Genomic DNA, 112,500 nt, shown 5'->3' on the forward strand with positions numbered 1-112,500 from the left:
TGCTCCCTTACAAAACTACTCAGTTATCTCTGCTTTACGCAAAAACCCTAGCCTCCGAGACATTCTAGTTAGGGCCACCTTCTCCAGCCAACCTCTCATCCGCTCCGAACACCAGTGGCGCTTACATCCCCAGAAATTCATTATCAACTCCCATAGTAAACGTGGTCTGCCTATCACCCAGTCACTATCCCTCACTACGCCCAACATCATTTACGCCATCACCTGCAGATTTTGCGCCATGCTTTACGTCGGGGAGACGGGCAAGCCCCTGCTGACCAGACTTAAACAGCATTTGGGTCTGATCAGCAGGGGTTATCCTCAAACTAATCTTTCTCGTCACTTTCATCTTCACTCTGTCGACCACCTCTTCATTACAGGCCTAGAATCAGACCCCAGCTGGACCAGCGGACAACGAAAACGGAAAGAACAGATCTGGATGTCTAAACTCAACACCTTCTTACCCCTTGGTCTTAATTAAAAATCAACTTATTATCTATTATCTCATGTTTTGGCTTTTACTTGATCTCCCCTCTTCCCTTTTTCCCCCCCCCCTTCTTTCCCTGCCTCTTTTCCCTCCCTCCCTCCTCCTCACACGTACTGTACGCCCTCCGTATCGCCGCACACGCGTGCGCGCATTTGCGCGCCCACATTCTCCTTCTAATACATAACCCTCTTACATTTATCACATATACTTTTCGGTTTTTATATTTTCCCCTAAAAAAACATGATGTCAGTATATCTCTATTCTGTAGAATGCTGCTATGTATATTGACTCTATGCATATCCTATGGTACCCTAATTCCACCTGCTTTGGATAACTCATACTCAATGAGATACTATACCTTAATACCTAATAAAATATAATAAAATATAACCTGACTATTTAATTATGTGGAATGCCTCTCTCTTCCTTTTTCCTATGTCCTCTACCCCTACAGCTTACCCTATTTCTGCCTCATTCTCTTCTACAGTTCACTAGCCCACACATTGGTACACCACCTTAAGTAATGCGCTATCCCTTGGAGGACCCGGGATCGAGACCTAACCCAGTCCATCCTTACTATAATACTTTTTCACTCCTCATCCCCCTCTCAATTTTTAATTTTTTTTCTCTGACTCTATTTCCACCTTTTACCCCCTATTTAATCCTCTTTTACTTTTACCCTGGTCCCTTACTTCTACCTTTTACCCCCCCAAAACCTTCCCCCCCCCCCCCCCCCCCCCCCTTTTACCTTAACCCTATCCCTGACCCTCAACCCTAACCCCAACCCCACCCCTCACTCTTTCTCCCATCTCCTGACCCTTTACCCTCACATATAATTATGTTGTGTGCTGTACACATGTACACATTATGTTTATAGTATGTATGTATATGTATATGTATGCACACGCACAGGTTCGTGTGCCCATGTATGTATGTATGTGTATGTGTGTATCTGCACATGTCTGGTTGTATGTGGGTATGCGCGTGTGTGTGTGTATCTGTATATATGTATATATGTGTGGTTTCTTCTACACCTCATTACTATGTCCCTCGACTACACATCAAGCTCCTACTATTCCACAACCTAAAAACCCCCCCCCCCCCCCCCCCCCCCCCCCTCTCCCTCTCCCTTTCTTTCCTCTCCTCCATGTCCTTCTATTTTATCCCTACTTGTATCGCCCTTGTCTTATATTCCTTTTTTTATGAATACAATTCGGTTAACAAAATGGCGCATCTGTCTAAACAGCGCGCTTTCCCCTGGAGGACCCGGGATCGAGACCCAACAGATCCCTCCTCATTGACAACATTTTCTTGACCCTTTCACCCTCCTCTCAACATCCATCTCCACCCTGGACTCTTCACTCTCATCCTAACCTCATTTTTATGCTTTTCTGCTACTCTTTAATCTCCACTTTATATCCCCAGCAGTCCATTCATTTTCTCGGCCTCCTTTCCTCTTCTACACATGTATACACATATATCTGTGTGTGTATATATATGAGCATGTAACCATACATGTCATATTCATCACCTTTCTTATTATTTTGCATTAATCACATAATATTAATTTTTTTCACTCACCTTCATTACCCTCTTATATTTCTCTCCTACTAGCAATCCTAGAAATAAAATGGCGCACTGGTTCAACATATGCGCTACCCCCTGGAAGACCCGAGATCGAATCCCCAGGGGGACTGAACCCACATAAACTTTATTCTTTCCTCTTTTAATAGCAATTTATTTTATTTTGTACCACATCTCTCACCATCGCTTTCTTCGGTCTTCTCCTCCTCAGGACCCTAGACACATAATCACACATATTTCCTACAACACACATTACTTTATAACACTCATGAACCACGATATGTGGGCGCGCCGTGTGTGCGTTCGCGTGTGCGGTCAGGACTTCCTGGAGGTGGCCATCCATCCTTCCCTGCTGCCAGTGCACCTATCCTCCTCAGGTAACATAAAATATAATCTACCTCTTACCTAACCCTAACCCTAATATTTGGCCCTAACCCTAACTACAAGCCTAACCCTAATTTAGTTCTAACCCTAACCCTACTCTTTGGCCCTAACCCTAACCACAATTCTAACCCTAGCCATTAACCCTAACCCAATTTTTGTTCTAACCCTAACTATACCCCCAACCCTAACCCTAACTAGACTCTAAGTTTTAAGTCTAGGGGTTGTGGGAGGTATAATTCATAATTCATAATTTTTAAAGAAAGTACCAAATTAAACTTAAAAATTAAAAATTAAAAATTTCATAAACATATTAAAAACACAATTAAAAACAACCCTAACCACACCCCTAATCCTAAATTTGATTGGACTCTAAATTTTAAGTCCAAGGATTCATGGGAGGTATAATTCATTATTTATTAAAAATTAAAAATTAAAATTTAAAAATTTAACATTCATCGATTTATTAAAAACATTATATAAAAACATTTGTATAGGATAAAATTCATGTATAGGGTTAATGGGGTGGGCAAATTAGGTTCAAACATTGAGACAGTTAAAAGTTAAGTTAAAAATTTGGGTTAAAAACAGAGGGTATAAAAGGAGGGACAACAGGGGAAGAGCTCATAACAGCCTAGACCAGCGAACTATGCGCAGCTATTTTCTGCAGCCAGTTGCTAGCCAGCCTGCTTTTTAGTGTGCCGAGAACCTGATGAAGACTCATTAGAGTCGAAACGTCGTTTGTTTTATTTTGGGCACACCTTCTTTTGTTGTTTATTTCATAAAAATAATTTAATTTTTTTCTAAAAAACAATTTTTTCCTTTTCCGTTTTGGAAAAGCGTTTTTATTTCATTTTTATTTCATTTTCTTTCTAAAAAACAAACCAAAAGTTTTTTTAAAAACTAAAAAGGACAACAACAAACAACAAAAAACATGGATGGTTGGACGGAGGTGAGGTACGGGCGAAGGCGCCGTCGCCCCCGCCAACCCTACCGGGACCGGAGTTTCGGTCGGCCAGATGGGTGGATGGCCACTGCATCCACCTTCTCCACCCGGAGAGGGTTTCAGGACCCCTATCCTAACCCCCTAACCCTAACCCCCTAACCCTAACCCTAACCCTAACCCCTAACCCCCCTAACCCTAACCCTAACCCAACCCTAGGCTCACACAACCCTAGGCCCACACAACCCTAGGCACACACAACCCTAGGCACACAACCCTAGGCTCACACAACCCTAGGCACACAACCCTAGGCTCACACAACCCTAGGCTCACACAACCCTAGCCTCACACAACCCTAGGCACACAACCCTAGGCTCACACAACCCTAGGCACACAACCCTAGGCTCACACAACCCTAGGCTCACACAACCCTAGCCACACAACCCAAGCCTCACACAACCCTAGGCACACAACCCTAGGCTCACACAACCCTAGGCTGACACAACCCTAGCCTCACACAACCCTAGGCACACAACCCTAGGCTCACACAACCCTAGGCACACAACCCTAGGCTGACACAACCCTAGGCTGACATAACCCTAGGCTGACACAACCCTAGGCTCACACTAGGGTTACACTTGACCACTTACAGTCACACTTGACCACCTAGGGTTGATAAAATGTCATGACTATTGACAAGACTTGGATGCCAAGTGGTTAGGGTTAGGCACATAGGCCCTAGATGGTTAGGTTTAGGATAAAAACTCAGGGTTAGCCAACCCTAGCCTCATTTGGGCTCATACATACCATGACAAGAGACTACAACACAGTAGAACACAATGTCTTTATTGATCAATTTCACAAAAAAGTCAACTTTTATTATAGGTACCTCCACTCCAAATGGCCTGAAACATGCTCCTATGCATGTTCTGGAGACAACTTTTTTCAAAACACGTTTTTCACTCACTCCCATTGACTTGAATGGGAAAATTCAAACGCTTATAACTCGGGAACCGAAGGTCGTAGAGACTTGCAACCAAGATCTGTCGGATGGTTTAGGAGGGTGCTGAACACGCCTGTCTTGGTTCCGAGTCTCTACGACGTACGGTTCCCGAGATACAGAAAACCGGAACCGGAAGTGGCGTATCTCGGGAACGGAAGCTCGTAGAGAGTCGAGGGTGGTACCGTTGGAAAGCCCACCCCATGTAATGGGGGGGTAGGTGTTGGTTTCAAGTCTCTATGACCTTCCTGTCAAAAGTTATGAGCGAATGAATTTCTTGTGAGGGGGTCATGTGAGGGGTTTTTATCTCTATAACCCTATATAAGCTGAAGCTCTGGAGGAGCTCATTCTTACTTGGGCAGTCAGAGGGGAAACATCTTTCTACAGCCAGAAGAGACCCAGCCAGTCTTTCTTTTTTTCGTGTGCTAGGCCTGAAGAAGACCTCCTACGGTCGAAACGTTGCCGCTAGGCACACGTTAATTTTCATTTATTTAAGGATTTCATTTTTGATACTTGATATAAATTTTAATTTCATAATATATACCTACCTAGTTAAAAACATAAAAAACAAGTTAATTATTACATAAATACACCGCGATTAAAAAACAATACTTACCTACCTAGATGGGAAGTTGGCAGGAGGGAGGGTGGACGGTGGTCCGTCGCGGTGGACACCAGCGGCCCCGCCAGCCCTACCCGAAAGAGAGAAGGTGGGACCGGGGTGGCAAGCACGACCGGGGGACGGAGAGTGCCTTCCCTGTCCCCTTCCAACCGAGGAGGGGACAGGCTCAGTTCCCCTTACCTAACCCTAACCCCCTAACCCTAACCCTAACCCTTCATTTAATTTATACTTCATATACATCTCATTTATAATACATACCTAAACTAATAAATAGATAAAAACAAATTCATTATTAATTAAATACACCGCGACTAAAAACAAGTGGTACTTACCCAAAATGTGGGGAAGAACGCAGGGAGGGTGGACAGAGGTTGGGTATGGCAAAAGGCGCCAGCCACCTCGCCAACCCTACCCACACCTAGGGTGGACCCGGGGGGGCAGGTACGACCGGGGGATGGAGCGTGCATCTCCTGTCCCCTTCACAAGTAGAGGGGGATAGGCTCAGTTCCCCTGCCCTAATCAAACCTACGGAAGAAAAAGACATGTTAAACCTAAATTAAGGGAGGGAATTAAGAAAAATTAAAGCCTAAGTCATCTAAAAAACAATAAAAAACCTAAAAAAAAATGGAAAAAACCTAGAAAACAATAGAAACCTAAATAAAAGGAAAATACTTACCCTAATTCTGGAAGATAGCGATGGGGACCCACCTTCCATGGGGTGGAGAGTGCACCCCCAGTAACCCCCAAAAGGTTCACTGGTTCATCCCCTAAACCAAGCTCCAAGTTAAAACACAATGCCATTCAGTATGTTGCAATGTCACCCTTTCTAATTCACAATTTTCAAAATTACAATTGTATATTTTACAAGGACAACAGAAGAAGAATGATTGTCTGTTATATATGGATGCAACTGGCAGTGTAGTTGCTAAACCTCACCCCTGCAGCCAGTCAGTACTGTATTATGCACTCTGCACATCATGCCAGTCCACAACCCAAACTGTGGTTCCAGTGGCAGAAATGCTGACATCTGACCAAAACACTGCAACAAGCCACAAAAAATTGAAACTGGGGCGTGGATCATTTGGGCCATGATCCACGCGGTCATTCAAGCATTCAATACAATTTCAATACAGCAATGCTTGCGACTTTGTTTTCAGGTGTGCCAAGAGCAGCAGACAGTGCAAATGACTGTGATACACCTCTGTGCTGCTCACATGCTTAAACTGGTAAGCATGAATTTGAGCAAGGTGCAGTGCAAAAAAGAAACAAAAAATCTTTTCCTGTACAACTTAGCCCTTCTCCAAAATGCCACAGATTTTTCTGTCATTTTGTCAATTATGAAGTCCTCATTGTGTGTTTTTCATCAAGGACTGAGACAAAAATATGTCAGGAACATCTGTCAAGACTGCAGGAAGCCATACAGACACAGAAGACAGACCAGATAAACCTAATAAATGCTGATGATGATGAAGAACCAAGTCTCTCTGAAGACCAGCATAAATCAATTAAGAAGTCATCACCTTTCTTTGCTCTCATAGAAGCAGTGGTAAAGGACACAAATGATAAAGCCAGAAAGGAAGATGCAGCCGAGGGTGCACTACAAAAAAATACCCATTTCTGTGAGTCTGTATTGGACATTCTTTTAGATTATGCAGGTACAGTTCCCCTTTGGTGAGGCATTATGCTGAAACATCTTCGCAAAACAAGAGACAGTAATGCCATTGTTTAAAATTGGTTCCGCACAACAAAAAATGTTGTTCTGGCATCAAAGCTGCATAGAAGAGCAGGAGATTTTCTGCAGCTCCAGCATGAGTTTGTTGTGGGAAGAATAAAAGGAACATTACTCAAAAAACAGAAACAGCCAAGCAACAATGATGATGGAGAGGAAATTGATGGTCCACACTCTTTTCCCCTATCACAAGAAGAGAAATGGAAGAAGCGACGTACTCGAAAAAGAAAGTCCAAGTACTTAAACTCCCCTCCTCCACTGAAAAAGCGTCTTGTGGAATCTGCAACATCTGCCAGCCAAAAACATCCAAAGACTAAGAGTCACATCAAAGGTGCAGCAGTACACCCGCCACCACAAAAAATACAGGGATGCTGTCCATATTGGGGAGGAGAAGGGTGGATAGAGCAGCAAACAGTGTCGTTGACAAATACATGTACAGTGGACAACCTCCTGTATGTGCTTCATATAGCTATTAAGAGGAGACCTGGGATTAAAACTGACCTTAATACTTGTTCCAATAATTGGATTTCCACCCTACTACAAGTCCACAAACGTTTTGAAAAGAAGGAGTGGTCCCAGGGGAAATTATCGTGGCTAAACACCATTGGGCGATTTAAAGGGACTTCATGGGATGCTTATGGGACAGAGGAAGACATGGTTGCATGTCGTCTTGAGTATGTCATGACAACAGAAATCATGCAAAAGTGCAAGAATGCAGCTTGTCCTGTTGTTAGAAGACGAGTCAACAGTATTGATATCTTATAAGGATTATTTAATTATGGAAAATGAAAATCAATGCATGATTTTGTTCGAAAACTAAAAATATTGATTCATATTAGTTAACAAAGATATAGACTGGTCATATTTCTGTTAATCTACATCTTACATGTGATTAATTTTTTTATTTTAAGGTGTAAAGACTTCGCCACTTTACAGATAGATATTGACAGGTGGATGAATGCATCTCTTACAGCTCCATGCAAAAGGTAAGTATACAGTATGCAAACAGGTGTTTCAATCATACAGTTACACAGCCCTAGTTGTCAGTTTAGTCTGAGATTTTCGTAGTTCTACAATATTTTATGTTTTCTATCTTTTATCTCAACAGAGGTCCTGCCCCATGCACTGAAAGTGAGCAGACAGTGCAGCGTGTCTTCGTGAATGGACAGCCATGCGTGTTACTGGTGTCAGTGATACACAAAAGTAATCTCAGTCCCAAACTGCATACTACAGCCTTGCCACGCCTGGTAACAATTCTTGGTGGGAAGTAAGTAAGACTTAAGACTTCACTGTATCACACTTGTACATGTTATTGTCACTGATTTTATTTGTTTACATTGCTATTCTAATGTAGTTTGATTTCATTTGTGAGTGGTCATCACATTTTTCTGCTATACTGTCAACACCCACAAAGATACGAGCCAGCTGCAGTGACATACCACCGGGGAACAAAGAATCACTTTGTGGCATTAGGTTGGTTGGGTTTAGGCGTGTAGAAGGGAGTACGGTATAAGGATAAATGCACTTCAGTAGGGGGTACTGGAATCTAATAAGTATGATATATGTGGAGCACCACATGTGGTGCCGGGAGTAGCGGAGATTCACAGCCGAAACCAAAGTGTCAAATGGTGTCAGTGTCAAGTGGGTTTGGGAATAAGTGTGTCCAGAACATGGTTAGGAGCACGTTTCAGGTGATTTGGAGTGGATAGGGACACATGTTGAAGTGTGACATTTGCACCCCTAAAATGGCCATTTGAGGTTTAAAGGGGTAATAGCCAGGATTATACTTTTGAGGATTATACTTTTTAGAATAACTTCAGATAGGAATGGGCTAGAGACTTGAAATCAAGTTCTATCCCTCCCATTCTCTGGCACTGGTTACAATTAGGTGCGTTGAAGTTATCCCGTCTCCGGTTGGAGCCGGGGAATTGACCCCATCCCCGGTTGGGGACCGGGAACTCCACCCAACTCCCGTAGGAAACGGGGGGGGGGCTCTCTCCATCCACCCTCCTCTTCTCTCTCCAAATTGATGGCACACCGGCTGGCGTTGACCATCTCGCCAAACCAAAGTCCAGTCAATCCTCATCCTCGAACTCATCCATCCAGTGAGTTTGTTTTTTTCTCTTTTAAAATAAAATTATTTTCAAACAAAATAAAATTGAAATTTGCAAAATGCAAACATAATCAACAAAATAAGATGTGTCAGCAACGTTTCGACCGTAATTGTGGTCTTCTTCAGGCGTATGACACACTCAAAACTGTAGCTGTAGGTCTAGCTGGCAGTGCGATGTTGTCCGTTCGAGCTCCAGATCAACAATGAGCTGTGCTCTGGCACTTCTCTCTTTTATAGCCTCTGTTTGGCTTCTAACTTAAATGACGCTTTAACAAATGGCACTTTATGTTTTAGTAACTCTACCATCCCCTACATGAAATAAAATTACTATGACTATATTTTTTGATTCACCCAATTATGTTTAATATATTGCTGAATTAATTTGCATTTAAAAATGAATTATTATGTAATTATTAAGATTAAGCAAATTGTACCATTTCCTAATTGTAATAAAATTACTCAGACTATATTTTTAGATGAATCCAATTATGTTTAATAAATAACTGAATTATTTTAATTAAATGTATCAATTATGAATTTATTATGAATCTTAACATATTTATTCCATCCCCCATGTCCATAAAAAATCCCAATTAGGGTTAGGATCAGTGAGGGGGTAGGGAAGGGGAAAAAACACCAGTGCCCACCCAGGTGGTCCCGGTATGAAAACCAGTGTCCACCCTGGTGGCCCCGGTGAAATGCACTCTCCACCCCGCAGACTGACCCATCCCCTAGTCCCCTTAGCTTAAATCTAATATCTGTTAATTAGTTTTATTTGTCTAATTTACTTATACTTAGTTTAGATATACTTATCTTATTTTCCTAAATCTATTCTTAGTTTATATATACACTTATCATAATTTTCCTATCTCTATACTTAGTTTACCTATACTTAGGGTTAGGGTAGGTTAGGGGACTGAACTGGGCACCACATAGTGGCCTCCCAGGGGTGCACTCTCCACCCTGCAGATGGCCAGTCCCCCATCCCCATCTTCTCAAATTAGGTTTAAAATGATAGCGGGGTATTTATATAATAACGTATAATTAATCTTGTGTAGTATATATTTATAATGAAATTACATTTTATATCAAGTATAATACCGCCTTTTCCTCTTTCCTTAGGTTTTATATTTTCCTCTTTCCTTAGATTTTATATTTTTCTCTTTTTAGGTTTTATATTTTTCTCTTTTTTTAGGTTTTTTAATATTTTTCTATTTTTTATGTTTGGCTTTTTTAATTTATTGTTTTTTCTAATATTTTTTTCTCGCGACGTTTCGTCCGTCTTGGACTTCTCCAGGCATTTTCGCCTACCTACAGGTAAGTTCCCACTATTTTAAATTACATTGGAGAGATGTTGGTCCCTCAGAGATCTGTGCCAAACTGAATGTTCTCCACTGTTTGTCTCCTTTTTATACCCTTAATGATGAACTTGCTTGTTTTTTTAAATTGTTGTTTTTAACTTAGTATTTTGCCCATGAACTAATTGTATTAGAGTAGTTGTTTTAACTTACTTATTGTTTAGCTTATTAAATTAACCTTATTTTATACCCTTATACCAAATTATATTACCCCATAAATTATATATTTATTGTATTTATGCCAATTAATTAATTTATTTATTAACCCTTATTTCCTCTTCCTTTTCCCTCTTTATTTCCTTTCCCTTTACTTTTCCTCCATCCTTTATCTTTAACCTGCGAATGTTTAATTTAACATAACGTACCTCGTATATTTAATTTGCCTTTATAGGGGCTTTCTATAGGCTATATACGGAACTCTCGATTAATTGGCCTATTTGCCTCAATTGGACCTCTAGGGTTAATTTGCAGGCTAAAATCAGGGTTTGGGATTAAGATTAGAGTAGGGAACCAAATTGGGGTTAGAATTTGGAAGTAGGGTTAGGCCACAACTGGGGGGGCTAGAGTCCAATTAGGAATATGGGGGTATGGTTAGGGTCAAGATCACAATTGGGGCTAGGGTTGTTTAGGCATCTATCTAAATTGGGGTTATGATTACGTTTAGGCATTTATCCAAATTGAGTTAAGGTTTAATTTGGGCATTTCTCCAAATTAGGGGGTTAGGGTTAGGTGAAGGAAAACTTGATGTTTTGTTACCTGGGGAGGGTTAGGTGTACCTATCCCAGGAGAGAGAAACTTGAACTCAAAATAAACGCACTTTAACCCTAACACCATAAGATACAAATATGATCTACTTTATGCTTCTCACTGCTCAGCTGCTGATAATTCACATCATCCAGTGCATTACCTTTCATTCCCAATTTCAACTGCCCAGTCATCGGACTACCCAAAACTTTCTGACCAGCTACTTAATAAAACTGCATTTTACTGTACTTTTTGCTAGCTTGTTTCCTGAATCTATTTTTTGCGCTTAACCAACACAACAGGACAAATATATACTTTGTACATAATGCCTGATGTGGCTTTGCGCACAAATTCTAATTTGCCAAAGAAAACTTTGAAAATGTGTAATTGATTACCTCTTATTTATTGATATTGACATAATGTTTATGGTTTGTACATCACAACGTTCTACATTAATTGTTTTACTTCACTATCAAAGACAGTGACATCGTAGTTGTTGTTCTACAGAAGTGCTGAAATACGGAGACCTGAAATATACAGACAACATAGATTGCATATTACATCTGTCAATACATTTCCATGTGATGTACTCTTATGAATAACTAGCTGGTAATATTGGACTATCTCCTGATCGGCTCCGTTTCTTGCAAATATACTTTTCATAAAACATATGACATACAACTATACAATGATATTTCATAATGGGCAGATTCTTTATTTTTTTCAGCTGGGAATACTTTTTCATGCTGAATGTGCACTGGTTTATTTACCAGTGCTTACTTACTACATATCAGTATTCATTTGGCAAACACACAACACACATCCATGAGTAAAATCATCACTGTCTGCAAAAGCAAATATCACCACACTCAAACATGATTTTACAGAAATACACAAACAGTGAATCTACAGTGACCATAATGATGTGTCTGAATAAAATCAACAAACCCAAGAGTTTCATGTGACACAGAGCACATTTAAATAGATCACAGCACTACAACTTCTGATATATTCCATAGCAGAGCAACAAAATTAGTACAACAAATGTGGTGCAAAGAAGGTATAGTTTGTTTGTTTTTTCTTCTGCTTTTTGTAGGAGTAGACATGTAGAGATTGCAACATTCCCAATAAATTATAAATAATTATTTTTTCTTTCAAAGACAACAAAAAATGTCAGTTCCAGAAAAGGGTAGACCATACTATCACATCATGCTTATTAATTTTCAGTTATGCTGGGAATAGTACTATTTTATTACAATGACTTTCAGTTTCAGTAGAGTTTCAACTACCACAGAAAGCCTGTTGTTGTCCTGCAGGCAGACTGCAGCAGGTTATAAGGTGTTTTTCAGTGGGTGGCTACATGTTGACTGCATAGCTTGGACACTGATGTCTGAAGCTTCTACAAATTTTTTCCACCAGCTGACGAGACTTCTTACTCCAAACGTTGGGTAAAGTTTTCTGGGAAAAGTCCTTTATGAGCACCGACTCCATGTGCTAACCAGTCACTTTCTTTGACCCCTGTGAGCCAGCCGGCATCCTGCAAGAAACATAACATCAACACCAGCCTCAACTACAATTTCAGTGACTTCTAATTACTGACTCTAACAACTAATAATTACAAAATTTTAAATATCACCAGCTGTTCTCACCTGATCCTCTACTGAAGCTGTGGGAACAACCAACACCACATCACCTCTCTTCAGTTCAAGTTCATCTGAATTTGCAGCTTCAAAGTCATGCATCGTCTCCACCTGTAGGCAGAAAAACACCAACCCAACACTTTTTCTGGCAAGAGAATGAAAATGTTGACCACTTCTGTAAAAAAAAAAATGCATACAGAGAGTGTGTATTTCTTTATTTTGCAGCTTTAAAGGTTCCCAGTTAATGTCTGGAATAAGTCCCACCTTGTAGATAAAGTCATCAGGGAGTCCCGACACACCACCAGACGGACTCATGTGTTTCATGGTCTGGTTGTCAGCTATCACATCATTGTCACTGATGGTGGTGGGAGAAATTATGTCAGCATCACGATCATCATCACCTTCGTTACTGGAGGCGGGCTCAATCACCACCGAGGGGATAGGCATCTTTTCCTGAAGAGGAGACGTGGCAGTTGGCTCTCACATTAAGGTTTTTTTATTTTCTCTCACAAAAACGTGTAACAGACAGACGACATGACATATCAGAAACAAACTACTAAAAGAATATTGTCTGTGTTTTAATGTAATATGTGCTAATTTCACCAAAGTCCCTAATTTGTTCTGCTGTTTGCAAGTTCACCATTCTTGGCATTGGAAAGGGTGCATTTATTAGTTGTGTTATGGCGCCCTCTACTGATTGTGAGTGGATGTACTGCGTAATTTCTGGTCTCTCGTCAGTCTGTACTGAGCTCAACTACAAGAGGTATGTATTTAAGGCAGCTGGTCCAACAATTAAAATTACAAAGTTCTAATGCTGATATAAGAGCATAGAGTGGTTTAGTTATTCTTAATATCATTAGGCCAGATAAACCACATCTTTTTCATTTGTATATGTTGCTTGTAAAGTGAGCTTTGACAGTTTGAGGGAGCTAGCTAAACACGTTTCTGCTGTGTGTGTGGGCTGTTGTCCGCCATACTATCTTCTCCTGGTATACACGTTTAAGCTCGTCTTTTTCTCATGTTAGGCGTGTTGTTGTGAAGCTGGATACATGTGATGACATTTTGCTCTTTCTGGATTCGAACAGATTCGAACAGGAATAAACCCTGAGTTCAACCAATGTGCCTGTGTCCAGCCTCCAATTACGAACCAGAAGACAACGCAGTGTTGTCGGGTTTGCAGATCGTCCCAGCTACACATGTACAAAACAAAAATTTATGCATATACAATGATTATTTAGAAAAATCCCAAATAAATTCCATAAATACATTTCTAACTTAGATAAGTATATAATATGTAGGTAGGAATTCTGCATTAAATTGTTTACAAATAACTTGACCTTTGTTCAATTTGTTGTTGAATTGTGTACTTACGTTATTCCAAATATTTCCAACAATGGTCAAACCACTGAAATCCACAAGTTAACTCATGGTAATGGTGCGCTTCATTTGGTCGCTCGTCGCTAACAGTGGGTAATCCTAAAAATTTTAAAGCATTACCATGTCTGTGCTGATTTGTGCCTGAGTAACATCAGATAGATTTTTGTCAGCAGTTGTGGTCTTTTAGTGGTTTACTCACCACAAGTAGAAAAATAATTTGTGTTTATTAGAATTACTCACATAGTGTTCATCCGCCTAGTAAATTCTATCTACTCGCCCCATGTTAATTTTTCTACTTTAAAATGACCAAATTTTTGAAGTAGGATGTGTTTTACAGGTTGATTATTATATTTGATTATATGTGTTAAAGGTTCATACACAGGATTCTTATTGATTAATCCATTTAAAATCAGATTAAATTTCTATTTTTCTCAACATCTTAAATTTTGATTGATTGACTAAACAGGAGATGTTTTCTCTGCCAGCTGACAATCATGATACAGTGTTTTGCTTTTGGAAGATGTTTTAGTGATCAAAATGTTGACTGCTAAAATTGATTATGCTGAGTTTGAGTGAGTTATTTTCTTTTGTTTTAATGGTAATTAATTATAGATTATTGATAATTCATGAGATGATAGTTACCGATGGAGCTGCTTCACCTGGAGATGTTGTGGTTTCCTCAGCAGGAGACACCTGTGTGTAGAAAGAAATGAATTCATTGAACAGGAATATATTGCAGTATCTTTTAGTTTACAGTCACCTTTATGATTAGTACAGATAAATCATCAATGTAAGCTTGGTGTATTATGAACAAAGATAAATTTGGATCAGAAAGAGACAGTCATTCTTAACATTTGACAAGAGTCGAGTGTTATGGAGGTATGAAATTAAGAATGGTGTCATTATCTTAAGATTAACATATCTTTAACAACATTCAACAAACGTGGGATGTTTAGATAATAACTACACTGTTATATAAATAACACACATTAACCCTCAATGTAATAAACTACAAATCATAACAAAATTAGTAAAATAATATAAGACTCATGCAGGTTGCACCAGATAGGATTAAGTGACTCAGTCGATGTTGCTTTGCATCACTTTACCTGTTAAACCTGCTTCTCATTGATCCCTTTATTTCTTGTGTTTAACAAATAGTATTCGATCTGTAATCTGACTGCAAATCTCAATCAGTTACACTCGAACTTGTAGTAAATTATCAATCTTTATAATAAACTAAGTTATCATTTTATTTAGTATTTGTAATGAAGACTTTGCTCAAGAAATAACTTTGTCAAAACCTCCACCTGTATGCAAATAATTCCAACAATGGAGTCAATTAATTTATTGTTGATGATTTAAACGTTATGATGACGATGACAATAACAGTGATGAAGCTGATGACGATGGTGTTGATCATAATGATGGTCATGACGGTGATGATGATGATCATAATGATGGTTATGATGATGGTGATGGTCATGACGATGATGACAGTGATGATGATAATGGTGATGATGGTGATGATCGCAATGAGGGTCATGACAATGATGATAATGGTGATGATGGTGATGATCATAATGAGGGTCTAACGATGGGGATGATGGTGATGATGATGGTGATGATCATAATGATGGTTATGATGATGGTGATGGTCATGACGATGCTGACGGTGATGATAATGGTGATGATGGTGATGATCATAATGAGGGTCATGACGATGATGACGGTGATGATGGTGATGATCATAATGAGGGTCATGACGATGATGACGGTGATGATAATGGTGATGATGGTGATGATCATAATGAGGGTCATGACGATGATGACGGTAATGATAATGGTGATGACGGTGATGATCATAATGAGGGTCATGACGATGATGACAACGATGATAATGGTGATGATGGTGATGATCATAATGAGGGTCATGACGATGATGACACGGTGATAATGGTGATGATCATAATGATGGTCATTACGATGATGACGGTGATGATGATGATCATAATGATGGTAATGATGATGGTGATGGTCATGACGATGATGACAGTGATGATGATAATGGTGATGATGGTGATGATCGAAATGAGGGTCATGACGATGATAATGGTGATTATGGTGATGATCATAATGAGGGTCATGACGATGGTGATGATGATGGTGATGGTCACGACGATGATGACAGTGATGATGATATTAATGGTGATGATGGTGATGATCGTAATGAGGGTCATGACGATGATAATGGTGATGATGGTGATGATCATAATGAGGGTCATGACGATGGTAATGATGATGGTGATGATCATAATGATGGTTATGATGATGGTGATGGTCATGACGATGATGACGGTGATGATAATGGTGATGATGGTGATGATCATAATGAGGGTCATGACGATGGTGATGATGATGGTGATGATCATAATGATGGTTATGATGATGGTGATGGTCATGACGATGATGACGGTGATGATAATGGTGATAATGGTGATGATCATAATGAGGGTCATGACGATGATGACGGTGATGAACATAATGAGGGTCATGACGATGATGACGGTGATGATAATGGTGATGATAATGATGATCATAATGAGGGTCATAACAATGATGACAGTGATGATAATGGTGATGATGGTGATGCTCATAATGATGGTCATGACGATGATGATGGTGATGATGATGGTGATGATCATAATCATGGTTATGATGGTGATGATGGTCATGACGATGATGATGATAATGGTGATGATGGTGATGATCATAATGATGGTTATGATGATGATGATGATGGTCATGATGATGGTGCTGATGGTGATGGTTATGATGATTATGGTGATGGTGGTGATGATGGTGATGATAATGATGATGGTGCTGATGGTGATGGTTATGATGATGATGATGATGATGATGGTGATGATGATAATGATGATGGTGCTGATGGTGATGATCATAATGAGGGTCATGACGATGGTGATGATGGTGATGATGATGGTGATGATCATAATGATGGTGATGATGGTGATGGTGATGATGATGATGATTATGATGATGATGATGATGATGATAGTGATGGCTATGATGATGATGATGATGATAGTGATGGCTATGATGATGATGATGATGATAGTGATGGCTATGATGATGATGATGATGATGATGATAATGATGGTTATGATGGTGATGATGATGATGATGATGATGATGATGGTGCTGATGGTGATGATGATGATGATGATGGTGATGATCATAATGATGTTATGATGATGGTTATGATGATGATGGTGATGATGGTCATGACGATGATGATGGTGACAATGATGATGATATGGTGATGATGGAGATGATCATAATGATGGTTATGATGATGATGATGATGGTCATGATTATGGTGCTGATGGTGATGGTTATGATGATGATGATTATGATGATGGTGGTGGTGATGATGGTGATGGTGATGATAATGATGATGGTGCTGATGGTGATGGTTATGATGATGATGATGATGGTGATGATGATAATGATGATGGTGCTGATGGTGATGATCATAATGAGGGTCATGACGATGGTGATGATGGTGATGATCATAATGATGGTTATGATGATGATGATTATGATGATGATGATGATGATAGTGATGGATATGATGATGATGATGATAATGATGGTTATGATGGTGATGATGATGATGATGATGGTGCTGATGGTGATGATGATGATGATGATGGTGATGATGATGATGATGATGGTGATGGTCATAATGATGTTATGATGATGGTTATGATGATGATGGTGATGATGGTCATGACGATGATGATGGTGACGATGATGATGATGATGATGATAATGATGGTATTGATGATAGCTGCAGTGCCGTTACAGAGTTATTGTGATGTCAACTCACAGCAGACTTCTCCTCCTTCGTGCTGCCAGAACATTCTGCTGCATCTTCCTCACCAGCAGGAGGAGCTGCATCTTCCTTGCCAGCAGGAGGAGCTGCAGGTTCCTCGCCAGCAGGAGGAGCTTCAGGTTCCTCCACCTCTCCTCCAACAGGGGAAGCTGCATGTTTGTCTAACTCTCCTACAGCTGGTGGAGCTGTAGATTCCTCACCCACAGGGGGAGATGGAGGCTTGTCTTGTTCCTCAGCAGTTTCTGTCTCTGAGGCTTCAGGAGCCTCAGCTGATTCAGCATCAACGTCGTTCTTTTGCAAAAAAAGATGGTGGTCAACCCTAAAACTGTTCACATTTGGCACTTTGGCAACTGACCTTTGGCATCACATTTAACACAATGCATATAATTCTAAGCAAGTACCCACATGGACGATTTATTCATACTACTCTACCATTATTTAATAGTTACTGTTATACTAAAGACAAAGAAAAATTTAAAATAAAATATATACAGTATTTAAGTAAAAAAAAAACTGTTGACCAAACAGCAAGAAGACAAAGTTCACACAAATGTTTAAAAAACACTGTTGACAAACACATTAACAGATAAACGTCTTCAAAAGAAACTAAGAAATGAACACAGCATTCTGAATGGCAGACATGTCACCTTAACAAAATATTGCACATGATGTACTGAACTTACCATGTTATCAAAATCGGCAAAAAATGATGGGCCAGTGGCATCCTTCACAATGCATGTGTTAAAAATAAAGAAGAGTCACAACCGTCAGTCAGGACCCAGAAATATATGAATATTTGGCATTCACAGAAAAAAAGAACATTTAGAGATTATTATGATACAGGACAGCAGGAAGGCTGCAGCAAACAATTAAACCCATTTTGACTGGATAAAATCTATAGTTCCTGTGGACGGAATTAGATCTAAATAATCTGTATCTCTGAAAAGTGCAAATTTCATCTGGACAATGGCTGCAAATTTAAGTTTAGTTTCAAAAATTACCTGTGAAAATCCATTAAATGCATCAGTGGCCTGAATCAAATTGCAAAGACAAAGAATCAGTGTTAAACAGCCTTTCGGAGTTATAGAGATGGATTTAACGTCAAAATGAAATTATGGAATGAACAAGCAGATAAAGCAAGCAAGAGGAGAGGTGGGAGGAGCTCAGGCTGGGATCCAGGTTTTAGGAGAAATACTTTCACGTTGTTTCTCAATCTGTGGGAGGATAGAAGGCAGGAAAGGGTTTTTTGTTTATTTCTAGTCTACTCTATGCTAAAATCTACCACACTGAAGAGGGGAGGAAGTCAAGTACCTCTTCTTTTTCTGTATCTAGCTCTTGGTACAACTTTCCAAATCTCCGGTTTGCAGCTTCATCTTCGGACATGTCTGAATTTTCTGGTTCTTTGTGAATTCTGGGAACCTTTACATCTTTAATTCCTCCTGCTGCTGAGGCAGATGCAGAGTTTCGAGTGATAGAAGAGCTGAAGCCACTGCTGTCACTAACTTCCTGCCAGGATGTGGTGTTGGAGGCAGGACCCTCAGTCCCTGAAGAGGCTGCTGGGAAACTGTTGGTAAAAGGGTCTGTATCCCACCCACTTCTTCCATCCCCAGTGGCCACAACCCCACCTTCTCCTGAGGTCTCAGCAAACGGATCAAATTCAAAACCATCCCCCTTGTCTCCAAACTGTGTTTCAGCTGAGGGATCTGAATCAAACGCACCTCCAAACTGTGTTTCAGCTGAGGGGTCTGAATCAAACGCACCTCCAAACTGTGTTTCAGCTGAGGGGTCTGAATCAAACGCACCTCCTCCCTGCGTTTCAGCAAAAGGATCTGAATCAAATGCACCTCCTCCCTGCGTTTCAGCAAAAGGATCTGAATCAAACACACCTCCTCCCTGTGTTTCAGCAAAAGGATCTAAATCAAACGCACCTCCTCCCTGTGTTTCAGCTGAGAGAACTGAATCAAACGCACCTCCTCCCTGCGTTTCAGCAAAAGGATCTGAATCAAACGCACCTCCTCCCTGCGTTTCAGCAAAAGGATCTGAATCAAACGCACCTCCTCCCTGTGTTTCAGCTGAGAGAACTGAATCAAACGCACCTCCTCCCTGCATTTCAGCAAAAGGATCTGAATCAAACGCACCTCCTCCCTGTGTTTCAGCTGAGAGAACTGAATAAAACGCACCTCCTCCCTGCGTTTCAGCAAAAGGATCTGAATCAAACGCACCTCCTCCCTGTATTTCAGATGAGAGAACTGAATCAAACGCACCTCCTACCTGCGTTTCAGCAAAAGGATCTGAATCAAACGCACCTCCTCCCTGCGTTTCAGCAAAAGGATCTGAATCAAACGCACCTCCTCTCTGTGTTTCAGCAAAAGGATCTGAATCAAACGCACCTCCTCCCTGTGTGTCAGCTGAGAGAACTGAATCAAACGCACCTCCTCCCTGTGTTTCAGCTGAGAGAGCTGAATCAAACGCACCTCCTCCCTGTGTTTCAGATGTACAGACTCTTACACCTTCTTTCTCTGCAGATTCTGAATGACTTCTGTCAACTGAAATGAGATCACTTTGTGTGCCTGGCAGCTCATTTTCAGCTGGACACTCTCTGTCTGCTTCATCGCTCTCTGGTAAAACTTGTTCTACACCATCATATCCACCTCCCCACCCATCACTGGTGTTCACTGGAGGATGATTTTCATATGAAAGTTCATCATCTGCACTTGCCCAGCCTCCCCCCTGACCTCCATCACCCCACTCCTCAGCTGTCTCATATTCAGACCCAGACCCATCCGGAGACCTTGACCACTTGTCTCCTCTATCCTCTGTGCTGTCCTCAATCTCTTCACCATACTCATTGGTGAAAATAAGTCCTGGGGTGGACTTCCTGCGGTGTTCCTGCCCTGAATCTGAAACCTGTTCTGTCATATCCTCATCACCTCTGATGGCAGAAGGAGGAAGATTGGAGTTAGTTTGAAAGTCCCAGCTGCTAACCTCGTCTCCTGCTGCTGTGGCTGCCTCACTGTCGTGAGGAGGTGTAGTTGTGTCTCCACCTGGCTGCAAGCTGTCAGCCTCGGGCCAGCCCTGAGCCCCACCCTGTGCCCCGCCCTGTGCCCCCTCTGGCCCTACAGCAGCAGGGGCCTCGGCTCCTGAGGCAGCAGGGGCCTCGGTTCCTGAGGCAGCAGGGGCCCTGGCTCCTGAAGCGGCATCTCCATTTGCTGGCATTGAACCAAAGTCAGCGGACCAGTCTGCAACGAAGCCGGCATCTGCAGCCTGCTTGGGAGAGGCAGGGAATGGGTTAACGTTTGACCCCCCCTGCTGTAAAGCCACAGTCGGACTGGAGGGAGTGCATATTCAAGACAAAGAATGAAGGCACAGACTGATCTGACAGATTATTATTATGATTATTTCAACTGTTATATGTTAAGTTATATATAACTAATGTGGTTATAACTATTATTGTTGTTAGTGTTTGCTTTGGCAATAAAAGTCTTTTCATGCCAATAAAGCTCACTAAATTGAATATGATCTTCAGATTCCCTGTGAATTCTGGGTAAATTATTCATCACCTGACATTAAAGTCACGTACATCAATTATGTCATGAGTCACTAATCGGTTTCCATTGCATTCAGGTTTTTTAACATTCTAACTAGGGCCAGGACTCGATTAAAAAAATTAATCTAATTAATTAGAGGCTTTGTAATTAATTAATCGAAATTAATCGCATTTTTAATCACATATAAATATTTGACCTGAGAACAGTGAAAAGCAATTTTTCATATGGGTTTCAGTATACCATTGAATAATGACTGAATACATAAGCTTAAGCAACAAAACATTGTTTATTTTTTTTCAAGGTGGTACTTAACCAAGATCAACAGACTAGGGATGCAATTTATCGATTAATTCATTAATCGTTAGTTGATGGACCTTATCAATCGATTAACGATTACCTGATAACATGCGATTTTCCTGAGAACCTAAATTTAAGGGGAAAATTTAAGCTGAACACTCCTTATACAGGACTCTACACTAGTTTGTTAGTTTATTTTTAGAGCACAGCACAATGAAAAATGTTTAAGTAACACGTTATTTGGTAAATGGTCTTTCCTGCCACTACACTATGATGATTACTGTAGCCTATTTAACTACTTAAATCGCGATAGCATAAACTGATTTGTTGAACTCAGCCTGATGTAAACATTAATAAAACACAGGCAGCGCTATGTTTTCCCTGTGTGATGTGCACCGTGAGACAGTGACAGGTCTGTAGGCTACCTACGTCTTGACCACATGTCAGCTGTTCAGCTGCAGCAGAGGAAACTCCGCTGTTCTCAGCTCCACTGCGACGAGCGCTTTTTAAACAGTAGCGACCGGCTGAACTACGGGAGGATACTGTAAACCGGCGCGGATCCGGTGTGTTTATCAAAGCTTGGTCGCAGTGCTGAGGCACCGGGTCGGTTTGAGCTGCATTCAGGCTACATTAAAACTTTATAGATCCATGGGCAGTGATCAGTGTCGGTGGCTTTTTAACTCGTTAAATAATTGTGCTCCAGTATAATCGGTACGCCTGAAACTCATCCAGTGAGAAACGTTCCGCGGTGCAAAAATAAGTGTGATTAAAATGCATTAATTTTTTTAACACGTTCATTTTTGTGTAATTAATTAATCTTAATTAACGCGTTAAAGTCCCGGCCCTAATTCTAACATGTGATGACATTAATGTGCAGAGCGAACATGCAAACATAAGTGAATAAGTTAATGTGCAGAGCGAACATGTGAAGATAAGTGAATAACTTCATGTGCAGAGCGAACATGCAAACATAAGAGAATAAGTTAATGTGAGTGAACATGCGAATATAAGTGAATAAGTTAATGTGCAGAGTGAACATGCGAATATAAGTGAATAACTGAATGTGCAGAGGGAACATGCAAACATAAGTGAATAAGTTAATGTGCAGAGTGAACATGTGAATATAAGTGAATAAGTGAATGTGCAGAGCGAACATAAGTGAATAAGTTAATGTGCAGAGCAAACATGTAAATATAAGTGAATAAGTTAATGTGCAGAGTGAACATGTGAACATAAGTGAATAAGTTAAAGTGCAGAGTGAACATGTGAACATAAGTGAATAAGTTAAAGTGCAGAGTGAACATGTGAACATAAGTGAATAAGTTAATGTGCAGAGCGAACATGTGAATATAAGTGAATAAGTTAATGTGCAGAGTGAACATGTGAACATAAGTGAATAAGTTAAAGTGCAGAGTGAACATGTGAACATAAGTGAATAAGTTAATGTGCAGAGGGAACATGCAAACATAAGTGAATAAGTTAATGTGCAGAGTGAACATGTGAACATAAGTGAAAAAGTTAAAGTGCAGAGTGAACATGCGAACATAAGTGAATAAGTTAATGTGCAGAGCGAACATGTGAATATAAGTGAATAAGTTCATGTGCAGAGCGAACATGCAAACATAAGAGAATAAGTTAATGTGCAGAGGGAACATGCGAACATAAGAGAATAAGTTAATGTGCAGAGGGAACATGCGAACATAAGTGAAAAAGTTAATGTGCAGAGGGAACATGCGAACATAAGCGAAAAAGTTAATGTGCAGAGCGAACATGTGAATATAAGTGAATAAGTTAATGTGCAGAGTGAACATGTGTAGTCAGTGAGTTCTCTTCACTGATTGATGAGGTGTTTGTGATGATGACAAACAAAACAGATGTGACTTACCGGCTGAGCTGTTTGGGCATTTGCCTTAAAAGCAAACAACAGAAAGTAATTTAAAAAGAAAAAAGTGCATATCTACAGAGACAACCACAGAAAGTATTCATTTGTTACAGTTACTGGAACAACTTCACTTTTAATTCTTCCTCTCCTCACCAAATAAGTGACATTAATGAAGTACTGTAGTAATGAATTACTGTAATCACCTTACATTTGTCTGTAATTCAGTAATGTGAAATCTTACTGTTCCTAAATTGAGTAATCACAATACAGTTGCTACTTGCTTTTCATCAGTTCTTTAATTATCTGCATAATGTGCTGATAGCACAAATTCTATATATGTTTTTTCATGCAAACTTGCACAACAATCTCCTAACCTCCTGATATAAAAAGCAACACAGCGGCGCCGGCAGTGCACCCGCACAGAAACTCTGGCCAGTCTGAATCCAATGAGGAACAGATGCTGTTAAATGCTGTTAATGTTAATTTTAAAGAGCATAACAGACATATCTTCTGTATGTCCTCCTCATTATAGGCCTGACATGTGAGCATATGTAAATTTTAACATTATTTTCTTAACTGGCAATGATGTGACAATGAATGATGAGAGTGACACAAATGCAATGTCAGTGGTGTGACAAGTAAGTAATGAGTAATGTGTAATAGATTACTTTTGTGAGTAACAACTCTCTACACTGGTCTTGAACAGTACAACATGATATCCTTAAAAGACCACTGTGTAGGATTTAGTAGCATCTAGCGGTGCACGTCTTTCACAATGTTAGCTTGTGGGAAAGTCTTTTTGGGCTCCTGTGCGTCACGGGACGATGTAATTACACGGTTTGCCCACTACAAAAACCTGGTTCAAAGCCTGGACAAAGTTTCTGCTGATTATAAACTAATGAAAACATTATTGTCAATATTATATTCCATTTAAATCTTACTCACTGGACCTTTACAAAACTTTAAATTAGACAGAGGACTTAACTCACCGACCACATATCCCAAGGAACAGCAGTCTGAAAGGGCCAGAGCACATGTTGTTCATGTAAATACATTTTTACAGAAAAGAACAGATTCATATGATGGGATTAACATAGGCACGCTGACAATGATCACATTGACTTTTGACTGTGACCACACATCACAATTGTTAAGAAATATTGATACATAATGAGGATTACATTTGACTTATTTTTGTATTGTGCTACAACACAAAGACAACACATATAAAAGAGCAGAAAACTAAGCAGCACCAATGAACAGCTTCATCAACAGTGATCAGTCACCTGTCTACACTGAGTCTGTCAAATAAAATATGCCAAGGTTTTTTGTTGTGATCTACATCAGCCAGTGGACAACAGCTGATCTGATAAAATGCAGTTTTCAAACTGTTTTTCATTAATCTAATTAAGACCAGCGTGTTAATGCATTTGTGTGGGGCCGTGCTTGTGTTGTGAAATCAAACAGGTTTAAGTGTACATGGCTACACTGCTGTAGGTTCAATGTGAGAGAACCTGTGGTATCGGCGAAACACTTTCATCTGGCTGAAAAGCATCAAAGTCCAAGTCAAGAAGAGATTCTCCAGGTCGTTCATTGGGCTGTGGACAAGACAAAGCAAAAAGTGAATTCAACACACTCACACACACATTAGTTAATACGGTAAACCTGTGATGACTCCACAGACCTGAGATGGTGATGGTGCAGGTAAAAATTCTCCTCCAAACAGGTCAATGATCTGTTCCTCTGCCACCTCCTTGGTAGGTGTGACCTTGGGTGGTGGAGGCACCGGTGGTCCCTTTTTAAGCTGCCAGATGAGATGATAAGTTATCAAATCAACTCAATAGATTTAATGCATCTTTACTTTGTCTAATTAATTTTACTGTTTCATGATCTAAAACAAAGAGGTTGGAGGGAGCCACATATGGATGATTTACAAACAATTATTAGCCTACAGTTAATTTTTATAATCAACTGTTATTATTTCAAACTAGTAGCACCTGTCTGGTTACCACTGTTAGGACAGAGTAGTTGGTGTAAAGAGCTGCAACCACACTGTGGTGGAAAGGTTGTAAACTATTGACAACTACCACTGTATTTCTGCTGGCTTTGTCTTAGATTTTATCAGCAGCAATGACTGCTGTGAACCATCTCAGGTTCATTCATGAGCTGTGACCAAATCTACTGCAATCTTTGCTCTAGAAACAGAAAACAAACATGTTGATGATAACAATTAAATAGTTAATTCCACCACATTCAGTCTGGACATTTGAACAGCTTGTGGTTTTATTTTCAAGAAAAATGGTTATTGTTTTACAGCAACCATCAAACTGCAGGAAAGAAAAGTGGCTATTTCCCAGTCTCCCAACTCATTCCCTCATATTAAGAGTCATATAATACAATTTATTGGTGATGCAAAAGCATATAATGTTGAATCACAAGGCTTCTCTGTTTCTCTGTTCTGCTTTACAGCATGTTTAAAAAAAATAAAAAAACTTCTTGACGTGCAGCTGTCTTTGCTTTAAATCTATGGAGATGTGTGTTTCTGAGAGTTTACAGAAGTATGAAGTAGATCGGATGAACAGTTCTCGAGATATGCGAACCACTGAGAGAGAGACAGACAGAGTGACACGTCCATACAACAAACGACAGCAGTGTGCGGTGGTGAGCAACACCGACCCACTAACGTGTTTCATCCACAGATCAGCCCATCAATGTGGTTCCTATGGAAACATGCTGGTTACCCACAATGCTTTTATCGTTTAATAAAACTAGTAGCTTTCAGGTGTTACATTCAATCAATACTTCTGGCCTTGACTCAAGAAGTCAATAAATTAATCAATTTAAATTCTGGAGACTTCCTCAAGAGACTGCACTCTTTAAATTTCTAAAAGCTTATTCAAAGAAAAATAAGTTATGATCAAATTTATACACACAAAATGTGATGACATCACTATGACATGAACAGTCAATCACTTAACTGTAAACAAACACTATAATACCATTAAACTGCAGAAGTAAGGAGTTTTTAAAAGAACCAGAAGTAGTTAAAAATGATGCATGTTATTCTGTGAAATAAATAATTAAGACTTTGCAAGTTTTCATTTATAGTCTGTTTACAAACTTTTTTATTTCAGCAGCAAATTTGATGAGTAACATCTGATCATAACTGAAAAAATTTAATTTATATTAAAAAAAATTGAAACTTGTTAAGTTATTTTCCAAGACGTCATAGTGACTCATTTCAATCAAACCCCAGAAATCCACTAAAAACGTCTCATCCCACCAACAGCAACCGATTAATTACATACAGGCACTACAGACGATCAGTACCAACAAATTAATGTGACATGGTGAGTTACCATGAGCTCATGAACACTTGGGAAGGACAGAGACATGTTACAGGTCAGTGAGTCCAAATGCTTCCAGGAAGAAGAGTTTGTTTCAATCATTGGAGCGCTGAAATCTCCAAAACACAGAACTACAAAAACAACTCGGTTCTAATGAAATATTCTACTGATTCTATTTTCTAATGGTGGATGACATGTTCCACAACACTGGTTCCCAACATGGAATGAAACTGTTATTCTACAAGCTAAAAACCCAAAAGATCTGAGGCGTCACGTCACGTCACGTCACGTCACGTCACGTCACCGTTTCCGGTGTGAGCAGCATCACCTTTTCTGCTGCACTGTTGCATCATGAGTCCTATATCACCACAAACAATCAGGGATTTCAGTTTGCTGGCTGACACTTTTAATTTCTGTTATTTGGTTATTTTAACAGTGTAACTCCACTGGAGTATCTGCACGCTGTGACCTGCCACAGTTAGCACATGACCTGCTGCTACACAAAAGACTGGGAACCAGTGTTCTAGAAACACACTGTGTGACACATACTATATACACATACTTACACATCACATACACTTACACACATACATGTACACATGAACGAAGGCTAACACTGAAAGTCAGATTTGATAACCAGAGCAGTCTGTGCAGTCAAGGTGATGTTCTACTTGCGGTATCTGTATATAACATCACTGGTGTTATATATTGACTAACACATACACTGACACAGACAAATGACAGAAACTGATACATGTTCACTCACCAATTTACAGACAAAAGTGCGCAGCAAAAAAACAGTCACAGAGGGTTACTGTGAAGTTCTAACAGTCGACTGAACCAACAAACAATCAAATATATAGAAACAATTCATATTTTACTATGAACTATATATGATCAATAAAACTATCTACTGATCACTATGATCTATACATCAATACAACTATCCACTGATCACTATGATCTATAAATCAATAAAACTATCCACTGATCACTATGATCTATTAATAAATAACATCTACTGATCACTATGATCTATTAATAAATAATAACATCTACTGATCACTATGATCTATTAATAAATAATATCTACTGATCACTATGATCTTTATATGATCAGTATTACTATCTATTGATCACTATAATCTATCCACCAGTGTGCTCGCCTGGACTGATTAGGATTTGATGTACCTGTGTAGGGGATTTGGGCCTCGGTGGTCCAGGTGAGACGGGGCGGAGCATATGATTGGAGCTCACATCTGGACTCTCAGGTGGACTCTCGTCTTCTGGTGGTGATGGGGTTCTGGCGAGTCGCAGTGGTCCTGAATCACTGAGAGAAGAGACAGAAACATCTTTATACTGTTTGCCAAGTGTCAAATAATACAACAGCTTTATCGCAGGTGCTTTACCTCTGACACTAAGTGGACTTCATACGACTGGGTTTATTAACTTCTCAAATATATTTATTGAGTTTCTCATTTTTAAAACACAACAATAACAATAACAACAAGCTCGGCAAAACATAGACCTACACAATCAGAGTCAATCATGTAATGGGAATGAAATAAATCTCTAAAAAAAGCAAAAAAAACAATACAATACATAGGTGCCCTTAGCTAAAATAAAGCCATAGTCAGTCAAATATAATGCTTGCAAGTGTTGAAGCCACCGTGGAATTAGAAAAGCGGAGGTATGGAGTCCATATAATCATAAATTGTCCTTTTGAAGAGTGGAGCAGACAGGTCAAATATTCAAGAGGAAAACACTCCATGATTATCTTTGTCATTTATCCATGACATGAAAATGTTCTTTCTTGCTGCATATGAAAGGATGTTGTACAGTCTGCTGGAACTAGCACCAACAACTGCATCTTGACTCGGTAGCCCAAGTAGCAAAGAAACAGGATTCATAGACAAAGCTCCACCAAATATTTTTTCCATATCTTGCAAAACATCCATCCAATATGCTTGAATTTTGGGACAGGACCAAACACAATGAGTATAGGTCCCCAAAGAGATTTGACATTTTAAGCATAAAGGAGAAAGCCCGGGCTTCATTTTGTGTCTTTTGTTGGGAGAGATTTGTTTCTGGATATAAAATCTTTGTCTACTTGAGGAAACTGAACTGGCCTCCAACCCTTAAACAGACGGACGGACGACCGTAACACACACTAGTTGCCACAACTACTGCAGAGAAGTGTCATTACACCATCACACCAGACGATGTTCAAACGGAGGTACTAATGTTAGGAGCACAGTGTATGACAGCTGTATTGCTGCAGCAGCTCCTGTCTCACCCATCAGTTAACATGGAGTTTGTCTTTGATAATTATCAATAAATATGATGATGTGATCTTCCTTTACCCTCGTTGAATGAGAGAAAGCGGGATTGAGAAAGAGATGGAGGGATGGAGCGAAAGAAGAGTTCACAGGAAAAGTCCTACCCTTCACCTGTTATATATATTATTTTCATGTGTTCTACAGATACAGACACTGAAACTGTAGTGAAAACTGAAACAATGTCCATATGACATCTCTAGCTGACGTGGCACTGAGCCTCATATGACACAAACTCCTCTACAGTTCTTAAGCCCAACCCTAACCCAGAATGGGACTGGCACCTCCATTGTCACTATCAAATAAATGTTGTGTAATATTTAATGTTATCTATCCTCTCTTTCTTTTATTTCCCACTGAAGTTTTAAAAAAATCACTTGTTTGCTTATTTTGGAGGCATTTTAAGTGTGATTTTAAAAAGAGGTTTGGGTTAGGAGTGAGGTGGCTGGGCCTCTGGAGGCACCCGCCTGGGGCTTGAGCCTGCCCGGGGCTCCTCTGCCTAGGCGGCCGGGCCTCTGGAGGCACCCGCCTGGGGTTGAGCCTGCCCGGGGCTCCCCTGCTTAGGCGGCCGGGCCTCTGGAGGCACTTGCCTGGGGCTTGAGCCTGCCTGGGGCTTGGGCCTGCCTATTTAACCTATGTAAACATAAACACAACCATGAACAGGAGAGGCCTTCAGACACAATGACAGGTGATCTTACAACTGATCTGGACTCTGACAACCTTCCAGTTGACAGCTGTCATTAACCCTGATTTTTGTGCCATCCGGTCTGGGATTGGAACTGGCAACCTTCAGGACATTAGTTAGCTTCTTTTACCTTTGGGCTATACTGCCAAAGTTACCCAAATATTATTCATACCAGCCAACCATACTATAGCAGGGTAGAACCGGCCCTGATCGGGATGATCCTGAATTGCAATCTTTTTGTCCAGGATAACTGTGACATTCATTTTTCTTACTTCCCATGTTAATAACAGTGAGCGTCCCTGTCGACACAATACGTGCAGCAGAAAAAGTTCAAGTGAAAACAAAGTTAAAAATAACAGTAAAAAAACAATACACAGACAGAGCTTCTCAAGATGATGCTTCTCATGTCAGCGCCATCTTGAATGATGTTCAGTGAGTATATGATGACATATTTAAAATATTCAAACACAAACAGATGGGACCCTGGTCCACTGTAACATTTTTCACCACAAACAACCTCAAAATATTAGAACAATCTAACAGATGGTACTATCAGGACATAATATTAAAAATGACTCCAATCATTTCCATGAAAACCTAAGTAAAATTTAAAGTGAAACTACTGTGAAAACTGACCTTGGTGCTCCTTGGATGGTGAACATTTTATCAGAATGCTGCTCAGCCAGTTGGGTCATCACTTCATACAGCTGCCGACAAACCTGCACAGTCCGACAACAATGACTCAGTACACCTTCACACTTTACAACCCTCTCCCCAGGTAAAATGTGGCTGCACTGGCTCCAGTAACCCGAACAGTCGCAATTACGCTTAGCGCCAAGCTTGTTAGCTTCATCAGCTTGAAGTCAGCCCACACTTTTCATATTCAGCCATGAGCAAGTAGAGTGCCAAAATCGCCCCTGTCAGTTTGACCCCATGGGACCTTAATTCATAAAAAACTTTGTATGTATGGCAGTGATGAAGAGAAACAGATAATGTGTTGATCCTGTTTGAACTGTGTCATGAATCACACAGATGATGTTTGTCAGTTTGTCATCAAAGTAATGAAACATCAGACTGTGACGTCATTATAAAGATGACACAGCCGACAGAGTCGTTGGTGACGTCGTCTCCTAATTGAAACATTGTAGAGCTGCCCCTGTATATGAGCAGCTCACAGAACTGAACCAGAACCAGAACTGCAGTTGTCAATATGAGCAGATTTATTGTGACGTTCACCTTGTTTACAAGTTTTTCTGAGCCCAGTTGGCTCCATGTTGGTGTTGGTTCTGGTGTTGATGAGACAATGTAGTTCACTGAGTGCTTCAACACAAAACTACATAAGGTTTGACTTTAATACAACAAACTGACAAACATCATCTGTGTGATTCATGACCCAGTTCAACAGGATCAACACATCATCTGTCTCTCTTCATCACTACAGACAAAGCTTTGATCAATAAGGTCCATGAGGGGAACAGGAAGGGGTGGGGCTTCAGCTCTCTGTTCACATTAAGTGGAGGCTTTTAAAGCTTCTGACCAATCACAAACATGGACAACTCTACTGACAGCAGAGCAGAATATTCTCAACAGAAGAGTTAACTGTTAGAGGAAAAGAGGATGAAGTTAAACACATAATTCAGGCTGAAAACAGTTATGTGTGCAGCGTGTCTGCCTGTCTGTCCATCTGAGTATCTTTCTGCCTGTCTGTCTGAATGTGTTAGGGTAGTTTCTCCTCACCAGAGAGATTTCACGGTGAAATTTGGCCTCCAGATTCGTCACACTCTTAAAGGTGCTGATGTAGAAGCCGACCCGGCTGCAGAGCAGAAAGAGAGAAGAGTTGGTGATTATTTGTGATTCTGTGTCATTCTTATTCTCCAGATCATGAAAACATGCTTAATGAATTAATCTGCTTCTTAAACATTTCCTCAGTGGGTCTCCACATATTTTACATCAGACAGAAGTATAGTCCTGGAAAGTCAGTCAGCTCAAAACCATCCATGAACAACTAACGTTAAGTGGGAAGAAGGAATTAGGCCAATTGTCCAAAATCACATCGACAGCAATTTGTTGCACTAGGAATTATTTTTGGAGACAGTAAGACGAAATTTAAAAACTGGAAGCACCAATGGTGCTTATAATTTTCAGCAAGGATCACCAGCGTGACTAGTCTGTAGCCCCGACATCAGAACCTTCTGCATGATTTACACTCCAAGACAATCAAAAAAGCTTTTGCTTTTAGTGAAATGCTTTATTGTAGCATCAGTGCTCAGTACTCAGATTTATTGTCAGGGAGGGCAGTTTGAGTCACACAAATATTGTAATCATGTTTCTGTACTATGACAATCATTCACTTATATGAAAGCTCTTCATAATGCCAGAGCAGCTTATTACTCAGCATTGATAGAGGAGAATCAGAACAACCCCAGGTTTCTTTTCAGCACTGTAGCCAGGCTGACATTGAGTTATACCTCTATTGATGCTTGTATTACTATGAAACTCAGCAGTAATGACTTTATGGGCTCCTTTAATGATAAAAGTCCACTTATTCAAGACAAAATTCATCACCATCGCACCTCAGATGGTATCAGTTTAGCCTCTAACACAGAAACCTCAGAAACAGCTATAAAACCAGAAATATATCTTGAATTATTTTCTACCATTGACCTTCACCAGCTACCTTCAATAATGGGAGTTCTACCTTTACTTAGTACTTTTATACTCGACATGATCAATCTGTCCCTATTAACAGGTTGTGTATCACAAAGTAACTGTTATTAAACTGCTTCAGTAAAAGCCCACACTTGATCTAGAGGTTTTAGCCAACTATAGACCCATATCTAACCTTCCCTTTTTCTCTAAGATTCTTGAGAAAACAGTTGCTGATCAGCAGGGTGACTTTCTATATAACAATAGTTTACATGAGAACCTCCAATGAGGTACATCATGGAACCAAAACAGCATTGGTTAAAGTTGCAAATGATCTCTTAATCACATCTGACAAGGGTCTTGTCTCTGTGCTAGTCTTATTTGATCTTAGGGCAGCTTTTGACACTATTGACCATCTCGACAGTACACACGACAGTACACTTTCCTTCCAATCTCACATCAACAACATCACCCGGTGTGCTTACTTCCACCTACGCAACATCAACCGCCTCCGCCCCTCCCTTACTCCCCATACCACTGCTATCCTTGTCCATAGTCTCATCACTTCCCGCCTGGATTACTGCAACTCCCTCCTCTCCGGTCTCACCCACAAATCCCTGCACAAACTTCAACTGGTCCAGAATTCAGCTGCCCGTGTCATTACCAGAACCCCCTCCATCCACCACATCCCTCAAGTCCCACACTGACTTCAAAATCCTTCTGCTAACATTCAAGGCCATTCACAATTTTGCCCCCCGATATCTTTCCAATCTTCTCCATATCGCCATTCCCTCGCGCACCCTCCGTTCATCCTCCTCCATTCTGCTGACTGTCCCCCCGGCCCGTCTCACCACCATGGGGAGCAGAGCTTCCAGCCACTCTGCTCCCCGGCTCTGGAACTCTCTGCCACCCGAAATAAGGAACATCAGTACACTAGCACATTTCAAGTCCCGACTCAAAACACACCTGTTTAAGATTGCCTTTTCCCTTTAACTGACTTTCCTGTCCATTTTAACTGTTTTTACTCTTGTGTACTTTTGTGGCTTTCTTTCTTATTTTATTATTTTATTTTACTTTTATTTTTAACTTATTTTATTCTATTGTGTACTGTGCATTGTCTTTTATTTACTGTAAGGTGTCCTTGAGTGACAGAAAGGCGCCTATGAAATAAAATGTATTATTTATTATTATTATCTCCCCCGTTACAAAGACTGGGACATTTAATTTGTATTTAAGGAACCGCATTCAGCTGGTTCATGTCCTATTGATCGGATCGATCTCAGTTTGTATAAGTTAACAATGAATCCTCACCGCATACCAAAGTTATTCACGGGGTTCCACAAGGTTCTGTGCTCAGACCAATACTATTGACTTTATATATGTTTCCTTTAGGTAATATCATTAGAAAACACTATGCAGATGATACAAAAATTCAACGTACCCATTAAGCCAGATGACAATCAGTCAGCTAAACATCAGCCATGTATTAAGGACATAAAAACCTGGATGACCTGCAGTTTTCTATAGCACCACAGTAAGTCTGGGAGTTATCTTTGATCAAGATTTGTCCATTAACTCCCACATAAAACAAATTTGAAGGGCTGCCTTGTTCCACCTACAGAACATTTCAAACATCAGGAACATCCTGTCTCAAAAACACGCAGAGAAATTAGTCCACTCTTTTGTAACCTCAAGGCTGGATTATTGTAATTCCCTTTTATCAGGCTGCCCTAATAATTCTCTAAAGACTCTCCAGCTGACCATGAATGCTGCTGCATGTGTACTGACAAGAACCCATATTAGAGAACATATTTCTCCCATGTGAGTGACTCTGCAGAATTTAAAATCTTCCTCCTCACATACAAAGCCCTTAATGGTCAGCCACCGGCATATCTTAAAGACCCAGTAATACCCTATTATCCCACTTGGATGCTGCGCTGTCAGGATGCAGGGTTACTTATGGTTCCTAGAGTCTCCAAAAGTAGAAATGGGAGGCAGAACCTTCAGCCATCAAGCTCCTCTCCTGTGGCACCATCTTCCAGTGTCGGTTCAGGAGGCAAACGCCCTCTCTGTTTTTTGAGTAGACTTAAAACTTTCCTTTTTGATAAAGCTTATAGTTAGGTTATAGTTATACTTTCATTATTATTAATACTCATATCTCAATTAGTAAAGCTCGTATTACTGCTGTGGGTGCTGTAGCCCCCCTCCCCCATTGCTTCTCCCCCCTCCTTCTCTCTCTCCCTTTCTCTCCCTCTCTCAACCCAACCAGTGGAGGCAGATGGCCGCCCATCATTGTGAGGTTTCTGCCTTTCTCTCCACTGTCACCAAGTCCTGCTCAGGGGGGAAATGTTGGGTCTCTGCAAATAAATTAATCAAGGAGTTTGGTCTAGACCTGCTCAATTTGGAAAGTCATGAGATGACTTTTGTGAATTGGCGCTTTACAAATAAGGATTGATTGGTTGATTGGTTGATTGATTGAATGATTCATTCATTCATTCACTCACCCTGAAGGCCTCATGTGATGCTGTTGGACAGGTGTGTATGTGATGTGACTCACCTGTCCCAGAGAGTTGGCAATTCATTCTGCAGACCAACATTCAGATCATCAAAAACTCTCTGAGCCTTTTTCAACTCGTCTTCTGCCTGCAAATAAATACAATTCAGTTCAACAAACTCTACTTCATACAACATCTGGAAATAATACATCTGGACCTTGCTAACCTCAATCATGTTTAATCACAGACTAGTGGACTCACCTTCATCATCTTGCGGTCGTTCTTCATCCCCGAAATCTGCAGCGTTTCAACATGATGACGAGCACTGTCATAGTCGATGAGTTTCCGACTTCTTTTGGACACACGAGTCTGAAACATCACAAAGTTTTAGATTTCAAATGATGAATCATCAACAACATTACATATTCTCTCATTAGAAGACAAGCTGTTACTTTAAGGTCTGGAAACTGTAGCAAGTACTCGTCCAGATTCAGAAGTGTGGAGTCCACCAGCTTGTTATGGAAGTCTTCCCACAATGCATCACAATCCTGCAAGAAAACACATCACAGCAACTCATGCTGTCAAAGGGACACATGAAAACTTTGTACATGTATTCAGTACAATCTACAATAACAGCTGTCAGCATGCCTACAGGTCCCTGCCTGACCCAATACCCACCTGATCCCAACCCTGCCTGACCGCATACCTGCCTGACCCCAACCTCGCCTGACCCAATACCGATTCAAATACAACTTTATTAGCAGATTATCCAAGAACAATTCATCAAGAATGAGTGTGATAGCAACGACAAGGTTAGACGTTAGCCAACATGACTACATGTTAGCAAAAATACCTACATGATACCAAACATGGCTATACATTAGCAAACATGCCTAGATGTTGGCAAACATAGCAACATGTTAGCAAACAAAGCTAGTTATTGGCTTAACATGGCTTATGTCTAAAGAGAGCAGTGCAGAAAAACTTAAAAAGCAGCTGTGAAGACCCGCACACCTGTGATGCATTCAGGTGTCACTCTGTCATGTTTGTACGGTGCATTCAGGAGTCGTTCCGTCATGTTTGTACGGTGCGTTCAGGAGTCGTTCTGTCATGTTTGTACGGTGCGTTCAGGAGTCGTTCCGTCATGTTTGTGTGGTTTGTTCATGTGTCACCCTGTCATATGGGTGTTTCCATGATTCTGACCTTCCCGATGATCATGACGTCATCTTTTCCGTGCCAGTCTGGCTCATAGACTTCATGCAGAGACTGTGTCAAGTTGATGGAAGCCTGCTGCATCCCTGTGGAACCAAAACACAGTCAGTTATGTACAAGCAACAGTCAGCTGATCAATGTCTTGATTTCAACTTTCGTCATGTGTTTAACAGAAACGCGTCAACAAAAACCTTTATAGCACAATCATTTTGTACCAGCAGGAAGAAGAACCCAATGTGGCTCAACTACATCTTGATTACAAAAAACATCTACCAAATAGTGTATTACACATGATGTATGATATATATACATATATATGTTTAGGATATATATTTTTCATATATGATATATTTTTAAATGAGACTGAATGATTTGTCTCACCTTTAATGGCAGACATGTAGGCCTTCATCTCTCTCTGCAACCGAGAGCCTTCAGACTGACACACACACACACACACACACACACACACACACACACACACACACAATCCCTTTACTTGAAACATGATGGCTTCCTGTTTCCCATTCAGAACAGGTGTGTTTTTCTCTAACAGGTGAGGCTGCAGTCATGACCTAAAAACGGTCGAGTGCAACTGACCAGCCGTCATGTCTCTGATGATGCTTCTGTTTAAATTAATATTTCCTGAGCAGACATGAACAGAAGCAGATGACTTAAAATCAGATAGATGAGAAACTCAGAGGATACATTCAGGTGTTACAGCAGGTGTATGAGGGCTGGATGTTACTGTGGTGCCTGTCTGACAGGTACAGACAACTCTCTGCTCTAAAATCAAATACTCAATAAATGAAAATGGTGGCGAGTTGAACTGTAAGGTGCTAAGAATAAAAGCTTTTCAAAACTGAAATGTCCACAGAACTACTACTTTTTAACTTTTATTTTAAAATAAATACATGAAATCAATGAGTTATACTTTCAGATTAAATGTTGCAATAAATTTAATTTCCATTAAATTATAATTTATTAAAAAAGTAAATAATTCTATTCAAATACTATAATATATTTGAATGATCACTATAACTTTTTACTATTCATTTTAATAACACCCACCCTTCATATACAGTAGCATTAGACAGAAATAAGTTGAGATAAATAAAAAAAAACCACAACATTACGACCACAACAACAAATGAGAGAGGCCTCCCGGGGCAGCTGACAGTGTTGCCAGGCAACAGTGAAAATTAGCTAGCATGCTACTGAAAAACGTCACCTCCAAATCTTGCTGAAAAATAGAAAATCCACTTTGACCATGTTTCCCCAAAAATTCTCTCACCCCGACATGTTTCTTCTTTTTTTTTTTAATGAATCATGTATGTCATGTGAGTCCACGGTGATACTGCACAAAAGATTCTCCATCCAAACTGTTGACACATTATGACATATGTTGTAGCTTTCTTTAACAGTCCCATACATGACATTCTGTGTGGAAAAACATATATAATAAGTAGGAGAAACATAACAATTGTAAAGAACTGATTTCCATGAACCAACAACATTAAAACACGATTCATTCAATACATTAGAAACTTCCTCTGGGTCCATCAGAGCTTTTATTTTGCTTCTCTTTACTCTTCCTGTTACAGCGTTCGTTTTTAAGCAGTACAACGTTTTGTCTCTTACCTCCTGTCTCCTGAAGTTGATGACAACTTGTTCAAACTGCTCATCTTTGGTCTCATCTGCTTTGCCCAGTTTCTGCAGCACCTGAGAATGTATGAAATTATACAGATCAAAACTTTTTAAGAACAGTTTAGTTACATTTTACAGTTAATCAGATTATTTTGTACCTCATCATCTGAAAACACTGATAACTTTATCTAAATAAATGTGTGGGTGAGGCCTGACTGCAGCTCCATCCACTGACATGTTGTTTGTTTATTTGTTTCAGAGACAGATGATTTGTAGAAACCTTTAAAACATGAATTAAAACTGAGCAGCTCAGCTCACAGTGACTCTGCCCCATGTTTAATGTTTAATCAGCTGACTGATCAGCTGGCTCACATTTCTGCTGAACGTGTCCCTGAACGCAGCACGAAGGAGCTTTATTAGCGCACGGTGTGACAGATGTCAGCACAGAACAAAAACTCTTTTGTCCTCAAATGTCAGCTTACAATGATCTCATTGGTTGGCTGCCTGCCCATATAAGGAGCAAGTCAGCCATACTTTAAGTGCATCCGTGAACATTTGAAGACAGACGCCATCATGACCTCATATTAACAAAGAAGCTGAATTTGAGAAAGACCTGAACAAAACTGGAAACAAATTAGAAGAAAATTAAACCCCTCTTTGAACTTTGTTCAAATGACAGAAAATGTTTGAGTCATGAAGTCCAATCTCTTTGGACCAGGTGATCACAGGTAAACTGAGTCGCAGACAGGAAACACCAACACTGACGTCATGTGACCTCGTTTCTGCAGAAAAATGTACACATGAAATAATTCAGAGTTTTCTGTCACTTTAAACAACTTTTACTACCACCCATCAGCATCCAATCAGAACTGGGTAAAGTCTCAGCAACCAGAAACAGTTCCTACCATCAACAGGTTAGTTGCATAAACTTAGTTTAAGAGGAGTCTTTACCTTAGACTGGTCTAATTCACTCTAATTAAGCCGGACTATTCCTTAAACATGGCGACTGAGTCGATGTGAGGTCAGAAGGTTTAGCCCGTCGTTGCTCGATACTTTTGATCAGTGTCGCTCAACAGAAATGACATATTTTCTACAGAAAATGTGTCACTCAACATTTTCCTCTCAGGTCATGCAGCTGGAGACTTGTTACATGATGGACACCATCATATCTTAACGCACACTGTGATTGGGTTACAGCCAGCTGTCAGGAGGATATATATACAGATTGGGATGATGTCATGTAACTAAACATGCTTATTAGAGGATAGCGATAGCTTCTGGTTACCATGGAGATGACTGAAACCTTTCACTGAAACAAAAATTAATTATAATTAATTATTATTAATAATCATTAATTAATAAAAATGAATTTCTGTAAATCAGGCTGAAGCCTGAGGAGAGAGCTTTGTTGCTATGGCAACAAGTTGTTGTCTCTACGTTCTCCGGGCTCTTTACTGTAACATCAACATGAAACAGTTTCCTCGCCTCTTTTTTTGTTCCAAATCCATAATGTTTAAAAATAACATATTTCCAGACAGCCAGAGAAGCTTTAAATGACCATCCTGCTCATAGTCGTTATGACATCACAGGTTCTCTGCTGCTGCTGACAGCCAATCAGCTGAAGAGTGGATCACAGAGGACGGAGGTTGGTTCATCACGTCATCATGGGAGGAAAGTGCGTCATTGCTGCTGACAGGCCGCCATGTTGTTCCTTGTGTGTGTCACCGTATGGTGACGCAGCTTCAGATTGATTCAAACTACTAAACAATTTTGTTTTCAGCTTTGTTTTCCTCCAGCAGACAGCAGCTGGGACATGTGTCTTTTTTCACCCAGAATGCATTGCGTGACAGGCTGAGTCAGTTTTCGTCTTTATGTGAACAGTTTGAGTGTCAAAGATCATTTTAACCCAACTGGTGACATCTCAGCACCACGGACAGTAATAGATTACTTTATTTCTTTATAGAGTAATACAGTACTTTATTTTAAAGGGGGGGAAAAAGACTTTTACTTTGAATTCAATTATATTATTCACAACATTTAACTTTTTTTCATTAATTGTTTTAAAACATGTAATTGACTTTAAAATGAAGAAATACATTCATATTTATGCAAATAAACACATAAACGTACTGATAGACACAGCACAGTCTGTATGTACTGCTACACAGTAAATATTCAGTCTAAATGGATTTATTTACTTATGTACATATAGCAAACATAGTACAGGCAGCCTGCAGGTGGCTGATCTGGCCTCAGAAGTGACGTCATCACGCCACAGACCGGGCATCCCCGCCCCCCCTTCTGCCGACCTTGGAGCAGGAAAACACCTCCTCCTGTCATTTCTTCAAAGCGTGAAATTCACGCGTGACATATTTCACCGCACATGTGACGTCATCGAAAGGAGTTACAGTGGACGTTAATCCGCTTCAGCCAATCAAAACGCTTTCGGTCAGATTCTGATGATTTTACTCTTTTATGTGCATATTTTGGAAACATCATGACGTCACTCTCCCTCCAACTGATAATTACAATCTAAATAATAATATGAATAAAAGGAAACACCAGAAAAGACTTGAATAATCTGAGACAGGCCTGCAGCCTCCAAACAGCTTCCAGTCCTCCTCCATCTGTCCTCCATCCCTCCATCACCACCTGCACCACCACCACCACCATCAGCTCTTACCTTTTCCTGCGCGCGGTTCAGTCGTTTCTGAACGTTTTTAGCGAAAATTCCCGTTTTGATTTCCGCCATGATGTCCGCGAGACAGAGAGAGAGAGACAGAGAGAGAGAGAGAGCGAGAGGCGGATTATCAGCGCGAGACGAGCTGACAGGAGGGGGAGGTGTGTGTGTGTGTGTGTGTGTGTGTGTGTGTGTGTTGTGTGCGCGTGTGGAGGGGGCGGGGTTTAACAACGCTCCGTCAGCTGATTGGATTCTATGGTTGTAATGAAACCGTTTTAGATGATTCTGAATACACAGTTTGATGTAAATAGAAGGATAAATAACACTAATGACGTCATCACGTATCCTCGGGTCTCTGCAGTTAATCTGAAGGTGTGTTTGCAGGTGGAGCAGATTACACCTGCTATTTTTGGGTTCACTTCTTGACTGTGAGTCCAGTAAACAACAGGAAGTGATGTAAAAAGTGATGGATGCTGACATAAAAAACCCATCAAAAATCAGCTCAATTAAAGTTGTTGATTAAATTAGACAATCATAAAAGACTCGATGTCAACAGCAGCCATTCACCTGATCGACCAATAAGATTCACGTGATAAAAAGGGCCATGAATCAGCAGCCAATCACTGCACAAGCTGAGGGGAACACATTCAAACATTCAGGTAGTAGGATAGAGGTGGACCTTTTGTTATTGTTATTATTAGAATTATTATTATTAATCAAATGTGTGTCTGTTAATCTGCAATTGATAGCAGATCAATATATTCAAGACTTCAATCAATCAGTTTGTGACACATATATCATCTTCTGCAGTTGAAGTGATTCTCTGGTTTTAGCTTTTGTTGTGATAAATGTTCAGATGCCTGCTGCTCTGATTCGTTGGAGGAGGATCTACGTCCTGTTCCAGTTAAAGACCTTGAATGTTGGCCATTGTTGGTTTAATATATAATTACGGATATAGATATTTTTCACTTGTTGTATTAAAAAGCTTCTTCTCACCATCTGTGATCCTCCTTGTTTGGTCTGTTGTTTCTGTCTTGTTTTCAAATTGAGCTGTGAGTAAAACAAACTCTGTTCACACAGTCGGACATTATTCACATTAATGAACATAGTTTATGACAGATGTTTAAATTATACAGATTAATGGTCAGGTGTCACAAAAACCTTTATGATTCATCTTTACATTTCAGAAAGATAAGAGAGAAGCAGAGCTCCAGACTGTACTGCACACCTGAAAACACTACATTAAAACACTGCAGTACACACATGAAAACACTGCATGAAAACACCGCAGTACACACATGAAAACACTGCAGTACACACGTGAAAACACTGCACTACACACATGAAATCACTGTAGTACACACCTGAAAACACTGCAGTACAAGCCTGGAAGACACTGCAGTACACACATGAAAACGCCGCCTGAAAACACTGCAGTACACACCTGAAAACACTGCAGTACAAGCCTGGAAAACACTGCAGTACATGCCTGAAAACACTGCAGTACACACATGAAAACACTGCAGTAAAAGCCTGGAAAACACTACAGTACATGACTGAAAACACTGCAGTACACACATAAAAACACTGCATGAGAACACTGTAGTTCACACCAGAAAACACTGAATGAAAACACTGCAGAACATGCATGAAAACACTGCAGTACAAGCCTGAAAACACTACAGTATAAGCCTGGAAAACACTGCAGTACATGCCTGAAAACACTGCAGTACACACATGAAACCACTGCATGAATACACTGCAGTACAAGCCTGGAAAACACTGCAGTACATGCCTGAAAACACTGTAGTACACACCTGACAACACTGCAGTACAAACCTGGAAAACACTACAGTACATGCCTGAAAACACTGCTGTACACACCTGAAATCACTGCAGTAAAAGCCTGGAAAACACTACAGTACATGCCTGAAAACACTGCAGTACACACATGAAAACACTGCAGTAAAAGCCTGGAAAACACTACAGTACATGACTGAAAACACTGCAGTACACACATAAAAACACTGCATGAGAACACTGTAGTTCACACCAGAAAACACTGAATGAAAACACTGCAGAACATGCATGAAAACACTGCAGTACAAGCCTGAAAACACTACAGTATAAGCCTGGAAAACACTGCAGTACATGCCTGAAAACACTGCAGTACAAACATGAAAACACTGCATGAATACACTGCAGTACAAGCCTGGAAAACACTGCAGTACATGCCTGAAAACACTGTAGTACACACCTGACAACACTGCAGTACAAACCTGGAAAACACTACAGTACATGCCTGAAAACACTGCTGTACACACCTGAAATCACTGCAGTAAAAGCCTGGAAAACACTACAGTACATGCCTGAAAACACTGCAGTACACACCTGAAAACACTACAGTAAAAGCCTGGAAAACACTACAGTACACACATGAAAAGACTGCATGAAAACACTGCAGTACACACCAGAAAACACTGCAGTACAAGCCTGGAAAACACTGCAGTACATGCCTAAAAACACTGTAGTACACACCTGACAACAATGCAGTACAAACCTGGAAAACACTACAGTACATGCCTGAAAACACTGCTGTACACACCTGAAATCACTGCAGTAAAAGCTTGTAAAACACTACAGTATATGCCTGAAAACACTGCAGTACACACATGAAAACACTGCATGATAACACTGCAGTAAACGCATGAAAACACTGCATGATAACACTGTAGTACACGCATGAAAACACTGCATGATAACACTGCAGTACTTGCATGAAACACTGCATGATAACACTACAGTACACGCATGAAAACACTGCATGATAACACTGCAGTACACGCATGAAAATATTGCATAATAACACTGCAGTACACGCATGAAAACACTGCCTGAAAAACACTGCAGTACACGCGTGATAACACTGCATGATAACACTGCAGTACACGCGTGAAAACACTGCATTAAAACACTGCAGTACATGCGTGAAAACACTGCATGATAACACTGCAGAACACACATAAAAACACTGCAGTACATGCATGAAAACACTGCATGAAAACACTGTAGTACACGCAAGAAAACACTGCAGTACACACATGAAAACACTGCATGATAACACTGCAGTACACGCATGAAAACATTGCATGATAACACTGCAGTACATGCATGAAAACACTGCATGATAACACTGCAGTACACGCATGAAAACACTGCATGATAACACTACAGTACACGCATGAAAACATTGCACGATAACACTGCAGTACTTGCATGAAACATTGCATGATAACACTACAGTACACGCATGAAAACACTGCATGATAACACTGCAGTACACGCATGAAAACATTGCATAATAACACTGCAGTACACGCATGAAAACACTGCCTGAAAAACACTGCAGTACACGCGTGAAAACACTGCATGATAACACTGCAGAACACACATGAAAAGACTGCAGTACACGCATGAAAACACTGCAGTACACGCATGACAGTACACAAGTGCAACGCTTTAGGAGCTTTCCACCTTTACTTTCCTCCATGTTTCATCGCACTCAGGGATTGGCGAGCGGAGCAAGTTTACTAAAAACCATTTTAGTAAACTCTGTGTACACAATGTTCTCAATGCTCGTGTTCATGTGTAGAGACCCTGGTGATATGAGCAAAGTTTCATGTTGTGTCGAGTCTTCTTAGTGTTTTAAAAATAGCGATTTTGATGCTACCGTAATGTTTCCCCTAGCACGCAATTGAAAATGATTTTGACCCGAAAACGAAAGTACGGTTAATCTTAAAAGTGGCTTTTTCGTCGTAATTATGCTTTTACACGAAGGTTTGACTCGGATTCCTTCACAAAAAAAGCCTAGGTTGCATTTTGTCAGCCCACCTCATTTTCTCTGTGCCCGCCCACACTGTGATTTCTGCCTGCGCTACTGCTACACACACCTGGAGAATAAGAACAGCAACATCAGGATGCTGTTTGTTGACTTCAGCTCAGCATTCAACACAATCTCACCCTAGCTGCTCTGTACCACCAGACCACAGAGCAGCTTCGTTTTTCAGGCTGAGACTCCTAAAATCATTCTCAACAATCGTTCACAAAAAGGGTTTGTTTGTTCATTAGTTTGGATAGTTTGGGTTTTGTTATGAGATAATAATCCAAAGAACAAAACTAGCTGAAAACAAGAACAGAAGAAGCATGCTGAGGAAAGACAGATACAAACTGAACTCAGAACAATGTGTAAAGGTAGCAAAGGTACAAGGAGCAAATGCAGGACTGAGGAACAGACTGTTGATGACCTGACACACCAACTAAATACACAGTAACTATTGAACACAGAAAACTGGTGGGGAAAAGACAAAGACAGGAAGTGTAAAGCAAAACATTAAACATGAGGGGAGTGTCTTTCAACATAAAACAGGAAATAACTAAACTAAAACCCAGGAACATGAGAGTCTCGTTTTACAATCTTATGTTAACAGTTAAATCGATCTTAAAGTGGAAACAGAACCCCTGTATTATTTTTGCTGCTGCTGTTGCGAGGACAACTACATTACTCGTTCTCATTTTCCTCAGAGTAACAACTACAACAACTCAGAACACAACAGGAGTTTGTTCATTCTTTCAGTCCGTAATGGAGAAAGCTAACTGGATCACCAGTCAGAGAGATTTTAGAATAATACAGTGAAAAAGAGGTTTACAGGGAACCGATCTAAATGCTGATGGTGTCATACTCTAGAGACATTAAGTTCATATTGAGACAATTAAATAATAAGACAATTATTATGGCAGGATGAAAATGAAGAAAGTGTTAAAATATTTTTAAAAGTGGACAAAACAACAGCTTGAGGAGGAATTTCTATAAATTCACAAATTAATTAATTTTGTATTTACTAATAAAAAAGTACAGCAGTTTGTGTCTACATGTCTACGTAACCCAAGACAAAAGGTGAGTCAGAGGACACGCTCAGGTGAGGACAACGCTGTAACACCTGAGTCCCATCAGCAGAGGGCGTGCTGATGTCACAGTTTATGTGTGTGTGTGTGTGTGTGTGTGTGTGTGTGTGTGTGTGTGTGTGTGTGTGTGTGTGTGTGTGACAGTCTGCTCTGAGTCGCTCCATCTGCCGTGTGCAGGACTCTGATTTTAACAACAAAGTCTAAAAATTAATTTCACACCGACGGAGTTTCTCCTCCACGTGAGGTGATGATGATGCTGTGCTGAGTCATCAGTGTGTGTATCTCTGGTCTGTGTGTGTGTGTGTGTGTGTGTGTGTGTGTGTGTGTGTGTGTGTGTGTGTGTGTGGTATGAATGAATCAGGGACACTCTCTCTCTTCCTCCTCTTCCCTCCTTCCTCCTCCTCTTCTGTCGTGACGTTCATTCAGGAGGAAACACCACAAACAGTCCTGAGATATTCTGAGAGACTACTCACAGTGTGTGTGTGTGTGTGTGTGTTTGTGTGTGTGTGTGTTACTCAAAGGGAAATACCTCTGCTGAAGGAGGGAGGGATTAAACAGGCAGAGAGGTATAATTACAGTAACAGAGCAGAGAGGGAGAGTAGAGTGACCCTGCACACAGCATTCATTCAGCTCAGACCACCAAACCATCAGGACCACAGAGGACCAGGACCATCAGGACCACAGAGGACCAGAACCATCAGGACCACAGACCACCAAACCATCAGGGCCACAGAGGACCAGAACTATCAGGACCACAGAGGACCAGAACCATCAGGACCACAAAGGACCAGAACCATCAGGACCACAGACCACAAAATCACCAGGACCAGAGTCAAAGACCAGACTGAGGACCAGAAGACACAACTGTGAACTCTGTATATGTTGTTTCTCCTCACTGAGACTCTACTGAGTCTACTGACTTGACTGCTGGATTCAGCTGGTTCTGTGAGGATCTGTCCTCAAAGACCTTTTGAACTTTTAACAAACTGCTTCCTGTTTCTCATCTGCTGCGTTTCTGAATGTGTAGATATTGGTTCCACTGTCCACATTGAACCATGTCTGCTCTCTTTGCCGTGTGCGTCTTCATGGCCATCGGTCTTCCTGTTGATGCATCTCCAATGGTCACTCCGGCTCCGGAGGTTGATGTGGCCGCTCAGCTCCAGGAGGGGGCTCCATCTCCGGACTGTCCTTCCTGTTCTCTGTCTCAGATGAGAAGGAACTCGTCTGCGTTGGGAGGACAGAGCGAGATGGTGGAGGCAGTAAAACGTCACATTCTCAACATGCTGCACCTCAGCGCTCGGCCCAACCTGACGCAGCCGGTACCACGCGCTGCGCTGCTCAACGCCATCAAGAAACTGCACGTGGGCCGCGTGACCGAAGACGGCAGTGTGGAGATCCAGGAGGAGAGCCAGGGCCCCGGGACCTCACCACCACCTGAACCACCGTCTGAAATCATAACCTTTGCAGAGCCAGGTGAGTCGACCAGCCAATCAGAAGGTTTCAGTACAGTTTCACCAGCACAGAGAAAAGGGTTAAAAAAAAAAAAAAAGCTAAAGAGTTACAATAACAAGGGTCACAGGTGAGTTCTACCTCAACACTGTTGTCACAGGTGAGTTCTACCTCAACACTGTTCCTAAATCTGAAGTCATTGGACTGAGATTCTACTGAGGTTTACTGATGATCAGCTGCACAACAGATGTCTGTCTGTCTGTCTGCCTCTCTGCCTGTCTGCCTCTCTGCCTGTCTGTCTGTCTGCCTCTCTGTCTGTCTGTCTGTCTGTCTGTCTGTCTGCCTCTCTGCCTGTCTGTCTGCCTCTTTGTCTGTCGCTCTGTCTGCCTCTCTGTCTGTCTGTCTGCCTCTCTGTCTGTCTGTCTGCCTCTCTGCCTGTCTGTCTGCCTGTCTGACTCTCTGTCTGTCTGTCTGCCTCTCTGTCTGTCTGTCTGTCTGTCTGTCTGCCTCTTTGTCTGTCTCTCTGTCTGTCTGCCTTTCTGCCTGTCTGTCTGCCTCTCTGTCTCTCCATCTGTCTCTCTGTCTGTCTGTCATCAGCTCATTCACAAAAACCCTGAAGGGTCAAAGTGTGTTTACAGTGTCCACAGTAAGAATCTCTGTGCAGCCACACAGACTGATTCCATTGATTCTACTCCGTCTGATAGATTAACAATATTTTTCTCTACTTTTCTCTATTGCCTTGAAATCTATATCTATATATATATAGATATATATATATATCACAAAGGCACCTGACCAAACCTGAGCACTGCGAGTTTCACACTGAGTGCTGATTGGCCAGCTGCAGCTGTGTGCTGATTCTGTGTCAAATCTGCAGCAGCTTCAGTTTTTCTTCCTCAGTTGGGAAACTTTGCTTCTGCTGAAGAATTCAAAGCAACACTGAGCATTTGCAACTCATCTGCGATGCTGTGGTACATTCGGAGAACTAACAGTTTAAAGGAACAGTTTACTCAAAAAGCAAAAAATGAGGTCATTGTTTTCTCCCCCCCATGCTGATGGAAAGCTGAGTGAAGCTTGTTAGTCCACAATGGCTCCATACAGCTGGTCCGGTGTAATGCGTGTCTCCAGACCCCAGAGATACCTACCTGATTTGAAAAGTTATTTACAGCCTTTTTTTAAAGCCCTGTGCACGGTGCACCACGTCTGAGAAAATCTAAAGTTTGAACCCTGTTCTCACAGAAGGAAGAAAAAAGAAAAATGTATCGACTCAGTCGTGTTGATGTCGATCTGCTGTGACTGTCTGGATTTTTTATTTTCTTAGTTTTGAGCTGAGTTCAGGATGAACCTAAATCGTTGTATTTGACGACTAACATTGTTTAGAATCGCTTTCTGCACGTGTGTGTTTAAAGTCAATGACAACTCCTGCATAACATGCCTTTGAACTTATTGTAATATATGAAATTCATAGAACAGGTGGTGACTTCCAGATTTAGAAATAAACAAGTTTTGTTACAGGCCTCATGTTAGGTTTTCATGATGTACTGCATTATTTTTAATGGGATTTGTAAGAGAGTTTGTTGTTACAGACCACATCATGAATCAAATGCTTCACTGAAGTTTAACAATAAATCAGTCAGGAAAGAGTTTGACAAACTGTTTAAGTTTTCTGTGAGCATGAACCAGCTCGTGACCAATCACATTGTCCCATCGCTTGTTTGCTTACATAAATGTACAGAATGGCTTTGTGCTATAAATAGTTTTCTGTTTGAGAGGAATCTTTAATTAAAAAGGTCCTCAAAGGCTCAAAATTAGAGGACAGTAACGAGAAAGGGGGGGGGGCATACCAAGTGGGCTCAGGCCGTAAATAATCTCCTCATTCAGACAAATCTGGGCCTCAGTAATTATTCTGCAGCACAGACAAAGAGTGTGTGTGTGTGTGTGTGTGTGTGTGTGTGTGTGTGTGTGTGTGTGTGTGGCCTTGTTAACAGCATTCCCTGAAACCAGGCCTTTCTTTTTTTAGTGTCTCTGCTCACATTGAGTATATTTAGAGGCAGCGGCTCCATTCATGCTTTCATCAATAATGACATTTTCTTTGTTCATTCATTCAAATGACAGGAAGACAAAAGAGAAGAGGGCCAGTTCAGACAGCAGGGTCACAGTGTCTTCATGCTCATAATTGTTCGCTTCAACAGCATGGTCAAATTAAAAAACACTTTTTTTGATGTTTTTCTTCAAAAAACACCAACATTTATTAAACATGCTGTTACCAATCTGATGTTTCTCAGCATGTCAGACTGCACAGTTCAGATGAGTGAACATGACCAGCTTTATATTCTTTATTTTCTCCTGACGTCAAAAGGTTCCTGTTGTTATTTAAGTGGGCTTGACTTCCTTCTACACAAATAGGCACAGTCATACAGAACAACCATCAGAACCTGATGGAAAACAGTAGAGACCTTCTGTAAGCTGTCTGTGTTTTACATAAATTTTGTCAACGTCAGTCAGTAAATGCTTCTCTTCAATAAACAGCTTTTCATAGTGATGGGTGTGGCTAATTCCTGCATACATGCTATCATGCTTACTTTGTGCTCTGCTGCTGCAGGAGACTCTCTGAACACAGTGACCTTTGACCTTTCGAAGGAGGGCGCCGGCTCGTCGATGGTTGAACAGGCAAATGTCTGGATCTTCCTGAAGGTGTCGAAGGGAAACCGAGCGAAAGGCAAAGTGATGCTGCGGCTGCTGCGGCTCGATGACGTTGAGGAGGAGGAGGAGGAGTGTGTTTCGGAGAAGATGGTGGACACCCGCCGCAGTGGTTGGCACACCCTTGGCGTCTCTCGCAGCTTTCAGACTCTGTTGGACGGCGGTGGAAGCTCACTCAGTGTGCAGGTTTCCTGCCTGTTGTGCGCTGAGGCCGGAGCCTCACCCGTCCTGGTGCCTGCCAATGGCGAGGGAGCAGGAGAGCGAGATCAGTCTCACCGACCGTTCCTCATGGTGGTGTTGCGAGCTCGAGAGGAGGCGACTCTGCGAAGAGTTAAACGAGGTCTGGAGTGCGATGGGAAAATACATGTCTGTTGCAAACGACAGTTTTACGTGAACTTCAGAGACATCGGCTGGAACGACTGGATTATTGCTCCATCCGGTTACCATGCCAACTACTGCGAGGGCGACTGTTCAAACCACATGGCGAGCATCAGCGGCTCGTCGCTCTCCTTCCATTCAACGGTCATCAATCACTATCGTATGAGGGGTTACAGCCCCTTTCAAAACATTAAGTCATGCTGCGTGCCGACGAGGCTGCGCGCCATGTCAATGCTCTACTACAATGAAGAGCAGAAGATCATCAAGAAAGACGTCCAGAACATGATCGTGGAGGAGTGCGGCTGCTCGTAAAGACTTCACAGACACTTCCTGCTGCCTGCAGGGAAAACATCAGATCAACACTTTCCGAGTAAAGATAAAGTATTTATGTTTAGTGCCGAGGCATTGTGTTTCTTCTTGGGAGAGACTTTTTTCCACATTGGAACGACCTGAGAATACTATGCAACACTTCATCGGTCTGCAGTTATCTGTTTGTCTGTTGTTTTCTATCGTTATAGAAAATATGCGAGAGGAACGTTTATAATATGTTCGACTGTTTACTGAAGGTTCAACCTGTGGAAAAATCTTGGATGTTGAGATACAACTGTCAAAAATGGGCAGCCAACATTATTATTATTATTATTATTATTATTAAATAAGTTGAATGCTGATATTTGCATAACATTCCTGGCAGAGGGTTCAATTCAGAAGAAAGCCAAAGACAGTCAACACTGATGATGAAAGTTTGGTTTACTGAAGTAAAAACAAGCTGTGAGTATTATTAGTAAAAATTATTTAACTGGTCAAACAAAAACACTGAAACTGTTTCAGCAGTTTTTGGTTGTTTCTTTAGTGTAAAAACTATGAAACGTCAACTTTGTATAATTTATTTGCTTTTTTAGCGTCATCATTAAATAAACTGTCAATATTGTCAACATTCATTATTTTGTAAAAACAAACTGATTTCAACATCTGAGCCTGTAGGAGACGAACATGAGTTAACACTGTTGAAGTCATCAGTTATTCCTGACGTATTGCTTCATTTCAGTTCACTGTGTTTTTTGGTCACCTGTTTTGCTGCTGTAGCTTAACCTGATTATTTTGATGCATTCTTTACTACACAGACTAATTACCTGTCATACATTTAAAAGAACACTTGTTCCATTCAAGCTTTCAGTACCCTCTCTCTGTTGGTGACTTTCTCACAAACTCCACAGTTGTTTAATCACACGCTTATCAGTTCTGCTAATTAGCCTAGATGCTAGTTATTGCTTCTCTGTCTCCCTCTCCTCCTCTCTCTTGCTCAGTGTGTCAAGAGTGTAGTTACTCCTCTGCCTCTTTTAGCAATACTGGTAAATGTTATAAATGTAGTTTATTAGTTGTGTATTAGTTGTTTATTAGGGTTAGTGAATTGGAGACGCAGCTCTGCACAATGGAAATAGGGTTAGGGTTAGGTATAACCCTAGATGGAAACAAATCGTTAGCTGCTGTAGTTAGCCAGGCCTCAATAGCCGGTGGGGACCGACCTAGTGTAGCTCCTCCTAGCCGTCCAAGGAGGACCATGGAGGCTGGGTGACCGTCTGAAGGAGGCATAATACAAAAAGAAGAAGCCCACGGTTCACCACCAACCTGTTCACATTTCTAGTAAGTGTTCTCCACTCAGCAACACATACGCTGAGAAACCAGCTCTGGTTATTGGGAACTCCATACTCCATACTAAAGTATACTCTGATCAGGAGAGATGGCATACAGTACATCCCGCTTTGGATGGAGCGGCTGTCTTATCCAAAAATTTTACCGAGTTTGTTATAATAATACGTTTATTTGAAAACAGGGACAGTGCACATTAATAACATTACTGTAAATGCGCCAGAATTAGCCAAGAGGCTATTTTTCATCTGTAGTCCCTAGACAGATGTTAAAGTCACCCTGCAGCCATCTTGCACTCAAGCTACCCATGTTAGTCATCCAAAACCATGACAACCCAGAGTTGAGACAAGGAGGCAGAGCTGCATACCTACATGCTCCTCTGCGCTGCTTTTATAGCAGTTACCCCCCTAAACCCCCATTGAGACTGTCTGTCCCCTGACCATTTAAATCAATTTACAAAAGAGGTGTTTCACATAAAAACTTGATAAAAGTTTACTCCAAGTTTACTAATTCCTCCAAGTGCAGCTGGAGACCCGCGGGGTTCCCTCCTGCAGCAATAATCCATATAACGGGCGCCAATGGTGTTCGAGACGAAAAGGTCCATAAAACTACACAAAAACTTTGTAATATTCCTCTATACTGCTCGTCTGCTGCAATCCAAGTGTCCTGAAGTGGCGACATCCAGAGTTTACTCGAAATGACGTCATTTAGTACATTTTTCTAGCCTAAACAGTCACTATGCTACATCTGCCTGGAGGCAGATGTAGCAACCCTAACCCTAACCCTAACCCTTGCAGCGGACAAGCAGTATGGAGGAATATTACAAAGTTTTTGTGTAGTTTTATGGACCTTTTCGTCTCGGACACCATTGACGCCCGCTATATGGATTTTTGCTGCAGGAGAGTACCCCCGCGGGTCTCCAGCTGCACTTTGAGGAATAAGAAAATACAACAGACTTCTCATCGGCATGAGGGTGAGTCGATAATGACTGAATTTCGTTCTAGAGTGAACTATTCCTTTAACATGGACACCGAAATGAAGCAAAAGGTAACGTCACGCATCCAGTGTGTCCAGCCTGTTAAAGATTAGATCTCTGTCATCCAAAGCTCTTTTAGTGAATGATTTAATGTCAGATCATGATATTGACTTATTCTGCCTGACTGAAACCTGGCTGTGTAATGAAGAATATGTCAGCCTTAATGAATCCACTCCTCCCAGTCATATTAATACTCACATTCCTCGTGACACCGGCCGAGGAGGTGGAGTTGCAGCCATATTTGACGGAAACAATCATAAACCTAAACTCAGTTATAACTCGTTTGAAAGCCTTAGTCTTAGTGGAAAACAATACAGCCAATCTTGTTTGTTATAGTGTACCTGCACTCCTGGTCCTTATTCTGAATTCTGCAGTTTTTATCAAGTATCAGATAAAGTAATTATCGTGGGTGATTTAAATATTCACGTGGACACTGATAATGATAGTCTTGGTCTTATGAGATTCATTTGGCTTCAGTCAGTGTGCACATGAACCCACTCACTGTTTTAATCCAATGATCAACCTTGTTCTGGCATTGAAATTGAACATTTAATAGTTTTCCCAAAGAATCCTTTTTTATCAAAACATTATATAATAATGTCTTGAATTCCTATTACTAGACTACAAGGCAACAGTTTCTCTTCTATTAAGTTAATGATTCCATCGGATTTTAATTCAGTACACACACAAATAATCTCTCTCATGAGTCTGGTTCTGCTCGAGGTTTCTGCCTGTTAAAAGGCAGGTTTTTTTCTCGCCACTGTCACCAAGTGCTGCTCATGGGGGAATGTTGGGTTGCTGTAACTTAACGACTATAGCCTAGAACTGCTCTAAATGAAAAGTGTCATGAGAAAACTTTTGGTGTGATCTGGCAATACATAAATAAAATGGACCTGACTTTTAAATTGACTAATCCTGATGGTGTGCTTGAGGTAAGCCTCTCTGCCTCCTGCTCAGGTGATTTTTTTGTTTTCAGAGATCAGGATCAAGTCTGAGCTCCACTCTGCTCTCACACATCCATAAAGGCAGTCAGAGTGGTGTAGAAACCCGACACTCGGCTCTTTGTTTGCAGGTAAAAACTGGAGCGATGGCTGGCAGACTGAAAGGCTCCTCCACCTCCTCCTCTGACTGCTGGATGATGGTAAAGTTAAACCTTTGCAGAGAAGCGGGACAGACACTGTCAGTTGGCACGGCGATGCTCTGTTTGTTCACTGACCTACAAACTCATCGCTGAGTGGACAAGTTGATTTAAGAAACACAAAGACGGCTGCTGAGGCAAACACAAAGCACTCTGGGTACTGGAGCACATCGCGTTAGCAGAAAGACTTCCTGAAAACAACCTGAAATACATTAAAAACATTTATCAAAACTGATCTCAGAGCTGCTCAGTAGAAAAAAAACACCTGCTGCACTTTCTCAAATCAAACTCAAACTCAAACAACCACAGAAAACTGATGCCTGTTTGTGTGTTTGACCTGTGATTGGCTGGCAACTTTCCCAAGTGTAATCTACCTCTCACCTAGTGCTGCTGGCATAAATTCCAGTCTGTAGAGACCACAATCAGGTTCATCTGAGAAATCTGATGATCTTTGGTGGTTGAGCTTTAGTCTCAACCGAGAAAACTGTGTAAACAGATTATCACACATAAATAATAAACCTCAGCAGAGACATAATCCAGTTTCAATTTCAGTAGTGTTACGGCCCCTTGGGCCTCTCATCCATGTTCTGCAGTAACCTTGTTTCTGTTCTCGCGTCTTCTAGGCCTGGTCCCGTGTGTTCGTGAATGGGGATGTGCCAGCGCGCGGGGCGTCTCCCAGCCGAGGACATAAAGTGGGGCTGGCCTTTGAAGTGGCGGTGCGAAAGCTTTGCTTTGTCTTTTGGTTTTGTTAGATGTTGAGATTGTTCTACAATATATATGCTTTATTCGCAGAATAAAACCCGACGGGGGTGAAACTGCTGAAAAGTCTCTCCTGGCGTTTCTTTGTTACTTGAGCCGGTAACAGTAGTCACTGGAAACAAAAGCAGGAACTTAAACCTGACATGAACACAGCTGAGATAAATCAGAGTCTTATTTCAGCCCAAATAACATATTAACAAACAAGTACAATCACACATAGTCATGCGCTTTTTCACTCCATTATTGTTGCTGTTAAATTGCTCATATGGAGGTTTACTGTGATGGCCCTGCTGTGATGGAGGTATACTCTCCAGACCACAACCTCTTCAAACATCTAACAGAGTTCATCCTCACACACAAACAGAGACTGAACAACACATTGAACAGATGTACACACTCAGTGTGCTCCACTGTCAGTAGTCTCAGACTCAGGCAGTGTCCAGTTAACTTCAACCTGCTAAAAAAAGGTTTGTTGTCATTTCTGCCTGGTCATCCGACAACCTGAATTCTCCAGTGTAACACTAGAACTTAAACCGGTCCAAGTGGCAGAACATATGGACTGAACTGGTGAACTATCTGGAAGGACCACCACTGACTGGTTAGCCATGCTTACCTGAAACTGATTTTAGTGACTGGCAATTTTTTTGTGTCTGTATTCTGCTGTGTTTAACTGTCTCACCGCTGATAAATTATTATTATAAATTGTTATTGAACTGAAACCATAAAAACTGTCCATCTCGTGTTCACTGTTAGCTGCCACAATATAGTTATGATTCTAATACTGGAAGGCACCAGAAGGGAACATTTTTGAATGTTGCAGTATCTTTAAACCTGCATCACCATCATCATCATCAACTTTTTGAGTTAAGTGAATCTATAAATCACAGTGTGTCCTTGTCATGAAACTGTCTGTGAACTGAGGTGAACCTGACCATAGATGAAGGCCATTCATACACAGAGTTCATTACCGGTCCGAGTTGCAACCAGATTAGTGTGGTAAAAAAGGACAGAGAGAGACTGATAATCAGTGAGAGAGGAAGAGACTGAGCAAACATCAGAGTTCATTCACCAGCCGGAAACATTCGAACACTGAAGTCATGTTTGTACAACACATCTCAAACACTGGACAGAGGGGTCACTGCACTGGTTTAACTGGAGGACAGAGAGGGGTCACTGCACTGGTTTAACTGGAGGAGAGAGAGGGGTCACTGCACTGGTTTAACTGGAGGAACGAGAGGGGTCACTGCACTGGTTTAACTGGAGGACAGAGTGGGGTCACTGCACTGGTTTAACTGGAGGACAGAGAGGGGTCACTGCACTGGTTTAACTGGAGGAGAGAGAGGGGTCACTGCACTGGTTTAACTGGAGGAACGAGAGGGGTCACTGCACTGGTTTAACTGGAAGACAGAGAGGGGTCACTGCACTGGTTTAACTGGAGGACAGAGAGGGGTCACTGCACTGGTTTAACTGGAAGACAGAGAGGGGTCACTGCACTGGTTTAACTGGAGGACAGAGAGGGGTCACTGCACTGGTTTAACTGGAGGACAGAGAGGGGTCACTGCACTGGTTTAACTGGAAGACAGAGAGGGGTCACTGCACTGGTAACGCCTTTGGAGACGGCTTATGGTAGAGAAATGAACATTCAATTCACGGGCAACAGCTCTGGTGGACATTCCTGCAGTCAGCAAGCCAATTGCACGCTCCCTCAAAACTTGCGACATCTGTGGCATTGTGCTGTGTGATAAAACTGCACATTTCAGAGTGGCCTTTTACTGTGGCCAGCCTGAGGCACACCTGTGCAGTATTCATGCTGTCTAATCAGCATCTTGATATGCCACACCTGTGAGGTGGGATGGATTATCTCGGCAAAGGAGAAGTGCTCACTAACAGATTTAGACAGATTTGTGAACAATATTTGAGGGAAATGGTTCTTTTGTGTATATAGAAAATGTTTTAGGTCTTTGAGTTCAGCTCATTAAAAATGGGAGCAAAAACAAAAGTGTTGCATTTATATTTTTGTTCAGTGTATATATATATATAACCCTAACCCTAACCAAAAGGAAAAAGGGCAACAAGTCCCTTCATTAAAACATGTATTATTAGGCCTACTTATTTCCCAAAAAACTGCAACATTTAAAATGGCAATCAGACAACATTTGGAATGTGGATTGCCAAAATTAATGATTACATATAATTATGAAAGATGACACAATGGTCAGAGTAAAACCTTTTATTGATAAAAGACAGATAACAGATTTCCTCTATGTAAAATAATTTTCAGATCTGCTTTAATATAAAAAAATAAAATAACCCTAACTCTTCACTAATACCTCTGTTATCATCTCATTTTTAATTTTAGTTTTAGTCTTTTTGTCTCTACTTATTCCCTTTTACATTTGGTGTTGTAAAGAGTTTTTTAAGTCTTCTGTCTAAGATCTGTCCTTTAAAGTATTTCATACAAAGAACCAATCAGAAGGCTTACGTGTCCTGTGACATCACTGTGAAGACCAGGTTTATTTTTACTGGTGAGGTGTTTTTCTGTGGTCTGACGGAGGCAGTGATGGTGTGAACGTGCAGACGGACGTCCAGAGAAACGTGATGAGAGGTGGAGGATCGTCATGTGAGTCAAACTGAAGGATCTATTTTTTGTGTGTGGGCAGGCTGCGGGACACGTCAGTGCTGTTAGCTGAGGGAAGGCCTGATAACCTCGACACCACCTCCACTACAAACTGCTACTCCATCACTGAGCACAGACTCACTGCTGCTATTCAAAGACATTCACCCCCACAGCTCCACTCATATCTGCTGCTGCTAAATTAGTCCAGAGTTGAGTCGTCAGGACACTCAGCTGTGTCTATATTAACTGATGTGACACCATAAAAAACAGAATCAATGAGGCATTTTCATTTTCATTCAAATCTAAAAATCAGATTGACTGTGTGGAGAAATACTCCTCAACTTGTTGCAAGATGTTTCAAATAATTAAATTATATTAGAAATTACGTGAGACAAATATAAACCTATGATGTTTTAAATGTATTATTATTACAACAGCTGTGAGCAGCAACATCTCTTTCTGCTTCAATTAATGGATGTGGTTTCTGTGACAGAAACTCTTGGTTTATGTGATCACATGATGTGATGATGGCAGAGGGGCAGGGTACACCTGGACAGGCAGCCACCAAATCACAGAACATCTTTTGGATCCTGAGAAATCTTCAAATTTTAATCTTAAGTTTAAACATTGAATTTTAAATGAGTCAGTAGAGCAGATGTTTCTCTCTTCAGTGTGAGGTTTTACTATGTTTTATTTACTATTACTTTCACCATATGAAGGCGGTTAATTAATATTATTAGTGACATTATTGACATCCAATCAGATTTTATGTGACGGACAAATAAAGATCAAATGAAAATGATGCAGCAGTGGACTTTCGTGTGCAAATTTATCTGTGTCATGGTTTGCAGGAGAGAACTACTTAAAGAGATCTGAGGACTAGCTTGAAGCGTCAGGGAACTAGTTATAGATGTCAGAGGGCTGGATGAGGAAATCTGAGGACTCGTTGATGTCAAAGGACAAGTTACGGAGGTCTGAAAATGTGCATTGCAACCATATTACGATGGTGGGATGTCCCACCCACTTTGTTGAAATGATTAGACTAGACACTCCCACTTTCACCATGTGGAAAATGCATCAATCGATGTACTCTGTGCTTAATTCACAGCGTTCATTATCAAACCCATTCCTTGTGCTCATACAGAGAATGCCCAAATCAATGAAATTCCAAACCATGTTTTTACAGCTACCTTGCACACAGGCAAACTGTCACATAGAAAGCAGACAAATACACACTGCTAATGTTGTAGCCATTGATGGGCAGATGCCAGGTAGATGAGTTAAGGTGGGTCACACACAACATGTTCAGGAAATTGTTAACTTACTGAAAATCAAAGCTTGGCATTTAACTAAATGTCTATCTATCTAGCCCAAATCTAATGTGATGCTACACAGCTAACTTAAAAGATGTTGTCACACACAGGTGATTCTCATTATTAGTAATAAAAATGATTGAAAGATATATGTATGTTTATATGTTTATATGAGAATGCAGTTGTCCTCTCCACTTTACTCACTGAATTTATAACACTGAAGAAATTAAGAAACAGAAATTGCAATTGTATGCAAACAAAGAGATTCTCAATTTAAATGATAGAATTTAAGATTACCTTCTATAAGTCATCAAATCAATTTCTGTGAGATGTCAGATGAAATTACAAAATGTGCCCATAATTTTTCTGATGCTAGTATATCAAGACAAAAATCTCAAACCACCTGTTCAAAGGCACCAAAATACAGGAAACCCCATCTGGGAGGGAGAACTTAATTTACATTGTACGTCAGATTGTCCCAACCACATTTTTAATGCTCCTACACTCATGGCTCAGAAGACTGGTGACAGAGCTCTGATAACTAGTTACAGAGGTCTGAAGACTAGTTATGGAGACTGGTGACTAGTTACAGAGGTCTGAACTAGTTAGAGGCTGGCGACTAGTTAGAGGCCTGAGCACTAGTAGACGTCTGAGGACTAATTGAAGAGGTCTGAGCACTAGCTGAATAGGTCTGAGGACTAGTTGGGGAGGCCTGAGCACTAGTTGAAGAGGTCTGAGCACTAGTTGGGGAGGTCTGTGTACTAGTTGGGGAGGTCTGAGCACTAGTTGGGGAGGTCTGTGTACTAGTTGGGGAGGTCTGAGCACTAGTTAGGGAGGTCTGTGTACTAGTTGGGGAGGTCTGAGCACTAGTTGAAGAGGTCTGAGGACTAGTTGGGGAGGTCTGAGCACTAGTTGAAGAGGTCTGAGCACTAGTTGGGGAGGTCTGAGCACTAGTTGAAGAGGTCTGAGGACTAGTTGGGGAGGTCTGAGGACTAGTTGGGGAGTTCTGAGCACTAGTTGAAGAGGTCTGAGCACTAGTTGAAGAGGTCTGAGCACTAGTTGGGAGGTCTCCTCTCTTTCATTGACTGACTCTGGTTTCATTCAAATGGTCAGAATCTTTTCTCACTTTCTTTTGGCTTCAGCAGCGAGTCATTTTGTTCAAACGCCCACAGAGCAGAGTGACAAATGACTCATGTTGATCAGGAGGAAGAGAGAAACAGTCTGACTTCAACAGCAGAATTTATTCAGTTGTTTTTAAATTCAGCAGAATGTGCCTTTCGTGCACAGCAGAGCTCAAACTGTGTGTGCTTGTGTGTGTGTGTGTGTGTGTGTGTGTGTGTGTGTGTGTGTGTGTGTGTTACTGTCTGTCATTATTAAAGCTGTGGAGGTTAAATTTAATAAGAATATGTTTTGTATGTATATGTAAATTATACATATATGGTTAATGTCATTAATATATAAGTTAATATGTATATATGACGGAAGAGATAATCTGAGGTGATTGGTCGATAGAGATAAACAGCAGGTGGAACTAATTCTCCAGTCAGCAGTCAGTGCCATTAGACCAATGCAGAAGATGATGTCACAACAAGATGACTTCAGGCTCGTTCCAGATCAGTCCTGCACAGAATCGATCAGCGGCGTTCGCTGCACAATGCATGCCGGTAAGATTTTTGTCCGACTTGATCCAAAGTAATGTACACGTGTGCAACGTTAATCTTGCTGTCACCTGAAACAACATCTGATTGGTTTCGATGTTGAATCAACAATATGACGTCATTAGAAAGTTTGTATCTTTGCTGACTCGGGGGGATTGTGATGTGGTTTATTCTGGTAACAGAAGATGTGCTGTGTGGCTGATGATGACATTTGTATAAACTGCAAACAATTTATTGTGGTTGTTGTCTATATTAACATTAATTAAACATATAATGAGGAATAATTTAATTCAGCCTGTTGAAGTATTTAGCAACACAGAAACATCGGGTCAGTTGGATTTGAGGATTCTTCCTAACATCTGTACAGATGTAAAGCCTTGACAGATCAATAATGTTGTATTTCTTTTCTCTGTGTTTGACTATTAATGTTTTTAATTATGTGTGTGGTTTGAGTGGAACATGTCATCTGAGATGATTATAAACAGCAGCTGATTTACATGAGAATTGATGTAAAATGAGTTTTAATAGTCTGTGGTGTCATAATGAACAACTGAAGACTGTACCCGCTGATGTATGTGTCTGATAACCGTTTAATAAATCAGATCGAACAGGATGTGAGTGTTTCTGCGACTTACTGTACAGACTGAAGGCTGCTGGGAGACTGTCCCACTTGACCGCAGCTTTTTGGCTCCGCCCCCTGCTGCTGCCACCTGACCTCCAGGTGAGACACAGTTCATCTCAAACAAGTCTGTTGTCATTCAAAGAGCTCCAGTCAAAGTCAAATCAATGGCGTGTTTGTTGACTGCATGACATATGATTGATTATATATTGATTTGGATCTATATTGATTGATTGTAAATTGTGCTTTGTGTATATTGAACATTAATTTAAGCAGCAGGTCAGTCTACATGTTTTTATCATATCAGGTCGCATATTATTTAAACACACCTGCACAGCTACATGTACATCCTAAGAATTCATTTATGGAAATACAATATATTTATAGCACTAGAGTGGCACTCAAATCAAATCAAATTTATTTTCAAATACTCAGTAGAGTGCATACCTACGCCAAAGCCCAACAGTCCCCTATTGTCCTCACTCATAGATACCAGCCACCTCAATACACCAGGAGTTGTATTCATAAAGCAACCTGGTACTAAGATTTGCTTCTGGTGGCGAAATTCTAACCACAAAATTTAGACCAGATCCTAGTAAAGAATAAAAGTTATTCACAAAGCATCTTGGCCGTTAAGTGAGCTTTTAAAGTGTTTTGAGTAGTGAGGAGGACTTTTAAGAGCCTGAGGAGAAAATGGCGGACAGACAAAGAAGAAGGAGAAATATTGTCCAAACACTGAATGAAAGTGAGTTATTGAAACTCTACACTTTAGATCATGCAGAAATAATGTTTGTGGTCGATCTCATTAGAGATGCGCTCACATCTCCGACACAGCGCAGTAACTCTAACAGCAGAAATTAAAATGAGCACATCATTAGATATTTGGCAACAGTTAAAATGTTTTTAGAAAAGTACCGCCCATACTGTCCTTTAACAGTGACTCTACAATCAAATACAAGCCCTGAGCTGAGCCCCCACTTCTTATAGGACACTCCACACTGGTGCTCTCCTTTTCAAATGGTTTCAGTTTCTTCACACAGATATTCATTACATAAAAATAATATTCATTATTACACCATGTCTCATTAGGGATAGTTTTGCACAGGCGTTCCTTATGAGTTAACCTGATCAACCGCAAACTTTGTCAGTCTATAGAAAACACTTAACCACGGAAACGTATCAAAAGCTTGTGCATAAAATGAACGGCGCTGCTAGGAGACAATTTTTGTTGTTTGAGTGTTAATGGTCGATTTCACATCCTTGATCAGAGTCCTGGCCTGAACACATCTGATCACATTCAGTATTGGGTGTGGCAAAATGGCACGATAGCGCCCCCTACAGACTTCACACAATAACATACAGAATTTCAAAAACCCATTGGCTGAATAAAGTTTGCAGTTGCCTGAACTCATTTAGCTAATTGTGCAGTCTGTTGTCAATACCTTAAACCATTTCACATGGTAAAACACAATTTGCAGATCTCACTTAGACTTTTCAGCAGAACTCTAAACACATTCTGCACTCTAATGCACATGTCACCCATACTGGTAAACACAAGTGGCAACAATCAAATACAAATAGAGAACACATGTCATTGATTAAACACAACCACTCAAAATTGATTTGACTTGTTTCAAATCATGTGACACAACCGATATAAGCCAGTTCAGAGAGCAAACAGGTTGTTGAAGGTGGGACGGAGAAAGTCCATTCCATTTGTTTACAGTACCGACTGCTCAATAGATTTTGACTGGTTGCAGGTTCATATCAACAAAGAACAAGAATTACAGTATCACAGAAACAAAGGACAAGTTTGTGAGATGCAGGGTACAGTACTGTAAAAATAGGGGTACAAGGAGGAGGAAGAACAAAAAAAATTGCAAAGAGCAAAGCAGGGTATAATTTCTTATCAATTTTGAGCTACTATGATAGAACATATTTTCATTCATCAAAAGACAATGACAGAAAAATATGAAATTTGTTTTGAGATTAAAAATGTACTTCTCCCTGAGAACTATATGTTTTGAACAACGTGTTTTCTATTTTTTGGTGTATCGTTTACTGACTGCTTGATAGTGTATATCATTTTGAACGCTTTGTTTATGATTTGAGAGCAGTGTTTGGTTTTGAGCACAGGTAAATCTGTTTTGAGGTGAAAGTTTCATTTTGCAAGAGGAGTCAGAGGTTTTGTAAATAGTGCTTGAAGCTGAGGTTTTGTGTTTAATGTTTTCAGAAAATGGAGCAAGGTTTCAGAAATTGTGTTTTAGCAATTGAGAAAAACTGTAATAAATCACAAGTACCTCTTACAGAGCAGAATTTTTTTCTGTATATTATATATGATCCTGTCAGTATATTATATATGATCCCATCAGTATATTATATATGATCCCATCAGTATATTATATATGATCCTGTCTGTATATTATATATGATCCTGTATTATAATCTGAATACTGACAAACGTACACACCACAGACAGAGGCTGTTCAGTCTAATTTATTGTGCTTATAATGATTAATATAATGTATTTTCAGTGGAAGGTTTTCAGTGGAATTTCCCTTTAATGGTGTATCACAGTCATTGTGTCATTAAACAGCAGCAGCGCCTCCCTCAGGACAAACTCCGTCATTACAAATCAAATATCAAACACTCACTTTTCCAAATAATTTCAACAAGTTTTTAACTCTGAACACAAACTGACAACAGTTCAACATTTGGTCCAAACTCCATAAATCTCTTAAACTATAATCTGGTTGTCATGTTACTGTATCTATAGTATAAACATACAGTAACATGACAACCAGATTATAATATAAACATACATACTGTCCAGGTATCCTCCTCCTCCTCCTCTTCATCATCATCCTCTTCATCATCATCCTCCTCTCTACTCCACTTTTGACAGCAGGTCACCTGAGGCCTTTGTTTCACTATAACCGGTGACTCAAGTGTTTTGCTGGTTGAACAGATGAAAAACAGGTGAGAACAGATGATAACAGGTGAGAACACGTGAGAACAGATGAGAACCGATGAGAACAGGTGAGAACAGCTGATAACAGGTGAGAACAGATGATAACAGGTGAGAACACGTGAGAACAGATGAGAACCGATGAGAACAGGTGAGAACAGCTGAGAACAGGTGAGAACAGGTGAGAACAAATTAGAACCGATGAGAACAGGTGAGAACAGCTGATAACAGGTGAGAACAGCTGATAACAGGTGAGAACAGGTGAGAACAGCTGATAACAGATGAGAACAGGTGAGAACAGGTGAGAACAGCTGATAACAGGTGAGAACAGATGATAACAGATGAGAACAGGTGAGAACAGCTGATAACAGGTGAGAACAGATTAGAACCGATGAGAACAGGTGAGAACAGCTGATAACAGATGAGAACAGGTGAGAACAGATGATAACAGATGATAACAGATGAGAACAGCTGATAACAGGTGATAACAGGTGATAACAGGTGAGAACAGATGAGAACAGGTGAGAACAGGTGAGAACAGCTGATAACAGGTGAGAACAGATGATAACAGATGAGAACAGGTGAGAACAGCTGATAACAGATGAGAACAGGTGAGAACAGATTAGAACCGATGAGAACAGGTGAGAACAGCTGATAACAGATTAGAACAGCTGATAACAGGTGATAACAGGTGAGAACAGGTGAGAACAGGTGAGAACAGGTGAGAACAGATGATAACAGATGAGAACAGGTGAGAACAGCTGATAACAGATGAGAACAGGTGAGAACAGATTAGAACCGATGAGAACAGGTGAGACCAGCTGATAACAGATGAGAACAGGTGAGAACAGGTGAGAACAGATTAGAACCGATGAGAACAGGTGAGACCAGCTGATAACAGATGAGATGACACTGGCCTCCAGTGTCATGTTGTTGCCCACCCGCACAGACTGGGGTCTGTTGGTGAGGAAGTCAAGCAGCCAGTTACACAGGGGGGTGCTGAAGCCAAGGGGGGCCAGTTTGCTCACCAGATGCTGCAGGATGATGGTATTGAACACCGAGCTGAAGTCCAGAAACAATATTCGTACATGTGTGTTCCTCCCTTCCAGATGTTCTAAGCTCGGGTGGAGTGCAGAGGAGATGGCGTCCTCTGTGGAGCGTTTAGGCCGGTAAGCAAACTGGTACTGGTCGAATGTGGGGGGGAGTCTGGAGACAATGTGGTCCTTTATCAGCCTCTCGAAGCACTTCATCATGATGGGAGTGAGTGCTATGGGGCGGTAATCATTGAGGGAGGAGATTGTGGGTTTTTAAGGCACCGGTATAATTGTAGCAGTCATGATGGTACCTCAGCCTGGATCAGCGAGGTTTTAAAGATGTCTGTGAGAACCCCGGCCAGCTGGTCAGCACATTCCTTGAGCACCCGTCCTGGTATGTCGTCAGGGCCCGCTGCTTTCCAGGTGTTTACTCTCCTCAGGGTTCACCGGACATCAGCTGTGTCCAGACTGAGTGGCTGCTCATCCGGGCGAGGAATAGATTTTCTCGTAGGAGTGGTGTTGAGTGCCTCAAACCTCCCAAAGTGGTTGTTGAGTACGTTTAGGAAGTTGATGTTGTTTTCTGCATATATATGCAGATAATTAATATTTAATATCATCTATATGAAGATGATTCATATTTGATATCATCTTTATGGAGATAATTAATATTCAAAATCATCTATATGGAGGTAATTCATATTCAATATCATCTTTATGGAGATAATTAATATTCAATATCATCTTTATGGCTTCTGGACCTGCTGTGGTGAACATTGAGAGACAACATCTAGTTTTCATAGTTAAAATACAAATGTCCTGTTCAGCATAATATTTTGTTTTAATCACTAATGAATTTATTAGTGATTAAAACAAAATATTATGCTGGTTAACGTTTCCATTAATTTGTAAAGCTGTTAATTATCTTAACACTGAATAATTAAATATAAATCTCATTAACTAGCAGCTGAAAATATTTCATCATTCATCGACTGTCCCCTTCTTTTTCTTCTTCTGCACTTTGTTTTCAGCGTGTGTCACCATGATGCTCTCTTCCTTTCAAATTAACACACGACATTAAAGATTCATTTTTTTATTTACTTAAACAAACTGATGTTTTTTACAGTCTGTGAATAAAACACATGAAGAAGAATCTGAATAAAACACATGAAGAAGAATCTGAATAAATCCCACCAATTGATTTAAAAGCTGTTAGAAAACATCCTGTAAAAAACTTTATCGTCACAGTTTGATCCCTGATATTGTTTCAGTTGTGGAGCTGCCGAGGAACAGGGCCTGCTGGTGACTGAGCGCGCTCAGAGGGGTTGTTTACTGCTGATGTTCTTAATGTTGTTGTTTCCTGTCAGGACGTCAGGACGCAGCCGTCTGCCTGTCCGAGGCTGCAACCGGCTGCAGAGCGGCCCAGGGATCCTGCAGCATCGAGGGACTGAAATATTTCTCCACCGAAGAGTCTGAGGACCCACACTGAACACACACACACAACGATGCACGCACGCACGCATGCACGCACACACACACACACACACACACACACTCTTATGAGAATTTATCTTAAACTTAAGCAGTTTTTATTTCCTTGCAGACTTCAATCACAGGGGGCGCTCTTATCATCACTACTGTCCTACTGTAGTAATACTGGTCCAACTGAAGTAATACTCGTCCTACTGCAGTATTTCTCGTCCTACTGCAGTAATACTCGTCCTACTGCAGTAATACTCGTCCTGCTGCAGTAATACTCGTTCTACTGCAGTAATACTCACTCTAGTGCAGTAATACTCACTCTACTAGAGTAATACTCATCCTACTGCAGTAATACTCGCTCTACTGCAGTAATACTCGTCCTACTGCAGTAATACTCGTCCCGCTGCAGTATTACTGGTCCTGCTGCAGTAATACTCGCTCTACTGAAGTAATACTCGTCCTACTGCAGTATTTCTCGTCCTACTGCAGTAATACTCGTCCTACTGCAGTAATACTCATCCTACTGCAGTAATACTCGTCCTACTGCAGTAATACTCGTCCTACTGCAGTAATACTCGCTCTACTGCAGTAATACTCGTCCCGCTGCAGTATTACTGGTCCTGCTGCAGTAATACTCGCTCTACTGCAGTAATACTCGTCCTACTGCAGTAATACTCGTCCTGCTGCAGTATTACTAGTCCTGCTGCAGTAATACTCGTCCTACTGCAGTAATACTCGCTCTACTGCAGTAATACTCGTTGTACTGCAGTAATACTCGTCCTGCTCTGTGACTCTCTGATGATCAACAAAAGTTTTCCGGATAACTTTTCTGATGAAGACGCGCGCGGAGGGTCGATGTATTAACCAGACACACGTGGCTCGGTCCACCAGGCTCAGTCGAATCTTACCTGGTTGTTGTGAGACGAAGGACTGAAGGACTGAGGCCGACGGAAGCCGCCGCTCCGCCGCCACATCTGCCCTCCGAAGCCGCGGGACCCGCTGCCGATCCCCGCCGGAGAACCATCCCTGTATCCTCGGTTAGAGTTCGGGGAAAAGACGGGAGAACCCGGACAGTACGAGGGACCGCCACGGGGAGATCCTCCATGGTGCACGGAGCCGCCGTAGGGGGAGCGATCCCCGGGGAAACCCCAGCACGAAGCTGGGGAGGGAAACCTTCCAGCCGGCCGCGGAGCTCCGGGACTCCGCTGGGGTCTGACCGGTGCTCGGTACATCTGAGAGGCAAGAAAAGAACAAACAGACGGCAGAGAGAGACCCGGAGGTTCTGCTGCTGGAAGCCAAACACACAACACAACACTTTGACCCCACCGGAACCGGAAATACACACAGACCTTCCCCCCACAGGCTGCAGCGCCGCCAAGCGGCCAAACTGGAATTCATGTCAATGAAGCAGCATTGTTTTAGTATAATAATGTATTTTATTTATATCAATGTATTTTATTCATAATAATGTATTTTATTTATATTACTGTATTTTATTCATAATAATGTATTTTAGTTATATTACTGTATTTTATTTATAATAATGTATTTTATTTATATTACTGTATTTTATTCATAATAATGTATTTTATTTATATTACTGTATTTTATTCATAATAATGTATTTTATTTATATTACTGTATTTTATTTATAATAATGTATTTATTTATATTACTGTATTTTATTTATAATAATGTATTTTATTTATATTACTGTATTTTATTTATAATAATGTATTTATTTATATTACTGTATTTTATTTATAATAATGTATTTTATTTATATTACTGTATTTTATTTATAATAATGTTTTTATTTATATTACTGTATTTTATTTATAATAATGTATTTATTTATATTACTGCATTGTAGTGTTGTTGCAGAGATAAGATGATGATGATGATGTCTGATTGGTATAATGACTTGTTCCTCCTGCAGGAGGTGCTCATGTCTTATATTTTTTACACAATGAAGAAAAATTTAAACATCAGGTGACTCAGTTCAGACTTCAGCTGTTAAATAGAGCAGAAACATCAACACACACACACACACACGTGTTTCCAGACAAACAGCATCAATGTTTAATTAACCCTGAAAACACTGATGACACATCTGTCCAATGCAGCCTGCAGGAGTGTGTGAAGTCATGTAGGACTCATGTTGTGAGGACTCGTCCTCATTTTCATCATCATTAAAGTTCAGACTGAAGTCTCTCTCTCTGTGTGTGTCTCTGTGTGTCTCTCTCTCTGTGTGACTGTGTCTCTGTCTCTCTCTGCGTGTCTCTGTCTCTCTCTCTCTGTGTGTCTCTGTCTCTCTCTCTCTCTGTGTCTCTGTCTCTCTCTGCGTGTCTCTGTCTCTCTCTCTCTGTGTGTCTCTGTCTCTCTCTGTGTGTCTCTGTCTCTCTCTCTCTGTGTGACTGTGTCTCTGTCTCTCTCTCTGTGTCTCTTTCTTTCTCTCTCTGTCTGTGTCTCTCACCGTCACACACTGAGTGTAATGTAAGGTGACAGTACTTCAGGTTTGGCATTTAAAGTCTCCTGGTTCAGCTGCAGGGGTGGGGGGGGGTGGGGGGGTCTACCAACAACACACACATACACATCAGAGAGAGAGCAGCTGACAGGAAGTGACAGGGAGGAGGTGAAGCATTCATCTCACTAACAGAGTCTCTGTAACCACGGAGCACAGGGGTTACAATATTAACTCCAGGGGGGCAGAAGAAGAAGGAGAAGAAGAAGGTGAAGAAGAAGAAGAAGGAGAAGAAGGAGGAGAAGGAGAAGGTGAAGAAGAAGAAGGAGAAGAAGAGAAAGAAGAAGAAGGAGGAGAAGGAGAAGAAGAAGGAGAAGAAGAGGAAAAAGAAGGAGGAGAAGGAGAAGGTGAAGAAGAAGAAGAAGAAAAAGGAGAAGAAGAGAAAGAAGAAAAAGAAGGAGAAGGAGAAGAAGAGGAAAAAGAAGGAGAAGAAGGAGAAGGTGAAGAAGAAGAAGAAAAAGACGAAGAAGACGAGGAAAAAGATGGAGAAGAGGAGGAGGAGGAGCCTTCAGTTAAACTCTGTGTGTGTTTGCAGTCTTATTTTCTTGTGTTTCTTGTGTCCTGCAGGACTCTGGTGTGAAGAGTCCATCTCATCTATCTCTGTTGTTTTTCTGGGTCGACACAGAAACAATCAGCTCGTCGTCTGCTCCACTTCACCCAGACACACTGAGGCGACACATTACAAACATCCTGAAACATTTCCCAGCATGCTCCCTGCAGGTGCTCGCTCGTCCTGCTTCCTCTGAAACCATCGCAGGTGATCAGTTATTTCATTTGATCAGGATGTGATCACAAAAAACCTTAACCCTAACTTTAGACCATCATGTTTCACCGAGCGGTGAACCTGTTCAGACAAACTAAACATCAACATGAATCCCGATTACTGACGCCACATTTATTGATTTTAATCCGATCGATCCGCACTGAGAGTCATTGTTTAGTAGAAATGTTCACACTGTTGAGTCTCAGCTGTGTTCAGCTCTGACAGCCTGCAGCTGTTCTGAACTCAGGTGTTCACAGGAAGTGAATCATCGACAGCTGCAGGACAACACACACACACACACACACAGGGAGAGAAATACACAAAGTACAGACAGATGATAAAAAAGTATACATAGAAACAGAAACAAAGACAAAGAGAGACAGAGGTGGAAATATAAAAATCAGAATCAGTTTTCATATGTTGCTGGTTTATTGTCAAACACTGAATGTTCTATAAAACAATAAACATGGTGTGATAAAATAATTCAGATAAACATAGGTCATCAGCAGGAAGAGAATAACAACAAAAACAAGAAAATGTAAAAACAAAATGTAAATTTTTATCCAGATGGAGTCAAAAACCCTGAGAGGAAGCTCATCTACATCAGAGTGAGGTGGACCAATAGGAAACATCTCCAGCACACCCAGGAAGAACTATGTTGCTATGGTTGATCAGCTGCTAACCCTAGTGAAGAAAAGTTAAAAACATGGCGATTCATCACATCAACATGTTTCATGTCTCACCTGACACCTGCCTGTCTCACCTCTGTACCTGTCTGTGTCATGACTCATGAAACAATGTTTCACTTGTGTTTCAGTAAAAACATGTTCTTCTTCTGTTGTTGAACTTCCTGCATCTCGTCTGGTATTTGTCCATCTGATGGTACGGTCCATCTGTCCTGCCGTCTGATGGTACGGTCCAGGACCTCACACTGAGTTCAGTCCTTCAGGGTCTCTCTTCCTGTCTTGTTGTGACTGAACGTTTACAGGAGAGGAAAACAGTAAATGATGATTCATCACACAGTAACAACTCACACGTTCATCTGTTTCACATTTGTTCATTTATAACATATGAAAACGTTTCAAATTTAAAAAAATGTGACGCGCACACACACACACACACACACCTGCAGGAGGTGACTTCCTCCTCAGCTTTGACCTTTACTGTGAAGACAACTTTCAGACGGAGCTTCTGATTGGCTCTCAGCCTCCTGAGCTGAATACTCCCTGTTGAGGATTTATCTTGTCCTTAGAATCCTAGACAGTTTAATAGATGTCACCTCATAATGACGTCATGTTTTAATGTGGTAGTGATGCGCTGTACCGGAAGTGGTAAGTTGGTGCTCAAGGGCTGAAGAGTGATGAAGAGTGATGATGAAGATGAGGAGCAGGACTTCTAATGAAGATCCTGATGTTCCATATGACGAGACAGGGAGGTAAAACAGGTGGTGTTACACAGGAGGCCAAAAATCCAACTTACAAAAGATTTAATGAGGCAAGAAATGGTCAAAACAGGTAAGTCTTATCAAGCTGATGCTGTACTGACTTCTGACAGCAATGATGTGATTGGCTCACTGAGCTCACTTTTTGGTGCTGATTGTAGGTGGAGCAAGTTGTCAGTTTGAGGCATCAACCACACACTTGTTTTTGTTTTGTTCCAGTCAAAGTTTGCCGGAACGGGTGAATATTCACTGCTGGTGCAAAGAATGTGTGACTGTAGTTTCAGTTGTAAAATAGTCAGAATGTAAAGAAGCTTGAAGATTTTCTTCCTGATTGAAGCTTCATTTGTCAGAACACGTGCTTCTATTTGAATCAGTCCAACGAAGCAAAGTTTTATGCCTCAAGTATTTTTACTTCTGTTTGACACAAATAACATGTATAAGTGCAGCACAGGTGACCTACACTCGTGTTGTACCTGAAGGCATCGTGTGTGACACAGATCGAGGACTGAAGCTCACAGTGAGTAAAACCAGGTGTGTATGAACAAACATACATATTCAGCCTGTAGAGAGTTCCGATAAAGAGATAAAACTATTTAATGTGGACATCAGTCAGCTGTGATGGAGTTATCATTCCTGAATCATCACAGTATCCCCCCCGATGTCCACATTCCTGATGACCTGTTTTTTAATGTTTCATCACATTTTCATTATTTTTAGAGTTATGTATCTACGTATGTAGGTATGTAAGTATGTACGTATGTATGTATATACAGTATGTATGTATGTATGTATGTATGTATGTATATATGTATGTGTGTATATATGTATATACATTTTTGAGCAACTAAGGGTTGAACGGTCCATGTAGGTGGTAACCTGTGGGGTTACACAGTCCATGTATCCTCTGAACCGGGAAGGTTTTCAAACAGCCCATGTGTGTTCCTAAAAACACGGGGCAGATTGAATAATCCACATATCCTTGAGGAAAAGGGGTTGTAAAAGTCCATGGTCAAAGGCTTTTGTGTCTGGACACTAGTACATTCACACTGAGGCACGTCTGGGCAGAGTTACAAACATCATACAGTCATTATCAACCAACCATTAACCTTTGTTCATTCCTTTGCTGCTTTCAAAACTACCAAAACAAAAACATCAAAATTAAATGGAAAGAACCAAAGAGAGAGAAGGAAAGGAGGGTGGTTAGAGGAAAGGTTAGTAGGCTTCTCCTCATCCCCAAGAGGATTAGAGCTAGCCACTGCTATGGTTGTGGACTGGTGTGCAGAACATGCGCAAGGTTGTAATGTGAGGTGCACATGTGCTGACTTAAAAGAAACACAAAACAAAACAAAAGCCAAACCAACACCTAACAGACTTGCAACTCTGTGTACCTTCTACCTGCCTATGATAGATTGGTTAATTCTGAAGATTTCAGAATTGGTTATTGCGTTGCCAGGACCTGATGTCAGATGTACGTGAAGATTGTAAAATAGTGGTAGTAGCAGATCTAAGGGTTGCTCCATTGGGGCAAAGGGGACCAAGTTGAATCCTAATGTTCAGGTTGTTAACCTAGAAGCTAGTATTCCCTAAGGGGTCCTACAGAAGATCTCTAAGCTACTTGCACTCAAGTTATATCTTGGCATTCAAAAATAATATCATTCTAGGGAGGAGAAATGGTGTTAGTACATGCTGGTGTGGTGGGTTGGCATGCAGATTTCCTCATGTTGTTACTGGCAGTTGCCAATGAGGAGGCCAGCTTGTGATGACAAACTGGGGTGACCGTTGTGGTCCAGAAAACTGTAGATTACATCCACAGTTAAGAATTAGGCTGATCAAATGTTCAGCTCAGGAAAAGTGCACAAGAAAGACCTGGAGTGGTCAAAATAGTTCTGGCTGACAGCTGGTGGAGGCTGTGTGCTCACAGGCAGTACAGAAAGATCAGAGCTGGAATCAGACTCTGAAAGAGACAAGGACCTTGGTGGGAACCCTCTGGACTCCTGAGCAAGGTGACTGGTCCATCTGGGACTAGCAGACTGACATTAAGAATAAGGGTGTTAACACACACCCCTACCACTGCTGAGGTGTGTGTGGCAGGTGCTGACTTCAAGAAAGAAAGTTGTCAAGAGGGGAAGAAGACTGTGTTGAACTAGGAGGGGAGGTGTCCCCTTCTTGGACGAGAGCATTTCTGTAGCCTTTGTCTTATCTGGCTCTGGGGTTGGTTTGAGTTCTCTAATGCTTCAATCACCAAACTCTAGCGTTGTCCACAGGCTCTCTGGCTGGGCCCACGTGTATCTCCCATACTACCTGCGCATACTTTCAGATTTCCTGCATGTTGAGGTTTCTCGGTCTGCAGTGCACAACGACACCATAGCGTACGGTCTCGTGGAGGTTGTGTAGGTACAACAACTTGAAAGCAGGTTCCTCCTCCAGCCTTGGTGCATTATATCCTTGGAAATATGTGGCTCTCAGGCACCTATAGTACTCTTTGGGAGATTCATGCTTCTTTTGCATGATGGCTAAGGCAGAAAGGGTGGCAGAAACAGGATCGGTTTACAAGTAATACTCATCCCACAGAGCATGACAAAGGGCAGAATAGTGGTCTCGGGTTCCTGGTGGGAGGGTCTCCATGAAGAAATGGACGCTCCTGGTTGTTGTCTTCCAGTGAGGAAGATCGAAGCGACAACGCTCGAGCTCCTGAAGATAATCAACGATGTTTGACTCAGGGCTGTCTGGGTTAAAGCGTTCTATGTCTCTTGTGAGGGACTCAATCTGATGAATGCGCAGGCCATGTTCCCAGGTTGGAGCTGTGTCATCTGAGTCATCTGAACTGCCAGAGTCCCTCATATCGCTAAGGCGATCAGAACGGTGGTCCCCCCTTCGTGGTGGGGATGAAGTCCGTTCAAGAAGCGGTCGTGAGCTGCAATGTGAATACAGCTCGCCCGTGAATGGGGGTCCAGAACCAGTTATGCTGTTCCGGACATGGTGGTAACCCTGCTCCCTTCGGGGTGGGGTTACAGTGTCACAGCATACGGTGGTGCGGTTGTAAATGGACTGGGGCACCCTATAATGGCGTGAGGCACCTGTGTCCACCAAGCAATATTGGTGGTGCTGGATAGCCGTCAAGTGTCATCAGGTCAGGGGCGACACCACTGGAAGCAGTTGTGATCCCAAAGTTGACTGGGGTGGCCTGCCTGTGTGTGTATTGGAGTTCATCTGTCTGTTGAACTCCAATCAAATCTTCCCATGTGTAGGAAGTCTCATCTTTCTGGGCCTGGACTTTGTGTCGCAGGCGGGGGTTCTCACACTGCAAAGCGTGGTAGCTGTTCTGCAGCTGGGCAAGTTGCTCTTGGCACCACAGGTGCTAATGTTAAAGCTTCTTAGGTGGCCTCTCTCCTTTATAGAGAGGCCAAGGAGACCAGTGACCGCATCCTGCAGGGCTGCGTTGTCTGGCTCATGAGGAGCTCCGGCTCCTGTCTCACTGGGGTTTTGTTTACTCATTTTACTGAAGTAGCAGCGACAGCCAGTGGGTTCAGTAACTTATGTGAGTGCTGCTATGTTGCTGATGCACAGTTGTAAGTCACTGCGACTTACAATCCTACCTGTTAGTAGGTGTTATGCTTATTACTACCATGCAACCTATCCTTGTAGGATGTTAATGAGGTGGCTTCAACACCTCCGGGTTAGGGTTAGGGTTAGTAATAGCCAGGTTAATGGTGTTGGTGACCACTATTTAGGGCTAAACGAAAACTAACCACAAGTATACTACAGCAATCTACAAACCACAATTGAATATATATTTGGTGAGTTATGAGTATTTCTAAACAAAAATTTAAAATTTCCCCCCCCCCAAAAATTAAAAATTGGAAAAATTAAAAATTAATAATTCTGGATTACTGTGCATAAATATTGCAATAAAAACTGGTTTAAAATTTCCTCACATGGGGCACCATTGTCGGGAATTGATTCCAGGGTGGTGGTAATTATTAATTCTAATAACCACACCTGCTCTACCATCAATTCCCAACAATATGTACTTATGTATGTATATATGTATGTTTGTATGTACGTGTGACTGTACGTATGTATGTATATATGTATGTGTGTATGTATGTATATATGTACGTATGTATATATATATGTATGTATGTTTATATGTATGTACGTATGTATGTACGTATATGTGGTACACTCAAAATGTGTCATTCTTTTTGGAATATTGTTTATTGATATTAATATTAATATAAGTCTTTACTTTCACTATTTATAAAAACAAAACACAATAGGAGTATTAAGCCTAATAACCAAAATGATTATTTCCACAATCTGTGAGAAAAAGCCTTAGTTCATGAGGACAGAGAAGAGCGGAACTAATGATCATCGGTGTTGTTGCGCCCAGGTTTCTTATTGCGAGGGTATCCGCCCCCTCCCCAGAGGACATTTTGGAAGAGAAAGCATCGGTTTGTGTCTTCATTCCTCTGAACTTTCACCTGTATTTTTCAGGCACCTGAACGGCACCGAACCAAAAATCATTTGTTACTGTGGTACTTAACGTGTTGAGACCCGTAACATATATATGCATGTATGTATGTATATATGTACGTATGTATGTATATACAGTTGCAATTGGAAATATTCAAACCCCCCAAATATTGCAAGGATTTACCAATGAACGCTTTTTCAAAGAGCCAGATTTTGCTTTGGATTACTTATTTATCAGTTGAGTGATACATAAAATCAACAAAGAAAACATATGATGTAGTATTCGTGTGTAACAGTATATTATGTTAATATAGCCAAGTCACAATTTTTCAACCCCTATGTAATATTGCTGTTTTTAAAACCTTCTGCTAGTTTTTAATGGCCTAAGGTGGAGTTAAAGCATGATTAAGCCTTTGGGAACTCTATAATGATCATTAATGTGCTTCAGCTGTGATGCCCATAAGACTGCAGAGTTTTGGGAGACACTTCTATGGACTGATGAAACTAAACTGGAACTGTTTGGACACATTGACCAGCGGTATGTCTGGCGTGAGAAAGGCCAGGCTTATGACCAGAAGAATACCATTCCCACGGTCAAGCATGGAGGTGGGTCATTTTTTTATTTTTTTTTATTTTACATTTTTGAAGTTATTTTATTAAACCAAACACAACAAAACCACATCATTTGTGTACAACACAGGAGGAAATGGTAAACAAACAAACAACAACAGCAAGAAAAAATAAAAGTAAAAATAAAAATAAAGAAATAAAGAAATAAAGAAATAAATTAAATCACCTAGGAGGGGAGGGGAGGGAAGGGTTGGGGGGTCGGTTGCAGTTGTTCTATACATTTTCCATATAGTCTCTGATCAGTAACCAAGGTCCATCATCTCCACGATCACATTCAAATAAGGCAGCGGTTGCCCGCTCCATTGCCAGCCGGTCCAAAAAGTCTTCCAGCCAGGCGTTGACATTAAAACAGTTTGACTTTCTATGTTTCCAGTTTATCAGTACTATTCGTTTGACTGACATGAAGGCTAGTACAACAATTCGCTGTTTGACAGTTGATACATTATCAATTCTTTTCCCCAGCAGACAACTTAGAGGACATTCAGGTATTTGTAGGTCAAGAATGGACCTCAGTTGAGCAATAACATTTTTCCAAAAATGGAGGTGGGTCATTGATGATGTGGGGATGTTTTTCTGCTGCAGGAACTGGAAATCTTGACCGTGTATCTGGCATCATGGATTCTCAGAAATACCAGGCCATTTTAAGGAGGAATGTGATGCCTTCTGTTGAGAAATTGAACCTTGGTGATCATTGGACTCTACAGCAAGACAATGATCCCAAGCACACCTCCAAATCAACAAAAGCTTGGTTGAGAAATAGATCCTTCTCAATCACCAGATTTGAAACCTATTGAAAATCTTTGGTGAGATTTAAAGAAGGCAGTTGCAGCACGGAAGCCATCAAACATCAATGAGCTAGAGGCTTTTGCACATGAAGAATGGGCAAAGATTCTAATAGAAAGGTGTAGGAAGCTTGTCAGCGCTTACCAAAACTCTTATTGGCAGTTATAAAGGCTAAAGGTTGCTCCACAAAGTACTGAAGCTGGGGGTTGAATAATAATGCACATTCACCTTTTGTGAAAAGATTTAACTTTGAGTTCAAATGAAAAAATCAATTTATGTTCTCAAAATAACTCAAATATATCAATAAATGTATTTTGTTGTTTTTAATGAGGCTTTTTGTCATATATTTTCATTAACTTGATTATATATCATTATAATATCTTTTGAGGTGAAGGGGTTGAATATTTCCGATTGCAACTGTTTGTATGTATGTATATACAGTGGCAAGAAAAAGTATGTGAACCTTTTGGAATTTCATGGTTCTCTGACTAAATTTGTCATAAAATGTGATCTGATCTTCATCTAAGTCAAGGGTATTGACAAATATAATGTGTCTAAAATAATAACACAACATTTTTTTTATCTTTCATGTCTTCATTGAGAACAACCAAAAGTCATAGTCATAGTGCTTGTGGAAAAAGTATGTGAACCCTTGAGTTAATGACCTCAAAAAAGCTAATTGGGTGGTCAGACCATGGCCTAAACTATCTGCACCAGCTAGTCAAGGATGCCAATTTGAAAACCTTCGCACAGTTGAAAAATGAATTTGATCTCCCCAGGACAGACTTCTTCAGATATCTGCAGCTGAGATCTTTTCTGATGACACACAAAGACTGGGGAAAACTTATAAGACCTACCCCTATAGAAAAGTTTCTCATTTCACAAATAAGTCATGGAGATAAGAAAATAATTAGTAAATTACATAATATATTCTTATTAACAAATGTATATAACTCTGAACATATAAGACTGAGATGGGAGGCGGAGATGAACAAAAACATATCACTCGACACTTGGAAGGAGATATGTACTGAAGCACACCTTGCCACAAACTCGAACACATGGAAGGAATTTAAGTGGAAAGTAGTTACCAGGTTCTTCAGAACACCAGCAATAACATCTAAGATGGGACCAGCACATGGTAGCTCATGTTGGAGGAATTGCGGCACTGAGAATGCCAATCACACCCATATATTCTGGCTGTGTCCCAAATTGAGCCTATTCTGGAAGGATGTTTTTGATGCTCTCAGAGAGGTTTTCAAGCGGGATATTCCACACACCCCTATAATAACATTATTGGGAGCAATTCCTGAGGGTATAGAAGGAAGGGATGTGAAATATCTCTTAAACATTTTGCTCACAGCAGCATTAAAATGCATAACCATCAGGTGGTTAAAGCCAGATCCTCCTACCTACAATGTATGGATCCAGAAAATATGGGACATTTACCAGATGGAGCAAATTACATATTCATTAAGACTTCAAAAACCTATTTTTATTAAACGATGGAAACCTGCCATAGCTCTGCTAATACAATAAGTTTGTAGCATTAGACCCTTGATCAAGTACACACATCACACATCACCATCACACGAGTGGATTTCTCTCCTATTTTTTTATTTATTTATTTATTTTATGAATTCCTTTAAATTATCATTAACTATATTGCCATTCTTTGCATTATATTCCATAATTTATCTTCCTCTACTTTTTTTTTTTTTTTTTCTCTTTCTCTCACTTTGGATGTGTGTAATTGATTTTATGTTTTATTTGTTGCTTTGTTGCGCTGCTTTAAAAAAAAAATGTACATAAAGGGAAATGAATATGTCGTGTTGTCAAAATAAATAAAAATTAAGTTCTAAAAAAAAAAAAAAAAAGCTAATTGGAGTCAGGTTTTAGCACACCTGGAGTCTCGTTGAGATAATAAGTTTGGAGGTGTGGACTACAGCTACTTTGACTGATAAAAACCCCTCAAACTTTTAGAGTTTGCTCTGCACAAGATGAACACGCTTATGTGAGCCATGCCTCGCCAAAAAGAGCTTTCAGAGGATCTACGATCAAGAATTGTTGATTTACATAAAGCTGGCAAGGGTTACAAAGTTATTTCAAAGACTTTAGATATTCACCAGTCTACAGTTAGGCAAACAATCTATAAATAGAGACACTTTGGGAATGTTGTTACTCTAAAAAATGACACCCAGAGCATAACGAAGACTTATCAATGAGGTAAAGAAACAACCCCGAATGACAGCCAAATATTTGAAGGCATCATTGGAACTGGCTAACATCTCTGTTCAAGAGTCTACAATACGTAAGACATTGAACGAGCAGGGTATCAACGGCAGGGCACCACGAAGGAAGCCACTGCTTACTAAAAAGAACATTGCTGCACGCCTGAAGTTTGCAAAGAGTACATTGACACTCCACAGCGGTATTGGCAAAATGTTTTGTGGACTGATGAAACTAAGATTGGGGAGACATAATGATTTGGGCCTGCTTTGCTGCATCAGGGCCTGGCCAGCTTGGACTCATTGAGGGGAAGATGAATTCCCAAGTATATCAGACAATTCTTCAGGATAATGTGAGAATGTCTGTAAGTCAGCTGAAACTGTGTAGAAGGTGGGTGATGCAACAGGACAACGACCCAAAACATCGGACCACAACAGAATGGCTTCAGAAAAACAAAATCCACCTTTTGGATTGGCCAAGTCAGAGCCCAGACCTCAACCCAATAGAGATGCTATGGATTGACTTGAAGAGGGCCATACACATGAGACGTCCAAAGAATATGACAGAGCTAAAGCAGTTCTGCCAGGAAGAATGGGCTAAAATTCCTCCTCAACGATGTGCAGGTCTGATCCACAGCTACAGGAAGCGCCTGGTTGAGGTTATTGCTGCCTGGGTCAACCGGTTTTTAATTCTAAGGGTTCACAAACTTTTTCCACTGCCATTTTGAATGTTGAATGAGTGTGTTCAATAAAGATATGAAAGATCAGAATTTTCTTGTGTTATTATTTTAGACACATTATATTTGTCAATACCCTTGACTTAGATGAAGATCAGATCACATTTTATGACAAATTTATTCAGAAAACAATGAAATTCCACAAGGTTCACATACTTTTTCTTGCCACTTTATGTATGTATGTATATATGTATATATGTATGTATGTATGTATATATGATACGTATGTATGTATGTATGTATGTACAGGATCCATTTCTGTTTGACTGAGCACATCATTGCAGCGACGTTTCAGACCGGGCTCTCCATCACCATCCTCACTGATCATGTGAATATGTTTTGGATGAGTTGGGTAGTTTAGAGACTTGTTCAGAATATCCTATAGAATCACTGCTGTTCTGGTGACACGTGATGGAGCGACAGGTATGTCCTTTAATGTGTCACCTGTCTGTACTTGCCAGAGGTGGGAATTGTGGAGTCATCAAGTGATCTCCATGCAATGTATTTGTTCTGCTCAGTCACTGAACCTGGTGCATTCACTAATTAGCTCACCTTCCTGGCTGAAGAGCTGTGCTGATTGGACTCAGCTGGTTTAGTGCATGAACAGAACAAATACATGGCATGGAGATGACTTGATGACTCCACAATTCCCACCTCTGGTACTTGGCACATCTAATTGTTATGTTGATGAATGTTACATATTAAACTGTGGTTGATGTTCAGACATTTAAAACCTTCTTCTTCGTGTAGTTAAGGGCCAATAAAGACATATTTATATAATCTGAGCAGCAGCAATAATAACACTGATGTTTCATGTGACCCTACCCTCCCCTACTGGAGGAGGAGCCCCCCCCCCACTCTTATAAGAGACGGATGAGCGACAGCAGGGTTCTAACAGAGAGAGAGAGAGGTCCTGGATGTTTGGGAGGCACAGAGCAGCAGCTGGATGGTAAGACTGATTTTATCATCAGTATCTCTCAATAGTTAATTCCTGAACCATTCTTCACTGAAAATATGACTGATTTTAACTCTGCATGCATGAAACAAACAGCTGATCATGTTTTTCGCTTCAGGTTGTTCTGATGTGATTCAGTTGAACAGGACATTTAAGCTAAGCAGAAAATAATCCTGTTTTTCATCCTTACTGCTGCCTTTCTATTGTGCTGTTATCAAGTTTTATTTGTTGCTTCATTTTCAGAATACCAAAAAACAAAATATTAAAAAAATAATTTTCACAGCTTAAAGGTCAAAAAAGATTTTAAATAACAGCAAACATCCTCCTGTGAAGAGAAACTTCAATTCAAACCTGAATCTACAAAACGGTTCAAATAAAAGGAAGATTTTCTGCTTTCTACATATTAACATTTAAGGTTTCCTGTTTTCTGCAGAAACATTTATACATTTAGTGTCTGACTCAGGACCAGAGATAATAAATACATTTTCTTTATTTCATTTCAGATTTTATTTATTTATGTCCGTCTGTTTTAAAAATGGATCTTAAAAATGGGTTTAATGTTAACAATCGTATTTTATATCAGATATACTGTAGTTGGTGATGAGCTGCTGAGAAATAATTGACGGACACAACGTCTTTGTTTTTCTTCTGTCTTACAGAAAACAAACGACTCAAACAGTTACAAAAAATTATGGACCAATCAAACTTTGTGTCAGCTCTTTGTGTCTCAATTCGCAGACTGACAGGAAGGTTCACACAGTTCCACGTCCCCTTGTTGGACAGTTTGACGTCTTCTTGTTGGGCAGTTTGACGTTTTCTTGTTGGAAAGTTTGACGTCTTCTTGATGGACAGCTTGACGTCTTCGCATTGGACAGTTTGACTCTCCCTGTTGGAAAGTTTGATGTTTTCTTGTTGGACAGTTTGACTCTCTCTGTTGGAAAGTTTGACGTCTTCTTGTTGGACAGTTTGACGTCTTCTTGTTGGACAGTTTGACATCTTCACGTTGGACAGTTTGACTCTCCCTGTTGGACAGTTTGACTCTCCCTGTTGGAAGTTTGACTCTCCCTGTCAGACAGTTTGACGTCTTCTTGTTGGACAGTTTGAAATCTTCTTGTTGGAAAGTTTGACGTCTTCTTAATGGACAGTTTGACATCTTCACATTGGACAGTTTGACTCTCCCTGTTGGACAGTTTGACGTCTTCTTGTTGGACAGTTTGATGTCTCCTTGTTGGACGGTTTGATGTCTTCTTGTTGGACGTTTGATGTCTCTTTGTTGGACGGTTTGATGTCTCCTTGTTGGACAGTTTGAATCTCCTCATTGGACAGTTCAGTCCTCGCTGTCTCCTTGGACATTGGTGTCTTTGTCCTCAGAGATGAGCGTTTTCTGGTTTCTGAGCATGCTCAGTTTGTTGATCCTGTGGGAGGAGCCAGGCACTGAGGCGATGACCCTGAACTCACGCCTCCTCTGTCAGGTGTCAGGACAAGGACGAGGAGCATCAGGAGGCGTCCACTCCCACCAGAGGAGCAGGAGGAGCTGGGTGTGGAACCAGTTCTTTGTCCTGGAGGAGTTCACAGGAGATGAGCCGATGTATGTCGGGAAGGTACCAAACATTTAAGATCAATAAGCGATCAATAATAACGACGATCAATCGTTAATAATCAGGTTCACACTTACACACTTCTTATAGAGGAGTCTTTATATTTATTCACGTCTATAAAACATACCTCAGACCTCAGCTGTCCAATCAGTGAAATGATATGAACACACACACACACACACACACACACACACACAGCATCCTGTGGCCTTCTGGAGATGACTAACACACCGTCCATCTGTCTGTAAGATGACGGCTGCACAGATTCAAACTGACAGTGTGTGTGTGGCTGTGGCTGTGGCTGTGGCTGCGCGCGCGCGCGTGTGTGTCTGCGTGTGTGTGTCTGCGTGTGTGTGTTTGTGTGTGTGTGTGTGTGTGTGTGTGTGTGTGTGTGTGTCTGTGTCAGATTTCCAGTTGAAGTTCTGCATAAAATATTTTCATTATAAGAAAGTCACAGCATGTAAATCAGACCTGGAGCTGTTGGAAGGTGAAGCTAGGCTAACGGTTTCCCTCCACTCCCAGTCTTTGTGCTAAGCTAGGCTAACCCCATGACTGAAACACAGAAAACACCAGGATCTATTTAAAAGTTGTGCTGTTCTTTTAACTGACTTCTGATGGTTGCCTCTGGTCCTGCAGCTACACTCTGACATGGATAAAGGTGATGGTCAGGTGAGGTACGTCCTGAGCGGTGAAGGAGCGATGTCCATCTTCAGCATCGATGAGAATACAGGAGACATTCACGCCACCAAGAGGCTGGACCGGGAAGAGCAGGCGTACTACACCCTCAGAGCTCAGGCTCGAGACCGAAAGACCAACCTTCTGGTCGAACCTGAGTCCCAGTTCATCATCAAAGTACAGGACATCAACGACAACGAGCCCAAGTTCCTGGAGGGACCGTATACCACCAGGGTGGCTGAGAGGTCTCCTGTAGGTAAGTCTGAACACCTGCAGACGATACGAGGAGCAAAATTTACCACAAAATATTGACCCAGGACTTCATCAGCTGATGATCTGTGAAAGAAAACTTAAAAAAATAAATAAATAAGTAAAAAATATCCAAAACATCCTGAAAATGTTATTGATTTAAGATTTTTGAATTTTCTTTTATTTAAAGTAGAAAATGAGTCTGTTTATTTGTAGTTTTTGAATTTTAAAATTACAAATGATGTTAAGAAAGTTTGGCCAGTAAAATACAAGTGAACAAATAGGACAAAAATCATGTTACAGCAAATATAAACTGTGCTGTTCAGTATGTTTGTTAAATGTGTCTGATGGAGTTTTAAAGTAATTTAACATAAAATAGAAAAACTGTCACAGACTCAAATGTGCCGTCCACAGACTAACAGTCAAATGATAATATGATAAAGTTCAGAGACAGTTCACCATGTTTAACAGGATGAAAATCAGAGTTCAAACAGGCTCTTAATGTGAGAGTGACCTTCCCAGTTTGTTGTGTTGAATCATTTCTGAACAGGTACGTCAGTGGTGACCGTGGTGGCAACAGACGCTGATGATCCAACATATGGAAACTCTGCAAGACTGATTTACAGCATCCTGCAGGGTCAGCCATACTTCTCTGTGGAGCCAAAGACAGGTGAGAACACACCTGAACTCAACACCTGAACACAACACCTGAACACATCAGCTGAACATGACATCTAAACACACCTAAACACTACACCTGAACACAACACCTGAACACACCTTAACACAACACCTAAACACATCACCTAAACACGACACCTAAACACAACACCTAAACACATCACCTAAACATGACACATAAACACGACACCTAAACACAACACCTAAACATTACACCTTAACCCAACACCTAAACATGACACCTAAACACAACACCTAAACACATCACCTAAACATGACACCTAAACACAACACCTAAACATTACACCTTAACCCAACACCTAAACACAACACCTAAACACATCACCTAAACACGACACCTAAACATGACACCTAAACACAACACCTTAACACGACACCTAAACATGACACTTTAACACAACACCTAAACACATCACCTAAACATGACACCTAAACACAACACCTTAATGACACCTAAACATGACATGACACCTAAACGCAAGACCTAAACATGACACCTAAACACATCACCTAAACATGACACCTAAACACAACACCTGAACACAACACCTAAACACAACACCTGAACACAACATCTAAACACAATACCTGAACACAACACCTGAGTCTAGCTTTGTTCTGATTGGCTGTTTGGACTATATGAGACATTTAAAGAAATCTTCAACTAAACAATGAATTGATTCGCTGATAAAATCATCAGCAGATGAATAAATTGTGATCATAATAATTGCTGAAATATAACAAACATTGAACAATATCGAGACATTTATGAATAATTTGGTTTTTATGAACATTTTGAATTTGCTCAGTGAAGTTTCTGATCTGCAGCAATAATAAATATTTTTTTATCAAGCTAGCAGAGCAACGACAATTTAGAGACTCAAAGATAAATCTGAGACTGGGTTCTGTCTGTGTACATGTTCACAATCTGATTATGCTAAGTTAACAAGCTAACTGACATTATTTAACATGTTTGCTGATTTATATGTGGTGTTTAAATGAATGAATGAAAATAAATCTTCCGGAATCAGCAGCTTCTATCAAGTTTGTTGTTTACCTCGGTCTCACCTGTCCTGCAGGGGTGGTGCGGACAGCTCTTCCAGACATGGACCGGGAGGTGCGGGACCGTTACCTGCTGGTCGTCCAGGCCAAAGACATGATTGGTCAGATGGGTGGTCTATCAGGAACGACCTCCGTCACCGTGATGCTGACGGACGTTAACGACAACCCGCCTCGCTTCCCCCGCAGTGAGTCTGACCTCTGACAGCATCCAATGACATCACAGAGTTAATGACAGCGGACAGATCGGACCAGCAGGTGTTTCTATTTACCTGTGTGTGTGTGTGTGTGTGTGTGTGTGTGTGTGTGTGTGTGTGTGTGTGTGTGTGTGTGTTTGTGTGCGCGCGTGCGTGCGTGCAGAGAGCTACCAGTTCAGTGTCTCAGAATCAGTCCCGGTTTCAGCTGTGGTCGCTAAGATCAAAGCTCTGGATCTGGATGTTGGTCCAAATGCTGAAATGGACTACAGGATCCAGGACGGAGACGGAGCAGGAACCTTCAGCATTATTACAGACCAGAACACACAGGAAGGACTGATCAAAGTACACAAGGTACCGCACACAGAACACAAGGTACCGCACACAGTACACAAGATACCGCAGACAGTACACAAGATACCGCAGACAGTGCACAAGAGATGTGGTGTGTTCCTGAATGGGGATGTGTCAGCGCGCAGGGCGTCTCCCAGCCAAGGACATAAAGTGGACCTGGCCTTTGAAATGAGGCAGCGGAAGCTTTGCTTTGTCTTTTGTTCTGTTTGATGTTGAGACTGTTCTGAATTCTATATGCTTTCTTCATGGAATTAAAACCCGAGACGTGAAACTGTTGCGAAGTCTTGCCTGCCGTTTCTTTGTTACTTTGAGCCAGTAACACAAGTGCAGATGTTTTTCGTTTTTTGTTTTTTTTTAGGGTGGGGGGATGGGGAGGGAGTCACGCTATGCAGGGTCGAGGTGAAGTCTGAACAAGTGAGTCTTGAGTCTTTTGCAGAAGATGGCGAGTGACTCTGCTGTCCTGACATCGGTCGGGAGTTCGTTCCACCACTGAGGCGCCAGAACAGAGAAGAGTCGGGATTTCGCTGGGCGGCCTTTGTCTGCTCTCAGCGATGGCGGTACCAGCCGGCCAGCTGATGTAGTAGAGAGAAGTGCTCGCGCTGGGGCGTGTGGTCTGACCAGTCTTTGGAGGTAGATGGGTGCAGTTCCGTTGACGGCCATGAAGGCCAGCACCTTGTACTTGAACCTGATGCAGGCCGCAACAGGAAGCCAGTGGAGGTCACGGAGGAGGGGGGTCACATGGTAAAATCTGGATAGATTGAAAACGAGGCGCGCTGCAGTGTTCTGGATACGTTGCAAAGGTTTAGTTGCAGAGGCTGGGAGTCCAACCAAGAGCGAGTTACAGTAGTCTAGGCGGGAGATGACCAGCGATTGGACCAGGAGTTGTGTCGCGTCCTTTGTGAGGAAAGACCGGATCCTGCGGATGTTGTAGAGGGCAAATCTGCAGGATCGGGCCACCACAGTGATGTTGGGGGTGCAGGATAGTCCGTCGCTGAGGATTACACCCAGATTCCTTGCAGCTGATGAAGGCGTTACTGTGACGTCCTCGACAGTGACTGACAGGTCCATGTGAGGGCAGTCTTTCCCCAGGATGATGAGGAGTTCAGTTTTACTAAGGTTGAGCTTGAGATGATGCGCAGTTGTCCAAGCGGAGATGTCTGTTGGACAATCCGAGATGCGCGTGGCAACGTGGGTGTTGGAGGATGGGGGGAAAGGAGAGGAACAGCTGGGTGTCATCAGCATAACAGTGGTAAGAGAATCCATGTGATATGATTGCAGAGCCTAGTGATCTAGTGTATAGTGAAAACAGAAGCGGTCCTAGTACTGAGCCTTGAGGGACACCAGTTTCCAGGGAGCAGGGTTTGGACAAGGAGCCATTCCACGTGACCTGAAAGGTGCGTTTTGTCAGGTATGATGTGAACAAGGTTAGAGCAGAGTCAGCAATGCCAAGTTCAGCCATAGTGGAGAGGAGGATTTGGTGGTTGACTGAGGCAAACGCAGAGGATAAGTCGAGGAGGATGAGGACTGACGAGTGGGACGAGGCTCTGGCGGCCCGGAGCGACACTGTGAGGAGGGCCGTCTCAGTGGAGTGAGCAGTCCTGAAGCCTGACTGATGGAGGTCAAGGAGGTCATTTTGCGAAAGGTAGGAGGACAGTTGGTTGTAGACGGCACGTTCCAGGGTTTTAGAGAGGAATGAGAGAAGAGATACGGGTCTGTAGTTGTGGATGTCGGCCGAGTCTAGAGTGGGTTTCTTTAGGAGTGGCTTTACTGTAGCTGTCTTGAAAGGAGCTGGAATACGACCTGAAGTGAGGGAGGAGTTGATCAGGGTGGTGAGGTTAGGCAAGATGTCGTGTGAGATGTTTTGGAGAAGAGAGGAGGGAATCAGGTCGAGGGAACAGGTGGTGACACGGTTAGACATCACTAGTGTGTGAACATCTTCAGAGGAGAGAGGGCTGAAGCAGGTAAGGCTGTCATCGGTGAGGGTTGGGGGAGGTGCTTTCTGGGAGGGCATAGTAGTAAATGAGGAGCTGATGTCTTACTTTCTTGGTAAAGTAAGTTGCAAAATCATCAGCAGTGAGGGAGGATGGAGGGGAGGGGTTGGATGCAGAGGAGATGATCTTTGACAGATAGAAGGCAGTTTTGGCTGCTGAAACAGTTGATGACAAATCAGACAGGAGGTGGTGGTAGTGAGCAAGGTCATCAGGATGATGTGATTTTTTCCATTTTCTCTCTGCTGCTCGTAACAATGATCTGTTGGTTTGCAGCAATTCAGACAGCCAGGGAGGGTGGGGAGATGATTGTGCTGGTAGGGAGGTGAAGGGACAGAGAGTGTTTAAAGAGGAGGAGAAGGAGGACAACAGACTGGAGGAGGCTTCCTCAGTGGACAGTAGAGAGAACTGTTCTGTGGATGGTAGTGAGGTGAGAACAGTTAGGAGAGAGTGGAGGGAGAGAGGCATTTCAGGTTGATTTCAAGGTAATGCACACAGTACACAAGATACTGCAGACAGTACTCAAGGTACTGCAGACAGTACACAAGATACTGCAGACAGTACTCAAGGTACTGCAGACAGTACACAAGAGACTGCACACAGTACACATGATACTGCAGACAGCACACAAGGTACTGCAGACAGTACACAAGATACTGCAGACAGTACACGAGACTGCACACAGTACACAAGATACTGCAGACAGTACACAAGGTACTGCACACAGTACACCAGAGACTGCACACAGTACACACGATACTGCAGACAGTACACAAGATACTGTAGACAGTACACGAGACTGCACACAGTCCACAAGATACTGCAGACAGTACACAAGGTACTGCACAAAGTACACAAGATACTGCCGACAGTACTCAAGGTACTGCAGACGGTACACAAGAGACTGCACACAGTACACAAGAGACTGCACACCGTACACAAGGTACTGCACACAGTACACAAGAGACTGCACACAGTACACAAGGTACTGCAGACAGTACACAAGAGACTGCACACAGTACACAAGGTACTGCAGACAGTACACAAGGTACTGCAGACAGTACACAAGAGACTGCACACAGTACACAAGAGACTGCACAGTACATAAGATACTGCAGACAGTACACAAGGTACTGCAGACAGTACACAAGAGACTGCACAAAGTACACAAGAGACTGCACACAGTACACAAGGTACTGCACACAGTACAAACGAGACTGCACACAGTACACAAGATACTGCAGACAGTACACAAGGAACTGCACACAGTACACAAGAGACTGCACAAAGTACACAAGATACTGCCGACAGTACACAAGGTACTGCAGACAGTACACAAGAGACTGCACAGTACATAAGATACTGCAGACAGTACACAAGGTACTGCAGACAGTACACAAAAGACTGCACAAAGTACACAAGAGACTGCACACAGTACACAAGGTACTGCACACAGTACACAAGATACTGCACACAGTACACAACAGACTGCACAAAGTACACAAGACTGCACACAGTACACAAGATACTGCAGACAGTACACAAGAGACTGCACAAAGTACACAAGATACTGCAGACAGTACACAAGAGACTGCACAAAGTACACAGGGTACTGCAGACAGTAAACTGTTCGGTTCTTTGCAGAATGATCAGTTCTGTTGTTGGTTGAACTGACTCTGACAGTGTGTATGCGTGTTAGTGCAGCTGTGAACAGTGTGCCTGTCTGATCATTGCATCAGTGTGACAGAGCTGCAGCAGATCTGGTGTGTGTTCTCAGTCCCAGAGGAGAATTGTCTGCTGCTCCACACACACACACACACACACACTCAAGACCTCAGTGATGCATTAAAAACACAAAATGATCCAAAGTCAAATCCTCAGTTTTATGAAGACACGTTTTTAGTCGTGTATGTCATGAGACCGTTTAATCTCCAGGTGATGAGATGATGATGTCACTATATCCATGCTACCCCCCCCCCCCCCCAAGGATCTGGACTTTGAGACAAAGTCGAGCTACATGTTGCGTGTCGAGGCGTCCAACCGTTACGTGGATGCTCGTTTCCTGTCAGCGGGTCCATTCAGCGACATAGCAACAGTTCGTCTGCAGGTGGAGAATGTAGACGAGCCTCCCGTGTTCTCCGCCCCCGTCAGTCGGATGGTGATCTCTGAGGCCGCTGCCGTGGGAACTGACGTAGGATCAGTGTCAGCTCATGACCCTGACTCCACCAACAGCCCCATCAGGTATGATGGCAACAGTGTGTGCGTGTGTGTGTGCAAGTGTATTAACAGTACCAGCAGGTGTTTCAATTTACTTGTGTGTGTGTGTGTGTGTGTGTGTGTGTGCAGGTACTCTATAGACAGGAAATCAGACGTGGCGTGTTACTTTAACATCAACAGCCGCTCAGGTGTGATCACGACTGCCCGTCCTCTGGACAGAGAGACCGTTGCTCTGCACAACATCAGCGTCCTCGCCACAGAGAGCCGTAAGTTTCACCTTTACACCACTTTATTATTTTATTCATTCTAAAGATGAAGTACGGTGGCAACCAGAGGGAGCATCAGCAACGATCCTGCAGAGTTTAAAGTTTATCTTTGACGTCACATTAAAGGTGTTAAAGACCACAGGGGCCACATATCACCAGAGTAAGATATCCATCATTGGCTGTAGCTATTGTTACCTAATTAGCTCATGGCTCAGTTAGCTGTGGAGCCAGTGACCCTTGAGTCTGTCTGGACTGAGACCTCAGGTCACAGGAGGAGGCAATACAGTGACTGGGCTCCTCCCAGTGAACCCGTCTGGACACCAGACTGGGACTGAACTTAGCCTCTGAGAGTGACAGAGGTAAGTGTGAAGACAGAGGACACAGTGCAGAGGTGATTTACAGCGGATCTGACCAGGACTAAGACTCAGGGGACGAGAAGACACGGCAGGCGGGGACAGGAGAGGACAGAGCGAGAGAGACAGAATATTTTCACGTTACTCTGTGAACTGAGGATTTATTTGGACCGAACCAGAGGTGACTGTGGAGACAAACCAACACTGTTCTGGTGACTGTGGTTCAGTTTGTGTCCAGTTTGAATGTGTGTGTTTGATGAGTTAACGAGGCGATGAAGCTCGTCTGAGTTCAGTCACAGAGAGAAACTTGAGTTCAGAAGGTGGACGGTTGTATTTTTCTGTTTAGAAGGAAAATAGATGTCAAAATATTTCCTTTCTTCACATTTAGTGAGTTTATGTTGTCGACTTATTAGACTCAGTAGTGAACTGGCTGCTTTTACATCTCCAGCTGAAACTACAGGCTGTCAGACTATCACCTCTGAGCTACAGAGTGCTGTTAGGAGCTGGCTGGTTAGCATGTTAACTTCAGTAGAGACTTCTCTGACTAATCGTCAACACTGTGTCTTCACTCTCTGATCACAATGTTAGCTCAGTTTTTAATGTTTTAAAGGTGCTATTTGTAAGAAAAGTTGATTTTTCAGTCCCATTCCCAACTCATCAAATAGTGAGTGTGTGTGTGTGTGTGTGTGTGTGTGTGTGTCAGAGGATCAGTCTCAGGTGGGGAAAGCTGTGGTTCTGGTCTCTGTGACAGACGTGAACGACAACGCTCCGAGCTTCGCTGTCGAGTACGAAACATTCGTCTGTGAGAACTCAGAACCTGGACAGGTAAACTCAACTGGACACTGATGATGTCATCTTCAACCTTTTAAACTTTTATTCATAAATATATCTGACTTCATAAAGTAAACGTTTTTGTCTGAAGTTGTTTCCTTAATCTGAACAATCATATTTTAGTTTTTACACAATAAATATTTACTCTTACAGATTAAGAATTGTTTTTTATTCATATTACAGTTATTTATTAGATTTGTCTAAACTCACTTTGACCTGTAAACACAATATATTCCCAATAAATCCACAATAATTTATATTTATAAAGCGAAAGGGAGCAGCAGACGTTGGACTGCCCGAGGAGATTAATGTTTTGCTGCTGTGACCTTTGACCTTCAGATTAATCAGCTGACAGTTAGTTATGTTTAAAGGTCCCATATTATACTGTTTTTCATCAATTTCACACAGCTGTCAGAGGTCCAACAACACTGTATTCGAAATGTATTGCCCCAAACCCATCAGTGGTCCTGAATTTCAGCTGTCTAAAAGTCGCTCAAGTGAGCTCTACTGAGAGCAGGCTGTTTCTGTGCCTGCACCTTTAAATGCTAATGAGCTCCGTCTGTCAACGCCTGCCTTGCCTGCTACACGCCCCTCTCAGGGAGAGGATGCCGCTTACGCTAGCGGTAGCATGCACTAATGTTTACGGTGGATGTATCACTATGGCTCGCCGAGATGCTGTCGTTCAACTGGCTGTATAAGCTTAATAAGCCAACACTCAGGAATTTGTGTGTTGTCCACCATTACATGAGAGACTCCCCACTCCCCAACACAACCACCCGGCTCCCATCCCCCACTGACCTGCAACAGGTAACATCTAAAAACAGCTAGCGAAAGCTGTGTTTGTCTCCAACACAGTCTCCAAACTCTTGGACACTGTTTGCATAGTCTCTGTCTCCAGTCTGCACGTTTCCAGACTTTTTACTGTGACAACCAAGCTCCCTTGTAATATTATTAACATTAAACTCGCTTCAAACGCCATTGCATAGCGGACCGAAGCTAACTAATTAGCCAATTTCAAGCTGACTTTACCATACTCGTAGGCAACTGTAAATACTATCAAAACGTGGCGACACTTACCTGTGGCTCGGGTGCAGTTGCTGGGTCCCGTATGGTTGGGACTGATCCTTTTAGGAGGGTCAGTGTCGAGGCAAATGTGGTCCGATGTGAAGTGGTTAGCACACACAAACAAACTTACACAAGATTAGATTAGATTAGATTAGACACACTGATCCCTCAATGATCTCGCACTGATCTCACACTGACCCCACACTGATCTCGCACTGATCTCGCACTGATCCCACACTGACCCCACACTGATCTCACACTGATCCCACAATGATCTCACACTGATCTCGCACTGATCTCACACTGACCTCACACTGGTCTCACACTGATCCCGCACTGATCTCGCACTGACCCCACACTGACCCCACACTGATCTCACACTGATCCCACACTGATCCCACACTGATCTCACACTGATCCCACAATGATCCCACACTGATCTCACACTGATCCCACACTGATCCCACACTGATCTCACACTGATCCCACAATGATCTCACACTGATCTCACACTGATCTCACACTGATCCCACACTGACCCCACACTGATCTCACACTGATCTCACACTGATCCCACACTGACCCCACACTGATCTCACACTGATCTCACACTGATCCCACACTGACCCCACACTGATCTCACACTGACCTCACACTGATCTCACACTGATCCCACACTGATCTCACACTGATCCCACACTGACCCCACACTGATCTCACACTGATCCCACACTGATCCCACACTGATCTCACACTGATCCCACACTGATCTCACACTGATGTCACACTGATCCCACACTGACCCCACACTGATCTCACACTGATCTCACACTGATCCCACACTGATCTCACACTGATCCCACACTGACCCCACACTGATCACACACTGATCCCACACTGATCCCACACTGATCTCACACTGATCCCACACTGATCTCACACTGATGTCACACTGATCCCACACTGACCCCACACTGATCTCACACTGATCTCACACTGATCCCACACTGATCTCACACTGATCCCACACTGACCCCACACTGACCCCACACTGATCACACACTGATCCCACACTGATCTCACACTGACCCCACACTGATCTCACACTGATCCCACACTGATCTCACACTGATCTCACTCACGTGACCGAGGAGGGTCGTCTCCTCTCCTCTTTGTTCAGACTGCAGGCAGATACGATCTTTCAGGATTTGATCAGATCAGATTTTTGTGTTACCAATATATTTGCCGGGGTTGCTATGGTAACGACGTAGGCGGCAGTAACTCTGTTTTGTGGTGATGCAGCTTTCCAACACAAAGCGTGATCAGTGATCTGCTCCACATGTGGTTTGGATCTGATTTGCAAAAATAGTGTTTGATGTGTTTCTGTTGTCGAGACTACCTAAAATCCAGCCGGGTTCGGACTAGATGAGGGTTATATGACACACACCCTCCCACCAGAGAGGTGAGCAGAGGAGGCAAGGAAAGGAGTCGAGGAGAGAAGAGATGAGGAGGCACAAAACAGAGAAATGAGAAGAGCCCCTGATCGTATCACTTAGTGTGTGGATGCTAGGGATGCAACAATATTCAATATTTTATCAAACCGTTCAATACGCCCTGTTAGGTTCAATACACAAAGGCAAACATTACAATACAATACAGTACAATACTACAATAATGTTTGCTGTTTAACTTGATTGGATACTGCATATGTTTTTTATGGAAGGCAATTAAGATAAGTGTTACGTTTTTATAATAAGGTTTGTGGTTTGACTATATCTGCTTTTAATTATTTTTACATGCAATATTGCCTTTGCTAGTGTGAGTAGGTTTTATATTAAGATATCGAAACCGTACCGTTACCGTGACCCAAAAACTGTGATGCATACCGAACTGTGGGAAAACTCTACCGTTGCATCCCTAGTGGATGCTCAGTTTAAAGGGCCATTCTGTTGTTTCTGGTGTCAGAAGGATCTGAGTCAGCTGCTGGAGTGTAACGCCTGCAGGACATCCTGACAACAGATTAAATAAATAAATGTTTTAAAACTGTAATACAGTTTTCTCTCTTTGTTTCATTTTGTGTCAGCTGACCTTCTCGTTGACCTTTGACCTCTCAGATCATTCAGACTCTGAGTGCTGTGGATCGTGATGAACCAGAAAATGGACATCACTTCCTGTTCTCTCTGACTGCTGAGGCTGCTGGGAACCTCAACTTCACCCTGAGAGATAATAAAGGTGAGAAACAGAATGTGAATGAAGCTCCACCTTAAATAATGAAACAGGGCCGGTGTATTAACTCAAGGTCCACTTACTGTCTCTCTCCTGGAGCTTTAAACCTACAGTATCCCTGTGACCACTGAACACACCTCATTCACTGAAAAAAACATGTTTTCAAGGTTCTGCTGCCCTCAAGTGGCTGACACCGACACATAAGGACAATCCGTCCATCTTTTTTACTCTAAACTGCCACGATCACTCAACCTACAGTCCGTCTGATGTTTCATCTAAACAAACCCTCAGAAATCTGTGAGATGACTCTGTAGAAGTGGATTCACAGTGTAGGCATGACAACCATCAAGACTGAGCATGTGGAGAAAACAGCACCTACAGAAATTTAAACTTATCCTAGATATTTGAGTGCAGTGGTACCACAGGTAACTCCTTAAAGGAATAGTTCACTCTAGAATGAAATTCAGTCATTATCGACTAACCCTCATGCTGATGAGAAGTCCGGTGTAGTTTCTTATTCCTCAAAGTGCAGCTGGAGACCCACGGGGGTACCCTCCTGCAGCAAACATCCATATAACGGGCATCAATGGTGTCCGAGACGAAAAGGTCCATAAAACTACACAAAAACTTTGTAATTTCCTCCATACTGCTCGTCCGCTGCAATCCAGCTGTGAGTTTCAAAGTTTCAAATCACTAGTGCAGCAGATCCCTCTTGTCGCTCGGTCGCTCACAGCTGGATGTAAATACCGGTGTGTATCTATCGCGAGTCTCGTTCATCTTGTCTGGCGCGGCTTCCGTAGTGCAATCGGCTATGAGGGAGACTCACGTGCCTCCAGGCAAATATAGTATAGTGACTGTTTAGGCTAGAAAAATGCACTAAATGACGTCGTTTCAAATAAACTCTGGATGTCGCCACTTGGACACTTGGATGCAGCAGACGAGCAGTATGGAGGAATATTACAAAGTTTTTGTGTAGTTTTATGGACCTTTTCGTCTTGGACACCATTGACGCCCGTTATATGGATGTTTGCTACAGGAGGGAACCCCCGCGGGTCTCCAGCTGCACTTGGAGGAATAAGAAACTATACCTGACTTCTCATCAGCATGAGAGTGAGTCGATAATGACTGAATTTTGTTCTAGAGTGAACTATTCCTTTAAAAATGACTCGAGTCCACCTTAAAAAATCCCTGTCTGATTTACTGTTAGCTTGATTTCTTTCTTTTTCCAGTCAGAAAAAAAATCTTTACAGTTCACAGCCGACCATTTCAAAGTCCTGCAGGTTCGTCTATCTGCTGACAAGACTCAGGTGTTTCAGGCTTTCCATTCATCTGTCCTCAGACAACACAGCTTCTGTCCTGACTCAGCATGGTGGTTTCCTGCAGCGGGATCAGCTGGTACACTTCCTGCCAGTGGTGATTTCAGATGGCAGCAATCCGTCTCTAAGCAGCACTAACACGCTGTCCATCATCGTCTGCACCTGTGATATCACCGGAAACCATCGCTCCTGCAGTCATGGTACATCCCTACTGCTGGTGGTCGGCCTCAGCACTGCCGCCACCGCCGGCGTCCTCACCTGTGTCCTCACTCTGCTGGGTAAGACCTGAGACATGACCATCAGCACAGAGATCTACCTCCAATCATAACAACCACCTACAATCATGAAAACAACCACCTACAATCATAACAACCACCTACTTCATGATAACCACCTACTTCATGATAACAACCACCTTCATGATAACAACCACCTACAATCATAACAACCACCTACAATCATAACAACCACCTACTTCATGATAACCACCTACTTTATGATAACAACCACCTTCATTATAACAACCACCTACGATCATAACAACCACCTACAATCATGATAACAACCACCTACAATCATAACAACCACCTACAATCATGATAACCACCTACAATCAGAAAAACCACCTACAATCATAAAAAAACATCTACAATCATGATAACAACCACCTACAATCATAAAAAAACACCTACAATCATAACAACCACCTACAATCATAAAAAACATCTACAATCATGATAACAACCACCTACAATCATGATAACAACCACCTACAATCATAACAACCACCTACAATCATAACAACCACCTACAACCATGATAACAACCACCTACAATCATAACAACCACCTACAATCATAACAACCACCTACAATCATGATAACAACCATCTACAATCATGAAAACCACCTACAATCATAACAACCACCTACAATCATGAAAACAACCACCTACAATCATAACGACCACCTACAATCATGATAACAACCACCTACAATCATGAAAACCACCTACAATCATGATAATAACCACCTACAATCATGATAACAACCACCTACAATCATAACAACCACCTACAATCATGATAACAACCACCTACAATCATAACAACCACCTACAGTCATAATAACAACCACCTACAATCATCATAACAACCACCTACAATCATAAAAAACATCTACAATCATGATAACAACCACCTACAATCATGATAACAACCACCTACAATCATAACAACCACCTACAATCATGATAACAACCACCTACAATCATGATAACAACCACCTACAATCATAACAACAACCTACAATCATAACAACAACCTACAATCATGATAACAACCACCTACAATCATAACAACCACCTACAATCATGATAACAACCACCTACAATCATAACAACCACCTACAATCATGAAAACAACCACCTACAATCATAACAACCACCAACAATCATGATAACAACCACCTACAATCATGATAACAACCACCTACAATCATAACAACCACCTACAATCATGAAAACAACCACCTACAATCATAACAACCACCAACAATCATGATAACAACCACCTACAATCATGATATCAACCACCTACAATCATGATAACAACCAGGATGTAATGGAAGTTTGATACCACTGTTTAAATGAGTCCCCCCTTCCTGTGTCCTCAGGTGTTGTCATGGTAACGGTTGCTGTCCGACACAGGAGGAGAGAACCTCTGATGATGGATGATGAGCGAGACATTCGTGAGAACATTGTTCGTTATGACGATGAAGGTGGAGGTGAGGAGGACACCAAGGCCTTCGACATGCTCACTTTAAGACACCTTAACAAAACAAAACCAACCCACCGACACCCAGACCAGAACCCGCCAAGACTCCACAGCAGAACACTGGAGTATAGCACAGATAAGAACCAGCTGTTCCAGGAGTTCATCAGGGACAGACTGCAGGAGGCAGACCTGGACCTGAAGGCGCCTCCTTACGACTCTCTGCAGACCTACGCCTTCGAGGGAAGCGGGTCGGCCGCCGAGTCGCTCAGCTCATTAAACTCGCTCGACTCATTAAATTCATTAGAGTCAGAGCAGAACTATGACTTCCTGAAAGCATGGGGGCCGAGGTTCAGGAAGCTTGCAGACCTCTATGGAAGCCATGAGGGAGGGGGCGTCGCCTCATTGCCCTCAGACAGCCCCTACAACAGGTGTGTCAAGACAACAGGTACGGGGGCGTGGCTTAAATAAGAACTTCCTGTTTAATCTTTCTGTTGTCTTTATCTGAGTCATCTGAACTGGATCAGGATCACATGTGGATCAAGATCAGAGTGCTGTCAGAGGTGTTTCTGATACCCTGAACCTGAGTCACAGCAGAGTTCAGGACATCCTGTGTTTTTAAAACTGAGGATACGTCATATGAGGATGGATGGCCCCGTCTCCTTTTGGGGGTTAGAAGCGTACTTTAATCTTCACTTTCATAACACGAGAAACTACTTCTTCATTGTAGTAACAGTGTAAATTCCTCTTTGAAGACAATAAGTGTGAATTATTCACAAACTATCATCATAAGTCATGTTTCCACACAACAACTTCTATGTGAATTGAACTGAAGAACTGAATCCAAACAGCAACTTTCAAAAGACGGAGCAGAAGGAATAACCTAAACTTTCACCCTGAGACACATAAATAGTCAAGGTCAGTGTGGTAACTGATGCTAGGGATGAGTACAATAACACTGTACAGCAGTATGAGTGTAAACTACAACTAAGACTGACAGAGATTGGACAACCAGAGGTAACGTCAAGCAACTTTCAAGTCTTTGTGTGGCAATCCACACAGGAGAGGGAGCTGCTGAGTCGAGGATAGGAGGACTTTTCCTGTGTCCCTCAGAGAAAGGTGAGGGCGTCCCAAACCACTGCTCAGTCACACTACAGGTAGACAATCAACTGTACCATGACCTTGTTCCAAAACAAAGATGGACAGCAACCAGCAGCACGAGACATTTGTGCTAAAAAGTCAAAAGCTCCAGATTTGGTGAGATCCTGATGGAGGCATGTAGGACTGTAGAGTCTCCAGAGGTAACTTCAGATACAGCTGTTTACAGGTACTTCAGGACCCCTGTCAGGACCCGTCTGTCCGACCGACCCAGACTGGAACAGACACGATCCTGTCAGTCACACACATCAGATATTATCCATTTAGTGTTCATTTTGTTAATGACAACTGTGAGGAAAAATGTTCGTCTAAGACATTATTTCTCCATGACAAAGACAAAGACGAGACGAGTACGTCATTAAATATTATGTGACATTTTATCAGTTCTGGATGAGGTTCTGTGTGATCACTCCTTGACTGGAACAGACACTCCTTGACTCCTGACTTATTTATGGTCTATTTTATACATTCTATTGTTTTATTCCCTCAGTTTTAGCTTCTATCTTATTTTACTGTTTTAGCCCCTCGATTTTCCAGTGTCTTCCTCCTGGGGGCCTACCACACCGGGAGTTGCTCTGGTCCACCGATGGGGGTGCTGTCCTGTGGACGGCCCTGGCCCGGGTGGCTAGAGAGCTCTACACCTTGGTGTGGAGCCTCCTGTCTGCCTGGGCTGGGGGGGTCGTTGTGGTGGCGCCCCTGCAGTCATGGACCATGATTTCTCTCGGTGTGCGCGGACCCCAAAGGTAGCTTCTTCCTCACCTCTGATTTCAGTGCCCAGCCATGTCTCCTTAGCAACAGCTAGTTTATGTGTGTGGGTGTGCATATGTTTGTGTGTGTGGGTGTGTATGTCTGTCCGTATATCTATGTATGTGCGTGAGTGTGTATGTAAATGTGTATCTGTGTGTATGTTTGTGGGGGTGGGAGGTTTGGGGTTTTCATGGTGTTTTGTATTGTTTTGTTTTGTTTTGAACCTCTGTGAGGCACTTTGTGCTACTGAAATGTATGAAAAGTGCCATATAAATAAAGTTGATTTGATTTGATTTGATTTTACAGTCTTGCATTGTAATTCAATTGTAAGGATACCTTACATCTGAAATGGAAAGTTTCATCTTGTGTAAAAATAACATGTCCTTACCAACCCTCCAAAGACAAAACTTCTGGTCCACAATTAAATCTTAGAAGAACGCCAAACTGAGGCGACCTTATTTCTCTTATTAAAAAAAATTCTAATCCAATGGTTCTTTTTCAACAGTTGAAAGTCTGAAAGTCAACCTGCTTTTTCTTGGTAAGATTTTAGGACACATGTATTTTACCAGCAGAATGACTTCTTCTGTCACATTGCTCCCCATCTGGTTTCAGGGATCAGCACAGGAGACAGTGCTAGTCAAAGTTTTTAATGAACTCAGAATGAACACGGACCAGAAAAAGCTCTCTGTGCTCATCCTATCAGGTATCAGTGCTGCAGTCGATACTGTGGATCATAATATGCCTCTGGATAGACTTGAACAATGCGTCGGTCTGTCTGGCACAGTTCTCATATGGTTCAGGTCTTAATTAATGGCTGACCAGACCTGACATGTGGCATCCAGCAGGGCTCTATTTGAGGCCCAATTCTTTTCAGTATGCATATGCTACCACACAACATCAATTTTCCTTATTATGCAGATGACACTCAGCTTTATATATCTGTAAGCTCAAATGACTACAGTTCTATCAACAACTTGATTACACGCATCTGATGACCATGATCAGAACTTCTTGCAGCTAAATCAAAACAGACGAGATCTTTGTTATTGGAGCTGAGAAAGAAAAACTGATCCATTTATAGTTCTTTAGACCACTGAGTGTCTGTGCCGATCTGACATGGTGAATACATCTCAGATCCTCTGACTCAAACCTCCTGAGTGTTCCTGAAGTCAGGACTGAAATTCACAGAGGCAGCCTTTAAACTTGAATTACTGAATATGAACCAGGTGGAACAGCTGAAGTGCAGCCATTGTTTAATGCTCACTTCACTTCTACCATAAAACTAGAAACTCCAGATTTGTAGTTATGTAGTTAGTAGCTTGCTAGTGTTAGCTGCAGGTATGCTACATGCTAGGGCTGGGTGATATGGCAAATAATATAATTATCCCAACAATAATCCCCCATATTGATCTATATCAATATTTAGCATGATCTTTAATTTGGTCATGCTGCCAGTTTGATGACTATAATGACTGAAGGCTGAAGAAACCAGAGGGTTTATTATTTGAACTTTAGAATACACTAGTTTGTTCACAAAAAAATAGTAATGTAAACATTTAACTGAACAAAAAATATGTATCTGGCTAAGTACTAGTTTTATAACTCTCAAATGTTTTAGAGGTAGAAAGCTGAGTAAAAACTGCAAAATCACATAATGTAAACATGTAAAACCCTAACCCTAACCACAACTGTGCAAACATCTGCCTTAAGAAAACAATAGACGTTAGCTTGCCTTGTAACTTTACTAATGTAAAAAAACTCAAATCTGTAAATACCATCACAAGAACCTTTGGCAGGGCAGCAAACATCTCAAATGTTTATACAACCTAGACAGAAAAGTGGATCATGACAGACCTGGCATATTTAGGTAAAACTGTAAAATAAAATAAAGTTATTTTGATCGTGCAGTGTTCCACAATATCTAGATTGGGTGCCACTTATTGATTTTCTATTTTTGGAGCTGCGCTTCCTGTTCTTACTCACTCGAGACTGAGCACCTGTCAGTGGATAGCATGATGTTCTATAATGATACAGTGGATGGCAGTGTGTTTTTTTTGTTCGTCGGTAAAACCAAGAAAGAAGAGGAGGAGCATTTAATGCTGTTGGCTTGACTGGAACTTCCTCTTTAAAGAGGATGGCTGGCCTCATCGTCAGGATCAAGCCCCCAGGAAGAGAGCCATGCCTTGAAACCAGTTTTCATAGTAGCGAAACTGTGTAATTACATCGTCACGTCATCCCATAAGCTAATATTGATTATTGATTGTTTAATCGCCCAGCCCAGCCCAGCCCAGCCCTCCTGCATGCCGGAGTTAGATGGGCTGTTTATATGTTTACATATTTAGAAGTTTATATCAGCGTATAACTAACAAAACAAATGATAAGAATCTGAGTGTGATCTATAAACGCTGAGCTCAGGTCTGTGAAAAGGCAGCGTAAAACAGCCGGTTGTATTAATTAGCAGGCAGGTCTTGTTCCATACTGATCTCGTAGAAGGGCGGTTTTGAACCATCTCATGTCGCAGTGGTGAGAGGAAACAGACTTAACAACAACAACACTATGAGAGCGCTGAGCGAACAACAACAGATTAAAAATGAGCTAAAAGTCGAGATCTGCTGCAGTTTTGGATGAAAATAATCAACATGTCAGAAAAATCTACATTAAATCTGCACAAACAAACAACGGGGAGGGTATTTATTACATTATTTATTTAATATTACATTTAAACTGTTAAAGTGCAGAAAGAACTGAAACATGCTAAGACATGCTAACGCTGACTGAAACAGATCAATACTGAGAAGAGACTTATTAGCATCGTTAGCTCTCGTTAGGTGACCATCAGTCTCTTTCTTCTTCTACGAAATCTGCTTGTTTCCCTGGCTGTTTTTCCATGGTAACCAGTCATCAGAAACCTGTGGCGTCTTTTTAATCCGCATCACTGATGATGTCATTAGTGATGTCACTGGGGCTGAGACAGGTGAGGTGACATCAGGTCAGAAGTGCACTTATCTCCAAAATGTTCCCTTTGAAATTAAAGTTAGAGGTTACTATGGTGACACAGGTTGATGCTCCTCATTGGCTGCCATGTGAGGAATGGGCGGAGTCAGTCAGTCACTCAGTAGCAGGTGAGGAGGCGGAGCTTCAGGAGCCACAGCTGAGGTAAGAGGGCAGAGGTTGTCGTTGGGTTTGAGTGGAGAGTGTCGCTGCTTTCTGAGAGGAACGCGATTGGTCAGAGTCTGAGGAGACACACAAGATCCTGGGCTGTGATTGGCCGATAACAGCTCCTCATCAATTACCACAAACCGAAGCTCTTCACTATAATAAAGTATTGATTATGAGGATCAATAATCAATTAATTTATACTATGAAGTGCCTTAATTTTAATTAAAGGCTGGCTGACACACTCCTTTTCTCCTTTTAAAAAAACCTTCAATATATTAAATTTAACCTGAACTCCACAATTTGTGCTTACCTGATGTTTTATTAAAACTAATCAGAAGGTATCTCACACTGTAGAAAAGAGTCTCGCCTCCCGTTCACATCCATTCTGAGCGCAAAGAAAATTTGCACTCGGTGGTGAAGCAAACCCGAATCTTGGTTTTCGCGTGGAGCCGTGGTGAACTTTGACCTGAGAAGTCGCAGCTACAACCAAGAGCAAAGACGTGTGTGTGTGTGTGTGTGTGTGTGTGTGTGTGTGTTTGACGCCACGAACAGACACAAACAAGCACATCCTGCCCCGCCCACATTCAGCCACCACAGGTGATGTCATTCACATTTCCTGTGTATGTGTGACCGCAGGTTTCAATCAGGACTGTCCAGTCAGAGAACAGCAGCTAATGAGGCAGGTCAATCGTTAACAATAATGTGTGATGTGATACATGTTGTTTACGTCTGGGACACGAGAAAGTTCTGAATATTTTCAAAATAAAATGAAAATAATTCAAATGGTTTTATTATTTTTTACCCTTGTTGTCGCACCAGCCCAACTACAGCTCCCATTGAACTCATGTAAATTAATCTGAACCTGTGAGGTCAGAGAGACGGTGAGTGGATGAGGGTCGTCTTATCCTGGATTCACCTGCGGTCCAGTGTTTTGTGGTCTGACTTTCAGCTAAAGAACATTTGAACATATTCACTCAAAATATAGGCTGTGGTTCAGCACCTAACTGACACTCTGCTGACATCTGGATGTTTGTATTCATGTGTTTTCAAGTTCCTTTGTTTGCTACAATATAAAAGAAGGACGTTAAAGTTTGTAATGTTTCAACTGCAAATTAATCATGTAACCTTGAAGACGAAGCTGTGAAGGTACAGGTTTTATTAATTTAATTTAATTTAATTTATTATTTGATCTTAAACAAAAAAAAAACAGTAAAACCTTAATAAAACTGTGTCGTATTGTGTACATCCTGACGTGGCTCCTCAGATAAGGAGATCTTTGACTCCCTGTGATAGGCTGACAGTAGATTCATCTCAAAGAACAGAAACTGCTGAAGCTAAATCTGGTTGATGATTTAATGTTGTTGAGATCAAAAAATTATTTCAATAACTGAGTTTCACTGGCTTGTGATTTGGTTGTGTGATTTAGGAGATTGATTCTTGGTTTCTATTGTGATTTGGTTAATTGAGTTGATTCAGTCTATTAATTAGAGTTTAGGGGAACCAGAGACCGTACACAGAACACAGAGTGAGGTTCCTCCAGAATGATCTCATAGATCATCTCTGGAGTACAGTTAATCCTGCACCACCTATATCACGTACATCTCGTTGTTAACCAGACAGTAAGACAACGACAGCTCCCTATAAGTAAATGGTGGGTTGTATTTGCGAAAGGGTTAGGGAACGCTCCTCGCCGAGGTCAAAAGGATATCAGTTAATTCAGAATTTTGAAAACCATTTCAAACCAGCTGACAAACCATTTAAGGTCCTCTAACTCTAAAATATTATTCTAAATAACTCTAAAATATTTAACCCCAAATAATATAAATTACAGTGGCCCAGAAGTGCAAACCACAACAACAAACATGATGACATTAACTTCTACTGGGATTGGTAGGTAGGTTCATCTACAAGGACTGTTGCTGATTGGACAGACACATTTTCCTTCTTCCTAACAGGAAGGAAAGACATCATTCATATGTCATGACGACGAGTCACCACTGTTATTATCTACACATGAGTCTGTAACTCAATATAGCTCCGGTTATGTCTTTTCTTACAGAGTTGATACAGCTGATTGTGAACTGTAGCTTCCCCAGTAAACACACTGACTTCTTCAGTGGTCAGCTGAAGAGTCTCTGGGCTCAGCAGGACAGCCCGTCCTGCAGATACGGGGCCTGCTCAAATTAGCTAACGAGCGCAGAGACTACAGCTCATAAACCGCTGTTTCAAATCCACAAGAGACACAGAAACAACCAGAGCTGCTGTGAGTCAACAGCTTGAGTCATGTAGATAATAAGAGTGGTGTCCGGACAGTGTGTCTGTCTAACCAGCAACAGTAGACAATAGTCATGTCCTTTGTTGCATGATACAAGGTTATTGGAGTGATGTCTTTAATTTGATCTCCAAGATGTTAAAGGTTCAGATTGGCCCAGATCCAGATTTAATATTATGGGGACATCTAAAGAAGCAAAGAAACTGACACTGGCACAACTGCGCTTCTTGGTGTATGGACTTGTCACTGCTAAAAAGCTTATCCTCTTATTTTGAAAAAAGAAGGATGTCCCAACACTGAAGTTATGCCTCATGGAGCTGATGGACACACTCCATCTGGTTCTTCATTCAGGACAAACTAAAAGACTTTTGAGAAAACTTGGCAACCTTTGGTATCTTATCTTGCAGGACAAGATGAATCTTGATCGCAGTCCTGGATGGGTTGTTGTAGGGAGGCCATGTGGGACTGTTTTTTTGCCGGTCTCTGATTACCTTTTATTCATTCATTTTGTTTAATTATTTATTTTTCTTAACTGATTCATTACACTCATTAAAAACTCCTCAATTTATTCAGTCCATGAATGTAAAATCTCATTAATTAGCAGCTGAAAATATTAGCGAGAACCTTAGTAACACCTTAAACTCAGCTTCATGGATCTGTGGAGATTAAGGGGAAAGTTACAAAGCCCGTAAAATCTACCTTATCTGCTCACGAAGGGCTTTTCAAATTAAGGTGTTTTTAAGAGGTTTAGATTTTCAAATTACAAGACAAATGGACGTCCGGTGATGCAAGCGACCAAGTAGCCACGCTTTGCTAGAGCTCCAGCTCACCCTGCTATCTTATAACTGTTGACCATCATTTTTAACAAGCTAGTTCGGATATTACGGAGTACTATCTCTGGGGAATGTCTGAACACTTTTGCTGCAGTTCTACTGGCAACATGCCTCCGAAACAAACCAGATGAGATAACAGCAGCTCAGGTGATAGACCTAAACCAGACCCAGCAATCGCCAATGCTATGGAGGTAATAACGGCTAATATCACTGCTGTGATTGATGATAAGCTTGAACGCATGTTGCACAGTATCAACACTAATATATCTCAGCATCTCAAGGAAATCAATGACCGCGTTGGAGAAGCCAAGGGAAGGATACTGGCGGTGGTGAGCACCACATCTGAGACAGAAAAGCACGTTGCCGTGCTAACTTTTCAGTTAACGAACTGACAGAGCACTTGCAGAAAAAATTGAGGATCCTGGGAATATATGAAAAAGCAGAGGGCAGTGACGTGACGTTTGCCATCGGCAAATAAAAATGACATTCGCCGATGGCCGTGGCCGATGTTTATATCTTGATTTAAAGCTCTGGTCTACGATCTGAGAAAGGTTTGAAAAAAGCATCCCCCCCACACCCTATTCCTTAAGCTCCTCCACCAGGGGGTCCACCCTCACCAAGACAAGGAGGTTCGACTCTTCCTTGCTCAGTGACTCTAACTTTATCTCTTATTTTACCTCTGAATCCAAGATATTTTACATAATTAACAATACAAGTGACTTCCCTCCTTCAAGTCTTTGGGAAACAAGCAAGGAGTATTCCAGAGGCTTAATAATATCATATGTGAAAAGTAATTGACAAAAAGCACTTGAGTGTCAGAGGGAGGTTCAATTATCTGAAGCAGAAAAAACTGATGTTAATGACCCTTCTGAGACTAATTAGAAAACAATGTTGGCTATCAGGGCTTCACTGAACTCCTGACATACTCATAAAGCAAAACAGTACATCAGATTTGCTCAACAGAAGTTATATGAAGTAAATACCCAGCTCGACTAGTAAATAAGAAATCTGATTCTCAGTGTATCCCGGTAAAAGGAAAACAGGCACAGAGAATATTAACAAGGTGTTTGAAAAATATTATAGTCGATTATATAAAAGCAAACAACCCAGGTCTGGTCAGAGGTCCTCTGAGCCTTGTTTTCTAATCTGAGTCGACCTGAATTTACAGATTTACAAAAGGAAACACTTAATAAACCAATACCTGAGCAGAAAGTCAAGGGAGCTCCAGATTCCCTGCAATCAGACAAGGCCCCAGGCCAGGATGGGCTGATTTTAGACCCCTACTAATACAACTCTTGCTTAATATGTTTCATGATTGGCTGAGGAACGGCTTCCTTTCCAGATCACTAACAGAGACAAATATCAGCCTTATTCTAAAAAAGGGGACGGCCCTACAGGCTCATTAGCCTGCTGAATAGAGATCTTAAATTGACCCTCGCTTTGCACTTGCAGTAATGATCAAACAGGATATTGAGCATAGCGCAGACACACAACTTAAAAGTATACAGTCCAGAAGAGTCTTATGTAATCTTAATTTCTGTGCAAGAAAAAATATGTTGCTGAAATGGATAGACTGGGTTATAACCCACCAATCTGTTGGCATAAGGTTATTTTTGATATTATTCCTATGGATATTTGACGTACAGGTCCAAGTGTATGATGAAGGTATTCTATAAGATTTGGTCCCAGTTCTTAGAATATATTGGTACTAGACTGGCAGCCATTTTGCTGAAGGGTCTGGTGGATCAGTTAGGAAACCACACAATGTACTGATGCATAACTGATCTGCTTTGGGCTCACACGGATTATAATGTGTAAGTGATGCTGTACTGTATAGTGCTAGACGTGGATACTGTGTCTGATGGGGGAGAGTACCCTTTTTTATTATCGGTATTCTTTTATTCTATCATTTTTTGTGTGTCTGTTTTTGATGTGTGACATGGTCTCCCCCTTGTTGTTCTTTGTTAACCGATGAAGTTGATGGTTTATCTTTGTATTTGTTTGTACTGGTCTATTCATTTGTTTGTGTCTTACGTGTTTTTGATGCTGTACTGCATATAGGGAAGTGCAAAACTATGAGCTGTCTTTGATGGGATGTGTTCTCCCCCTATGTTCCTTATGTTCCTTCAGTATGTGACAGAACCTTCCCCTCTTACACCATCTGGTCTGTTGGCCTGTTCTGTACTTGTTTGTATATCAGAGAGCTCAATAAAGATATTGACCATAAAATGAAAAGACAAGCAAAGGATTTAGACTGAGATGGTAAATGTTAATTAAGGGTTAATTATGTTAGTTACGGGTTAGTTAAGTGTAAGTAAAGGTCAGTTAAGTGTAAGTAAAGCTTAGTTAAGTGTACGTAAAGGTTAGTTAGTTACTTAGTTAGTTAGTTAAGCGTAAGTTAAGGTTAGTTAAGTGTAAGTAAAGCTTAGTTAAGTGTAAGTAAAGGTTAGTTAGTTAGTTAGTTAGTTAGTTAAGCGTAAGTTAAGTAAGGGATAATGTATAGTTCGGAGGTTGTTATGGTATGAAACCCCTCCGCTTCGCATCGAGGTTCCATACAACCTGAAGGGGTTTATTTCTCCATAACAACCGACTAACTATACATTATCCCGCTTATTACACGGCCTTACGACTGAAATAAATAATAAATAATCACCTACAATGATTCAGCAGCGACAAGGATCGCTCGGTAAAGTTTTAACTTTCACTTTCACTTTCGGGGCCTGAGAGAGGAGCTGGACAGCGTGCTGTGGTTGGTGTAACGCGTTGAAAGTCCAGCTGTCCTGCTTATGTTGCTACATGTTGCAGGAGCGGAGCAGAGCGCCGTCCCTAGCAACGGTCTGTTATACTTGACGACGGTCATTATACAGAAATAACAGACCGTAGAACGCAGCGATGGACCAATCAGAGAGCAGCATTCAATAGAGCCGTGTAATAAGTGTAAGTAAAGGTAAGTTAAGTGTAAACAAATGTTAGTTAGAGTTAGTTAAAGGTGTTAGTGTGTCACAGTGCTGATGATGTTGACAATGGCGATGCTGACCATGAGGAGGCGGTGTGCGTAAAGCACCTCAGGTTCATCTGGTTTCCTGGTCGGCACAGTGACGTTCCATCGCTGAAGCTCCACCGTCATCTCTGCCGGGCTGAAGAGGACCGCCGGGTCGCTATGGCAACGGTTAATCAGCTCCACCAAACGCTCCTTATAGTGAACCCTGACAGAACAGATGGGTGGAGACGGTGTTCAGGTAGTCTGTTACTGGGAGCACTGGTCTGACTGGCAGTAGCCTCTGTGTTCAGGTAGGTCTATTACTGGGAGCACTGGTCTTACTGGCAGTAGCCTCTGTGCTCAGGTAGTCTGTTACTGGGAGCACTGGTCTTACTGGCAGTAGCCTCTGTGTTCAGGTAGTCTGTTACTGGGAGCACTGGTCTTACTGGCAGTAGCCTCTGTGCTCAGGTAGGTCTGTTACTGGGAGCACTGGTCTGACTGGCAGTAGCCTCTGTTCTCAGGTAGGTCTGTTACTGGGAGCACTGGTCTTACTGGCAGTAGCCTCTGTGTTAAGGTAGGTCTGTTACTGGGAGCACTGGTCTGACTGGCAATAGCCTCTGTTCTCAGGTAGGTCTGTTACTGGGAGCACTGGTCTTACTGGCAGTAGCCTCTGTGTTCAGGTAGGTCTGTTACTGGGAGCACTGGTCTTACTGGCAGTAACCTCTGTGTTCAGGTAGGTCTGTTACTGGGAGCACTGGTCTTACTGGCAGTAACCTCTGTGTTCAGGTAGGTCTGTTACTTGGAGCACTGGTCTAACTGGCAGTAGCCTCTGTGTTCAGGTAGTCTGTTACTGGGATCACTGGTCTTACTGGCAGTAGCCTCTGTGTTCAGGTAGTCTGTTACTGGGAGCACTGGTCTTACTGGCAGTAGCCTCTGTGTTCAGGTAGTCTGTTACTGGGAGCACGGGTCTTACTGGCAGTAGCCTCTGTGTTAAGGTAGGTCTGTTACTGGGAGCATTGGTCTGACTGGTAGTAGCCTCTGTGCTCAGTTAGGTCTGTTACTGGGAGCACTGGTCTCACTGGTAGTAGCCTCTGTGTTCAGGTAGTCTGTTACTGGGAGCACTGGTCTTACTGGCAGTAGCCTCTGTGTTCAGGTAGGTCTGTTACTGGGAGCACTGGTCTGACTGGCAGTAGCCTCTGTGCTCAGGTAGTCTGTTACTGGGAGCACTGGTCTTACTGGCAGTAACCTCTGTGTTCAGGTAGGTCTGTTACTGGGAGCACTGGTCTGACTGGCAGTAGCCTCTGTGCTCAGGTAGGTCTGTTACTGGGAGCACTGGTCTTACTGGCAGTAACCTCTGTGTTCAGGTAGGTCTGTTACTGGGAGCACTGGTCTGACTGGCAGTAGCCTCTGTGTTCAGGTAGTCTGTTACTGGGATCACTGGTCTTACTGGCAGTAGCCTCTGTGTTCAGGTAGTCTGTTACTGGGAGCACGGGTCTTACTGGCAGTAGCCTCTGTGTTAAGGTAGGTCTGTTACTGGGAGCACTGGTCTGACTGGTAGTAGCCTCTGTGCTCAGTTAGGTCTGTTACTGGGAGCACTGGTCTCACTGGTAGTAGCCTCTGTGTTCAGGTAGTCTGTTACTGGGAGCACTGGTCTTACTGGCAGTAACCTCTGTGTTCAGGTAGGTCTGTTACTGGGAGCACTGGTCTGACTGGCAGTAGCCTCTGTGCTCAGGTAGTCTGTTACTGGGAGCACTGGTCTTACTGGCAGTAGCCTCTGTTTTCAGGTGCAGCAGGTCGTCCACAAGGCTCCTCCCGTCTGCTGCCATCGTCTCTCAGCTCCAGTACCAAACACACACCTGAAAGTGGCGACAGGTGTATGTCATTAAACTGGGAGTGAAAAAGTTGGGCGTGATAAACAGAAAGAGAACTCACCTGTCTGACTGGTGTCAGGGGAGCTGCCATTGGCTGGTTCCAACCAGGTAGGAGACACCCTGTAATACTGCAAGACAAGAAACACACACTGTCCTCACATCACCTGCACACACTTGAGCTGTCAGAGCAGCAGTGGCTCAGCTGGTTCTCACCTGGAGCAGCATGTGTAGGCGGGGAACACTCCAGTCTCTCAGGTGGTACAGGCAGTCTCTGGGGTGGTGGGCATGGAGACCTTTGGTTCTACAGTCAGCAGAAAAGCTGCAGACCTGACAACAGTAAAATCCACATCAAACATGGTCTCACAGTCTGGTAAAACTAGTGACCACATGGTGGCGCTACACCGTGTGTGAGTACATCCACCAGCACTTCAGCTTCTTTAGTATTTGAGATTTAAACTTTCAAAGTAAGAGCAGGAGAATCTCTTTGATGCAGTAGAACACACAGTAGAACACACAGTAGGACACACAGTAGAACACACAGTAGAACACAGTAGGACACACATCAGAACACAGTAGAACACACAGTAGGACACACAGTAGAACACACAGTAGAACACACAGTAGGACACACATTAGAACACACAGTAGAACACACAGTAGGACACACAGTAGAACACACTGTAGAACACACAGTAGGACACACAGTAGAACACACAGTAGAACACAGTAGGACACACATCAGAACACAGTAGAACACACAGTAGGACACACATTAGAACACACAGTAGAATACACAGTAGAACACACAGTAGGACACACATTAGAACACACAGTAGAACACACAGTAGGACACACAGTAGGACACACAGTAGAACACACTGTAGAATACACAGTAGAACACAGTAGGACACACAGTAGAACACACAGTAGAATACACAGTAGGACACACAGTAGAACACACAGTAGAACACACAGTAGAATACACAGTAGAACACACAGTAGAACACACAGTAGAACACACATTAGAACACACAGTAAAATACACAGTAGAACACACAATAGAAAACACAGTTGAACACAAAGTAGAATACACAGTAGAACACACAGTAGAACACACAGTAGGACACACAGTAGAATACACAGTAGAACACACAGTAGAACACACAGTAGGACACACAGTAGAACACAGTAGAATACACAGTAGAACACACAGTAGAATACACAGTAGAACACAGTAGAACACACAGTAGAACACACAGTAGGACACACAGTAGAACACAGTAGAATACACAGTAATACACACAGTAGAATACACAGTAGAACACACAGTAGAACACAGTAGAACACACAGTAGAACACACAGTAGCACACACTGTAGGACACACAGTAGAACACACAGTAGAATACACAGTAGGACACACAGTAGAACACACAGTAGAACACACAGTAGAATACACAGTAGGACACACAGTAGAACACACAGTAGGACACACAGTAGAACACACAGTAGAATACACAGTAGAACACACAGTAGAACACAGTAGAACACAGTAGAACACACAGTAGAATACACAGTAGAATACACAGTAGGACACACAGTAGAACACAGTAGAATACACAGTAGAACACAGTAGAACACAGTAGAACACAGTA

General features: G+C 41.7%; 5 protein-coding genes across 10 annotated transcripts in view; 2 read left to right on the forward strand and 3 right to left on the reverse strand.

The window, feature by feature from the left end:
• Positions 1–11,342: 11,342 nt before the first annotated feature.
• amph (amphiphysin) lies at positions 11,343–40,851 on the reverse strand. Of its 5 annotated transcripts, none has more exons than XM_084369977.1 (22): positions 40,670–40,851; positions 37,981–38,061; positions 36,724–36,778; positions 36,334–36,428; positions 35,583–35,678; positions 35,392–35,499; positions 35,193–35,278; positions 31,727–31,802; positions 30,626–30,708; positions 28,160–28,298; positions 25,306–25,416; positions 25,136–25,219; positions 24,611–24,637; positions 23,625–23,648; positions 20,880–21,161; positions 18,896–18,925; positions 18,578–18,619; positions 17,889–18,185; positions 14,618–14,668; positions 12,863–13,051; positions 12,608–12,709; positions 11,343–12,495 (listed from the first exon to the last, which is right to left on the reverse strand). In XM_084369977.1, the coding sequence occupies exons 1-22, from the start codon at positions 40,736–40,738 to the stop codon at positions 12,391–12,393; spliced, it is 2,232 nt and encodes a 743-aa protein (XP_084226103.1). In that variant the 5' UTR covers positions 40,739–40,851; the 3' UTR covers positions 11,343–12,390. The 5 variants fall into 5 exon arrangements, with proteins under 5 accessions (XP_084226103.1, XP_084226101.1, XP_084226102.1 ...); XM_084369975.1 differs by having other exon boundaries at positions 25,306–25,425; XM_084369976.1 differs by having other exon boundaries at positions 20,880–21,158; positions 25,306–25,425; positions 40,670–40,850.
• Positions 40,852–46,263: 5,412 nt separating this feature from the next.
• Positions 46,264–51,056, forward strand: inhbab (inhibin subunit beta Ab). The gene is made up of 2 exons (XM_084368588.1): positions 46,264–47,101; positions 49,680–51,056. The coding sequence occupies exons 1-2, from the start codon at positions 46,684–46,686 to the stop codon at positions 50,465–50,467; spliced, it is 1,206 nt and encodes a 401-aa protein (XP_084224714.1). The 5' UTR covers positions 46,264–46,683; the 3' UTR covers positions 50,468–51,056.
• Positions 51,057–66,021: 14,965 nt separating this feature from the next.
• mplkip (M-phase specific PLK1 interacting protein) lies at positions 66,022–67,746 on the reverse strand. The gene is made up of 2 exons (XM_084369309.1): positions 67,335–67,746; positions 66,022–66,429 (listed from the first exon to the last, which is right to left on the reverse strand). Exons 1-2 carry the CDS (start codon positions 67,656–67,658, stop codon positions 66,316–66,318), a joined length of 438 nt encoding a protein of 145 aa, XP_084225435.1. The 5' UTR covers positions 67,659–67,746; the 3' UTR covers positions 66,022–66,315.
• A 14,392-nt stretch (positions 67,747–82,138) lies between these two features.
• Positions 82,139–98,298, forward strand: LOC311266010 (cadherin-7-like; the record flags this gene model as incomplete). The annotated part of the gene is made up of 11 exons (XM_084368197.1): positions 82,139–82,564; positions 83,198–83,492; positions 84,036–84,155; positions 85,267–85,434; positions 85,607–85,794; positions 89,770–90,023; positions 90,129–90,265; positions 91,322–91,443; positions 94,629–94,746; positions 96,080–96,334; positions 97,730–98,298. Exons 1-11 carry the CDS (start codon positions 82,337–82,339, stop codon positions 98,296–98,298), a joined length of 2,454 nt encoding a protein of 817 aa, XP_084224323.1. The 5' UTR covers positions 82,139–82,336.
• Positions 98,299–102,415: 4,117 nt separating this feature from the next.
• Positions 102,416–112,500, reverse strand: part of LOC311266965 (E3 ubiquitin-protein ligase RNF31) — a 21,106-nt gene continuing 11,021 nt past the window's right edge. The window contains exons 15-19 of one of the 2 annotated variants that reach the window (XM_084369710.1): positions 111,061–111,174; positions 110,909–110,975; positions 110,739–110,832; positions 109,061–109,202; positions 102,416–102,965 (exon numbers count right to left, since the gene is read on the reverse strand). In XM_084369710.1, the coding sequence (XP_084225836.1) occupies positions 102,837–102,965; positions 109,061–109,202; positions 110,739–110,832; positions 110,909–110,975; positions 111,061–111,174 (546 nt within the window). In that variant the 3' untranslated portion in view covers positions 102,416–102,836. Of the gene's footprint in view, positions 102,966–109,033; positions 109,203–110,738; positions 110,833–110,908; positions 110,976–111,060; positions 111,175–112,500 lie in introns of both variants that reach the window. The other variant, XM_084369709.1, reaches the window with a different exon arrangement.

Source organism: Pagrus pagrus (genome assembly GCF_965226575.1).
Source record: "Pagrus pagrus genome assembly, chromosome: 12".
Lineage (NCBI taxonomy): Eukaryota > Metazoa > Chordata > Actinopteri > Spariformes > Sparidae > Pagrus > Pagrus pagrus.

Coding starts and splice junctions, on each gene's coding strand:
- amph (XM_084369975.1), bottom strand. CDS start 40,738: ATGGCGGAAATCAAAACGGGAATTTTCGCTAAAAACGTTCAGAAACGA. Junction 23,649..24,610: donor TTCCTTGGGATATGTGGTCG/GTGAGTTAAGTC, acceptor TTTGCTTTTAAG/GCAAATGCCCAAACAGCTCA. Junction 21,162..23,624: donor ATGCCCAAACAGCTCAGCCG/GTAAGTCACATC, acceptor GCCTCTCCCAAG/CAGGCTGCAGATGCCGGCTT.
- mplkip (XM_084369309.1), bottom strand. CDS start 67,658: ATGTACCGAGCACCGGTCAGACCCCAGCGGAGTCCCGGAGCTCCGCGG. Junction 66,430..67,334: donor CTTCGTCTCACAACAACCAG/GTAAGATTCGAC, acceptor GTGTGTGTTCAG/TGTGGGTCCTCAGACTCTTC.
- inhbab (XM_084368588.1), top strand. CDS start 46,684: ATGTCTGCTCTCTTTGCCGTGTGCGTCTTCATGGCCATCGGTCTTCCT. Junction 47,102..49,679: donor CATAACCTTTGCAGAGCCAG/GTGAGTCGACCA, acceptor CTGCTGCTGCAG/GAGACTCTCTGAACACAGTG.